Source organism: Mirounga angustirostris, unplaced genomic scaffold (genome assembly GCF_029215605.1).
Source record: "Mirounga angustirostris isolate CCGP_5_RB_7025 unplaced genomic scaffold, mMirAng1.0.hap1 SCAF_3, whole genome shotgun sequence".
NCBI classification, from domain to species: domain Eukaryota; kingdom Metazoa; phylum Chordata; class Mammalia; order Carnivora; family Phocidae; genus Mirounga; species Mirounga angustirostris.
The window spans coordinates 179,846,005-179,972,168 of NW_026991711.1; the positions used below are offsets into that span (position 1 = coordinate 179,846,005).

The 126,164-nt window shown below is 43.7% G+C and overlaps 1 protein-coding gene across 2 annotated transcripts; it reads right to left on the minus strand.

The window, feature by feature from the left end:
- Positions 1–8,171: 8,171 nt before the first annotated feature.
- PAX3 (paired box 3) lies at positions 8,172–105,940 on the minus strand. 2 transcript variants are annotated; one of them, XM_054505997.2, is made up of 10 exons: positions 105,609–105,940; positions 104,078–104,313; positions 102,596–102,725; positions 101,334–101,468; positions 39,678–39,883; positions 28,734–28,899; positions 27,664–27,878; positions 9,456–9,702; positions 8,923–8,953; positions 8,172–8,752 (listed from the first exon to the last, which is right to left on the minus strand). In XM_054505997.2, exons 1-10 carry the CDS (start codon positions 105,691–105,693, stop codon positions 8,686–8,688), a joined length of 1,518 nt encoding a protein of 505 aa, XP_054361972.1. In that variant the 5' UTR covers positions 105,694–105,940; the 3' UTR covers positions 8,172–8,685. The 2 variants fall into 2 exon arrangements, with proteins under 2 accessions (XP_054361972.1, XP_054361970.1); XM_054505995.2 differs by having other exon boundaries at positions 8,172–8,953.
- Positions 105,941–126,164: the final 20,224 nt, after the last annotated feature.

Consider the following 126,164-nt stretch of genomic DNA (forward strand, 5'->3'; position numbering starts at 1 on the left):
ATCATATTTACACCATGATTTTTTTGGTAAGTGCCTTCTTCAATTTTAATACAAAGGTATACTAAAATTTAGCTTTCATCAAATAGTCTTACAAACTAGGTTATTAATTCATCCATAGGTGTATTTATGAGCTTCTTTAAGTAGGAATTGTGATTTGTTTTGTCTTTTCAATCTCCCCAGCCCTGGGAACTAGAGTAGATGCAATGAATTCACTGAAGCCCTCACCACTCTTGATATTTTTCCACTTACAAGGGACCAACCATGTTCTATTATCAGCAAACTATAAAGACTAAAACACACATTATAGGATTTAGTATTTAACTCAATTACAGCTGAAAACCAGGGAACCGATCATATTTAAGGTATAAAGAACTATTCATGTGCTTCATAACAACCAAGCACGAATAGTAAGCAATGATTTGATTACATTCAATAAACATATCTGGCAGGTTGGCAATGAACAAAATAAAGCTGGAAACACAAAAATAACCAAGCCACTGTCCTTCTCTTCCAGCAACTTAAATTATGGAGGAGATAAACAAATTTAAAACAGTTATAAAATTATATGGGTAAGGCCAATGTTCCAGATCTCTTGGTATGGTAACTATAAAAGAACATTCTCACTTTCTGTTTGACGCCCAGCTTCTTAGAGTGCAAACACCCATACCACTTAAGCCCAAGAAGTGGAGCCTAAGACTAGATTCCTCTCATCCAAGTGCTCCTGGGAATTCTTGGGAGATGACTACCTCTCATATGAATCTTACTTGCCATCTCAGGCAACCCTCTGACTTTGGACGTCTACTGTGCATGACACCTCCTAACCAAACCATATCGGCAAACAGCGTTTGCTTGTGTGCACCCTTATCCCCAGCTTGGGCATGGACCCTTCCCTTAATGCCTTAGGATGACAGCTAAGGCTTGACTTTTGTAGAGAGTTGGGAACAACAGGAAAAGATTGCAAAACAGAGCACTTGAACCTAGCTACCATTTGTGGGCCCTCCCAGGTCCCTCTTCACTCTTCCCACCCAACCCTCCGGGTAGTAGGTGCTATATGGGCCCATATGCTTGGTTCCTGTGCCCTCTGGCTTCTAACTGGCTTCAGCCAAAGGGACCGCCCTACTAGGAGCTGGAAAAGGGGGGAAATAAAGCCAGGATATTTTTCCCTTGGCTCCCTCCCCTTGTAGTTGCCTCTGGATGTCTGTGTCCTTTCAAAAGCTGTCACTCTTAGAGTCAACGGATCTACACGACACTCTTTCCAGGTTCCAGTAAGTTCTCCCTTCCCACCCCATAGCAGCTCTCCTCCACAGATTTCCACATAATCTCTTATGGTTGCCCTATACCCCACCAACTTTGTAGATAGTCTCCTTATTAAAAATCCTTCTCTAGGGGTGCCTGGGTGGCTCAGTCTGTTGGGTGTCCGACTCTTGATTTCAGCTCAGGTCATGATCCCCGGGTCATGAGATGGAACCCTACATTGGGCTCCACGCTCAGTGTTGAATCTGCCTGAGATTCTCTCCCTCTCCCTCTGCCCCTCCACCCCCCCCCCACTCATGTACTCTCTCTCTCTCAAATAAATAAATAAATAAATAAAATCTTTTTTAAAAAATCCTTCTCTAAATTTCCAAATTCAAGTGTAGCATGTTTTCTGTTGACAGATACAAAATAATGATTGCCTGAGAGCACAGCACCCCCAGATCCTAACGCTTCCATGAGGGCTCCCAGCCTGCCACTGTGCTTTTAGGAACAGTTTACTTCCCTCGAGCAGGCTTCTACTGTTCCAAGCCCAGAAAGAAGTCATCAAGTTTCCTACAAGTAAATAAAATATGCAAAAAAACTCCACCTTCAAAGATAGCCTTTGACATCCTCCTGCTTCGAAGCAAAGCCGTTTCGTTTCCCATCATCTGTACCTACACCTACATGTTCTTTACTCTCCATCCCAGAGAGGATATCTATTCTCCTTTACATAACCAAGAGACCCATGAGAGTGTCTTTGGGAAGGCGGGATAGGTACAGTTTGTCCAAAAGGAGAATTTAAACTTAGAGCTTCAAAAAGAAAAGGAAGAAAGGCCTTTCTTTCCCCTTTTTGCTCCTCAAGGTTGAGCCCAGAGATGTGGGGGCCCATCCCCAGTCAAGCACCCAATTACACACATTTGGATAATTACTAACAATGGGTCGTCCCTCTCAGCCTGTAATGAAAGGCAGGGCAGCTTCCAGACCTCCAACAAAGAGCTCTCCACTGATGAAATTGTAGCTGGACCACTAAGCATTGGTGTCATGCCCCTACCAAGCTTTTGGGGGTCTGCTTAGAAAGGCAATAATCAGGGGCTCTTGGGTGGCTCAGTTGGTTGAGTGTCTGCCTTCGGCTCGGGTCATGATCCCCCAATCTGGCTCTCTGCTCAGTGGGGAGTCTGCTTCTCCCTCTCCCACCTGCTCTTGCTATCTCTCTCTTAAATAAATAAAATGTTAAAAAAAAAAAAAAAAAAAAAAGGGCGAGGGGCGCCTGGGTGGCTCAGTCGTTAAGCATCTGCCTTCGGCTCAGGTCATGATCCCAGAGTCCTGGGATCGAGCCCCGCATCGGGCTCCCCGCTCAGCAGGAAGCCTGCTTCTCCCTCTCCCACTCCCCCTGCTTGTGTTCCCTCTCTCGCTGTCTCTCTCTCTGTCAAATAAATGAATAAATAATCTTAAAAAAAATAAAAAAATTTAAAAAGGCGATAATCATAGATATGTATTCCTTCTCCCCTGAGTTTCTTATCAGGCCTCTTAGGTGGAACATCTCTCAATCCATTTTTAAGGGAAAAAATAATTGCCCCATTTAACCTAATCTCGTATCCTTTGAAATCTATAAACGAGGGATTCCCAGAAGGCTCTGGCTGTGGACTGGTCTTACTGGAGAATCTGGGAGGCCCAGCCCCTGACTGACCCCCCTGGCCTCTTTTGTCTGGCAGCCCACAGCTGGCATCATATAAACATGGAACCGACTTGCTCTTTGGCACCACATCTGCCCTGTAACTTCCCGTTTATCCTTAGATATCCTGCTCCAGGGTCACTTCCTCTGAAAAGTGTTCCAGTGCCAGGTGGAGTCATGCCCTCTCTCCTTGTGTTTCCATATGAACTTTTCCTCACATACCGCTTTGTCTCCCAACACATTGTTCACTGATCCAGCTCATTCAGACTGGGGTCTTTTGGCAACGGGAGCTGTCTCACCTTCCAATGAAGTCCCACTGCCCAATATACAGGAGGAGCTCAATAAGTATCCAACAAATTAATTAATTAGGAAATAGAAACCACTGCCTACCTCCCTCACTCTACAAGTAGTCAAAGGAGCTGCCATTTGTGGGGATTCTGTTCAAAAGCTCAGGAGCTTGGCTTCATGGAGTGAAGGGGAACCAGATGAGCAGGGCCAAAGAACGTTATGTTTTCAGTCCCATGATTAAAACTCTCCTGAATGCCATAGGATGACAAGAGCCTGGGGTGCGAGATGTCAACGCACCAGTTGGGAAAAGCCCAAGCACTGCTGATTTTTGTGTGGTGGGACTTTGTAGATGTCCAGCTGGAGATAGGATGGGGTCATAACGCACCGCTAATCCAACAGTAATTCCACACATTAACCCCTCATGCAGCATCCCTGGACTGCTGCTTCTCCACATCTTCCCCTCTGGTTCAAGAACTGGTGGAAGATAAGGCTAAGGCAACTCCATATGCCAAAGTGACCTCTCCTCTCAGCTGTGCTGTGATGAATGACCCTGACCACAACTTCGAGCCCAGAAAACATGTCTGCCAGCTCCCTGGTCAAGTGAGGCCCAGGCTTCAATCCAGCCAAAGGCTTCTCTTTGAGCTCTTGCTTCATCAATCCTCCCTGTGCCATCTCTCTGGATTCTGAGTCACAAGTCTGGGTAGGTCCAGACACTAGGCTTTTTTATAATTAGTTAGTTTATAATTAGAACCATTGCTCTCAGCAATCAACCAACCGGCTCTTTCCCTGCCTTGTGCCATCTGCATCAGTCAAAAACACCAGAAATATGGCTCTCAAGTGACTTGTCAAGGTCCCCTGCCTCCTCCTCCTTCCCTAAGGCTTTGTACTAATCCAATCTCAAGACAATCTGTGTGCTTTTGGTCTTACCTTAGCCATCTAGCTGGTCCCCTACCCCAGGGATCATTGCAATATCAAACTTGTTCACCCCAATTCACACACCCTCGAGGTTGAGCTTCTTCTTCAGAAGATCATTCGGGACAGTACAAAAGAGGCACTCTTCATTCATTTGTTTATTCATTTATTCAACAGGCAGGTACTGAGTACTCATTATGGGTCAGACATGGTGCTAGGCCCTTGGGATACAATGGTCAGTGATACGGAAGAGTGGATCTATGAGAGAGAGACTAGTCTATATCACCAGCATTTGACAAGAAGCTTGAGCCTAGGTCTGTTTTTTCCCTTTCTCTCACATACCATCCAACACTGATTCCAGACCCATGAGTGCTTGCCTAGGGCTGAGGCTGGCCTTGGGGACTGCTTTGCATAAACACTGCCACTTGGCACTTGCTCTATTCCTCAGTGTTTGACATCAGCTCTCCTTATCCATAAATGACTAAACACCAAAAATCATTTATTTACCCAGAATGATTGAGGCCCAAGCCTTCGTCCCCTTCCTTTCTATAGACATCTTGGTTCTGGTTCCATGAGGTAATTATGTAGTTTCAGGATCTTTGGCATGTCTGCACAAAGGACATCAATTAATCCATCCCTTCCCCCATTTAAGACTCTTTCTAAACCCACAGCCATGAGCCAGTGACCTTGTCCATCGTGCTGGTTCTGTTGCCAGCACTAATGAAGATCCCTCCTAACATAGGATGCTCCCCAAATATCTGAGTGTGTGTGAAAATATCTTTCCAAATGGGGCCAAAAAAATATGTTTGATATGAAATATGATACCTATTCCTAGGAAAATGGCTGCCCAGGAAGGAATGACTCAGCAATTGATATTAGTACATCCATGATTTAATAATTTTAAGTTCTAATTTTTAGTTTTTACTTTTAAGTTTTCCAACCAAAGTGTATAATTATATGGACAAATGCAAAACCCTCTATGCAGAGTCAGGTTCAAGCTAAGTTGAATGCGAAGGTTCAAGGTCCTTAGAGGCAGCTTGTCCCAGGGAATGAGAGCAGGGACTCCGATGGGGGGAATCAGGACTAGGGGGGAGTCAAGTCCTCATTCCTCTGGAGATTGATTAGATACAAACCAAAAAAAAAAAAAAAAAGTCAGGGAAATATTGATCTACAGAGATTTTTCAACATGAGAAATATGAACTGAGCAGGAGATCTCAGAGACATGCAGAAATAAGGGCATAAAGAAATATATCAAAAAGAGATATGAGCAAGAGATATGGGTGGCTCAGTCAGTTAAACGTCTGTCTTCAGCTCGGGTTATGATCCCAGGGTGCTGGGATGGAGCCCTGTGTTGGGCTCCCTGCTCAATGGGGAGCCTGCTTCTCCCTCTGCCCCTACCCCTGCTCATGCATGGGCTCTCGCTCTCTCTCTCTCTCTCAAATAAAATCTATAAAAAAGAGAGAGAGAGAGAGAGAGAGAGATGAGCCACACATATCAAATTCTGAGATTGGGCAGGGAGGGAAAGTGACATGGAAGATCAGTTTCTGTTGTGTAGTCCCAGCTCCTGGATGCATTGGTCTGTCATACTGGGAGTGAATTATTTTTTGTAATACCTGCCTTCAACTTGAGTTTGGCACAGGATAGGTTGATATAATGAAGTGAGTGTCGCCAGCAGGATTTGGAACAGTAAAATGAAGACAGGTTCTGCCACCAGGCTGAGCAGAAGTCAAAGCCTGCTTCTACTATTTCTGACTATGTATGACCTTGGCCCAATTAATGAACAACTCTGGACCTCAGTCCATTTATCTGTCATTTGGGGCTAACCAGGCTCACCTCACAGGATTTTGTGAGGACTAAACAAGGTAACAAAAGTGTTTGGTAAAGATTACCTTCCTTTCCTCTTCTTAAAATATTTTTGGAATAGGGGCGCCTGGGTGGCTCAGATGGTTAAGCGTCTGCCTCCTGCTCGGGTCATGATCCCGGGGTCCTGGGATCGAGCCCCACGTCTGGCTCCTGGCTCAGCAGGGAGCCTGCTTCTTCCTCTGCCTCTCCCCCTACTCATGCTCTCTCTCTCTGTATCTCTGTGTCTCGAATGAATAAATAAAATCTTAAAAATATATATATATTTTGGGAATAACTGTCGGAAAAAGAGCAACATATTTGACCAGAAGGATGAGCGTGTGAGCTAAGAACACCTAACACATTTAAAGAACTTGGAAATTTTACCTTCTGCACTTCAAGTCTTTGGGGTTTAAAAAAGACATGCTTTAGATCAGCCCTGACAAGCAGAACTTTCTGCAATGATCGAAATGTTCCAGACCTACACTGCCCGGCACCACAGCCTCTGCCCACATGTGGCTATTGGCCCCTCGAGATGCAGCCCGTGCACCTGCGGGACCAACTTCTTAGTTTTGTTTACTTCGAATTGTTACAAATTTAAACAGCCGTATGTGCCTAGCTGCTTACGGAGAATCGGACAGCGCTCCTTTGCATCTTTCTGGATCTTTGACTATAAGGTTCTCCCGCGCTAGTCTGGACTTGGGGAGGCAGAAGAGTGAGTTTAAGCACGTAGGCTCCGGAATCGGTCTGCCTGGAATCAAATCCCAGCTCGCCGCCGGCTAATCTCGCGTAAGCACGTTATGCCTCGGTTTCCTGATGCTTTACTGCGACTGTGCATTTACTCCCCTGGCCTACCCACTAGGCTATAAACATTGCCATAACACCAATGCCAAGCACCATACCCGGTACACTTAGACTCTCAATAAATAAGTGTTTAAAAAAGTATTGAAGGGACAGAGGGAGGGAGGGAAGTAGAGAAGGAAGTGGAGAAGGAGGAGGAAGAAAGGATTGAAGACACAGGCAGTAATGTTTTCCACGAAGAGTGAGGAAAGCTTCTAAAATAAAATAAATGACAGAATATGGAAGCTTGCAATAAAAATTTCAGGGGACATGGCCATTGAAGATGAAGACAGAGAAGGTACTCTGGGGGAAGACGTACTCCCAGGTGACAGTGAAGGGATCTGACAGCTCGGAGAACCATGGAGAGAGAAAGGTGGACCGAGGGGTCTGGGTAAACCTGCGTCTACAAAAATAAAAGCTTCCATCCTTTGAAAAGTGTGTTCAACCAAGCTTCTTCAAGAGAACACGACTGTGGGGTGTCTGACCCTATCTGTGGAGGTTACAGGCTAATCCAAAAGGCCCCATTGGCAGCCAAGCATGTGTTTGTTGGTTTTCCATACGCAAGTGCTTATTAATCGTACGTTCACCGGTGCCCCAAAAAAGCAGTGTTGGGCAAGTTTTCACAACTGTTTATTCATTATAAATAGTAAATATTTACTGCACTTTTTACATGAAAGACGTTTTTACAACACACTGTTGTCGGCTGAGGCTGCAACGCGGAGACAGCACTGCTCTTGACCCACCAGCCTCTACGACCAACACGTGAACTAAACTGGAACCACGTCTAGTCTCACTACCCCACCACGACATCGTTCTTAACCCTAAAGGGAATGTATCTGTGCCTACCTCGTTCACGGTCCCAAGAAGAGAAAGAAATAAATAACACTGCCCTCCACCTTCTCGTTCCTCTTGACAGCTCGAAAAAACGACCTTATTGACATTCTAAAATGTCACCACACAAACGTGTGTAAACCTCGGTTCCTGCAATCTTTCCCTACTGGAGACCCTTGTATAATTTAAAAGCACACGAGAGCCACGCGGACATTTCTGCTCTTGCCCTGCCTTCCATAGAAAAGAGAAGAATGTAAACGTCGTCCCTGCAAAAGCGTGCTTCTCGAACGCCGTCCCCAGTCGACAGGAGCAAGCTGGCCGTCGGCGGTCCGTTAAATGGCGGACGTCACGCATTCTGCCGCAATGAATCATGGGCTGCGAGAATAAAGCGCCCGCCAAGATACGGTTGCGGTTCCGTTCCTACGGCCCTGGCCGTCGCCAAAGCCTCCGTGAGGTACAGTATTGCACACCGATAAGCAGCTGGGGGAACGCCCGTCACTTCCTCTCCGCCACGCCGCCCCCTCCCCCCACCCCCCCGGCCAGGCGGGCTCCCGGATGAAAATGAACCGCGCAGATGTCGCTCGCCGCTCCCCACACCGAGGAAGAAAGCAAGCTTTTTCTTCCCAGTATCCCACGTCCTGTTGGCAAGGCCGTCCGCCCCGCGACATTTATTGACAACCGGGTTACGAAGGAGGATGAGATCACAAATAATTTATTGGGGAGGTCCTTTACAGCTAGTCTAGCTTCCTAAAACATGGTGCCGTTTCTTTTCGTATCAATTTCCAGTGTGTAAAAGAGCCAAGGATTCCTCCGCTCCCGCTTCATCACGTGAGCGGTTTTGAAATGGTGTGTGAGCATTGAACGTCAAACGTGTTACACTTGAGAGTCCGCTCCGACTATAGTCTGGAACATTCTGCTCGCTGAACCAGTCCAGATACATCTCGCACGCGCGCACGCGCACGCGCACACAAACGGAATGTTCTCGCGCCTCGATCATCAGCACCAAAGAGTTGGGGTATTTGACGTGTAGCCATGTTAAATCATCGCCTTAAAATGTTGCATTTGTCTTTTCACTGTTCCAGGCCTTCCTTTCCTCCGCTGCTTCTGTCCAATATGCTCAAAAGAACTTGAAACCAACTACTGGAGGAAAAAAAACCAATCACTCTTCTCCGCCTTCCGGTGAGACTGCCCCCCAAAAAGATGATTTTTTTTTTTTTTTTTTTTTTTCCCCGAGAAGATTCTTCACGTGTAGGCTGTGGAGACCGGAAACAGGGCCAGTTTTAGCTCCAGGTGGACAGTTCACTTATGCGATATCGGGCTTGAGATAATGAAAGGCACCTGAAAGGAAACACACGGAGCTTTTTAGGTCATGCTAGGACAATTCACAGCAAGGGGCAAAATCAGCTACAGGCTGACGATGTCATATTTAATACCGTGGTATCAAAGGATCCAGACTAATATTTTTATTCCTGAGACAAGTTTGACACAAGTCTGTGTCTTTGGGATTATGCCCCATATGATCCTTGAGCTGACCTCATTAAGAACATGTGTTTCTAATGCCAGGGGTTATTTCATTTTGGCCAACCCTCGTGTTTCACCTCGTGGCACTCGGGCTTCACATCGCGGCAATTAATAACCGCAAGATGTTGTTGACATCAGCTAAGAAAATAACGATACAAGGGAGCCCTTGCTGGGACAGAAGGCGGGCTCTGTCACAACACTGGGACTGACACCGGGACGTCAGGCCTAGTCATGCCGCCGCCGCCGCCCCTTTCTTGAGGAAGGGCTCAGATTTTTCATCCTGTCAGGAGTCATTAGCCCCAGAGAGACCAAGGCTTACTTTGTCCGTACTGCCCATATTGGTAGCCTGTGACAGGGTCCATACTGTAGCCCGTGGTGGTATAGGTGGGTGGACAGTAGGACTGAGATGTTGGCAGACTGTCCAAGCTCTTCATATGGTCTAGTCTCTGACTGCAGCTGGCCGACACCGTGGTGGTAGGTTCCAGGCCCCCGGTGAGAGGGGAGAGAGCATAGTCGGTCTGGGGCTGATGGGGCACGCCACCGTGGTTGGTCAGGAGTCCCATTACCTAAAATAAACAGGCAGATTGGGAAGAAGTAAGAATGCAGAGAGGCCCGGATCATAGCTGAGAGCTGAAAGGATAACTGGAGAAGTCCCATCTTCATTTCTTTGGAAATCTGCTCGCACAGGGCTGTCCAGAAGACACTGACCACAACGCAAAGGGGCTCGGACACTGCATCGTGCCCAGTGATAGCCATCGGACTTCGGTTTCAGAAAAAGGAAAGGTGGGGCGTGGAGGGAGCAGGGGGGAGGGAGGGAAAAGGAAAAGAGGTGGAATGAGCGCCTCACCATGCCTCTAGCGATAAAATCGGTCTAGAATTTCAAAGAAGGGACAGAAGGACGGAGGGAGAAATTCTATCTGTTGATACAGAACACTGGCTAATCATATATTACATCTGGAAGTTTCACATGTGATTTTAAACAGACATTAGCTTATATATTTCTTTTTTAATTCAACAGATTCAGGGGTGCCCGGGTGGCTCAGTGGTTAAGCATCTGCCTTCGGCTCAGGTCATGATCCCAGGGTCCTGGGATCGAGCCCCACGTCCGGTTCCCTGCTCCACGGGGAGCCTGCTTCTCCGTCTCCCTTTGCCTCTCCCCCTGCTTGTGCTCTTTCTTGCTCTCTCTGTCACTATCTGTCTCTATCAAATAAATAAATAAATAAAATCTTTTAAAAAATTAAAAATAAATAAATAAAAATCAACGGATTCAAATGAAATTCTTTTCATGTATTTTAAGATGCCAGTGTCTATTCTCGTAGCGTTCCCTCTCAAGAAAGTTCCTCTCCCTATCTTGGCCATCCCTAAGTAATCAGAGATAATTACTCGTCCTCTGATGCTCCTGGGTGCTTTACTCATCCCTCCCACTGTGCAATCATGACTTTGGTCACCTACTTTGAATTATGAGAGTTTTGAGGGCAATAACCGACTCACCTTTATATTCCTAGCACCCAACGTGGTACTTGACACATATTAGGTACTGAGGGAGGGAGAGAGGGAGGGATGGAAGGGAGGGAGGAAGGGAAGGAAGGAAAGGAGGGAAGGAGGGAGGGAGGGAAGGAGGAAAGGAGGGAGGGAGGGAGGGAGGAAGGAAGGAAGGAAGGAAGGAAGGAAGGAAGGAAGGAAGGAAGGAAGGAAGGAAGGAAGAAAGGAAGGGAGTGCTAAAGAACTCTCCAAGTAACTGCCTCCATTCCCTGCCTTTTCATTTCTTATCTAAACATTTCACATATAAGAAGGTGTTAAAAGGAAAGAAAAGCCCGAAATACAAGCATGTTCTAAAAACTCTGTTCAGTTTTGTAAATAACCCTAGAAAGCAAGAAAACTTTAAAAGACAAAAACAAGGGGCGCCTGGGTGGCTCAGTCGTTAAGCATCTGCCTTCGGCTCAGGTCATGATCCCAGGGTCCTGGGATCGAGTCCCACATCGGGCTCCCTGCTCGGCGGGAAGCCTGCTTCTCCCTCTCCCATTCCCCCTGCTTGTGTTCCTGCTCTCGCTATCTCTCTCTCTGTCAAATAAATAAATAAAATCTCTTAAAAAAAAAAAAAAAAGACAAAAACAAAACAAAACAACCACCACCTTGCGATTAACAGGCCAACTTTCAGATCACACGGGGAAGTGTTCTGCAAACCCAAGCTCGCTGACCCTTACAGCTCCTGGGGATGGAAGTTAAGTGGCTAACTAATTTGGCAGCTGGAAAACCGCCCCGGGAGAGTGGGAGTGATTCTTCTCAACTTCGTACCATCCAGCGGCAGGGGTCAAGAAACAATTGCAAGAAGAGATGGGGACAGCGTGAAGAGCCTGTTTACCGAGCATTTCAGGCGGGAGCCATAACCACACACAGGGCCACCATCTCCCTGCTGGGCTTGAGGGAGTTTGAAGCATAGAGGGGCGAAGTTACAAATACGAGCGAGAGGAGAGGGTAGCGGTGAGCCCCAAGCCAGGACTCTGGCCTCGCGCTGTCCGCCCAGGTAATTCAGGCCACAGACTCCTGGGTGGAGGGGGTCCAGCAAGGCGGGAGAGAGGGCCTAGCCTTGCATCCCAGAAAAGACATCTTAGATTCCAAAACCAATGACACCACCATCCCCTTTGGGAAGGGTCTGCATCCGCCTCCTATCTAACCAAAATCTTCTTGAAATGCAGCTTTAAACTGATCTACATGTTCAGTTAGCCCCAAGAGACAAAAGTGGGGGGCAGGTCTGCTTAACCACCTTCCATGGATGACCCTTTCTTGCTCTACTTTAACAAGCCACCAATTTCCCCCACCTTTCCCCCCGAAGAGCTAGTCTCTGTTTCCTCGTCTGCCTTTTCGTTTGAGTTGTGTGTGCAAGCATGTGGGAAGCGGGGGGCCAGTGTGTGGAAAGCAACACAGCAATACCCAGATTTTTAAAGATGTTCCAGGGGATCTAAATTTTCTCGAGTTACGTGGTGAAATAGCTTTTTAAAAAGCCTTAAAAACTACTTATATTCTAAAAAAATAATCATACGTGACAGAGCGTCATTTTATTTTACTGGGGATTTGGGGAAAGTGAGAGTCACAAAATAAAGAGCCAGTAGATTCTTGGAGCTCCGGGAGGGAGAACTTTGAAAGCAGTAATGAACCAGAACGTGGGGCTCTTCATGGGCCCTCCCCGACGCTGTTTATAGTAAATTAATTACTTCATTTTCTCATTTAAAAAACTTGAACATAACTCAGAATGCATTTAAGTTATTTCCTGAATGTTCTTCCACCTACATGTTCTGTTTTTTCTTTTTTTCTTTTTTTTCTTTTTTTGCCTTTCAGTTTGTATAGATGATTTCACATACATATATCTGGAAAATTCAAAAAAATGCTATTGATGTACTAATTTATTATTTTATTTCAGCTCAAATTATTCAGGCATGTTCTACTAGAAGAAAAGGATCTAAAACAGAGGTTGTTCAATGCCTAGCCTACCCCTTTCAAATCAGGGGTATCTCTTTGTGTACTGGCCTGATGAGCAAGAATGGATGGGAAAAATAAAAATATGACAAATGTGATCGTGTCAACGAAAGGGAGTTAATGACATAGGGCACAAATATTTTATTGCAAATAAACTGTGCTAAATAAAAACAAACACTTAGCAAAAGCAATTTTGTAATTATATTAATCCCAAGAAGAAAAAATGGCCAAAGGAACTGGATAAAATGGAATTACATTTAAATTAATACTACCCTTCATGAAAATACTTACTTGAAACTTAGTTATCATTGTATCACTTTAAGGGAGAAATGGAATTCTCCATACACAATTATAGTTGAAGAACAAGAGCAAACTGTTATTCAAAACATGCACACTCTCTCATGAACTACATGTACATTTTTGTGATAAACTTATTTTTTTAATCCTCTGCCATATATTTCTTGTTTGCATTAACTTTGAAAGCAGTAATGATTTTTGTCCATGGGAGAAAACCATGAAGATCCTAAAAGAGAAGAAATGAGTCCTTCCTGCAAGCCAAATTCAGTTTCTGGTTCTGCAACTTGGTGCAGCTGCTGAATTAGAAAATACTTGAGGACAAGATTGAAATCTAGGGCCTGGAAATATATCTCCTGGAGGATGGAGAAGACATAGTAGGATCTGCCAGAGTCCTACTCCTGGGCAACAGAAAGTTGCTGGGTGAATGGAACAGGAGGGACCCATTTGGGGTCTTCCTTTCAGTATTGCCTGTGTCCTACACAAAAAGCCAGTGACAGTTTCCGCATGATCGAGAGCCCTTAGCTCGGCAGCGTGGTACCCACAGTGGCTAATGTGAAAACTGAAAAGGATCAGAGACCAGTCATCTTTGCTCCCTTTGACTTCCCCCACAGAGCCCAAGAGACAGACATTCTTCCCACAAGTTCTTATTTCCACTGTGATGGTCACATATTGTCCTCATGATTTCTTTCTCGAGAATTGTATAAGGATCAGCGAGAGGCACTAGTATTTTCCTACAGGTGGCCCGAAATGGAAATTAACAAATGATTAGAAACTAACAATGATTTATTCCAGTATTTCACATGGAGAAAACTTGAGAAATATACATCTTTTTAATAACTTCTAATTTAAAAAATGAAAAGGAAATCTGTTTTGGAAAATAAAATAGTGAATATATCAATACAAAATGCATTACTTTCCCCTAACATAATTTAAAACCTCAAGTCTCTATGGAAGGGTCCCATTACACTTTTATGTACATTTCTTTAAAAGCTATTTTGTATTTCATGTGGCTCAAGGGAAGCTATGGAAATTTCTTTTTGCTGCACAAAGAATTTGGTAAACGAACTTCTTAGAACTCCCCCCATAATATGGTTATGGAATGACTTCCAGTCATATTTTCTTTCTCAGAATATTGTCGCAGTTTCTTTTATACATGCATTTTCCGACAGCAATTTGTCATTCAAAGCTTAAAATAAAATCTTCATTTGTTGTAGAATGGGTGTTTTCTCCCCCCTCATAAACCATTAGTAAGCTGTTTCTACGACAGGACTGGCACTTCTGCCTGATTTTTTTTTTTTTTTTTAATTTGGGGTTGAGGGAAGCATAGCCACAGGTTCTCACAAAAAATTTCAAAGAAAAATAAATAAACTGAGGGCTCTGTCTACAGGACATTTCTGTCTACGGGACACGGACCACACACTTCCTAAATGCCAGATAAGTCCAGGAGATGCAATGACCAAGAAGAATTTTCCTGTAATAAAGATCTCTGCTCTGTCCCACTGGGAAGGGGTATAGGAGGAAGATTTCACACGGAGTACAACTCCTAGGTGAGGCGTCTGAAAAAACAACTATTAAGTATATTTCTAAATTGTTACCTCCAAAAACACTTCCCGGACACTGTTTCTAAATTGTTTTATGGATAACCTTTTTAAAAAATCCAAAGCCTTGGAATCGTGTGCCAACACTTGTGTTAATCCTTCCATTGTTCGAATTATTAGAGACATTTTCGAAAGATCTCTTTAAGGTCATTCTCAAGTTTCAGAATTCCAAATAGGTTGTTTATATCTTGATTGGAAGATTATATGGTTCAGGGAAAAAACTAACTCTTTACAATTGCTTCATGCCATATTTCTCTTGAATTAATTTTCCTAATGGAAGAGTAAATATAAAAGATAAAAACTACGGGCCAAATGAAGATTTACGTTCAAAACAATGAGTCTGGAAAATATTTGTCTTAGCCTAAGTGTTATGGTTTTGCCGTCAGTTGAAAGGGCTCAGAGCTAATCAGAAATCTCAAATATTTAGCAAATTATGGTGTACATCTTGGCGCGTCTTTTTTCCTCAGTAGGAATCCTGGTTCGTGTCTTTACTTTCTTTTTTGTTCTTAAGTAATCAGATGTTCTTGTGATTTAACATGCAATGATATACATTTCTGTATGTTTTAGAAAACATAGCTGTGAAATATAGCTACGTATGATATGCAGGGTTGTGTTTTGTTGTTTTTTTTTTAGCTTCTAGCTTCCCTTCCAAAACTGTATATATTGACTACATATATTCTTAATTTGGATATAAGGTATTTTCAAAACCAAACAAAAATACTCAAATGTCTAAATGTTTTTTGTTTTTTGTTTTGTTTTTGTTTTTTTTGCTAACACAGATGCTGCAGGAGTAGTCTATCTGATGGTTAAATTTCAGTGACTGTATCTTGGAGCCTGGAAAAGCCTAAATTTGAACAACTGAGAACCAGAATGTTGCCTTCAGATTCAAATGCCTTAGGAATGACCCTGCAGTTGATTAGAATCTGAATAATTAGATTTTTTGGCCCTGTCTGTTCAAAAGCCATAAGAGGGAAGTTGCCTGAGGGCAGAAGTTTCTTTAAGGTAAGTAGGGTGACCTTCTCACCCACACCCACAGTTATGGGAAGGGCATGCCTGACCTTTCTTTACCTAACCAGATAGAAAGCCAGTGTTTGTAAAATGTCCCGCTAAACACATCCTTATTTTTTTTTATTTTACTCCTTAGCTTACATTTTGCAAGTAGCTATGTTTAATGCATGATTCAAGAGTATGAGTGCCAGACAAGTGTGGTTCATATGCTACAGGGACTTCTAAGTTTTATTTGTAAAGAGCACAGTAAGTACTATCTCAGATAAACTCTGAGTGATAGATGTGATTTAATCTCCAGCCCTGTGACCAATCACAGAATAACTTCTATTTCCTCAATTCTTTAGAGTACCTATTTCTCAGTAGAGTTAAGCTGTTAAATTGAAAGCAATACTCTTTAGGCACTGCTGACTAAAACATAAATCCAGGCAAAGACTCAGCATAGAAATGGCATGCAATGATGACATGTATACGCACACACACACACACACAAGACGCACATACATACACACACGCACATACATATTGTTTACTTCTAGCCAGTGATGATCATATCCATCTATTATCAATAAAATAAAGCCCATTAAGAAAAAGCGTATTGCACCCAAATGAAAAAGGATGCCAGTTAATACAGTTGGTATTTGACTATGTTACACCCACCATGGGTCATAATAAAATTCTCATATGTTTTAATTCATTTACGCATGCCTGCATTTAATATGCTTTGTGACCATGTCTACAATTAATATGATTTATGAGAAAAGAACATGTGCAATATTGCGGGTAGGGGGTAGAGCATCGACTTTTCTTCTTCTTTGAATGAAAAATATAACAAAACAGCTCAAGGAAAATTGTTGGCTGTTAGCATATTAAGATGGACTGACAGAGCCCTAAGTAAACTTGAGGGAGTTAATGATATCCTCTTATCTGACCCTGACACATTTGCAGCATGTAATTTACAGAAGCTCTGTCCAGGGAATCTTGACAAATGCTCCTAACGATGTCAGGGCAATGTTCCATTCTAATGTAAAACAGATGTGGGTCAGATACCCTCATTCATCACTTAACGCAGAGAGTCTCAAACTCTCTCTGGAAGGAATGGCATTACCTGCTGTTAACTCTTCCCACCACCGCAGCAGTCCTCCGAAAGGTAAGCACTCAAACCCATCACCACTTCAAAAACCTGCCTGAACACGTGACTGTGGAAAATCAAACCTATATCTTGCTTTAATTTCATGACGACTTCAGGACATGTTTGCTAAATATTAATCGACCCTCTGGGACCTGGGATCCCAAATCTAGAAAGGGAAAAGCTCTACAATTGGCCATCCCACAGTACTTCGGGGAGATGGATTAAAACTTCATCTCTAATTGCCCATAAAGTAAACCTGCATTCAAGGAACTGCGGGGCTGATTCACCATCGTGACCACTCATAAATGCACATCTTGCTGCACCTTAGCTGCCCAGCTCTGTCTAAGATTCACGCACACACACATACACACACACAAAAACTTACAATAAACTAGAAGTCCACGCTGGCTTTTAGAAAGAAGGACCTAAACTCTGCCCCTCTGAAACAAAAGATGTTGGGCTACACTGTATTCTCTTTCCCCTGAGATTTTCCCTTCCACCAACACTCTAACAACACGGAGGACAGACACGCCAGCCTATTAAGGGAGGACAACAGTGGCCCATCTCAACAAGGAAATCCTTTCTTTCTTCCAGACCAGGTGTGATGTAGGCAAATATTTCTATGGCTGCCCAGAGTCAAGGTCCTAAGACTCCATCAACTAAATGCCTAAGATCACAGAAAAGAAGCTTCCCTATCCTTCTTTTCATGGGAAAGAAGGTATGTTTCTCAGAGTAAAGAGTCAACTGATAAGACAACTGATACTAATTTAATGAGTAGATGTCAAGAAGTCTATTTCTATTAACCATGGGAAAGCAGAGGACAGCCTAGCAAAAGTCTAAGAATGAATATATCCTTTAGGAAATGTGTGCTGGCCTGTTTCACAGGTTTTGTGGTAAAGCAGAATAAGCATCCATCCAAGATGCATGGAAATTTGCAGTAACTCTTACAGATATGCGACGTCTGAAATTACAGTCTTCCAAAAACCAGAAGCTACTACCCCACTAAGCTAAAATCCTATGTACCTCGATTCCCTCCCTGACCCAATTCCAGGGATACTGAGCCAATAAAGATGTTGTGTTGCTTTCCTACCTGAAAATTTACTTATGTCCTTGATCATAAATTGGACAGTGGTTATGTCTCCTATTGCACAGGAAACTGATGTTTATGCTGGAAACATCTAGAGCCCACGGTGAAACCACTTACACAGTTCTTTGAGCTACAGAAACTAATCTGCTCCTACAGGTCTTGACAAAGTAGCATCTTTGTAATTTAGTGATTAAAAGAATATTCCCCAATTGGTAACTCAAAATTAGTTGGTTAGATTGTCCCTTACTTTCTAAGACCTCTCTATTGTACCTGCTGTCTTAGCTACCTCTATTCTTTACTGAAGAGAGAAGCATAGTTGTTTATCAGATTTGCTTACCTTTGAGGTATCCAGTACCATAGAAGCTGGCTGTAGATTTTTTAAAAATGTGTCCATGTCAATATTGGATTTCAGTAAATCAAAATAAGAATAAGAAAAGGAAACCATCAGGATGACCCTATCCTTTCCCCACTCCTAGCCCCATGGAATAAAGGACCGTTGGCTCTTATTCTTGCTGCAGTGAGTTCTTATGTTATTGTATCCTGAATTTCTCAAACAAAACCAAGTTGTGTATATCATATTTCTGGGGACTATTGTATCTCAGGCACATTACAATTCCTGCATTCTGAGTGGATACCAATATTCTTTAAAATGTCTGAGTAGAACAGCTGAAAACACTCCACTCCATGAAGAAACTTGCCTTTCTATTGATACTACTCAGTTTCCACATTTGCCTTCTTTGGCAGGGACAAACACACTGTTTTTGGTTTTTGTCAGAGATTCATGGGCTGTTCTGTTGTAAACAGTAGTGAAAGCCCCATTGCATTCGTATTATTAACTCATCAAAAAGCATTTCCAAATTTCCAAAGTACTGTCTTTCTCAGCCCAGCTCTGTTGGACAATTCTTTTTTATCTTCCCCATTTAACAAGAAGATGAAACAGAAGCGAAGATAGTTTAAGCAACTTGCCCAAAAATAATACAGCTAGCAAATGGCTGATAAGTTTTGGAAATCTGGTGCTTTTGACCTTGAGGCTCCTTCTTTAGATCAATGAGTTGCATCCACATTGCAATCAAGTCACTAAACAGGAACTCTTTCCTTTCTTTGCGCCCTTCTCCGCCTATCTAAACATTATTAAGCAGTTCACAGCTTCTTCTTTAAAATGACTCTTTTGGGGCGCCTGGGTGGCTCAGTCGTTAAGCGTCTGCCTTCGGCTCAGGTCATGATCCCAGAGTCCTGGGATTGAGCCCCACATCGGGCTCCCTGCTCAGCAGGAAGCCTGCTTCTCCCTCCCCCACTCCCCCTGCTTGTGTTCCCTCTCTCGCTGTCTCTCTCTCTGTGTCAAATAAGTAAAATCTTTAAAAAATAAATAAATAAAATAAAATAAAATCACTCTTTTGCCTGCTAAGTTTTTATAAAGAGCAGGGGTACAATGTGTGGAAGGAAAAGATAACATCAGACATTACATAGAAAGAAGATTCACTGGAACACTACATCAAAAACTAATGATGTAATGTATGTTGATTAACATAACATAGTAAAATCAGATTAAAAAAAGAAAGAAGATTCACTCGTGAAGAAAAAAAAAACAAGGGAAGCATTTTAGACATGGACAAATCGTGAGTGGGTCTCCATCCGTGTTTTCTCTCATTCAGCACTTCCTAGGGAATGTTCCAAAAAACTTGGTAGTTTAATACTCAGCAAAAGGGCTTCATAGTTAAATCAGAAAACACGGAGCGAGACAAACATGTTTCTACACTGCAAGACTTGTCAGAGCCTTTAGTAGGCTAATGTGCCCTGGGACTTTGAAAGATAAATGGATATAATTTGTAACATTTATCAAATTGTTGGTTCAGAATCCATTTTCCCCAAACCACCTTTCAAGGAGCCCACTATGGGGAACAAGCCTTTATGATGAGGCACTGCTTGGTTCCTGGGTGTTCCAAGATGATTAGGACCTAGGACCACTCCTCCAGAAGCTCATAGGAAAGAGGGGAATGGGTACTTTATCATATAACACAGGGTGGTATGGCGTACGTGTTTTCACAAGGTACAAACACACCAACGGACCTCAACAGAGGCTAAAAGAAGAAATTCTGCCTGCAAGAGTCACAGCAGAATTGCCACTGAACTAGAAATTTTCCTGTGGAGTCCCATATGTAGAGGCTCAGAGCTGCAGGCGATTTTGAAATCCAAAGTTTAATTCGATTTTTTTTTTTTAATGCAAGCTGCCCAAAATGAGACCTCAGGTTTTTTGTGAGATAAGAAGATAAGTTCTTTCTTTAAATAATGCCTGCCTCCTTCATTAGTTCGGCGCCAAGAACGGGCTGCCATCCTGTCACAGGGAGGAAATATTCCCTTCCAGGGGGAGCTCCTACCCTGTGAGTCTGCAGAATGCACTGTCTCACCACTGCCCATCTTTCTCGTTCGTTGATCAACGGGAACAATGCAATCACTAACCTCTGAAACTCTAGTTCGCTGAACTCTAGCTAGTAATTTTTTAATTTTAAATAGTATACTGTACATTGAAAAATACACACCTCTACAGAAAAAAAAAAAAAAATACACACCTCTGATGAGACCCAGACTGTTTCACAGAAACAGATTTCTTTAGAAAAAAGAAAACAAAAAAATAGTACACAACTAATGAGTAAATCCAGTCTTCTGTGTCTGCAGTACAAAGCACACATTCAGCCCCTAATTGAATAAATATGCAAGTATTCAGATTTCTGTAGATATTGCCATTTTGCAAATGCAGTAATAAATTAAAAGCTTTACATTGCATTCCAACCACATATAAAGGGTTGATTCAGACCATTGGCCTCACACTAGAACCCAGCACTGCTTTCCTGGGCTTTTACTGACTACAAAGAAAAACTTTTTATTCTAGTAGCTTCGTTATAGACCTAGCTATCACAGTCAATTTTTTCTCCCCCGATAGCTAAAGGAATTCAAATGGGTCCCCAAAACCATGGGGTTGTTGCATTTGATTTGTCCAACGTGCAAGGGAAAGTAGCTGATGGAGTTTCTCTTTAAATCAATTCAGCAGACACACAAAAAAACATAATTCAGCAAGAAAGGTTCGCTTGTGGCTCATTTCAGTGAGATGATGTAAGAGTCAGTCATTGATGCTGCTCCCCCCCTTCTTTAAAAAAAAAAAAAAAAAGGAGATTTGGGCCAAATAGTTGTTTCTTTCAAAATTCTCCCCATCTGTAACTAAACTCAAGAGGCTGCGGCCAGAGCTGACATAAACCAGGGCTCGCCTCCCCTTCTTTAAGGGGAGCAACCACAGCCTTCGGAGAAAAACCAAAGGCAGTGGGTCAATTACAGCCTGCACTGATTCAACAAATGGATTAGCAGCAATGTTTCCACCGCCGAGCAGAACATCTCGAAAACTTAGCATGGCAGAATGGAAACATACGAATGGTCCACAGTTATTCTGCTGTAGCTGAAATGGGCTCATTTATGATCATAAACATCCTGGAGCCTTCATAAACATGTGAGGCTGTGGCCTTGGCTTTGAGCTCACGGGCTGCTTCAGAAATGAAACAGAAGGAAGCTCAAGCTTTGGAGGGGCTGCCCCTTTGGCATGGCACGTCTCCCCATCCGAGCTCTGTTTGACACCCAACCAATCTCTTTAATCAAAATCACTCCTCTTTCCCCCACAGGTGAATTTCTGGAAAGTGTCAAGGGAAGGAAGTGCCTCTGTTGGGAAACGGGCTGCTGGTGGCAGGCCCGATTGTCTGGTTCTTCGTAATGATAAAGGAGGGCTGAGGGCGCCAAGTCTGTACCGTGGGTGTGAAACAGACAAAACAAATGGCCTGGCATCGAGCAGCTTCTCCATGTGGGCCCGAAAACGGCCAGAAAAATAGCTCTCCTGAAACAGGAGCCGGCCCCCCGACCAGGGTAAACCTTACCACTTTTCCATGGATCGACAGTACGAGAAAAGGTCAAGGAATTACCATGCCACAGTGAAAAAGACTTCTTCTATGAGACAGAGAAGTACCCATCACAACCATTCTTAATGATGATACCGCCTCCACGTAACAAGCTGATCCGTAAGCCCTTATTCCTTCGCTGGACAAAGACCCATCATCTTGCCTGGCAGCTAAGGAATCTGAGATCATTGTGAACACTGTGGTGCAAAAAATGACAAGCAAAATCAAAAGCCGTCTTGAGTTTTGTGTACACATATTAACACTTAAATGCTCCTCCCTAATAAGTGTCGGGATTAACAAATGTTTGTGAAAAGAAGCTGTGCTGAGCAATTGAAATCTGATTTGAAATGGAACCACGACGGACTAATACATATATGCATGAAATGAAGAAGTACCCTAATAAGCATGGCTGCCACCAAATATGCAATTTACATACATTACACACTAATAATCTCAAGTTTAATATTATTCTTTAAAAGCAACTGGATGAGTAGGTTGAGTTCAAGGCTGTCTTTTGTAAAATATGGATAAGAACAAGGGTTGATCCCGGCTGTCCTCCACCATTAACCACCGTCTCGTTAGTTCGACGATCTATCTGCTCTTTCTTGGGTCCATCCCATCCCCACAGAGCCGTGATCCAGCAACCCGACTGAACAGATGCATGGTCCACAGGCTTGATGAGACGTGCAGACCTACGCTTTATTCCTGAGGTGGTACGCAGCGAGCAAACATTCAAGCGTTTTTAAGCCTGGTACACAAGGCTTTATGAGAATTTTTTCTTTCCTCAGTAGATTACCCATGAAATAGGACAGGTGTACTGGTTATTCAATTACAGCCTATCCAAGACCTGGACGAAAATGTGAAATGAGGCCTCGGAACATAGCTCTTACCGTAGGGATTTATTAATAACAGTTAAACTTTCCTCAAAACTTTTTTTTGTAATTTAAGCCCATTTTCTTATTTCGTCATTGGTTTCACTCATAAACCAGAAACGAAAATCTGCCCATCTCCTCTAAACATAAAATGTATTCATAATAATCCAGATTTATACCAAATGTATTTTTAAGTATTGCCGAATTGAGAGAGTACTCAAAATTTACGGCCTCTGAGGTTGCAAAGATGACTTCCTCTTTTTAAGGAGGAAAATGCTTAAAATGAACGTAGGAAAAGCTCAGAAATCTTCTTGGATATCAAATAGCTCCGTTAGAAAAAAAAAATGTCAATGCTATAAGAGTAAATGAATCAAAACCATATGGATCAAATTTTCCCTAAAATACACAGTTTGAAAAATTAAGGAGGAAAAGTGCTTGGCAAAATGTGTTTTAGGTTTTACCAAACCCAAAACATTTGAAGAATCATTTGCAATGGTTGATGAACCCTAGATGCAGCCAAGTTGGCCCATTTTTGTATACAACATAACAGTAAAAAAAAAAAAAGCTTTCTAGAAACCATGCAACCCCACTGATACTGTATTTCACTTAAGAAATCATTAGAAGCTGTCACCAAAAACTGTGGCGATTATAGCCATGGGATGGGGGTGGAGCATGAGATGATAAAAGTTTGTTAAATTAATTGGCCTTGTTTTTGGGGTTTGGTTCCGTGTGTTCTGGACGTGGGGGAGCAGTAGGGTAGTATTTCTTGCAGAGCAAAGTTAATTGGAAGAACATGGGCCAAATGTTAATTAGTCTCATGTCTTAAGCATATGGTAGGATTTCCCTGGCGCTCTGTATTCCAAGTCAGCGTTCCTTCTTCTCTCCTCCATGTGCAGCAAGGTGCTGGGAACGTGCCATCTGGGTCTGGAGGGGAAATACATGGTCTCTATTTCCCTGTGTTCTTTCTCTATGGTCCCCACACCAAGAGAACACAACCTTTCCGAAGAAGGCTGCTACTGCAGGGGAAAACCCTCACTAGAGTGACTCGAATGGTCTTCTCAGAAGCTGTTTGTCTTTCAGTATGAGAAGGCCCATCTCCTCCTACAAGAGTTACGTGGTTCAGACGAAATGCAATTCAGAGACAACAGAAAAGGTTGAGGTCATAGCCTTTCCCCTCTGTCACCCATCCCTGGGACTCTTGTCTCAGATTACCCCGACAGATCCAGTCTCTGGGAGAATGTGGAGCCAACCCCTACAATTGGTGAAGCCTTTGGACGAGGCCTGCAGGAAAATCAGGGCAGGAATATCAGTGCCAGAGCCTATGGAAGACTCACTAGGCCATTACGCTTCTTCAGCAAGCAAAACGTGTCATTTGTGTTTATACGAGAATTAGTAACAATTGGAAGAGAGAGATTTTTGGCTCTTAAGTCTGCCGGCAGTTCACCCTGCCATTTAGATGATTGAGCTGCAGTAGTCTCCGTTTTTCCACAAGAAAAATGGCCATATTCTTCAGATATAGTTACTGATTCCCTCAGAATAAGACAAACTTGAGGAAGGATATGCCCAAAGTTTCTAAACGGTTTTGTCAATATTCTGATCTTTTGTCAAAATACATGTCAGTCAGTCTATTGCTGCTCAAATCTGACCAGCCAGATAGGTGTGATCTCCTACATCACTGTTTCACCCCGTCTCTCAGGAAGCTGAGACCCTCCCTGAGAAAAGCACTGAGGGCATTTAAGAAATACCCTTGGGCTGATGGCTCTGATTCCAAGCTTTAGAGGAATCTCTTGGCTTGAGGGAACAGATGTGTCAGAGACTCCAGAAGATTACCAACTAAAAGACACACACACACAGAGAAGCAATTCTCATGAGATCCAAGTCTGAATGGCCAGCCCCACTAGGAAGAAAGTCAAATGCAATGCACACATTATTTTGAACATGTCAAACAGCCTCCACTGAAAAGATCTACAATGAATTGACCGAAACAACTCAAAAGCCTTTAGATCCAATTCCATGTAAGTTAGTTGGTGGGGAAAGGCCAATGCGGAAATGTAAAGATAGAAAGCAGCATGGAAAGGTATATACACTATTATCTCAATTATATTTTTTGAAAAGGTGTAAGACCCAAAAGAGCTGGAAGGCAATATGTAAAAATATTAACAGAGGTTGCCCAGGGGAATTTCTTTTTTCTACTCTGAAGACACTTAAAAAAAATTTTTTTTCTATTTTCTATAATAACCATGTAGTTATTCTATTATTATTAATAATAACCTTTATTATTGGGGGAAGTTAAAAGATTGATAGGAAAAGTGTGTAAAGCAAAAAAGCATGTAAAGAGCATATTAGCAAAAAGAGTGTCACTTAACCTGAACCCAAGTCTCGAAAACTCATCTCTACTCGATGATTTTAAGATGTGATGAAAGCCCCCTCCCTCTAGTTTTCAGAAAACCTGTTCCCTCTCTGCCCAACCACATGCTCTCATGGGGGCGATCCTAGCCTATGAGCCAAGGGTCCCAGGTTCCAGCCCCAATTCTCTCTCTAGCGCCTGGTGGTCTTCAGCAGGCCTCAAGCTCTCTGAGCCTTGGTTGATTCATCTGCATATTAGATGTCCAGAGAGAAGCAGAGGAAGTGGAGGAGGAGAGGAAGAGGAGAAACGGTAAGATCAGTTCCATTTGGAATATCATATGATCCAATCTATATAAGCCCTTCTATATAATCAGCAGTAAAACTGAAGGGTCTTTCTTTCTCTCTTCTTTAGTTAACAGGTAAACCAGGCTGTTCGAAGTGGGCTCTTATCTTTGAATTTTCTTTAGGATATTCCTAATAAAGCCAGACAACCAAAAGTAGGGTTGGTCCCCCCTTGCTTACATAGAGGCAATCCTGAGAAGTGATAAACCCCAAGGCTCTAGAAAGTTCCAATTTCCAGTTCTCCTACTCTGTTGTTTTTTCAACATGTTTGGCGTGATTCTGGTGCGCTCATCATCTTTTGTCCCCCGACTCTGCCTAAAGAAATAAGGAGGAACTTCATTATCTGTCCCTTTTCTAACTCGCTGAGGATGCTACAAGTACTAAGACAATATGGATTCCTAGTGGTGGTTTCAGGAGGAAATGTATGGTAGAAATGCAAAATATCCGGGATATGTACAGAGTAATAAGTAGGGAATTAATCTGATACGTAAGAGCATAATAAAGAAATACAGGAAGAGCTGCCTGTGGAATTTTCCGTTGCTTGACACTGGAATGATTCCCACCCTACTGCCAACTCTGGAATCATAAAATCAAAGATGAACAGTTTCCAGATTAAGTGCCAGTGACTCCAACTATGTAATACTAATAGAACAGAATAGAATAAAATAGAATACCCTTATTATAACATATAAGCTCATACGCTTACAAGAAACTAGGACGTTCACTTCGAGAATACAGACCCATGTCATTATTTCTGTTCTGACTGAACACGAAAGAAATGCCAAGGGAGTCCTGGGTCTCACCTTGCAGAAGCAGTATAGGGTTAGTTTACTTTTTATGAAAACTTTCAACCCAGTCGTGTTCAAAAAAGCTCTGCTATGGTCCCAGACGACTGATGTTAAAAACTGCCGAGATAACTACTTCTGATGTTCCTTCTAAACTGTGGAAGAGGCTTATATGCTATAAATCTGGGCATTTTGAAGAGGAATCTGCTAATATAAGTCCATGGTTTTCATGCAAAATCACACTCACAAATGCCAGCACTTGGAAATTAAATTTATTAAAGTCCTGTAGGAAGACACGTTCATTGTTTTCATGTTGTTACTTTTCGGCCGAGGTTTAAAGCCACCTCTCATTTCTTATCCCAGGATGTGCTATAGGAATCTATGAAACTTAATTACATTGACTGTTACAAAAAAGGATTTATGAACTTTTGCCTTTAGGCAGAAATGTTTATTTCATTGCCTTTGCTATTCATTCTTTTCAACTCCAACGGCTTTGAACTTTTCAGCTGCGCAGAGTTATCACCGTTGTGCAGAGCCCAGGAACTGCACTCCCAAGACGCAAACCACAAGTGGAAGAAAACGAAGAAGGCAAAGATATAGGAGCCGTTATTCTGGCCACCCTTTGTGCCATTAAAATCTCATTTTCTGCCTATTAGAATGCCCTCTTGGTGCTTAGGCGGCGGTGATAGTCGGTGATTAGTGTGTAATTGAGTATAATTGTCTTTTCACTTTTCATTTCTGTCATTCTGGGCTTCTCTCTGTTTTTCTAGCCACCAAGAGAAAAAAAGGGGTTAAGGAAAGATAAAGCTGTTAAAACTCTCACTCTCAGCCCTGAAGAGATTCTCGATCGCAATTATAGATTGCAACCCCTTTGTGACATTTCTCCAAATTTAGTGGGCAACTATCCTTGCCACCTGGGCCAAGAGCTCTCTAATAAAATCAAACGATCTGTATTTAAACAACTGCTAATAATGTCAACCTCAGACAGATGCCACATGGAGGAAATTTATCCAACCCTCTGACATGCAATTATCAAGGCAATTTATTAATATGATCTCTCAAGAAAGGCTCATAGTCCAATGCAAATTAGAAAAACAATTACAACATTCAAATATCTATATATTCCCAAAGTAGCAGTAATTCTCCTAATTTGTGCATTTATAACTCATTTATCCCAGAGTTCTGGAGTCATCAGCTGGTCTCTCTCCACACAACTTGCTTGCTTCCTCTCCAATTGTTTTAATAAAGCTTTGGTGTTTTCCTATTAGGTGCTTTTGTTCACAACCAGATCAGCTGATCAAGTACTTTAAAAAAAAAAACAGAAACAAAAACAAAGAAACAAAAAATGTGTGTGAGCTTCTGACCCAAAGCTCAGAACTAGGGGTGGAGCTGACCAATGCCTTGACAACAAGGTATAAACACAGATCTCCCTGATTACATTAAAAATCACTTGGATTGTAAGCCCAAGCTACAACTTTTGATACAGCCCGTAGGAAGGGTGGAGAGAAAGGAAACCAGAAAACTGAAATCATGTGGCTTGTATAAAGAATACATTATGGTTTAAATTTGGCAATTCATTATATGACCGCCTCGGGGAATTGACTGTTTGGTTCTGGGATACAGCAAATCGTCTGTCTGGAAACACGGGACTGACCTGAGGTGAAAGGCCATTGCCAATGGCGGGGTTCATGGGGTTGGAGGGCCCAGACGGAGGCACAAAGCTGTCTGTATAGCTGGAAAATCCATGCCTGGTGCTGGGGAGGCAGTAGGCAGAGCTGCTGTCTGGGTTTGAAGGAATAGTGCTTTGGTGGACGGTGCTCGGAGGAAGCGGCTGAGGTCTGTGAACAGTGCTGCTGGGATCCGAGACGGCTGCAACGAAGAAGACGGTCAGCTCTAACCCTCCTTGCAGGCCGGCAGGAAAAGCGCGGGGCGAAAGTTCAAATCACCGAGCCACCAGGGGTATCCAGCGCTCGGACCAAACGTGAACTTCAAACTGCGCTTCTTAACATGCATAGAGAACCACTCATAGCAAATAGAGCCCCGTCTCTGCACCTAAGTGCAAGGACGCAACTTATTTATATACTTTCAGGGCATACTCACCCAGAACACGAATGCAGAAATCACATGAACAATGAGAATGAACCTATTTTTGGTAGTGAATGTTGTGAGTCAGCATAAGAATTAGCCAGCGTCAGAATCACAAGTCTCGCATTTCATATCAAATACGCTTTCAAAGCTCCTAAATATTCGTGTGGAATGCCTGGAATGCTATCTTTCATAATCCCAAATAATTCAGTCTTCTCACTGATCCCATTCACCTCTCGGCGCCATCCAACGGTGACTTGGTCAGAGTTACCTTTGCTCTATGACTACTGCAGTTAATAACTCTCATAGAACTTCAGTTAACTGCCGACAGCAATGCAAAGGTAGAAGTAAAATTTTAACCAAGAAAAAGCAAATGGCATATTTATTTAGGAAAGGTGTTGGGTTTGGTTTCATCATTTTGTTTTGTTTTAAAATACTGAGCCAGTATCATCTAGAGAGATCCAACTATGTCACCGAACAAACTAGGTTTCTGAAATGGGGCAGGTAAACCTTCGGGACGACCTGATAGAAGGTCATTAACCCCCAAGCAGCAGCAACAATGTCAGCATCGAGGAAGATTTCCCAGCAGCAGAGAAAGCAACGGGGAGTTATATTTTAACCCCTCGACTCCCTCCGTACCTTGCGGAATAGCTGTGGGCTGGTAAGATGTCTCCGACAGCTGGTATGTTGGCAGGGTCGGCATGGCGGGGGGAGGGAACCCCCCCGGAATGAGATGGTTGAAAGCCATGAGTTGATTGGCCCCAGCTTGCTTCCTCCATCTCGCACGGCGGTTGCTAAACCAAACCTATGGATTTAATTTAAAATTTGAGGATTTCACTGATGAAATAATAGTACATTCTTAATGAATTTTTCATGCTAAAACAGATTAAAGGCCCCCTTACTGACAGGGCAAATAGATGCAAGGGAACTCCACCTTCTGTGTTGTATTGTCAAGGGAGGAAGGAGAGTTCAATGTCAGGGGTCAGGAAAGGGGCTTCCTGGACCTTCCATGGTCCCGCAGAGCCCCCACGAACTCTGGGATGACCATGAGCAGGGATGGCTGAGCAGGAGTGGGAACCACAGGAACACCCCAAGGTCACCATCACCAACACCTAACCCCTGCCTTCATCTATCACAGCACTGTAGGGAGGGTGCATGGGCCTCCTTGACCCGTACATGACATATGTCCTAATTGGGTCTTGCCTATCCCACTAACTTTGTATTTAATATTTGTATCAGGCTGTCTTTGCATTTCTATGGTCGTTACGGGCATAGCTTCTATATCGTCGTGTAAATTGACCAGGAGGAGAAATGGAGCCATTTTACCATCCCTTTCAAAGTTGAGACATTGCTCTGATCTTAATGGGAATAAATGCCAAAGAGGTATTTCAAGAAATGAAAGCATTTTATCTAAGAAGATCTCTTAAATAGTTTATTATTTCTTTCAACAACAGCTTTAAACACCAATAATAGTCTGTGCCGAGCACGATGATGACCAGGTACATTCAGAAAAAAATGGTATAATATAATAAAATGCCTTCAGAGGATTCAGAGCCCATGTATCTTGGCAGGTAGCTGGGGAGAAATGGTGATAATGGGAGTAAGAAATGTAACTGGACATCTAAAACGTTAAGGAATTGTGATATAAGGCTTTTAATGGGCGCCATCATCTTGCCCAGTTTTTACATCTGCCGCTTAAATGTGGAACTTTGAAGGATTTGACAGAGTGCATTTGTGACCTTTCTCCCAAAATTATAGAGTATTTCTACCAATTAAAGATATTCTAATTCCTATATGGAAAGTTCACTGAAAACTCCATCTGGATAAAGCATCGTGCTTGCAGTCAGAGGGGAAAAGGGATGAATGAAATGGGAGGATAAGACAGGATCCCTGCACTCCAATAACTTTCAGGCTTATCCTCTGGAATTCACAGAGCCCTCAAGGAAACCGAAATAATGCTCATGAGAGGTAAGTGCTCCATATTTGGAAATGCAGAGAATCAGGGAAAGTTCTGAGTGGAGAGAGAGTTTGAACTCATTTTAGAGTATGGACAAGATTTCAACAAAAGGTCACTCCAGATGGAGGTGATAATGCAGGAGACCAACGTGTCTAAGAAAAGGTAAGGCTTGATGTCCTTGTAGAACAAAATGAACAACAACTTAACTAATTTTTCTGAAGCTGTGGAAACTTTTAAAAGAGTGGAGGCAGGAACTTCTCCCTTTTGGAGCAAGAAAACCCAGTTTAACAAACACTTTGCCAAGGCATCTCCCTAAACTTTTGCCCTTCACCCAAGCACTTGTCTGAAAAGGAGTCTGGCCTTCTCCAAGCACACCGCATGATCCTGGTAAAGAAAGCTTTTTGAACTTCCTCAAAATACTAACATTTAATACTCCTTAAGTTTCCAACAGGAAAAGAAGGTAAGTCAATATTTTCCCATGTTGATCCATAATTGAATTAGAGTTTTACTTATCTTAATAAATTGCCACCTGGGATAATAGAACCATGAACAAGCCAGCCCTCCATTTCAGGTCTGCGTCAACTGTGTTTGCTCACTGCAAATCTGAGCGTCTGTTACCAGGATGTGCCGAAGTGTCTGGAATGAGCTGTTTTAGGCTGAGGAGGCAGAGGGTAAGAAACTGGGGCCATTTCCTTGCCTGAGTGTGCTGTGCTGTACCACACACCGTGGTCATATTTTACGTTAAAAACCTGGAGACTAGTAAGTCACACCTGGCTCAGGTGAAGCAATTCCTGACACAGGTCTCAACCAAACTATGTGCAGGGCATCTCCCACTTTAGGCTGGGAAGAGCACTGAATTTCCCAAGGTTCTCATGTGATTTCACTCATTCAGACTTACTAGCTTCGATTCCACCAGTGAGATCCTTCAGGAAGAACCCAGAGCTCGCACTTCCATCGCTAAAAAGAGCACGCTGCCAGTCTCTCTGGGCCAACTTCCTCCTGTAACCTTTAGATAAGTAAACCAGGTTTGATGTACCCAGTGGGTGGCTCTGCCTGATCACTCCGTCCATCTCGACCTGCTGTGGATCCAAGATCCTTCTATCTCCTCCATAACCCAATTTTTTTTACATCAAACATGTCTTTGCTCAAGTAATAAATCAGAAGAAACATCATAACTTTCTACAGATAGCTTCAAATATCCAAAAGACTAGGGATGTAAGGTTTTGGGGATTTTCTTTTCATTTTTCCAAAACGATCCAAAAACTGAAGACACTGAGTAAACCCACCAGCAGTTGTATTAGAAAGTTCTCATATTTACAATACAATATCTCTTATTCTTACAATAAAAGTTGAAGAGAAATAATTGGGAAGCAAATCTTTACGAAAAAACAAACCTTCAACAGGAGGTTCGAGAGTCTGCCAGTGGAAGGAATTCAAATGATGTTTAAATTTAGGCTAAATAAATCCAGAGGGCTAGTTATTCCTGAGAGAACCAGGGACTACTGAGGACTGAGGACTATCCTTCCTGTCGCTGGTCATTTAACCAGACTTTTTATCATCTTGCCCTTATCAGCCTTCTGCATCTCCTAAAACCAGCTGTGTCTACCAAAAGTAGCATTAAAGATAGATAGATAGATACATACATACATACATACATGCATACATACATACATACATATACTGAAGTTGCAAATCAGAAAGCGGTCCTTGCCTTCTTTATAATTTGAAACTCATAAAAGATTTACCTATTATTTTAAAAGGAAAAAGGTGCCCTTGAAATAATCTTCATTTTTAAAGATCCAAACTGACCAGGCACAATGATCCTGGGATACTGCTATGACCCCATCTTTAACTGAAAGGCATTCGCTTTAGTACTCAGAGGTCTTAGATAACTCTTTCAATATTGTTTCACTCATTCCTAACAATCAATGACTAATCTACTAAATGAACTGCCTGAGTGTATAACACTGAAGAAGTTCATCTAAAGGAAGGCATTTATGACTCAGTTGTTACAATTACCAGAAACGTCTCTTTGTTTTGAAAAGAGTACCAATGGTGACAGAAACAAACTGGCCTCTGATGTTCTAAAGGAGAGTATGAGTGTTCTGCCAATGTCTCAGCCAGTAGGACAGAAAGAACAAGTTTTACAAAGTTGGCTATCACCTGTTAAATGTAATTCTATGACCTATAATTCAATGTAATCTCACTCTCCCCACTATGAGCTGGCCTTCCACACCACAGCTAACATGGGAAGGAAGTAGGGCAGGAGGCTACAGTTAAATGCTGATCATTTGCCTGTATAATATCACATGACATCAAAATCCTCCCACAAAGCAAGTTTTTACTTCAGCTGATGAACTACAACCCGGTGTCTTATCATCTGCCCCTGGATCTTTCCCTACTTGTTTATCTCTCTACAGAGCCCTTCCACAAAGCTATATTCATGCCTTTTGGAAACAATCTTCAGACCCATGTCTGAAGTAATATAATATCCAATGAATTTTCAAAACAAAATTTCAATTGAAAGATCCTCATAACATCATGACAACTAGGGAAAAAAGATAATGACCCACAAAAAAAAAGAACAAGGTTTTCATAATTTTTTATCTTCGTGGGTCAAATAAGTAACAAATTTGTTCAGACTCTCAACAATATAAGTTGGGGAAAACTTCGTACTTCATTTTTTTTAAGGATTTATTTGTTTATTTGAGAGAGAGAGAATGCATGAATGGGGGGAGGGGCAGAGGAAAAGGGAGAGAAAATCTCAAGCAGACTCCCCGCTGAGCACGGAGCCGGACATGGGCCTCAATCTCACGACCCTGAGATCACGACCTGCGCTGAAACCAAGAATTGGACATTTAACCAAATGAGCCACTCTGGTGCCCCAAAAACTTTGTACTTTAAATGGTATTGTAATACTTTTTGTTCACATGGGTGAAATGCAGACCAGGCAAAAGTTGACTCCCAGGTCTCCCACTTTGCTAACTCTGTGACCTTGAACTATTTGCTTACTACCTATGGGTCTCTGCTTTCTCATCTACTAAATGGGAGGAATAAAAAACTACTTCACAAGACTGTTGTGACAATTAAATGAGACAATACAATCAAAGCCCTTGGAAGAATACCTAAGAGATATTAAGTGTTCAATAATGTTAGCTATTGAGTATGAATGTCACATTGCCATCTCTGTCTTAGCCACCCAAGAATTAAAGCCTTGCTTTGTTTTCCTAGCTCTGTGGTCTACAGCCAAAGCTTTTTGTGCCCATGAGCAAACAGGAAAGTACCCAAATAACACCTCAAATAATTGAAAGCCAGTTCAGCTTGAATGGAGACTTAGGTTAAATTTGCTTCCAAGTTTCATGGATTATTGCTAATTATCCCAGAAGCCTAATTTTGCCCATCGAGAAATTACTGGTTCACATTTTTGGTGTGGTCCCCAAAGGCAATCTAACCCACATTATTCCAGATGGGTTGTTTCAAATGCAATTTGAAAAATGGGGGGAGAATGAAATACTTAATGCTCAGAAAGAGAATTCACAACAAGATTTAAAATGCTTGATTAGTGGCACCTGGGTGGCTCAGTCAGTTGAGCAACAAGCTCTTGATCTAGGCTCAGGTCATGATCTCAGGGTCATGGGATGGAGCCCTGCGTCGCGCTCCCCGCTCAGTGGGGAGTCTGCTTTCTCTCTCCCTCTGCCCCTCTCCCTGCTCATGTTCTCTCTCGCATTCACTCCCTCTCTCTCTCTCTCTAAAATAAATAAATAAATCTTCTAAAAAAATAAAATGCTTGATTAGACACTAGATTCAGTGATGTCTAATGTGATGATGCCCAATGCCAAATATAGTACTTTCCAAGTAGGTAAATTCAGGACCAGCTGTTCATCCCTGGACCTTCTCATTCACTCCATACCCCCTCTCTTTCCACATCGCACTCTCCCAGCCCTTCTGTCATAGCTGCTCTCCAGCTCTGACCACTGTACGAAGAGCAGGTTGGGGAGAGAATGCATAAGGTTGATGAGGAGAAGTGCCATGCTCCCAGGAATATCAGAGGATCATGGACACACAGAGAGACATACTCAACTGCATCTTCATTCATCCCAACAGCAAACCCCCATAGAGAATTTCAGGATGATCATATTTTTGCATCATTAGGGAATTTCAGGGCCAAATATTCCATACCTATCTTACTTACCTTCTGAACTATACAGATCTGTTGGATGACTTTAAATCCCCACTCGATCAAAAACACAAGAAATAAGTATTGGTGAGGATGTGGAGAAAAAGGAACCCTCGTGCACTGTTGGTGGAATGCAAACTGGTGCAGCCACTGTGGAAAACAGTATGGAGGGGTGCCTGGATGGCTCAGTCGGTTCGGCGTCTGCCTTTGGCTCGGGTCATGATCCCAGAGTCCTGGGATCGAGCCCCGCACTGGGCTCCCTGTTCAGCAGGAAGCCTGCTTCTCCCTCTCCCAATCCCCCTGCTTGTGTTCCCTCTATTGCTGTCTCTCTCTCTGTCAAATAAATAAAATCTTAAAAAAAAAAAAAAGAGGGCGCCTGGGTGGCTCAGTTGGTTAAGCGACTGCCTTCAGCTCAGGTCATGATCCCAGGGTCCTGGGATCAAGTCCCGCATCGGGCTCCCTGCTCTGCAGGGAGCCTGCTTCTCCCTCTCCCACTCCCCCTGCTTGTGTTCCCTCTCTCGCTGTGTCTCTCTCTGTCAAATAAATAAATAAAATCTTTAAAAAAAAAAAAAAAAAAAAAAAGAAAGGGTGCGCCTGGGTGGCTCAGTCGTTAAGTGCCTGCCTTCGGCTCAGGTCATGGTCCCAGGGTCCAGGGATCGAGCCCCGCATCGGGCTCCCTGCTCAGTGGGAAGCCTGCTTCTCCCTCTCCCACTCCCCCTGCTTGTGGTCCCTCTCTCACTGTGTCTCTCTCTGTCAAATAAATAAAATCTTAAAAAAAAAAAAAAAGTTATTAAAAAAAAAAGAAAGAAAACAGTATGGAGATTCCTCAAAAAATTAAAAATAGAACTACCATATGACCTAGTAATTCCACTACTGGCTATTTATCCAAAGAATATGAAAACACTAATTTGAAAAGATATATGCACCCTTATGTTTATTGCAACATTATTTACCATAGCAAAATTATGGAAGCAGCCCAAGTGTCCATCCATAGACGGATAAAGGTGGGGCGTATATATACAAAGGAATATTACTCAGCCATAAAAGAAAAATGGAATCTTGCCATTTACAACAACATGGAGGGATCCAGAGAATGTAATGCTAAGTGAAATAAGTCAGTCAGAGAAACACAAATTCCATATGATTTCACTCATATGTGGAATTTGAGAAACAAAACAAAGAAAAAAAGAGACAAACCAAAAAACAGACTCTTAACTACAGAGAACGAACTAATGGTTACCAGAGGGGAGGTGGGTGCAGGGATGGGTGAAATAGGTGACGGGGACTGAGTACACTTATTGTGATGAGCACTGAACAATATATAGAATTTTTGAATCACTCTATTATACACCTGAAATTAATATATCATTGCATGTTAGCTGTACTGGAATTAAAATCAGTCAATCAATCAATCCCTATTGGGCTTCTATGAGAATCTCCAATTACTGATGATAAGTCCTGTACCTACTTATTTTTAATTGGGGGATAGGAGAGGGAGCAGAGGTATCTGAGAATATTACAAAGGCAGGGATACCCCCCTAGTTAATGTCTGTACACACACACACACACACACACACAGGTAGAGGCAAAGGCACAAAATTGTGTGTACAAATCTCAAGTCTCCCAGATTTCTTGAAGTCCATCCATGATTATCCTGGTCATCTGTGGACCTAGACTGAGATCATCTGATCTAACCTACCCCATATTTTAAAATTAAAAGAAAAAAAAAATCTGAAGCCAGCAGGATTACAGCATTGAATTAAGTGACTTCCTCAGCAGAACAGAGTAGGCAAGCTGAGACCAAAACCCACATCTTCTGATTCCTACTTAAATGCTGTTTCCTCAAATAGCTTCCTTTGCTGTCTTCCATTATCCTGGTGGTAAAAGAGTGTTACTTCCCTGTTTGGTGGAGTTCTTAGATGGAATATTTAATAAAACTTTTGCACATCATAAATATTTGCGTTCTTCCCCACTAAACGTTGATGCTTGCCATTATTTGCATAATAATACCCAGGAGGTGAATTAGGCAAATTAGTCTTTGGTGTACAATAATTCTCAGATTGTGTCCTCAGATTTGGCTGTGAGAAACACAACAGAGCTACGGGCTAAACAAATTTTAATTAAATACTGACAAAGGCCTAAGTTTTTATAGCTTTAGTGTCATCTCTATCCAGAAGACTTTAGAAATATTTTACTCGGGGGAAAAAAAAAAGCATGTAGACTTGTTTGAGGGGTTTTTTTCATTGGGTGTTTGGTTTTCCCAGGTGCCACAAATTTAACTAACTCACACTTTCTGGCTATCACTCAAAGGGAGCTGACGTTGCTACTGCTTTCCCAGATCCTTCTAAAAACTAAAGGATTTTGTTCTGGCATTTTAATCAGTGATTAACTACTCCCTTCTTTTTCCTGCTGTGTTAAGTAAAAGATCCATATGCCGGGTGTTGTAGGGAATTTGTTAGGCCGTAGATCATAGCTATGGTGCAAGACATGATGTGTCTCAAGGGAACTAATGAAGCCATAAGGAATGTAAAGAGTCACCGGGTTAAAGCCACATTAGGACAGCTGTTAGGTTAATGAGGGCCCTGCTTTGGAGAGGAGGTCACTGTATAGAAAAATATGAACCACGCTTTATTGGTTTGATCCCATGTCCTCTGCAAGTTAATGGGCCTTTCTTATTCTCCTCTGACATTCATTGGGCCAGATGTGAATGCTGGGCACTGCACAAGCTGAATGGGTTTGAGATTTAGGCTGCCCTCCATCCTTGTTTTTGGCAAAGGCAGGAATGACAGACGACAACACGGAACACTTCCAGTTTTCCATCACACTCTTTGTTTGATTTCTTTAAAATCAATGTTTGTGACTCTGAGTGCAGAGCTGATCTTCTATCTGTCTAAAGGACTGACTCGGGATGTGAGGTTGGCCAGACAGGAAATATAGGGGTCAAATCCTCAAATGCAGTGGGCACTCCATAAAGGTTTGCTGGAAGAATGGAGATGTGAACAGGTCCGACTCCAGATTTAAACCAGGTAATCACAGAACTGTAATAAAAGCAATTAGATTTGATATATACAATATTTGTAACATTGTTATAGATAATATCATGATACATACACTACCTATAGTATTATATCATACAATGTATGTATGTAAATTATCATGATTTGTAGTTAGCGGTAGTCATTTCTGGAGAGGAACACTGTACCCAATGTAACAGATAGATAGTAGTTCCAGCTGTAGAACATCTGCACTGTAAGCCTCCACGCATCTATGACTCTTCACTCACCCTCCTACCCATCTCCTGCTTCCACCTCCAAATACCTTTTGCCACGGTCCTTTCCTTTCCATTCCCATGGCCCCTGACCCATTCATGCCCACTGCCCATCACATCAACTGTGAGAGCCCTTGCCTGAAACCCAAGCCCTCCACAGGATGTCCTCAGCCTAGATTTCCAACCATATTCCTCCCCGCCACCCTACCTCTTCCTACCCTCCAAGCAAACTGAACTATTCCCTGTTCCTTTGACATGAGCAAAAATGAAAGATCACCAGGTATGTAACTCATGTGCATCCAACTCTCTGTGCTTTTGCCCACATTAGTCTCTCTTACTAATGTACTCTCCCCACCCTCCCTGTCCAGAGAATTTCTATTTAGCTTCAAAAGTTCATCCTAAATCTGCCTTCTTCGTGAGCCTCTTTTGTTACCCAGCAAGATCTCATTCTTTCCTCTTCTCAACTCCCACTGCACTTTCTCTCTTATGGTACTTATCATATCTGTTTGTTTTTTAATTATTTGTGTTTACCTCATTAACCATATTAGACTGTAGCTCCTTGGGAGACTTGTCTTAATCCATCTTAGCATTCCTTCACTTTCTTAGCACTATGATGATATATGGCAAGTCAAGTTGAATAAGACAATCACTCTGACTAGGCTCTGTACCCTGGAAGAGGCTATTTCTGTAAAAACCTAGAATAAGAGAGGTAATCAGCTGCATATGAGAAAGCAATGATCAATCTAGAGACCATATCAACTGACTGGTTCACTGCTGAGTCTCCAGCCTCACTCTGACGATGATAAGGTAACTTAAGGAGTTTCAGGATACCCTAATACATTTTTAAGCCTTCAAACAGTGTTTTACTATCTTTATTAATATGGAAAACGTTATTCTATCAATCAATAGAAACCTATTATACCAAAGTAGTCTTTCCAGAGAGTTCAGACTACTTCTAAAAGTTCGGAAGATAATTCAAACTATTCCTAAAATAATATAGTTACTTGAAATGCTTCAGGACTACAACACCTTTAGAAGGAATTTTTCTTTATACACCTTTGCCCATCCTCATAATTGAAAGGCCATCAAGAGCAAGTATATAGAATCCAGCTACGTCTATCATTGACTAGTTTTAGGACTTTGGGTAGTTACTTCAATAGTCTGACAAATAAATTGGGGATAATAATAGTACCAACCTACAGTTTTAATGACGAGTAAATGGGTTAATTCATGTAAAGCACTTAGAACAGTGCTTGGTCCAAGGAGACCACTCACAATTTATTTGCTATTATCTGTGTACCACCCCTGAAGTCCATATAGTGCCTGGTATGTAACAAGGATTCCTGAAATGGGGAGTGAACAACAGGAACTGACACACTTCTGGGTGTTATATCTGATATAATCATATTCTCCTAATTATGATAACCAAAGGCTAAAATAAGAAAGCACATTTTCGTAAATAACAACAAAAAAAACCCTAAGAATGCAAAGAAAACAAATAGATCATTTTAAAATCTATCCACATAAAATACTTATATCCAACAACATGACAGAAAAGGAGCCAAACATATTGGTCACACTGATAAATTTAATTCGACTTACCCACCTCTTAAGTGAGAAAAAAAAAATTGTCTGACTGGTTAGCAAACTAAAATACTGCTGGATACAATAGACATACCTAAAACAAAAGACATTCAATGGGAGTGATCAGGCAAATATAAATAAAAATTAAAAAGAGGTCAGAGTAGTGCCATCAGGACAGGGCAAAAGACAAAGAAAAGGCACTAGAGAGAACGTGGTGGGAACTTTATGCCACTAAAGGGCTACAATTCACAGTGAGGTACCATTCCTAACATATTTATTCTCTGGGTTTAAAATCTGCCTTAGGGGCGCCTGGGTGGCTCAGTGGGTTAAGCGTCTGCCTTCGACTCAGGTCATGATCCCAGTGTCCTGGGATCGAGTCCCGCATGGGGCTCCCTGCTCAGCGGGAAGCCTGCTTCTCCCTCTCCCTCTGCTTCTCCCTCTCCCTCTGCTCCTCCCCCTGCTCGTGCTCTCTCCCTCAAATAAATAAATAAAATCTTTAAAAATAATAAAATAAAATAAAATCTGCCTTAGATGAGAAGACACTGTTTGGTTTCCTGGTCCGGATTTAATCAGGGCGTGGATGTTTAGAGTCAGTACCTGGACTCGGGCCTCCGTGAGCTTCGCCCTCTGTGCCAGTTCCTCCCTGGTATAAATATCAGGGTAGTGGGTCCTCTCAAAAGCTCGTTCCAGTTCTTCAAGCTGTTCTGCTGTGAAAGTGGTTCGGCTCCTGCGCTGTTTTCTCTTTAGTGGCAAATCCGGTTCAGAGTCAATGTCAGAGCCTTCATCGGATTGGGGTGCTGAGGCTAAATGCATGGGAGAAAAACAGTGATAAAACAGGAGTCAAAACACAAGTTTGGCCAGGATTTAATGATTCAAATCCTAAAGTACATTCCCAGTGTCTTCACAGACACCAAGTCCCTCTGTGCAGTATTGCATTTATTAAATGATATTTATTTTTTTTTTTTTTAAGATTTTATTTATTTATTTGACAGAGAGAGATACAGCGAGAGAGGGAACACCAGCAGGGGGAGTGGGAGAGGGAGAAGCAGGCTTCCCGCAGAGCAGGGAGCCCGATGCGGGGCTCGATCCCAGGACCCTGGGATCATGACCTGAGCTGAAGGCAGACGCTTAACGACTGAGCCACCCAGGTGCCCCAGGTTGTTTCCTTTTTTTTTAAGATTTTATTTATTTGACAGAGAGAGATAGCGAGAGAAGGAACACAAGCAGGGGGAGTGGGAGAGGGAGAAGCAGGCTTCCCGCGGAGCAGGGAGCCCGATGCGGGGCTCAATCCCAGGACCCCGGGATCATGACCTGAGCCGAAGGCAGACGCCTAACGACTGAGCCACCCAGGCGCCCCTATTAAATGATATTTAATCTCTTCCCCTACTTTGTCTCCAAGCCCCCCAGGCAGAAATCATTGTTCTCTGCATCTGTCACCCTAGGTCCGTTATGAGATCTTCGAAAACAGGGACAGGCATGATTCCATTTTTATGGCCCTTGTGCTTAGCACTGAACGGGTCCTCCATTTGTGTTTGACAAATGAATCAGATTTAATGTGGTTCCAAATAAACTTTCACCACCTTTGACGGGAGGAAATCCGTTAACAGATGTGATTTTTTTTTTTTAATCCCAAAATCGACTTAGTATCTAAAAAGTCAATAATAGTAAAATGTTACAGGATTCCTGCAAATTGATAGACTCTACTCCTATAATAGAAATCATATTTAAATTTAGTATCTTATTACCAGATATTGAGAAACGTTTAAGGAGAGTTTAGATACTGTTAATGTGAACCTCAAGAACAGACTCAAGAAAAAGCAGGCAGTGTCTAGTAAACTATCTCTAAACCGAAGTTCAGAGTCTGGGTCTCTGCTGAATGGTGAGCAGCTACCCAGGACCGCTGCCTAATTTGAGGAACACGGTGCAAAATAAAAATGCAAGTCCCTGTGTTCAAAAATTACTACAAATTTGGGGATGGCCACAACAGAGCATAAAAACCAAACACAGGGCCCTTCTGAGCATGGGGCCGTGGGTGGAAGACTGCATAGGCCACGTGTCCCGGAAACCAGTCCCCTGCAGGCCCCTCCCCAGCAAAGTTTGAATTTGTCTGTATTAGCCTGCATCAGGGAAGGAGACCTTCCATATTGAGTGTGTGGGTATCTACGAAAGAGAAGGAGGGACTGGGAAATTAGATAGGAATTTGCACTGGATGATAAAATATGGCGCCCGTGAGTTCTTCCAGTAACTGAGCACCTGTCAACCTATAGAAGGTTCTGAGGTTTGAGGGCACAGCAGACACAGGGCTCTGGGCATCGGGGCAGTGGCAGAGGGCCATCAGAGGGCTCTCAGGCACCCACTCTGAGCAGAACTCAGGAGCCAGGGCAGCCACACTCCTGCGCATATCCAAATACACTCTGAAAACTCCCCAGATAACTGGGGGATCCTCTGGGGAAGGGGCTGAAATGTGCTGTTAGCAAATGGAGAAGGAAATCCAGAAAATTGTAGATTATTAATTTCATTGTCAAGGTAACTCCTTTGCACTCTCAGGCTGTAGGGCCTGGGGAAATCCAGGTGGTGCCAGAAGCAATGTCAAAATGCAGTATTTCCTACACCACTCACTCTCTTTTATCTTAAACTCAAACTCAACTCTGCCCTACAGAAATCTAAAATTCCATTCGACTTCAGAATATTATATTATAAGCTGCCCGGAGGGGTGTACATCCAAAATAACCCATAAATAGAATTTTAAGTTTGTTTAATATTTAATACGCTTACAATTTATTCACCTTCGAACTGTAAAATTAAGAGAGCGAATTAATAATCTCTATGACAAATTAAAGAAAAACAAGTGCTTGCAGATAAAAGCAAAAGGGAACTGTAATGTATAGTGCATCTACTATATGTTAGCCCTTACACTTGGTGTTCCAATTACGTTGTCTAATTTGATATAAATTGGCCTAATTTGATATAAATCTTATTTTAGGATACTTAAAAAAATAAAACTAGACTTGCTTTAGGTATGGGAGTATTTTAAAGGAGAATTAACATGCTAAGAAATGTGCATTGCATTATAAACTTCAAAAGCTCCCAATACAACTTACACGTGTTTATGTTTGATAAATGTGAGTCAAATTAAAAAAGCAATAATTTGTGCATCACTGTAGAGCAGTGGATCTTGAACTTTGGGAGCATCAGAACCACCTGAAAAGCTTATTAAAACACAGACTGCTGCCCCACCCCCACCCCCACCCCCACGGTTTCTGTTTTTGGGAGTGGTGGATACCAACTTTGCTGGTCCTAAATGACCCTTTGAGAACCACCTCTATAGAATATTCCAGATTATTATTTTCTCTCCCCAAATTCCCAAGTACATAAAATATTTCCTGCTGTAACTTATCAAAACAATGGTTCCACACACATATTTTTAAATTATAAATAATATACTTCTCAAGAAACAGATTATTCATTCCCCTAAGACAATAAATCGCCATAAAATGTTTCCCTTCCCTGCTTCCAGTTTCTGTTGCCCTGACTTTTCCGTCTTCTGTGAATTCAGGTAAAAAACCCAACAGCATTTAAGGACTGACCAAAAGCTTCCTCTGCCTGTGAGAACCTTAAACCTTTGCTTGCACTTTCTCTTACTATGATCCCATTAGGATAATAGTATGTGGAAATTTTCATGTTTCCTCTGGGAGTCTCTAAGGTTATTAAATCCTCCCAAGTAAATATGATGTGCCATGCACTGTCAGGTCAATTAATCAGAATCATCTCCAGTTTCTGAAGAAAGGGGGCTCCTGAAATGTACAAGTACCAGCGAGAGTTAATTCTGAGGGTCAAGACCACCATGTTTCACCTTAACAATCAACATCCTCCGGAATATAAACTTCGTGAGCTCAAGGCCTTTTTCTGCCTTGTTCACTGCTGGGTGCCTTGAAACATAGTAGGTGTTCAATAAACACATGTTGACAGAATGGAAATGCCTGGTAGAATTTAAGTTTTGAAACAACATTGATTTTGCTGCCCCTATTCTGCCCTTCTGAGTCTCCCAACATCTACTGAAATGAGATTTGGGAGTCTGTAAATCCTCAAAAAATGATTTGGAAGATTTTGCAAGCATTTGCATACCTGAATTTTTCTGGGAAATAATTATCAATTTTTTCAGAGGATTGTGATTTAAAAAAAAAAAAGATGAAGAATCACCAACAGCTAATGATTAAAAAGCCTCAGAATGTCTGGGAGTTCAATAGGACAGCCTTTACCACTCAAAATTAACAAGCTAACAAATCACTACTCGTATTTCTAGACTGTTTATTCAAAAGCAATCCAACGGTTGTATCTCACTAGAAAAACCTCCAAAAAACCTCCATAAAACATTCAAAAGACACTGAGGAAATAACTTGCCTGATTTTTCTGCTGGAAAATTATCTGAACCCACTGATCCTTCTTGGCAATATGAAGCCACAGTTGTACAAGTTAATTCTAACTTTCCTCCATCTGTACACCCCAAAAGGATGTGGGCTTTAAAATACGTTAAGTCGGGCGCCTGGGTGGCTCAGTTGGTTAAGCGACTGCCTTCGGCTCAGGTCATGATCCCGGAGTCCTGGGATCGAGTCCCACATCGGGCTCCCGGCTCAGCGGGGAGCCTGCTTCTCCCTCTGACCCTATCCCCTCTCATGCTGTTTCTCTCACTCTCTTTCAAATAAATAAATAAATAAAATCTTTAAGATACGTTAAATCAGCAACCCAAGATTAATCTACCAGCTAGGAAATACTAGCTATTTCTAAAGATGGAAATACTACTGTTTTTTATTTCATTCAATAGAAACAAGATTTACAGAGAACATGATAATGTCATGAATTTGAATCATTCCATTCTTACCAAAAACAAATCTGATACTTACATCCCATCGCAATAGCACAAAAAAAAATCATTTTGTTGAAGTCCATTTATTTTACATATTCAACTTTAGACCCTAGATACAATGTACCTCATCCTGCTTAATATTACACCGAAGTAAAAACAAGGCTTTTTTTTTTTTTAGATAGCTCATTATATTTGTCTCTGCACAGAATATCTAATGCTCTAACTTGGACTTGCAAGCACCACCAGCCAGACCATTATCTAAATGAGTTCATAGATTGTGAGGATAGAGCAACTAGATTAAATATAATCTATTCAGTAAAATCATCTCTTTGGATTATTTCTACTGTCCATCCCTAATATGAAGGGGAGATTTTCAATTACATTTAAGCTGCTCCGTCACATTCTACACTTGCCTTCACAAAGTTTGCTTTATTATTCACTAAATAGAGATATTGCTCCCCAATTTGAAATTCCACAATAGCACTCATATGAAATTGTGTTAATTAATTGAATTTAAATTTTAAAAAATTTTTAAATCCATATTAACATATAATACATGCCATTCTAAGTGGAAATTATATTGCTTTAAATTGCATGATTCTCAGACTTTATCCCAATCCATATTCTTACCAGATTTTGAAAGTTTTGACTCTATTTTCAAAACCCCCTCACCATCCATTCTCTGACTTAGACATTGATGTAACTCAATGTCTCCAATGAACCTGGAGCAAACCTTACCAAGATGAGGATTTCTCTCTCTTCGCAAAGTAACTACACAAAAACCCTGTGAAATAAATGCACCATTGCACAAAAAAAGGAAACTGAGACTCAGAGACATTATTCAGATCACACGACTAGGGAAGCTAGGATTTGACCCAGGTCTATGGGGCTTCAGGGGACATACTTTCTCTCTTCTAGCCAGGTATGTTCTAAATAGGTGCTGAGTTTCTTTCTCTCTCTCTCTCTCTCCCTCTCACACACACACACATAACACAGAGTCCTTCTGAAGAGGAGTACCAGAAGCAAATCCAAACAGGAATTCCAATGCAAATTATTTAGCTGATTGCCAACTATTACTCTCATTTGCCCCAGATTTTCAAAAACGTCCTAGAATCAAATGAAATTTATGAAAACACAACAGTTTGATTAATATTATACATCAAATCAAACAATTTTCTAATTGAATTCTTTGCATATTCAAGTGTAGCTGTTAAATAAGGATAAAGCTCTAAGAAATGAATCAGTTTGCCAAGATACTGAATGAATTTATTTAAGAAAACAGAACAGTCAGTGTGACCATTTGCAGTCTCCCTTAAGAATCATCAGCAACTCCTGGTCCTAAGACCCCGGGTCCATCTAGAACATACTAGTAATCACAAGCAGTTGAACTGATCACTCATTTTATAGCTTTACTAAATCCTTCTTTTTTGCTATTAAAGACATGTTAGTGAAAGGATCTCAAGTGTTGTAAAGTAACATCAAACTGTTTTCAAACCAAAGGGCAGGAATAAATAACTTGAAATCCATTGGGATATTCACAAGTTATTCAGCAGATGCCCCAGAGTGATCACAGGAAAATATTGTCTCTCCCCAGGTACCTCAGTGTTTCAGCTCTGTGCTTTGTAAGAAAGTTCATTTCTTCTTTTTCTATCTCAAGCTAATTTTAGGTCTTAGGAGACAAATTTTTAGTTATCCCAATGATTTCACATTAACTCCCAAGATGAACCTTGGGGAAGTGGACAGCATCAGTTTAAAAAATAAAAATTAAAAAAAAAAGATCCAGCATAGGCAACAATCATACCCCACAGGATTACAAATTCTTCCTTCAGAAACAAATCAAACTGGGAGGAGAAAGCTGAAGTATTACCACCAGTGGACCAACCATGAAGTTTAATTAAAGAAGGAATTACAGAATTAGAGAGTATGTCTTTGTCCGTTAACCCCTTGTGACCTCTTCTGTAGCCTGAAGAAATATTTCATCCTAGTTAACGCTATTATACATGAGATCTTACCTCAATTTTATAGGGATTTAGTCACGTGGAATTCTATAATTATTGGTTTCCAGACCAATATAATTCAGAGATGGGAGACAGGCAAAAAATGGAGAGACAAAATAATTCACAAGCATGAATTTGGCACACTGTCTTTCTTCTCAGCAAGACCTTTCATTTGAATAATTAAAGAATCAAAACATGACAACCATTTAAACTCTATGTTTGTCCCAGATATAATACAATGCAATTTACAGACACAGAGGAGGTGGTGGGGGGGGTGGGAATCTCTCTCTGCGGGCTCTGAGGCTGACATCCTTAGTCATCGGTCATTTACTCGAAGATAGCCCCAGACCAAATCAGATGGTCCTTCCGTCGGTACTAATCTTTGCAAGCTAGACCTGTCAGCATTGGTACTTAAAGCTGTGTCTCGCCGATTCGAAAAATAATCATAAAATAAAAACAGGAATCGTGCCTGAGAGCTCCCTGAGATCATCTCCTCCCGGATCTGAAGGTTTCAGGGTATCTGGCAGGTATATTCCACAAGATCTTTAACGGGTCAACTCGAAGTTTGGTACACCTGCTTGACTAATTGCAGAATGTCTCCTGTGTTGGTTTTACCATCCAACGTGAAGGGGACGTAAGGACAGCCAACTGTTTTCCGATGTGAAGTGGCCCTTTTACACCAAGAGAGACGTGAATGACCTCTCTCGTGTTTACTCGGGTGAAAGCCAGGAGGAGTGAAGCAAGACTGATATTCCCTCACAGGCCCAGAGTAAATGACAAATGACATTTTCCCTTTGTGATCTTTGGGATTTTTGTTGACTTATTTGGAGGCTTTTGTTGGATCCCAAGAAATGGCCTGTGGCTGAGGCCTATTCTACCGATTTCCACGCTCCATCTGTGGAATCCATCAACGGGGCATTTACCCTCATTCAGGGCTCTGACACCTGCCTGGCAGGGAGCAACAGACACAAAGACAGCCGGGAGTGGATGAGAAGGGGGAGGTTAGGTTGTTGTTTTGGGTTTTTTTTTCCAGAGGAGGGAGGAGTGGGGCGGAGGTTGAAATGGATGCCCAGTAGGGGTTAATCCAAGCCAGTTGAGAGACTTGGGCACCTGGAAGCTTCTCTTCCACATTAATTCACAAGCTGAGAAGTAATCGGCGACATTATTTTTTTTAAGTGTGTTTAAACTTTATAGATGTCACGAAAAGAACAGAGATACACCTCGGAAAGAAACAAACGGGCGACCTAGGGCAGAATCCAAAGGGAGATCTAGAAAGTGTGTGGGACGTAACACACTGTCGAGCCTTAAAGCGAACTTCCCAGAATTCCTAAACTCGGAGCTAGGATTTAAGGAGCTGTTATTCTGTGGGTTGACAAACCAGGAGAGACGGTCACCAGGGGTCCATCTGGGGGTGACGGGGTCGTTCGTTTCCGTTGCCTCTACAACTTCTCCAAATGTGCCAGCCAAGAATTCTTAACAAGTACCAAAAAAAAAAAAAAAAAAGTAGGACAATCCATGGCAAGAACATTCTGGGCTCCCTCGCAGAAAGGCTCTTTTCCGAACCCGAAATCTCATTAAGAGCCTCCGGCCGTCTCCCCACTCGTGCTCCTGCCCCCAGGCCCCATTTGGGGCGCTGGAGAAACGCAAGGCTCTTCCCCTCCCCTCTGACCCAAGCCCTTCCCTCGGAAGCCGCCTTCTCACAGCACGGGGTCATTAGAAGGAAAATAAGCTCCTGCCAGGTTGGGGCTAATCAAAACAGCACAAATAAACCCTGACACTCAACAACTCCCCGAGAGCCTGCCGCCCCGGGAGCAGGGTACAGATTGGTTACGAATATGGCGGCGGCGGGGGCGGCCGGAAGCCCGCGTGCGCGGCGCGCGCGCCGGGAGTGACTGCAGATGCGCAGCGTGGCCCCGCGGGTGTTTGCTTAAGATGAGGCCCGACGAGCGCGGCGGCCGGACTGGCCCAGCGGCCTCCGGGGCCCGAAGACCGCCCGGAGCCTAAGGTCCCATAACTTTGGATTTCAGGTGGTGCTGGAGCTCTCTCGGGGTCACCCGGCGAAACCTTACTCCGGGCGCAGCTCTGGCCCCACAGCCATGCCCTGACCAGTGGTCACGGAAAAGGCCGCCCTTGTAACAGCCCTGCTAGTGGTGATTGTTAGTAAGAACACATTTACGTAAAAACGGGCTTGTGGGGGCGCCTGGGTGGCTCAGTTGGTTGAGCGACTGCCTTCGGCTCGGGTCATGATCCTGGAGTCCCGGGGTCGAGTCCCGCACTGGGCTCCCTGCTCAGCAGGTTCTGATTGTCTTTCCATTTGCATAAACTGTTTTGAAATATATTAAACATAGTCACGGGCGCCTGGGTGGCTCAGTCGGTTGAGCGACTGCCTTCGGCTCAGGTCATGATCCCGGAGTCCCGGGGTCGAGTCCCGCATCGGGCTCCCTGCTCGGCGGGGGGTCTGCTTCTCCCTCTGACCCTCCCCCCTCTCATGCTCTCTGTCTCTCATTCTCTCTCTCGCAAATAAATAAAAATATCTTAAAAAAATAAAATAAAATATTAAAAAAAAGAAATCACATTTTATTTTTTTAAAAGATTTTATTTAGGGGCGCCTGGGTGGCTCAGTTGGTTGAGCGACTGCCTTCGGCTCAGGTCATGATCCTGGAGTCCCTGGATCGAGTCCCGCATCGAGTCCCGCATCGGGATCCCTGCTCGGCAGGGAGTCTGCTTCTCCCTCTGACCCTCCTCCCTCTCATGCTCTCTGTCTCTCATTCTCTCTCTCGCAAATAAATAAATAAAATCTTTAAAAAAAAACGGGCTTCTGCCCCTTCTCTCCCCGCAAGCCGTTTCAGCACCTCCTTGCAAAGGCTTCAGGGGAAGTAAGGGATCACGACTCGTTCAGAGACCCCGAGGCTGACCCAAACGACCTCCGTGGCTTCTGGAACCCTTTGTTCTAAGACCTGCGTGTGTGAGACAAGAACTGCTTTTACAGAATGAATCTCTCTCACCAAGAAAAGATGAAGGCCCACTTCCCTACCCCACCCCTGCGAATGATTTTTTTTTTTTTTGGCAATTTTTTTAAGGGCTTTTTTTTTTTTTTTAAGATTTTATTTATTTATTTGAGAGAGAGAATGAGATAGAGAGAGCATGAGAGTGGGGAGGGTCAGAGGGAGAAGCAGACTCCCTGCGGAGCAGGGAGCCTGATGCAGGACTCGATCCAGGGACCCCAGGATCATGACCTGAGCCGAAGGCAGTCGCTTAACCGACTGAGCCACCCAGGCGCCCCTTTAAGGGCTTTTTTAAAAACTCCATGGTAACTATACCACCAGAGCATTTCAAAGAGAAAAACAGAGGAAAGCCCCAAGAAAATGTGTTGCTATTCAATTAGGAAAACTGATTAGTTACCTAATTAATCAGTTAACAGCTTTCTAAGAATAGTCTCCGGTGATAAGAGTTTCCCCCTCAAGAGCTTAAAAGTCAGTCATAATTAAAATTAAGAACCAGAGATCCATCCATGTTCTGTCTCCATGACCCTAAGAGCAGGGAGCTAGGTTCTGATTCACCAGGACTGGACTGCGTAGAGCAAAGAAAGGTAATTTGCACACTTAAGGGAAACAGGAAAACAGTAGTTCTCGTGAAAGGAAAAGAGCCAAGTGACTTTTATTTACAATTGCCAAGAGAGAGGCCATTATTGACCATATGTGCCACAATTACCCTCTTATCATGGGCTGGCCATCATGTCCTTTGGGAGCTGTTAATGAACTGGGTAATTGAGCTGCTGACATGTGTTACCAAAACAAAACAATAGGAAGAAGAGACAAATGAACATTTTATTTGCCAATCAGAGTAGGTTCAGCTTTTCACGGGGCTGCAGCTAAGTAACTGGCTGAATACATAAAACAGTGCATTGAAAGCAAGCAGATGCAGACACAATAATAGTTAACTGACAGCTTATGGCCCATCTGTGCTTAACATTTTGTTAAAGAAATTACTTGACTTGCTAAAGAGACAAATCATACAGCTGCCCCGAGTGCTGCATTATAAGAGATAAATCATTAGCTAAACTGTTTCATGCTTAAAATGACAATGCTTATTAACAGTTATGTTGGGACATTTTGTCAGCACAGCTAGACACAGTTATTACTTGCTAAAAATGTGACAACTCATAGATACTCAATAGAATGGAATTAGGGGAAAATCCAAACACTGTGAACAATCTGAAGGAACAATAAGCATTTTTAATCTCTCACAGTGAAATATGCATTTCTAAGATGATACAAACGGGAAACAAACAAACAAACCTGAGAAATGGACCACAAGATCATGTTCCATGTGGTAATTGTGTACCTTTCTTCCATTTGCACCTTATTTATTCAGAACTGCAGAATATTAGAAATGCTCTCATTCTGGGTTGAGTCCCATTAATGTCACCAGTGATATCAGAACAAAAAATAAGCAGCTTAAGAAATAATTGTGCGTAGCCACTGCATTTTCCCCAAACATATTCACCTTCCTCCTTTGGAAAAGGATCTCTTTGATAGGGAAAGAAAAACCATGTTGCAAAAGACTTGCTTTATGAGGAGATTTAGCTCATGTTTTTGTTACCACATCTGAACTGAAACCACATTTTTTGGTCCACGTGTGGTTTATCCCGTGCCATGCAGAACAACTTACCTCTGAAATCATTTCTGTGTAAACTGGTTAACTACAGACAGAACATGGATCTCTCAAAGCCCTTCTTGTGATGGCTCCTTCAACATTCTGGGCAAGATTAACTCAATAGTGATAGAAGAAAGGCTGCCATTCGGACTCACTGACAGCCTACTTTATAGCCCACCCCGCTTCCTTCATCCTTTATGTCCATTTTCTTTCATTTTTTCCCAAAACCCTATTGGGAGGCGTATTGTCATCCCCATCTTACAGATGAGGAAAAAAATGAGGTCTAGGGAGCAATGTAACCTACCTGATCCATGAGAAATCAGAGAGATTATCCAAATATCAGATCATATCTATCGAATATAAGATCTAATTAACATTGCCATTTAAGGAGTAAGGTTGATGTGGGTTGGAAGAAAAACTGTAGCCAATATCATCACATTTTTTTTTTCTTTCTGGTCTACCGTGCCAGGACTCAGATGTCACAGTCAACCCTGTAAATCAGTTGTGAAAACATGACCATAAAAGGTGAGTGGTATTCTCAGTGGTGGTTGGTGGATATGAAAATTATGTTATGCACAGTTACTAACAAAGATTTCTGGCTATGAAACGTAAAACCTAGCTATATATACAGAGCTTTAAATAAGACACAGTTAGACTCGTGACACGGTCAACAAAGACAAAGACCCACCCTGCCTTCATCTTTATTTCCCACTATTTGGTATTTTTCTTATTTTTTTTTAATTCTATATTCTTTTTTTTAAATTTTTTATTGTTATGTTAATCACCATACATTAGATCATTAGTTTTTGATGTGGTGTTCCATGATTCATTGTTTGTACATAACACCCAGTGCTCCATGCAGAACGTCCCACTATTGGATATTTTTGCTATTATGTGCACCAGTCATTTTCAAGTCAACAAATAAACCAAAAAATAAATAAAATAAAATTAAAAAAAAAAAAAAAAACAGGATACAGAAAAGAGGTAACAAGTTGCACAAAGAGCCTTTCAGGGGAGAGAAAACAAAAGAATGCTTTTGCCACCCTTCTTAAGACAAGACTACCAAAGACACACAAAACCTAAACAGTTTTATCGACAACTAAATTTTGTCAAGATTAGCATGAAAGGAGATGTTTTGGAAAAAGAGAAGAAAGGTAGATTTAAGAAGAAATTTAAATACTACACTTTTTGTGCCAGAAACCTCCATAAAGTTCTCCATAAAGAGATAAATGACTAAGAGACTGGATGTACCAGGGCAAAGCATTTACAGAACTGCAGAATCTTCAGAAACCCTGGGCCAGTCCCTGCATTTTGTAGCTGAAGCCGGGAGAGCAGAGAGAGTTGCCCCAAATCACAGATCCTTCCATAAACAGTTACGGGCTGCCTCAGATGTGGCTGATACTGTCCACAGCACCAAGGATGCAAATATGAATAATGGATGGCGCTTAAACTCAGAAAGTAAAACTCAAATCACCTAGCTCCCACTGCAGTGCTCTCTCCACAGAGGCAAAGTCGGGGTATATATAGAAGATAATCCAGCCATGCCCTGCAGCAACAGGAAGATTAAATGGCCTCTCCAGGCTGTAAAACCTAGATACATTTTTTACCAAATAACAGAGCCATAGATTCTGTGACCCTGGGATCTTTAATATAGAGATCAAGTTAATACATAAATGCTTTCACTGACACCTCCCATATGGCATTTCAAGATTGTCTCTTTGCTTTTTGTTTTCTCTGGGGTTCCATAGGGGGGAAAAAGGGGGGCAGCACAGGAAGCTTGTTTTGAAAATCCAAATCTTATCTGGGTCAATTACAGCTTGTTGGAAGGTAGAGAGGTAATAACTGGAATACCCACGGTGCAAGAAGGACTTCGCCAGAGGCTGGGAGGAAAGGGATAATGAAGAAGAGACAGTGATTTCTCCCCTTCATCCTGCAAAGGTATGAGGCTCAGGTGTGGGAAGTTGGCAAACCAGTGGAGATAACTAAGTAGATGATATGAGTGATTTATCACCGCCCTTAGATGGGGACAGCTGCTTTTTGAAATTTTGTTTTCTTCTCTTTGGGTGTGAGCAATAGTCACGACTGAACTCAGAAGAGGTGATTCCAGAGGTTTGGGCAAATGAACATATGCTCTGGAGACAGGTCGATCTACTTCAAACACCCACTTGGCCACTTCCTCTCTGATTTGGGGAGAGCTGCTTATACCTCTCCGAACCAGTTTTTCATTAGTAAAATGTGGTTTAAAACACCTGCTTCCAAGGCTGACTTAAAAGGAAAGGTGATAGTTTGTAAATCACAGAACAGTTCCTGATGCACAATATATCCTCAGCAAATGTAGCCCCCTCTGCCTACCTTCACCCTCATACTGTCCAAGCCCACCAGGCACAAAGGAAAAGCATGAGAAAAATCCTCTCTGTATTTTAAGACTAGGAGAAAAGTGATCACCGAAATTTTGTAGGAATTCCCAAATTTGTGAAATGAGAGCATCGTCCAGTGCGTCATCTGCTTCCTCTTCTGAAGATCCTGCCCGTAATCAGCCAATATGTATGTATCCACTTAAAAGGATATTCAGTTCTTGCTCCATATGTAATTCCCTTAAAAATCCAAAATGTCGGCCAGGGCACTCTGTTCCTCCTGGCCCAGGACACATGCCTCTGCTGTGGGATCAATGATTAAGACAGCTATGAAAGTAAATAAATCTTGTGCTCCCAGTACCTCAGGGCCTAAACAAGAAGGCTGACTGAACAAAAATCAGGCAACTAGCCTAAAAGAAATTAAGTATAGTTGGCCTCTCCTTTATGCCAACATTCATTTTGGTTTCCATGGGAAAGAACTTTGAATATTGTTTGCTTGGAGGCAAATTCTCATCCTCTTTTATGTCTATTGATACGTGTCTAAAGAGCAAAATGAAATACAGTTTTGAGCAATTCACTGTCTGATCATTTTGATTAGTGTCCACAGACGATGCGAATAGGTCGGGCACCCCACCTCAGAAAAAAAAAAATACCAAGGATTTCTTCCGTAGCCGGCTGCTACATGAATTACTGGACATCTGCCTTGCCTTTTCAGGAATAATGTTTCGGAACTGAAAGGAAATGAATAAGGAAGTGCTAGGTAGGAGAGAGTAATGGAGAGGAGAGAAGAGAAGAGGGTCAACTTTCCATCGTAGCAAAGATGCATCATAATGCAGTAAGTGATTTCAGAGTCAGTGGGTTGACCCCAGGCACTCCTTTCCCAAAAGACTGATGACAAGTCCTTTTGAGTTGGGAAAGCCTCCTCTGAGGGACAGGAGTGGGAGAGTGAGGGTCTGAAAACATGTCCTTATCCTTGGCAGCTTTGAATAAATTACGGACCTTCTTGGAGGCAGACCAAAGATAGTCCTACTCATGTTTCCCACCCATGCCAGCCAGTGGTTTTAACTGGGAACCATCCCATCAATACGTCAGGACAATGCCAATATTTAATTCAATTCAAACTCAAGTCCTACTCTTCACTACCCAACCATAAGTTTATTCCTAAGAAGAGTTTCTTGGACAAAATAGATGTCCTATTTTTTGTCCATTTTTGTTTTCACATTATAAACGTACATTACATTATAAAATAAAATTTGGGCAGTGCCTAAAAATAAAACAAACAAACAAACAAACAATGATAATCCCAGAACAATCACTATTGATTTTAAATTAGTTAAATAAATGACTGGATGGATGGATGGATGGTTGGATAGATGGAGCAAGTAAGAGTTAGATATAGATTGACCAAACTTCTTTACTTTGTTTCTTTTCCATTCTTTTGTTTTGTGTATATTATTAACAAAATGTAAGTTTTTAAAAACTCTTTCTTGATTAACTACACATTAAAAAGGTAAATGAAACTTCCCTCCAGCAAGTATTCAAATAAATTTATCTTTGTTGTTTTAGATATAACAACAAATTTGGTTGATAGTATTATTGATGTGTGAAAATTTAACTTGAGTTCTGAAATTACACAACGCTAGTCCTTCCATTTTGCTCATATACAACTGTAGATACATTTGAATGTGCAAATATGAGCATTTGCCCATCTCTATATATGAGGACCTCGATAAATGGCATGTATTCACATTGCATTCACATGATGCAGGCATATAATTCATTCAAACAAGCACGGAAGCTGTTCCCATACATCTCACTATAAATGAGCCAGTCTTAATTAAAGATTGTCAAAGGCCTGAAGCATCAGAGGTGCTTGTCTTTACCGACCATTCCTCTCAGTCCTCATCCCCACTCCTAACCAGGCTGTAAATAAGAGGGGGGCCCTAAAATGCTTCCTTCTTCTTGATAGGAGCCAGAGCAGGAAGAGTGTGTGAACATCTGAGCATAAGACTGTGCACAGAGACAGTCGCTAGAGAAGAAAACCACAGAAGAAAACCAGCCAACGCACAGCAAGACAACATCCCAGGTAAATAATAATGTAAATGGCAGGGGGAAAATTAGGACTACATCACTGTTTAACATCTTTTTTCCCACTACTTGCTAGTGATCATGTTTTATGTTAAATGTGATGCTTGGCATAGAACTTGAAAAGCAAGAAATTGCTTTAAATCACCATCAGACCATGCTTTACAGATTAAAAACAAAACAAAACAAAACTGAGTTTCAAAGGGATGACATGATACCTCTATCAACACCTGGCTTATTAGTGACAGAGTTAAATCTTGAAACTCAAGAATTCTAAATTCTGCTTCTTACCTCTGTATCACACTGTCAACTCCTAATTTTCTGTGGATCTGTGGCTGAATTGACTTCTATTTTCCAATCAGCTATGGTAGCTGGAGTTCCCCTACCAGAATCACTGAATCTAAAGACAAATGAGGAGCACCTGGCTGGCTCAGTCAGTAGAGCATCTGACTCTTGATCTTGGTCGTGAGTTCAAGACCCATGTTGGGTGTAGAGCTTACTTTGAAATAAATAAATAAATAAACAAATAAATAAAATATTTTTTAAGAAAATAAAGATGCATGAAATGAGATGAAGCACTCTGGACGCAAATTGGGCCTGGGGGAAAAAATAAATGTTTAGCCTCTCAACCATTCTATATACATCTAACCATCACATGATGCTGTTTTTGTTCCTGACTTTTAACATTGTTTACCTCATTATATTTTTATTACAACTCCGTGAGTTAGACATTATTATCCTTTTCTTAAAAATAAAGTTGACAGAGTGTTTAAAGGGACTTGCCCAAAGTCCCAGCAAGCCAACGAGGTGTTAGCCAAATAAGTATTGAGAGGATAATCACCAGTCTTCCCTCTTAAAATGCACAAAAATGATTTCTATCATCTATTTCTTAGTATTATTAACAAATTTCTTCACTCAAATAACACGTATATTCAAGTATTGATCACTAATAACCATTTTTATAAGAAATGATTATTTATGTATTTCTGAGTAAGTCAGCTTTAAAATGTAGAAAGTTATTAATTAATGTGAAGTTGAACATGTGTGCAAAAATCTGCTAAGGGTTCACTGAGTGGAATTTAAAGTTTTCATTGGACCAGAACAAACCTATTTCCCAGAATCCCACGTGCTTACGAAAATGGACCAAGGATTGGTCATATCTTGACTTTTCCTCCCTCACTGTTCCACCAGGAGTGCCTTTCTGCCCATCTTGACATGATGTCCACAGAGGTCTCAAAACCCAGGTCCACAAAACTTTCCCTGAACCTTCCACTCATCACTACCCCTCCTTTCTTTATACTTCAAGAGCACTTCATATTTTCCATACATTCAGCACTTGTCATCGGCCAAACTCCATGGTCAACTCTTTTGCAACCCCACATTTCTAAGACTGACCACGTCCTTGAATTTGTATAAATTTAGTTGTGGGTCCCAGCAGTGCTTTTTCATCTAAAGGGTCAAATAGTCAGAGGTCAGCAAAGCAACAAGTAAGTTCATACGGACAAATCTAACAAATGCAAACACTGCCTGACTAAGAGCAGGTTTGGAGGGATCTTGGTTCTTTGCTTGCCAGTTGAGTAGTTTTGCAAGGGAAAAATTAGAGGCCATTCTAAGAGCAATGGCTTTGTGTGTCCAAGTTCCAATGGTTATTTTGACTGCCATGATGCTGGAGAACTGAAAAAGAAGAGAAACTGACTGATGGTGTCATGGCTTTATCACAAAATAAGGAAAGAATAATTGAGAGAAGCATGGAGACTATTCTACCTCAATCTTTCATAGGATTCCAGTTAATCTGAGAGGCATCCACAGGCCATAGATAAAGAGACCCTTTCTTGGCTTCAGTAGTTACCAATGAGAGAAAAATATGTGAAAGTAGTCAGTAAACTGTAACATTCACAAAACATACATGTTTTTATCATCATCATCACCACCACATGGTCATTATTATTATAGTAGATACTTTAGCACCAATTATACAAAACTTATTAGCCAATATTAAATTAAAATGGCATTATATTAAGCCTTTTACTTTCTCTAGAAAATAAAAACATGAGTGTATAAGAGGTTCTTCTCTGATCAACTAGAGACACTTGCCCCTCTTTTTCCCCAAACCTCTCAATTTTCTTTGAATACAGGAAGACACCGACAATGTCTACAAGTTCCTTTCCCAGAGAAAATCTTTCGTTTTCAAAACCTCTTCTTTAATCTTAGGCCTTAGAGAAGATTAACTCTCAACTTCCAGAATCCCACATATCTCTCAACAAAGATGTTCTTCTCCCCTTCCAAAGAAATTTGAGTAAGTCCTAGCCTGAAAATACAGAGACAGAAATAGATCGATGTTTCATGGAGCCTACAGCTTCTACAGTTCGGGGGAAGGTCCTTTTAAAAAAAAAAAAAGAACACAAAACTAGCTTAATTTTGCATGTTTTACAAAATCACATGACCATGTGACACATTGTTGGTGCCCTTTGCAGGAATTTGAAAGGAGTCCTTATCAGTGAAGGTACTGAAGTCTGCTTCATTGTAAACCCACTTCTGTTCACGAACCTCTGGTCAAACCAAAGAGGCCCTAAATACACACAACAGAAAGACACTCTCTTTCTGCATCCACCCTTCCTGCCATCAAAGGTGTCAACATCCCTCAACAGTAGCAACGACACCCCACTCAACCACAAGTAGCAGGGACAGACAAGTCAACCAATACTCATGATTATAAACTACCTAGAGTCTTCCACAGGGAGCGCGGGGGGTGGGGGGGGAGAGTGGCATTTCTTCCCCAGTGCTGCTGAAATCAAGCCTTGAGGTAGCCACTTCCTCAGCCTATGAATAAAGCTTATCCTATAAATTATAACAGTGGAGACATGCACATCCTAGATAGTTCCGAGAACCTCATGATAAATATGGAAAGCCATTTTGCTTTGTTTTCTAACCTTAAGGAAATATCCTGGAACCTGGAACACACCCTAGGTAGCAATTTCATGAGTGTGTGGGTAGCCGCATGAAATCACTACCACGAATGTGGCACCTCCACATGCATGTTGCTGATACTTATTGGGCCTCAAAAGGAATGCATTGAAATGAGTTGGGAAATTCTATTTCAAATACTTTTCTGCAATAAATATGTATTACTTTTATAAGAATGGAAATAGTTCCAGTATTGAGAAGTATCCTCAAAAAAGCTTGGGTATTTCTACAAGAATTTGCAAACAACCTTGTAAGTCAATGCAACCTTTTTAGCCAGCCTGTGAAGGCTTTTTGTACCTAAAGGATGACATGACTAGTACCCTCCCAAACTTGAAAAAAACACCAGGGTAATAATCACACACCCCACAAAAATGTCGTGCATGTAAATTAAATTTGTAACATCTTGCCTAGGAAATATTTGTACCACGGAGACTTGGAAAGAAATATTGTGAAAAATGAGACTTGCACCAGACTCAGGCCAGATATAATGCTCTAGAAATTGAAGTGGAAGAAATGGGACAATCACAAAGTTAGAAGGAAAAATAATGCTTTTCCTTCCATTGTTGGACTAGTTCAGGCACAAGGGTGTTAGAGCTTCACTTATCCAAATACTACCTTGCATTTCTTCTTTACTTGCATCTGAAGATGTGGCTTTATTCTCATCTGAGTTGTTTTTTTTTTTAAGATTTTATTCATTTATTTGACAGAGAGAGAGAGACAGCAAGAGAGGGAACAAAAGCAGGGGGAGTGGGAGAGGGAGAAGCAGACTCCCAGCCGAGCAGGGAGCCAGATGCAGGGCTCGATCCCAGGACCCTGGGATCATGACCTGAGCCGAAGGCAGACGCTTAATGACTGAGCCACCCAGGCGACCCTCATCTGAGATTTCTTAAACTCTGAATATGATATAGGATCTCACATAGCTTTACCCCAAATGACTCACTTGGGACTAGATTGCTGTACCTTTCTTCCCACTTGCAAATAGATCAAACACTAATTTCTGCATATCACAGAGCACTTCTAACACATGTATGAAAGATTTACTAAACATGAAAGTTGGAGCTGACTTTGCTAAGACTCCACAAAAGTGAAAATGCACATTTGCATTTATGGACCACCTATCCCATCACCTCAGTTGTCTTCTAGAAGTGTTCCATTTGGAGAGCCAATTTGGGGTGAGTGAGGAAGACTATTGACACCCCGTCACACACTTTGCTGCCTAACCAGAAGCTGCTAACAGAAAGAGCTCAAACAATGGGCATCATCACAAACACAGATGTGGTGCTAGGGAATAAAATAAATTGAAGATGTGAGGGTCTTCACCAGGAATCAGACAAACACAAACCACTGCCTGTATTTGCGTGTCCTATAATCTAAGGATGGTTTTTACATTTTTAAATGGTTGGGGATAAATCAAAAGAAGAATAACATCAGCACATGAACACTTAATTAAATCTTAGTGTCCATAAATAGAGCTTACTGGAACATAGCCACACCCATTCATTTATGTATTTTTTTATGATCACGTGCTACAAAGGCAAGCTGACAGAGACCAAGGGTCTGCAAAACCAAAAATATTGACTATATAGCCCTTTACAGAAAAAAAAAATTACCTGGCCTATCCAATAACCAACATTGTGTGGGTACTCACTCTGCACCAGGTACCGTGTCAGGCATCTTGACTTGCTTTCATTCATCTTATCTTCCAATTAACGCTATGATCATCCCTTATTTTACAGATGAAAAACCAAGCACAGACAGTTACGTAGCTAGTATGGAGTGGAGGTGGATTTGACATGCTGTATGTAGATACTCATGTTCATGAATCCTGTGCCAAACTTCATCCCCACATTCCTCGTCACGACTAAAGCCCATCATCATTACCACCATATAAGGGCTGGCAAGATACAGAGCCCAAACTCTCACTCTTCCATAGCATGATGCAAGTCCCAGTCCTTCTTCAGTGTGGATGGAGGGATGCCTTGCCCATTCTGCTGTGGTCATTTCCCCATGTCCAGGCATGAATGAAGCCAGACTGGTGGGGGACTTTTTCCCATGGGAGCCTGGGCCTCTGTGCTGTTACTCAACTTCATACAGCGGGTACCAAATGTAATTCATGGATTAATTACACCCAAGAAACATGCCATTGCTCAATTTGCAGGAAGAAAGAGAACAAGGAAACCCTTTTAATTGGACAATAGTTTTCCAGATGATCTGAAGTCTTGCTGTCATGGTTACTTTAGTTTAATGTTGAACCTTGCTTTGACTTCAGACTCTTGGATTATCTTGGATCTCCATGAGATGCACTTGGTGACCTCTGCCATGAACTGGCTACACCCACAGAAATGCTAGAACGAACCATAGTTGTGAACTCACTCCCTAATCCCCTGCCCTGATGCCCCATACACCACCCCCATCCTTTCTATCTACATAGCAGCAAATTTACCTGTCTGGTAAACAAGGAAGCGAAAGGCAGCACAAAAGAAAGAAGTGGTATTCTATTCCCAGGATTCTAGTCTCAACCCAGACGGTCTGTTGGGCAAGTTGCCTAAACTGCATTGCTCTCATATTCCCCATTTGTAAAGAAGTAATAACAATCCACAGGTGATCGTGAGGAACAAATTTACAGTGGTATGAACAGACTCTGAAAAATGTAGAGTACCATAGAAATCTAAAATAAAGGTAAGCTACGGTATTGAAGTATCAAATGTATATCCTGGTTTGATGTTAGTATGCAAACTTTCTCAAACGCTGTAGACATTTTGGGGTGTGATTCAAGGATCCAACGCTTCATGCTAACAAAGACTATCTATAGGAGTCAACCTGGATGATGCACCATGAGAAATAACAATAAGACAAGTTGTCAAAGATATAACCAGAGTCCCCATAATAGGACATAACTTACACCATACATATGTTTAGACATATGCTTTCTTTTCCAGGGTGAAAAAAAAAAAAAGAAGCCAAAATTTTTAAAAAACTCATCACAAAATTTTCCTCTAATTCTACCTTCAGTTATTGAGCAAATGCTAGTGTCCACTCTATGTCCGATTCTGTGCAAAGCAATACATGCAAAATGGGGAACAGACCAGAGCTCACACCCTTGCAAAGATCACATTTTTAAATTCTGACATCCAGGGGCGCCTGGGTGGCTCAGTCGTTAAGCGTCTGCCTTCGGCTCAGGTCATGATCCCAGGGTCCTGGGATCAAGCCCCGCATCGGGCTCCCTGCTCGGCGGGAAGCCTGTTTCTCCCTCTCCCACTCCCCCTGCTTGTGTTCCCTCTCTCTGTCAAATAAATAAATAAAATTTAAAAAAAAATTCTGACACCCAATCTCCAGGAAATGCCAATTGCCAATGTTTTGGGTTTTTTTAAATGGAGAGTTTCACTTCAAGTTTTCAGTCAGACATGTTAGATGGTTAACCTGATAATAGTTGGACTTCTAATCCCATTCTGTGTTCAGTGGATATGTTATTTGCGGGGGAGTGGGGCGGGGAGGGGCGTATAGTTGTCACAGACTTGTCTCGCCTTACATTTACACTGGTTTTGTTGGACTGAAATAGGCTTGTCGTTTCTGACATGCTTCCTGCTGCAATACGCACCATCAGTGCTTCAGATATACAAGGTTACCCTGAAGGTCTGAAATTCAGGGTCTCTGAGATGTCCAGAAAGACCTTTGGAAATAGGGGTTTCCCAGAGTCTCTGAGTATTATTTTATCACAAAGGCATCTGAGACCCATCTCTGGGTCTGCCCCTAAACTGATGGAGACATCAATGCCCTGATTACTTAGGATGCAAGAGAGTACTGTGGCTGGCTGAGAACACTCAAAGATCTCTTCGAGACTTTATTTTCATATCATTTTCCCATCACTCTGTAGTATAGGCACGTCAAACATCTCAGTTAACATCAACACACATTTATCACAGAATCCCATATGCTTAAGGTTTACTATTAAACATTCTGTTCTCAATTCAGTTGAGCATGGTGCAACATTAATAAAAATAGAGATTTTGTTTAGTTCAATAGCCAGACTCATTGACAGATTTCATTGGAGAAAGGGGGAATGTATAGTCTTCAAACACATGAGTCATGGGATCTGATTTTAATACTGAGAATGAGTAAGGCACTCCTGCTCTGGAGGCATTTGGTAGAAAATGTCTGTCCTGCCTAAATATGATCGAGGTCTCAAGGAAAAGGGTGAAGGGGCATCAGAAGCTCCTTGCTCAAGAGTCCTCATTAGGTGACAAAGTCTTAGCATCACTGTTAAATGGGAATATCATGCAAATCATCTACCAACATCTGCATCAGAATCACCTGAGGTGTTTGTGGAAGATGATGATTTCTAAGCTCCACCCTAGATCTGCAAAGTCAAAATCACCTGAAATTGATCCCAACAATCTTCTTTTAAGCAAGGAGCCCAGAAATAATTGTAATAGTAAGGACACCTGTCTGGCATTTACCATGTCAGTCAAAGTTCAGAGCATTTTATATATACTAACTCAGGTTCTCTTATGTGTGACTGGTAGATTCCATGAAGTTGGTGAACCACGGGGCTAGATTTTGGAGGAACATGCAGAGGGGCAAATCCTGGATCTGTCATTTTTCTCGCAGGATGGCCTCGGCAGGTTATTGAACCTCCTCCAACCCCAGCGAACTCATGTGTCAAACAGGGGTCAGAATTCCTACTTTGCATGGTGTTGTGCTTATGGCTCAAGTGCCTTTGAGAAAACTTCCATAATTGGGCAGTGATAATATTCTTCACCCACAGCTGTGAGACCCCAGCTTGACAATGAGTGATCACCTCCCTATAGTTTGTGCCAGGCCCTGTCATAGGAAACATCAGAGCCCTTGGACTCTTCGTCTTGCTTCTGGGATTGGGAGTGTCCCAGAACCAATCACATTGCAAGGGGGCAAACTGGCTTGGCAGGCAGGCACATCCTCCTAAGTGTTTTCAGAGTTTCCAGGAAGGATTTTTTCTGCTCACAGAAAACCATTCTTCCCTCCAACCAGCCCAAGGACTGTGCTCACCAACCCCTGGAAGATTCCTTGATCCTGCCGGACCTCCTCGAGGCTGCTAAGGCGACCCCTCCCTCTCAGAGCCCCCTGCGGTCCCTCCTTGATCCCCCGGCTCACACCAAGGAAGGCACTTCCTGATCCCTCCCGCTCCCCCTTTCCACTCCCACCAAGACAATCCCCCAGGCACAAAGACCCCCTAACCTCCTCCAGGCTCAGCCTGGGGGACTCGGGACTCGGAAACTGCTCTTTGATTTCTCTACTGCAAGGAATTAACTGTTCTTCCCTAGTAGCCTGGAAGTCTCCATTTCTCATAAATACAACATAAAATCGATGTGTAACTGTGGCGTTTAAATGGGCAGTCTTTCAAATTTCCTTCCCCTAAAAATCCGAAAGGGAATACAAATACGGGACTTTTAATGGGATGCTTCGACTACACAACTTGTTTTAGGGAAAGTAACCTGACTCCGTCTCAGAAAGTAGTCATTGAATTTGATGAACTGGCTCTCCGTTTTGAAATTTTACACTGTCCCTAGATGGGCTCTCCCTCTGAAAGCACGCATGTGGGCCCCCCAATATCAAACTCTAAACTTCGGCTCACCCAGAATCATTGGAGTGAACCCTGTAGTTGTGAGATAGTTTGGTTTAATAAGACAAGTTGGAGACAGTAAATATAACTAGTAATAGTTATAACATGCTGGATAATATGCTAGGAAAATCTGGAAAATATTCACAGAAGGAGCACACAGGCGCAACAGGCCACAGGCTATTTTTTGGTGAGGAAAACAGTACGAAAGGGGTGGGGGTGAGCGTCCACATAGATACACAGTTTAAACTGTCTACACTTCATTTAAATGTCTCCGAGTGCCTTCTCCCAACAGGGACACAATAAATATTTGTTCAATAAATGGCTCAGCATGTTTAGACCTTCAGAATCTCTAATTCTTCACCCTCTTTGTCCAACTGTTGGAGTTTGAACATCATGGTAATCCAAGATGGATTTTGTTTTCCTTCGCTTTTAACTCATGCAGCCAAACATAAAGGGCCAATTAGTAATACACGTTCATGTTTTAAGCATCAGTACAAGCCTAGAACAATTCCTTCGCTGCCCCCACGGCTACCAGAAAAAGGAAAACCCGCATAGCTTGTGAATTTTTAAATCACTATTTGAGGCTTTATCACGCTAATTACGGAGACTCCTGTTCTCAAAGCTCCACCCTGAGAAACTGCCTATTTTCCAGACATTGCTGCAAAATCCTCCTTCATTTTGGGGTAGAAAAGTTCATCAAATGAGCTACCTGCCTCGATTTCTCTGTTGGAAGGCCCAGGGAAATGCACACTGCGGGCCACCCATCCAGAAGTCCCCCTGCAGTATTTTCCCAAGAAACAATGGGGAATCGGGGTGACTCCGGGCGCCCTTCGCATCTGAGCGCCCTGCAGAGTCGCGGCCTCCGGGGCTGGAAGGCTGGCGGCCCCGGCGCGAGACAGGCCCTGTCGTGGCCGCGGTCCCGACCCGCTCGGAGCGCTCCCACCCCGGGCCAGCTGTGGGAACCCAGGCGGGTACAGAGGAGCTTTGTCACGGGGCTCCGACAGACCGCAGACCGTTCTGGGGGGAAAGGGGAAGAAACAGGGCGGCTTCGAGGAGAAGAATATTCGAGACACCTTTCCATCCTAAAACCCGACTTGGTTTTCTGGAGTGCTCTCAAGCACATTTTTATTTTCTGTTAAATCAAATTAGGACTAATTCACATCCCCACCATCCAATTTTTTTTTTTTTTTGGAGGAACTACAGTGGTGCAAGAAACTGTATTTATCTGTCCCTTACTATTTACAACCTTAGAAGAGGTGCTCCTGCATCTAAGCCTCAAGTATCTCATCTGCAAAGTGGGCGTATTGACTTCACAGCATTGTTTCGACGATTGAACGGTGAAGCTTTATTTTATTCTTATTATTACTCCATGTTAATTATAAGTGAGAACAATTTTTAATTCCATTATTAATCTCTGATAAACCTTATAGGGTAATTTAAAAGAAAAACCGAGTACCTTGCCACAAATTTATTTAAATACAAAGCTTATATTCAGAGCCTGAAGGATGGCCCTCCCCCTGCCCCCGCCCTCCTTTTCATTGACCTAGAGATAAACTTTGACCCTTTGTTTGATAATCACATTTTTCTGAAGATGCCTTGTTCCTTTCAAGAACGACAGCTTGACCCCAGAATCTGGAAACTGACATGCTTCAATATACCTCTTTCCTCCCTCTTTGGCTTGCCAGCAAGAACCTTTAACCTTTAGACTTGATTCCTAAACCTCGTATATTGTTTGCAATGAGAGAATATTTTGGGCAGATGGAGAATTTGTTTCATTCTAAGTTGCATTGCGTTGCTGACTATATCTTTCTAACGTGTGGATCTGAAATTCAGTTCTTAAAAAAAAAAATCTCTTACTGGTAATGCTTAGATTTTTTTTTTTTTTTTCCTGAGTCTTATTCTCCTGGGTCAAATCTGGGATTGACTGCATGGTGCTGATTTAACACACACTATAAAAATCTCAACCCCTGAGGCATACGGTGAAGTGAGCCGCTAATATGACCTCGACAAGAAAACTGGAATCAGGCAACTTTTTCCCGCAGATTTGTACTTCTGTAGCTTCCTTTAAAAAATTCATCTCAAATTTTAAATTTTCCTAAACTAAATTTATTCTATATTTTACTTTACCTACAGATCTGAGACCTACTTTCCAAGCATGATTTGTTGGAAGGGAAAAACCTGCTCTTACTGCTTCTAGCTGAACACACACACACACACACACACACACACACACACTTGGAAGCAACCACCCCAACTTGTGCAACAAAACATCATTGTTGAATAAACCCATTCCCCACTTCCGGCTGCATTCTGACATGAAATTCAAATTTCTGGAATCGTGTTACATTAAAGACAGGAATCACATTGCTTCTGCCTGTTTTATATCTAGATCAAAAGGTAAGGCCAAAAGATTATACAAAGCAAATAAGCACTTTGCCGGTAATATATGATATATTGAATATAAAGACTAGGCATAGCATGATACCAATCAACATCTATTAAGAACATCAAAATAAAAGGGGTTTATAACTACTAGTCCAAACAGAGAAATTATGCTGGGAAATAACACTGATTGTGTTTTGAGAACAAAAGATGCAAGTGCCCATTTAAAAAAAATTTTTTTTTCAAAGCCAGAGTTGGTGCTACAAAATTTAGCACTTTCGTCTTTTCCCTTTTTGTTTTAATGTGGGGGTGGGGAAATCAAATAACTTTTGCCTTAGAATCAGAAGGTCAGTACTTTGGAGTCATTATTCTCACAGATATTCAGTAGAAATTTGTTTTATCTAAGAGTAAAATGTCATTTCATGTTGGCCTCAAGAATGAGGTTCTCATCCTGATTCTGCTACTTCCTAGTAACTCAGTGGCCTTGGATCAGTCACTGAAGTCCTCTGAGCCTTGCCTCCTTCATCTCTGAGACGGGAAAACAGTGCCCTTCTGCAGCCTATCACAACACTGAAGTGGCTCATAAACATTACATGTAAGAGAACTACAGAAAAATAAAGCATTGGAATTATCATTGCTGAATTGTGATAGTTTTACTGAGCTAGATTCCTAGGTCTCTGTTTAAGAAATCAAATAACTACTTTTCATTTATATATGTGGCTATATTTTAACACCTTAAGGTCTTAGTTGAGGAACAAAAAAAAGTGTTTCTGGCCACATAAAATTTAAGAGTCATACTTTTCTTAGGACCATTGAAGAATCACATAGAGCCACCTAGACTTTGTATAAATAATGAAAACGAACTCAGGTAGCCACAAACATGGACAATCTCAATGCAAAACTCCTAACATTACTTAACCGATAAACTTGAACCTTGGATATTCATCTCAATATACAGTTTTTAAGGAGTCACCTGAATTAAGCAGACTTATTTACTCCAACGTTTCCAAAATTAGATTGACAAACTGAACTATTCTGGCAGACCTGGTATGCATAGAAGAAGCTGCCAAGATGTCCAGGATGACTGGTTTTAAAAACCTCCCTCGAAAACCCAGGGATTTTATAGGCAGTATCTGCCAATTTGAGATTCACATGTTGAATCTTTGGTTGTATTTGAGATTCATGAGTTGACTCATTGGTAAATGTTAAATGTTAATTCTAGGAATGCCTGGGTGACTCAGTGGGTTAAGCATCTGCTTTGGCTCAGGTCATGATCTCGGGGTCCTGGGATCGAGATCTCGGGGTCCTGGGATCGAGATCTCGAGGTCCTCAGCAGGGAGCCTGCTTCTTCCTCTGCCTCCTTCCCTCTATCTCTCATGAATAAATAAATAAAATATTTTAGAAAAATAAAAAATAAATGTTAATTCTATTCTAAATGTTAGAAAATGGGTAGGAAGAAAACATGCTAAATACCCATTAGTTTCTATAAAACATGAGGACAGGGCATTCAAAGTTCATTGGAACTCTGCAATGAAATTCTAGACTTGGAGGGAAAGATACCAAGAAGATTATAACATCTTTCTCATCATCCCCTTCTGAAGCAGAGCAGGGGGTGGTTTTCTTTCTTCATTCAAAGCGAGAGAGAAAAAAAGCAAAACTTCCTACCTTCTTCCCTCTCTGAATTCCTGGTATTTTAGCTTTTAATTCATGGGCCAGAACATTGACCTGGAAACCCTATAATATTGCACATTTGCAAATGTTTTTGAAAGGACCCAAAGACGTAAAGCCATATAAATTTAATAAATGATAAAAAAGCCAAGGGCAGATTAACCTGTTCTTCACGAACATACATCAAATGCCTTCCTTGTTCTCTGAGACTGATTTTAAGTGTTGCATGACAAATGCAGGAAGCAGGTGAAATGAGTGGTGATTCAAAGTTCATCTCTGGGGGCGCCTGGGTGGCTCAGTCCTTAAGCGTCTGCCTTGGGCTCAGGTCATGATCCGGGGGTCCTGGGATGGAGCCCCGCATCAGGTTCCCTGCTCTGCAGGAAGCCTGCTTCTCTCTCTCCCACTCCCCCTGCTTGTGTTCCTGCTCTCGCGCTCTCTCTATCAAATAAATAAATAAAATCTTTAAAAAAAAAAAAAAAAGGAAAACAAAGTTCATCTCTGGTGTAGACATGACTTTCCTCAACTTCTCTGACTTATAGCCAAACACTAAAACTGAGCACTTATATAGAGGAAGAATTGATACTAGAACGACATCCCCAATTTGGTAGATAATTTTATTAATTTTACATGTAATAGAAGTAGATCCATTTTATTATCACTCTCTGATTTCTAAAACTCTTCAAAACTACAACAAAATAGCTTTAAATAAATGGTTCCCAGCAGGAATTGCTGTAGATACAGACAACTGTATATGGAAAAGCAACAGAATAGCTAAAAACAATTTTGAAAAAGAAGAAAAGGTTGGAGGAATCACATTACTGGATCTGAAGAATTACTACAAAACTATAATGATCAAGACACTGGGGTACTAGTAAAGGAATAGACACATAAATCAATGGAACAGAATAAAGTACAGAAACAGACCCACACAAATATGGCCAGTTGATTTTGACAAAGGAACAAATGCAATTCAGTGAAGAAAGGACAGACAGTCTTTTCAACAAATGGTGTTGGAACAATTGGACATACAGATGCAAAAAATAAATAAACAAACCTTGCCCTAAATATAAAACCACATGCAAGAATTGACGGAAAATGAATCTTAGGCCTAAATGTAAAATCTGTATTTTATATGAGAAAAATCTTCATGACCAGAGGCTAGGCAAAAAGTTCTTAGATGTGTTACTAAAAAGCACAACCATAAAATTAAAAATTGACAAACTGAACTACATTGAAAGCAAAAAATTTTGTGCTGCAAAAGACACTGTTAGAAGAATTTTAAAAACAAGCTAGAGACAGAGAGAAAATATTAGCAAATCACATATTTGACAAAGGACTTGTATCCAGAATGTAAAAAAGAACTCTCAGAACTTAATAAGAAACAAAATAACAATTTAAAAATGAGCAAAAAAGCTGAACAGACACTCACCAAAGAGGATATATGGATGGCAAATAAGCACATGAAAGATGTTCAAGATCATTAGCCATTAGGAAAATGTGAATTAAAACCATGATGAGGGGCACCCGGGTGGCTCAGTCAGTTAAGCGTCCAACCCTTGATTTCTGCTCAGGTTATGATCTCAGGATCGTGGGATCGAGCCCCACATTGGACTTTGTGCTGAGCATGGAGCCCGCTTAAGATTCCCTCTCCCTCTCCCTCTGCCTCTCCCCCACACCCCCTCCCCACACCTGCTCACTCTCAAAAAAAAAAAAAAAAAAAAACATGATTATGTTTCACTGCACATCCATTAGAATAGCTAAAATTTTAAAAAATATTGACAATACCAAGGGCTGGCACAATGCAGAGCAACTAGAATGCTCATGTATTGATGGTAGATTTGCAGGATGGTACAGACATTGTGGAAAACAGTTTGGCAGTTTCTTATAAAGTTAAATATACACTTAACATGTGGCCTGGCAATTCAATTCCATTTCTAGGCATTTACTCAAGAGAAAAGAAACTTGTGTTCATACCAACACCTTCACACAAATGTTTATAGCAGTTCTGTTCATAAGGAACAAAAACTGGAAATAACCCAAATGTTCCCCAGTAGGTATGACTGGATAAACAAACTATGACATATCCATTCAATAGAATATTATTCAACATTAAAAAGGAATGAAATACTGACACATGCATGACTTGGGTGAATCTCAAAATAACTCTACTGAGTGAAAAAAGCCAATCCCAAAAATTACATACTGTTTGGTTTGATTTATAGGATATTCTTAAAAGAACAAAATGACATTGATGGAGAACAGATCAGTGGTTTCCAGGAGTTAGGGGTCATCGGAGGGTGTGATTTGAAAGGGATAGCAGGGGGATTTGAGGGGGGTGACAGAACTACTTGCTGTCCTGACCTGAGATGGTGGTTACATGAATTTATACGCGTGTCAAAATTCCAAAAAAGAACAAATACATGTACTCACATGTTCATAGCAGCACTACCCATAATAGCCAAAAGGTGGAAACAGCCCAGATGTCCAATGAATGAATGGATAAACAAATTGTGGTATATACATTCAATGGAATATTATTCAGCCACAAAGAGGAATGAAGTACAGATATATGCTATGATATGGATGAACCTCTAAAACATGCTAAGTGGAAAAAGCCAAACATAGAAGGTCATATGTCATGTGATTCCATTTATAGGAAATAATGAGAATAGTTAAGGCCATAGAGAGAGAACACAACTGGTGGTTGCTAGAGGATAGGGACCTATTCCTTTTACATTTGCTTAAAGGGTGCAGGGTTTCCTTTTGGAGTGATGAAAATGTTTTAGAAGTAGACAGAGCTGGTGGTTGCACTACATCGTGAATGTACTAAATGCCACTGAATAGTTTTATGTTATTTGAATTTCACGAATACAAGAAATCAAAAAAAGTCTATTTTACTATATGACAATTTCAAAAAATAAATTTAAAGTCACAAAAAGAAGGAAACAATAAAAAATTAATGAGTTTGTTACTCCATGCTCTGATTACCTCCTTGAACAAAGTATAAAAGAGTCAGAGTAAGGTTGTTACATTGTAGGAGACTTCCCATATCTGTGCATTAGATTCCATTCTTCCTGAAAATGCTCTTGCAAAATGGTCACTCGTAGTGGGAGAATTTTTTGTCCAATTCAAAGAAAAAAAAGAGCTCAACTTAAGAAATTCATTTTCTTTTCAAACAACACTTCATAACCAATGTTAAAACTGACTTACCCATTGGAACAACATGGATGGACCTTGAAGGCATTATGCTGAGTGAACTAAGTCAGACAAAGACAAATACTATATGATCTCAGTTTTTTTTTTTTTTTAAGATTTTATTTATTTATTTGACAGAGAAAGAGAGACACACAGTGAGAGAGGGAACACAAGCAGGGGGAGCGGGAGAGGGAGAAGCAGGCTTCCTGCCGAGCAGGGAGCCCGATGTGGGGCTCAGTCCCAGGACCCTGGGACCACGACCTGAGCCGAAGGCAGACGCTTAATGACTGAGCCACCCAGGCGCCCCTATGATCTCACTTTAATGCGGAATCTAAAAAAGCCAAACTCATAGAAAGAGAACAGAATGATGGTTACCAGGGGCTGGAGGGTGAGGGGAAAGGGGAGAGATATTTGTCAAAGAGTACAAACATCCAATTATAAGATGAATAAGTTCTGGGATCTAATGTATAGCATAGTGATCATAGTTAATAATACTATATTACATGCTTGACAGTTGCTAAGAAAGTAGATCTCAATGTTCTCACCACAAAAAAGGAAATATTAATTATGTGATGTGATGTGGGTGTTAGCTAAGCTAGTGTGGTAATCATTTTGCAACTTATATGTGTATCAAATCATCATGATATACACTTTAAATTTACCCAACGTTAGATGTCAATTATTTCTCAATTTCAAAAAGTGACTGGCCTAGCCTTTGGAAAATGTGGTTGTTTTTTAACAGAAGAGAGATAAAAAGAGAGGAGCTTATTTTGCCTTTTAAGACTGAGGAATTCTGGTGACAAGACCCCTTTTTGTCTTCAGCCGCTTGCCAATTCCCACTTATGCTATGGGTTTGGCTGCTCCGTCCGTGCCTTTGCCCATGCTGTTCCCTCTGCCTGTAATGCCTTTCCTCTTTTGTGCTTTTTGCTCTGGTCAACTCCTAGTCATCTTCTAAAATTCAGCTCTGAGATCTTCTCCATGAAGCATCCCTTTACCTGTGGATGGCCAACGATCTTCCCCTGCTTTCCCACAGCACCCTGGACTTTCCAAGCATGTGACTGGCATGATCTGCTCATATGACCTCCTTCCCCTCCCCCCCCCCACCAGGTAATAGGCTCCTGAAGAGGAGGGGGCATATCTTGTTCATCATTATTCTCTCCAGTAAGTATCGCAGTGCAGGCATTCGATAAGCGTAGTTGGTTTATGCAAATTGTTGTATGTTTCTCATAAAACAATCTAAATTGGTGCCTGGACAAGTTCTAGTCTCTCCTCATGCACACAGGTTGTCACCCTTGCTTTACAATGAATTCTGATTCTCCAGGTCCTGTTTTCCCAGTAGTTCTCAGTTAGCCCCGTGTGGACCCTTCATATGTGGAGCAAGGTTTTTTCTTCTCTTTCAGAATACCAGGAGTTAGGACATTTGGCAAGAGAGACTTCAAACAATTCCAGAACGGGATGATGGTTTTGACTTCTTTAGCTCATGCACGTATGCATAAAATCTGACAGAACAGCTAGAATTCTCAGTTCATGCCTGTGAATGAATCAACCAATCAGAAAAGTAAGCCATCTCCTTCCTCCTTCCAGATCCTGGCTCCCTGGTGCCAACAGAGGGTAACTCTCCAAGGGTTTAAAGGCAGGACCAACACAATAGTGCTGGAGGGATCCAGTAGTTGACCTAGGTTTTGAGGGACTCAAAGATTTAAGATTTACAAACAGGAAATGACAGGTGTTGGCGAGGATGTGCAGAAAGGAGAACCCTTTTACACTGTTGGTGGGAATGCAAACTGGTGCAGCTACTCTGGAGAACAGTATGGAAGTTCCTCAAAAAGTTAAAAATAGGGGCGCCTGGGTGGCTCAGTCGTTAAGCGTCTGCCTTCGGCTCAGGTCATGATCTCAGGGTCCTGGGATCGAGCCCCGCATTGGGCTCCCTGCTCCGCGAGAAGCCTGCTTCTCCCTCTCCCCCCTGCTTGTGTTCCCTCTCTCGCTGTCTCTCTCTCTCTCAAATAAATAAATAAAATCTTTAAAAAAAAAAAAAAAGTTAAAAATAGAACTGCCCTATGATCCAGCAATTGCATTACTAGGTATTTACCCCAAAGATACCAAAAATATTGATTTGAAGGGATATATGCACCCCGATGTTTATAGCAGCATTATCAACAATAGCCAAGTTATGGAAAGAGCACAAATGTCCATTGATTGATGAATGAATAAAGAAGATGTGAGGTGTATATATGTGTGTGTGTGTGTGTATATATATATATATATATATATATATATATATAATGGAATATTACTCAGCCATAAAAAAGAATGAAGTCTGCCATTTGCAATGACATGGATAGAGCTAGAGAGTATTATGCTAAGCGAAATAAGTCAGAGAAAGACAAACACCATATGATTTCACTCATATGTGGAATTTAGGAAACAAAAAAGATGAGCACAGTGGGGAGAAAAAAGGAGAGAGACAAACCAGAAAACAGACTCTTAACTATAGAGAACAAACTGAGGATTACCGGAGGGGAGTTGGGTTGGGGGGACAGGTTAAATGGGTGATAGGCATTAAGGAAGGCACTTGTGATGAACACTGAGTGTTGTATGTAAGTGATGAATCACTAGACTCTACACCTGAAACTAATGTTATACTATATGTTAACTAACTGGAATTTAAATAAAAACTTGAAAAAAAAATAATAAAATAGATTTACAAATACAAAATCCAGGTACAAAGTAAATACTTGCTTAGAATGGGAAAAAAATCTCAGTAAGTTACTGGAGCTCCCTTTTGTGTCTATCTGTCCAGGCAGTTTACAAGGAATGCTTACGCAGAAACAATTCGTGACTGGGGCACCTGGGTGGCTCAGTTGGTTAAGTGTCTGCCATCAGCTCAGGTCATGATCCCAGGGTCCTGGGATCAAGTCCCACATCCGGCTCCCTGCTAGGCGGGGAGCCTGCTTCTCCCTCTCCCTCTGCCCCTCCCCCTGCTCCAGCTTTCTCTCTCTCTCTCTGTCAAATAAATAAATAAAATCTTTAAATAAAAATTTGGTGACTGCATCCTGGTTTCCTCTCCCCACCTAGAACACTTTACAATGCCCAGCAAACTCCCAGCACTCTCAGGGGTTCAAGCCCTAAACTTTAAACTTACTTATCTTCCTGGGAATCTCACCTCTGAGCCACACCCTATGTATTCTCTCCTATAATTTTTAATCACAATTCTATAAGGCAAATACTATTATCAGTCCCATTTCATAAACCTCCCAGCTGCGGAGGCGCTAGGCACACTCCCTGAAAACAGACTTACTTCTCAATATTTGCTTAATGCAGCTTGTCTTCCCAGAAGCCACAAGCCAGTTCCATAGGGTGGCAGTTGGAACCTGGATCCTGAGCCCAGCTCTGCTTTTACAAGATGCACTCCTCAGTCTCTCTAAACTGCATTTTTAGCTATAAGTAGGAAGTACATTTTTTTTTAAATTTTATTTATTTATTTGAGAGAGCGAGCGAGCAAGAGCTCGAACAGGGGGAGGGAGAAGGAGAAACAGACTCCCTTGCTGAGCAGGGAGCCAGCCCCATGTGGGGCTTGATCCCAGGACCCTGGGATCATGACCTGAGCTGAAGGCAGATGCTTAGCCGCTTAACTGACTGAGCCACCAGGGCGCCCCTAGGAAGTACATTCTTACTGTTGCTTTGTTGTTATCAGTCTGGGCCCTAAAGGGCTGATTGTCAATTCAAGGATAAATTGTAATTTGGGAGAACCATTAAAACCATAAGATCCCAAAGATCATACAGATTCCAGGAATTCCCGACGTACTTCTAGGAAGCAGCTTTGGAGTGAGAGAAGTGGGTTGGAAGCATCCCAACGCTAAGAAAGCAAATGGCCTTGAACCTGTGTCTAGCAGGAACTACAAGTGTAATAAGTACAACTCTGCTCTGTAAGCTAGATTCAGCCCTTTCGATCTAAACTCACCAAGGAATAGGCAGAGCACGTGATATAATTTATCTTCACTTTCAAAGCCAGTCTCATCCAGAGGTGGCACGCCATTCTGACAGTTCAGGCAGCTGGGCAAATTTAAAACGGGAGGAAAACAGGAACGTAAATTGCTCTTCATCTTCACAGTTCCCAAGCCTTCACTTCTTGAAACAAAAATTTGAGGGTTGTGTGGGGAAAAGAAGGAAGAAAAAAGAGGCTAGAAGGGTACAGATGGGTGGAAATTTGTAAATCACCCAGAAGTGGGGAGAGCACAGGGAAAGCAAAAGCTCTCAGTCTTCCCACTAGAGCTGATTTTGATCTGAAAGGACGTCAGTATTCTCGATATTCTAGGATCATGGACATTTCCTAATATTTCCGGATTCTATGATTTTTTAGTCACCCTGAAAAAGGACCTCAAAATGAGTCCTTTGAATAAGTTACTTTGAAAAAAGAAATGCCCTCCTACTAGAAGTAGAAAAGTTTCCATGGTTACTACTGATGAAAATGTCCTAGCTTATTTATTCGATTTCTATTGCCTATGCTTCCCTTATTTTACAATTATTGTTTACTTAGGTTTTCATTATTATTTGGGGTATTTTGTAGTACTTTCCTCCCAAGACATCTAAGGGAATTTGCAAATTCACGTAGTGGATTTCTGCTAGTTAAGCAGCTATGGCTCTGTTTCTGTGGTAGAAACGCCTCTTACCCCCTCCCACATTGTTCTGTTGTAGCATTAAACAGGACAGGAGGGAGAATGGGTAGGTTGACTCTACTAAAGAGCTGAAGTTATTCTTAGATTGAAAAATTAACCATTTAATTTGTTTTTCTAGTTATGTATACAAATCACCCCCAAATCAGGATTTTTTTTACAGCATGGGGCACCTGGTGGCTCAGCCAATTGGGTGTCATGGTTCCAGGGTCCTGGGATCAAGCCCCATGTTGGGAATCCCTGCTCAGCGGGGAGTCTGCTTCTCCCTCTGCCCTTCCCCCTCCACTCATGCTCTGTCTCTCGCTTTCTCTCTCTCAAATAAATAAGAAATCTTTAAAAAAAAATAAAATAAATAAGGGCGCCTGGGTGGCTTAGTCGTTAAGCATCTGCCTTCGACTCAGGTCATGATCCCAGGGTCCTGGGATCAAGCCCCGTGTCGGGCTCCCTGCTCAGCGGGAAGCCTGCTTCTCCCTCTCCCACTCCCCCTGCTTGTGTTCCCTCTCTGGCTGTCTCTCTGTCTGTCAAATAAATAAAAATCTTTAAAATAAATAAATAAATAAAATAAAAAAGTTTTTTTTTAAAATCCTGATTTGGGGGTGATTTGTATGATTAGTGTGTTAAAAGGCAGTTATTGCATACTTATTTCAATAATGGACTTTTTACAAAGGCAGAAACTTTTTATATTAATAGCTACATTCTGGAACAGTATGTCAAAAAGCTGCGTAACAGATCCTTCAGATCTATTACTGTCCCTCTAAACAAAATCCATTATGCACGAACGCAACATCAAACAACAATCTCCAACAGCCCATGTTACAAATAATCTAAACAGAGTCCTCAGGGGCCTCTTTAGAAGCCGATTTCTGTGTTTTGTAATTCAGAGACACCATTCGACCTATCTGCAGACATTTATATGGGGGCCTGGGGTATATTCCCCGTCTCTTACCTAGCCTCCGCCCTTACCCGCCCCCGCCCCCAGCCCAGAAGCCTGGAAATCTTTTTTTTTTTTTAAAGACTTTATTCATTTATTTGACAGAGAGTGAGCCAAACAAGGGGAGCAGCAGAGGGAGAGGGAGAAGCGGGCTCCCCATGGAGCAAGGAGGCCGATGCGGGGCTCGACCCCAGGACCCTGGGATCACGACCTGAGCCGAAGGCAGCCGCTTAACCGACTGAGCCACCCAGGCGCCCCTGGAAATCTTTTTTAAATCAGTTTGCTCACACTTTCAAAGAAGTGCTTGGTTAATGAATGTTTTTTTGTTTTTCACAATGACCAATAAGAGTGGAATCCAAAATTATCCCTCCTCAACATACTAATAGAAACCGATCCAGCCTCCAATCAGACCCCCAACCCTGCCTCTCCCCTGGCCCGTCTAGGTGACGTCTGCACCGAGGATGGCTTTCCAGCCGCCTCCCCCCCAAGGGTGTGTCAACAGTCAGGCACAATGGGGAAAGTTCAGAGACAATCCGGCTTCACTCTGCATCTCCTCTTCTCCACGGGGGCAGGGTGGAGCATTAGCCAAATCCTTCATATGATTCAAGCACAGCTTTTGCTGGCTAAATTTTTTTTTTTTTTTTTCCTAAAAACGAACTTTCCTAGATGGGTAAACCTGTTTGTCTTTAAGGGCTGTTAAAGAAGAAATCCTGCATATTTCAGCCAGCTCCAGATGAAACGAGTTAAGTGATTCTCCAGCATGCTAATGTTTGAAAATGCCATATTTGTGCCATATTTGGACTTCTTACTAGGAACTCGACTTCAATGCAGCCCCCGCCCCCTTCCAGCCCCCTCCCACCCCCCTCCTCCTCCTTTATGTATATATGTTGCATAATTATGGAGCAGTGAGTATTTATCACCTTTTCTGGGCAGTAAGCAGAAAGAAATATAATACCATTACTTCCAGTTACTGCCTTTCCCAAGATAATTAGGTAACACAGCGAGGGAGCCTCCGTGGGCCTAATGCTGTCCAAGTTAAGTGATTGACATGGCTCTGTCTGGCTGCTCTATTAACTGTTTCATTTTGTTGCTATTTGCAGTTTGCTTGGCTAATACTCCGAACAAATACAGACTGTTTCTTTAGCCCCTTTTTTCTCTTTGACCTTCTCCTGCCCATTTTCTTTGACTCACTTCAAACTGCCTTGAAAAGGCCTGTTGAATACACACAGTCCATCAGAGGCCCAGGTTCATCCTTACCCTTGCTCTGAATGCCTTACTTCAAAGATGGGCCGCATTCTTTAATTGCCCTTTGAATTAATATCAAAGGGTCACAATGCGAGTGCCAAAAGAGAAAGGGGCTTTAATGAAGCGAAGAGCTGCCATTCATTTGCAGATAAGCACGTTTTTATGCCTGAATGGTCACCCCGGCTAAAGGCTTGGGGAAGAGGAGACTGTCCGGAGAGGTCTTTTCCTTAAGTAGTGATTAGTTCAAACAAACTAGAGTAAACAAATAAAAAAAAAGTCTACAACAAACAGCGACCACATAAAATAAATAATAAGGCTAACTTCGTGAGCCGCACATCCCCCTCCCATACTTCCTTAAAAAAAAAAAAAAAAAAAAACAGAAAAACCTGCATGTAATTAGCAAATCCATTCACCATTTTTAATCCCATATTTCAACACTGAAGTTCCAAGGGCGGGGCTCAACAACATGCCTGAGATAGAGTATTTTCAGTCTGAAATTTTGCACCATAGGTAACACAGAGGGAAACTGTTAGGACTCTAAAATGTATGAAAAACTGTAACTTCCCCCCCCAAAAAAGTCCCAGAGCTCAAGACATTATTACTTGGGATATGAACACTTGTGTTTAAATTATTGATGCTTTACGAACTCTTCCAACACAGAGAATTTAGTTTGAGTCTAACATAGTAAAACACATCTATCTATCTATCTATCTATCAATCATCCATATACGTAAGCCAGATTTCTCCCAGGGAAATCAGCATTTGGTGGTCGCTGTCTTCACTGTCCCCTCGTAATACTGTAGCTGCAACAACAGAATGAGGACACCAACAGCACCAGGGGTCAACATAAGGTAAAATACAGCTCAAATCATAAATGATTACAGAGTGAAATAGTAAGCCATGCTTCCTCTCTTCATCATTCTCCTTTTGGAGAGGTTGGTGATTAAGGAAGGATTCCAGTCCCAGTGAATTATCATCTTAGCTAAAGCTCAGACGACATCCTTGGTGCCCCACTACAAAGTGGACGGTTGGCCTCCGGTAGACATAACATTCGGCCCATCCCCTGGACTTTCCTGCCTTCAGTAGATGCCTGATCAACAGAGTTTATGTTACTCTCAGTGACGGACCAAGGAAGGTCCTTGTTCAAAGGTTTCAAACCGTCTCCAAAAGTTAAGGTGCCCATTTTGAATTCGTGCACAGAAAATTGCCACCTGCCAGGTTCTCCCTTATCTCTGAAGAAATCAAAAGCATCTTCTCTCCACTGGCCTTATTTTCCACGAGCTTGTCCATCTGGTTCATAGTTGCCAGAACAGAGGGAGAAAAGGGCAGCAAATAAATGTCAGAGAGTCAGCCAATCTGCATAAATCTCCAACTCCTTCCCGAGAAACTCCTTCCTGGCCTGCTGGGCTTTCTAATCTTGTGACATGAGCCAACAGGCATCAGAACAATGTGGAAATCAAAAGCCTTATTTTGCCCAAGTCCAAACCCCTAACAGCAGTTTCCCCCCAAACCCACTTATCCACCAGATATGCACTAGGTTGCTGCCTTCCAGGAAAGCAACGTGATCTCAGCAACGAGGTCCCTTCCGTCCTGGATACAGAAGGAATTCTGTGTGTTTTGGACTGACCACAGGAAGATCCACTTAATTCTTATTAAACTGTACTCTGAGAAACCATCAAGACAACTCAGTCGGCTCCCAAATCTTGTTTCACTAAGTACAAAAGCAGTGAGCAGATTATAAGTAAATAACACTCCATATTCGATCAGAACTTCGAACGCATTCTGGGCCACTATATACCACCACAATCCTTTGAGGTAGCCAGGCAAATACCGTCACTCCCACTTCAGAGGAATCCAGCTCAGGATGGCTGGTGAGTTTCCCTTGATCACACAGCTAGTTAAGAGAGAAAACTGGGGCAAAAAGTAAAAGTCTTCTAACCCCAAAACCTTTCAGAAAATCACAGTTCCATCTGGTGCAGAACTAGACTTGGGCAGTCCAGTGTGATCTGGTTTGTTCCAAAACCCACAAGTGGAGTAAACTTCAAGGCACTGAAAATTCAGCTTAATGGGCCACAGGAGAAACGTTTGGACCAAATATTTCAATGCTTCCCAGGATGCTACTACCATGATATAAACTCAACTGTCGATTAGCTCCATTCAAACAAAGCAATAATAGTGATACCAATGGTAATAATTATATTTTGCATTTGTCCAGGGCTTTACATGTCAAGCGTGAGCACACCCACTATCTGATGGAATGATGTGATTTTTTTTTTTGAGATGAGGAAATAAATGTTTTCACTTTAATTTCAAGGGCCTAGGAATAAAGCAATGCACATCTCTAATATGCCCTGGTGTCAGGTGAAGTAAAGCCATGTGAAGTTCTTAAATCTAAACAGCCTGGTCCCTGAAGCTGCCCGAGTAATAGGTTTCTTATTTCCTATGTAACTCTCAATAAAACCGAGGGGCATTTGATACTCACGCAAAATTTATATTCCCAAGGGACAAATCGATCAGGCTAGCATTCTCTCCTCTAGCCCCCTTCCCGTTCACAGCTTGAAAAAGTGCCTCTGAAATCCAGGTCCCGGCGAAAGATCCCTCCCTGAAGCTGATGATCCCACAAACTGCAAAAATGCAACAGGGATGGTGTCCCCACTGCACACGCAGCTGTTTTATGAAAGGGCTTCCCTAGACTTAAATGAAAGTCTTGTCCAGAGGCCAGCTGGACCTCCGAACCGGAGGTTTTCACTTTGTCTCTATCACCAAGTCATAACCACAGAGCTGCTGACGTGGTGCGCAAGCCTCCAACCAGACAACCTGGACCGGAGAGCTGATGAATATTTAGCGCGGGCACCACCGCCCTGCACCTTCCACACTTTCTCCCCGTTAGGAATCAGAAGCGCACTTGCAAGAAGCTCTCACCTTCAGTGAAGAAAAAGCGGAGCAGCCTGTCCTGAGATGTGCAGACTTAACAAAAGTCGTATTCGCTTGGCTTCTTAAAAAAATGTCCAGTCTGTCTATCTCTTCCGCTCTTGCTGACACTTCTCCCAAGAACCAGCACGGAGTAAGTGTTATGTCAACTAAAGAGGCTTAAAAGGGGAAGAAAATGTGATCTAAACAAACCTCTAGGAGCAGACATCCTGCTGTAGGCTTCAATGGGAAACATTTGTTATGAAGTAATAAGAATTTGCATAATTTGGGGGGAAGACTTGTTTTCAAAGTCATTCTCTTTTTCACCTGCTTAGGCCTTTGCCGTGTATGGCTTTGGTTAAGTTTTGTTGATGGAGGCTCATGTTTAACCAACTGTTTTTAATTTACAAATTAAACTTGTCAGAAGTAGAAATCCTTCCCTTGGAACTCTTCCAATATGTCAAGAATTAATTCTAATGAAAACGGCATTGCCTAAATGCAGGATGGCCAGTCACTTATTTTATTTACACAAAGTCCTTCTCAGTTTCTTTGATAAAAGCAGCTAAATCTTTTTCCTCTTTCATGTTTTGTCAGCACTTGATTCCTTTTGTCCCTTGGCTATTTGCCTAGCTGTGGACAATAAGGCAGGAAGAATAGAAGCAGATTGTTGGAATGGCCCTCAATAAACCTAATTATGACATGTTGACTGCCCTCACCATGACACAGTCAAGGGACCCAGGCTTATTCAATTACCCTTGCCAGGTTTCTCTTTCAGACCTAAAGTTATCCTTTGACTGTTTGTATTTCTGAACAGTATTCATGTTCATTGTGAAAGAAAATCCCCTGGACTTTGAGGGGTTTTTAAGTTGGTGCTGTTATTGTAGCTAATTTTTATTAACTGAATGATAACATGATAAAGAAATAGACTTTTGTTATGTAATAAGAACAAATCAGTGCGTGCTGAAAGTTACACCTCTCTTTCCTTTCTCTTCCACCCAGCCAGGCAGGACATGTAACCTGAATTAATAAACAAAATAATTTCTTCAACCTGCATGTGTCTTACAACATGATACTGAGTCTGGCTCCACAGGATGGGACCGTTGCTTCGATGTGATTCTTCTTAACTTAAAAATAATAATGACATGATTTGGGGGTGGGGGGGCGGGGGTGTGCGTTCTGTTTTGTTTTGCTTTCTAAGCGGCAAGGAGGTTCTTTGCCCTATTAACACCAGATAACATAAGTTCATTGATACCTTTACGCCAACAGCTATTTCCGCAGCTGTTTGAGATAGACAGGATGAACAGTATTTAATTAAAACTCTGGCTGCTGGTTGGAAGAGCCCTTTCCTCCTCGAACAGATTGTTCAGAGATCACGCCAGTGGTTCCCGCAAAGCCAGTGTGTATAAAAGCTGTGTGTCAAGTGAACAAAAGAGTGGAAAAATGAAGGAATGCCAAAAATCAGCTCCTGATCCATCCTAGCTTTTAAGTCAACTAGGTCTGATAGAATTAATATTCAATTGTATTTCAAGCTGCACAAAGCTTAGCAGGAACAATTGTTTTGTAAGATACAGCATCCCTGGGTAATTTCTTTTTCTTTCTTTTCTTTTTTTTTCTTTCTGTTGAGAAACTCATTGTTCTTTTTAGATAATATGGTAGCCCTTGGGACTATAAGAGAATTAAAAGTCAACCACAATATGACAAAGTAGGTGCTACAATTTCTTAAATTTGTTTGTCAACTTATTCCCTTCTAGAAAATTCCCATCATTCAAATAAAAGGAAGTCTAAATCGTAATCTGCCTTGCTAGTGAATTTGGAGTTTGGCATTTATGTGCTTTCTAGGGAAATTACTTTTTTAATCCTAATGTGAGAAATCAACTTCACAACAGACTTAAGAAGTGAAATATACGGAATCCTTAGCGCTTGAAGAAAGTTCAGGGTAAATACTCTCTAGAATGTGTTCTGCTCTGTTGGCCCTTCTCCTTGCACACAGCAATACTTCCACTTTCTCCAAATTCTAAAGGGATATTTTTTATCTCAAACATCCAAAATGAACTGTACAACAAAGTCTTAAAGCGTCATTAATATAAATAATTTCAGTGAAATACATCTCTAAATTTTATAGAATGTCATTCTACAGTTTAGCCTTAGCATTTGATTTCATTTCTTTAATGCATATAAATCTGTATTCATATTGACTTTAAAATCCCTCTGAACAATTGCAAAAAATAATCCTAATAGCACTCTACTTATAAATAAAAAACACCTCCTTTAATAGAAGAGGGGAGAATAGTCCATGTCTCACCACTAGAAAGTTGAAGTGTTCTTCCTAAGTGTTCAAATTACTTTAATCAGCAAATGTAACCTCCCGTATAAAAGAAGTTTAAAAAATAAATCTGCTCTTGCTACTTTAGAGTGGAAATGTTATTAAAATACCCAACATGTCTCAATATTTTAACCTGAAGCATATGTATTTCTGCATTCCCTAAAATGCTTTAATGTTTTTATATAGTTAAATAGAATGGCAACTCTTAGAATCTCCACTAGCACTTCCCTAAAAAAACATGAAAAAAAGTAAGTAGAGGAAATCGAATACTCAGATCGAGTACTGCTCACCATCCCAAACTTGGCCAAGCATTATAAACGCCTGCCGTTCTAAAAGTTATATTGTTATCCTACTATTTGAACTCTATTAAACAAATGTATGCCATAACTCTCACCAGCTCTCCCTTTTCAAACGTGTCGAGGGAGCACAAATTCGGGTTTAAGTCATAGGTTTGCTTATGGATACAGAAAGGAGAGTCGACAACTCGAATTGTTTTGATTTGTATGGAGTTACTCGACAAAAATTCTAATGGTGGCTAAAAGTAGCTGGGATCAGATTTCTTCTTTAATCTACTGGTCAAGTAGTGACTTTCTCGCTTATCAAATAAAAATTTTAATTTGCAATTCAAAGTTCAAAATCGCAATACATTTGATCTGAGTACAGGATAATCACTAAGAAAAATAGAAACAAACGCTTTCGTATGGTAAACAGTAATAGTTATTATTCTGAATGTATAAAGGGGTATCGTTCCTCTTCCTGATGTTTTCGTTTTATAATGTTCAGCTTCTATCTCAAAAGATTAGTAGATATTTTGTAGCAATATTTGCTCACGTGTTTCCACAAATCTATTTGTTTAAGATAAAGAAAGCTACAACAAACCTTGAGCCATAGATTATCAGACACATAAGAAAAATTATGTACGCAAAGATTAATTTGGATATTTTATATGCTCTAAAAATTCTTCAAAAAATAAATTTTCACAAGGCATTTTACATTGTTAATTTTGTCATTTGGTCTTTGCAGTTAAGGTTCACTGTATTTGAATGATTCATAGTCTATTTTCAGAATATATACCCTAAAAAGTCAATATGTAAATGTTGACTTTTGAAATAATTTTCTTCCGCAAAAATAAAAGAGTAAAAAAGTGAAGAGAAAAAAATTATTAAAATCTCTTCTTGATAGGCTATGACATCTTGCCTTGAATTGTTTTCAATGTAACAAAAATATATCTTACATTCAAGTCTCTCAAATGCTTAATTGCCAAGTCCTTGCAAAAACAGTAGGTTTTCAGATTTGAAATTACCTACTGGTTAGAAGTTTCTCTCAAACTCTGGTTTTCATGGAAATTTTTAATTGATTCAAATCTGATTTTTTTTTCCTGTCTATGCGTGTCTTTTAACCAGAGGCAGAAAAAAAAAAAACAACAACAACCAAAAAACTTATTTATCTGATTCAGTTTTTGACGACTACTAATGAGGGAGTTAATTTACATTTAAAATACAACAGCAGAAACAGATGAAGTGAATGCTGATTCTCTCTCCTCAAGCCCAGTTTCTAGCTTTGACTTGGTCAGCTCCCAGAAATCTCGTGTGTCCCTCTCTGGCCATAGGGAAAAATATCCAGACACAGATGATTTGAAAGAGGGGCTGTTACTGTCCTGCTTAAGCAACTCTAACTTAACAGGAAACTCTCTAAACAATACCCCCAGGGGTTTTCAGACTCTTCTGGAAGCCACCCGTTTGACAGGAGGTACAAGAAACCATGCATTGCCCAGCGTGGATGGGGAAAGAGGCAGTGTGTCCACCTGTCCAATAGCACAGCAAGCTTCTGTCCTCACCCTCACTGTTCCAGCACCTGAAGTCCTTCCTTCCAAAGACGAGACAGGTAGGAATTTCTTCATCTACTAAGACATAGAGAGAGGCCACAGGCCTCTCCACTCTTGCCCTGATTCCCCAGCTGCCTGGAGCCCCCGCTGTTTCTTCAAACAGCTGCCTGGGGCTCCCAAGAGTCTGCTGAGAATAGAACATAACCGTAGCTGCCACATCCTGCCAGAGCTGAGAGACACCATAGCCTTCACCTCACCAATGCTTCTGTTTCCCAGAGGAAGGGAGAGTGAGGCCCGGAGAGGAAAAGCAACCTGGTCATAGTCATGGTTTGGGAGACCTACAAGAAACACCTAAAAATTACCGGACCCAACTTTTATAGCTGAGGAAACCAAAGCCCGCCCCACCCCCCACCTCCGCCGCCAAATTAAGGCTCTTGCCCACCTGCCCATATCCCATGAGTGGATGGATGTTCCTCATGTTCTGCTAAGGAATCCATCCAGGATCCCTCTAGGGGCTCCCTGCAAGGACCAGGGATGCTATGCAGTATAAGGACCGCACAGGTAAGTTCTCAGTAGCTCCGGGTTGCCAAACCCAGGCTTTGGCTCTGTAAGTAAACAGGACAAGGCATGAGAAATGAAGAAGCATCCCGGCAACTCTAACATCCAAGACACAGTGGAGGGAAGCTCAGTTGTTGTTATTATTATTATTATCAGTATTATTATTATTATTATTTTGCTTTCTCACACATCTGTGCCAGGCCTTCACCATGCACAGGGACCATCTCTCCTCACCTCTACCTTTCCTACCTTAAACTGAACAAGGACAAGGATAGATGCAGTTTTGCGGGACCTGAAGCTTTTATAATTTAGGGAGCCCCTCTTGAGAAGTAAAAAACCAACGTATCTTCATTTTGCCACATTTGCCAAAACCTATAGGCGTGAAGATGCGTGGGGTCCCTTCCAGAGCCTAGAAGGGCTCACACAGGTGAGGATCCCTGAAACAAAAGGTCCATTCCCTCTATGGTGAGCTCCCCTCCGACAAGGACTCCTCTTTCATCCTCCACTTGAGGGGACCTAGGGGAGATGTACACTCTTGCTGCATACCTGTGTCTGCTGTCATTTCCTAATACTTATAAAACATTGATCAGGTCTAAGTGCCAACACTGGGGGCTCAGCAGGAATTCAAGATCATTTGATAGTTCACAAACATGACAGGCTGTTTCAGAACCCCATATATCATAGGTGGAATAAATCCCAGCTATTCCACGGGGACATTCATGGCTTATATCCTCCAAAGCAAAGTTGCTGAGGCTCTCCAGGACCCCAGCACTGAGAGTCTGGGAGTCTCTGGCCTTCCAGAAGACTCCTGGAACTGATTCAGTGCACTTTCCAGAAGCTTTTCCAGCCCGCAGATCCATCCTGGCTGCCCCTTGGACCCTAGTCCCCTTGAGGAGGGGAGCCTCATTTCTTCTGAGCTCTGACATCAGTCCAGGTGGCACTAGAAGTGTGAGAGCTCAGGCACCTGGGTGGCTCAGTCAGTTGAGCATCTGACTCTTGGTTTTGGCTCGAGGCCATGATCTCATGGATCGTGGGATCAAGCCCTGCATCAGGCTCTGTGCTCGGCAGGGAGTCTGCTTGAAAATTCTCTCCCTCTGCCCCTACCCTCCTTCTCTTTCTCCAAAATCAGTCAATCAATCAATCAATCAATCTTAAAAAAAAAAAAAGTGTGAGAGCTCAGATCAGATGCCTGTTCCTTGGGGAGGTTTTTGAGCTCTGAGGCAAGATGGGCCCCACAGTGCCCTCCCAGACTTTTCATGTTCTTCTGGCCCTGCTCTTTGCCAAGAAGCCCAAAGAACACAAGCCAAGGCTCTTCTCTGGCACCCAGGAAGTTTAGAAATCCATCTGTGATGGAGAATGTTCCTGGCCTCACCTGGACCTGCCTCTTCCTGGATAGCTCACCGGTGTACCATGCCCTGGGAGATCATACTCACCAGCAAGAAGCTCCCTTATTTTAGAACTAGTCTTGCCATTCATCGTAAAGATAGGATCTACAGGGGTGTGTTTGAGGGGCAACAGAAACCTATTCCTTGCCCACCCCCCCAATGGTTTCCTTCCTACGTGGATACCTGGAATTCTACCATTAGGGATTCATTCCTCCATGTTAGGTTATCAGCTCCAAGGGTCCTCTTGGAAACTGCCAACATCCCAGGGAGAGGTAACCAGTCGAGTCTTGATGTGAATGAGGAAGAGCTTGGTGGAAGCATATGTTATGTGTGTGTGTGGAGTAGGGGTGCACAAGAGGAAGATAAGCCAGATGGGAGCAGGATAGCGATGGGGGACACAGGGAACATGGGAGACAGACCTCCCTCTTTTTACCCAAGGTTAGCCCAGAGAGGCCTTTGTGAAAGGAAAATTGGGGGGTGGATATTTTCAAAGGATTTGAAAGGTGGAGCACTGGGGGTAGGGAGAAAAAGCCCAAACTTCTTCTGGTAATATCATTTCCTATAAACTATACTTTGAGTGACAGTTCTATTTTTCCTAAAGCTTTTCCAAACGGATTTTCCAAGTACCAGGAATTTCAATGTGAAAGATAGCCATTGTCTTTCCTAATGAATTTAATTTGGGTTTTCAATTTAAAAAAAAAATAAAAAGGATTCATTTCAGGGGAAGAATTGTTAGTTTAAACCAGTAACATTAAATTATAGTAATTCAATAAAATGATAAATTTAGACAGCAAACAAAATTCAGACCGAATTTGGTTTTCTATGTCATCTGTATTTTGTAATAAGGAAATCAGTCCTCTTCTTATCTGCCCAAGGTATATGCTAATACTCCATTACAAAGAAAAGCCTGCACAGTGACTTAGTTTCAATTTCCCCAAAAAAAGGAGAGACCACGTGACACAAGAGTGTGCCCAGTAATGAGTCCTTGCTGCGACCTGCAGAAGATGTGTAGGTGCCCACCCTCCCACTGACCACTTACTGAGCCTCTGAGGAAAACAAGGTGAGGTGGTCTTCCCAGCCACCAACTGGCTTTCAGCTCAGGAATGCCCTGAGACACACCAGCTGATACTTTCCACAGGCAAGAAGAAGACATTGAAGAGTCGAGGCCCAAAAAGTTCACTGAGAAGAGCCCAGAAGCTGAATCCCAAATAGGCCAGTTGAGTTTCCACCCTGGCCTCCATCTTGGAACCCATCCCCTGGATGATGGGGGACCTGCCAAGACCCCAGCATCCCTCCAGCCCCTGGACTCTTCAGGCCGGCTCTCTGCAGTTTCTGACCTGATGCTGAGATCCCAGTCTCCCATTTGCCATCTTTTTCTCAGACAAAAATTCAGCAAGTATTCAGAGCTTGGCAGGGCCAGTGACCACAAGCAGACATTGGCTTCCAGTAAGAAATTATAGAAGTTGCTCTCTGCCACCCTCTGATAAATGTGTGTCGTGCTCACACAGGCCCCGGATGTGCCCTGTCTGCACAAAAGCCCAGCGAGTCTACCACCTGGAAAGTTTCCACACTGGCTAGCTTCCCAAATCATATTCCTCGCTGGTGTACTGCTAGTCTCCCCACCCCCCCAGGCGCTGTGAGGAGACCCTCGTTTATTTGCGGGACTTCCTGCAATGGACCCCCAGCCCCTTTTAGAAATGCTCTGAGAAAACGTTAGAAGCTCCAATCTTTCTCAAAGAGAACCAATGATTCCAGACACTGAGATCCCATTCATTTGCAAATCATGAAATGGAAAGTTATTTCCCCCAATGAACCCATGGGTCCCTTTTTATTTTAAAAAGCGACAAATCTACAAATCAGGAGAGGGAGCTGCTCAATGGTCAATGCTCCCCCTTTACCTGTGTGGGGGAGAACAATGCGGGGATGTGTCAGAATCTAAAGTTTGGTTACTCCGCCGACATGGGTCTGAAAACCACATTATTTTCTCCGGTCTAAATTTCTGTTGAGAACATCACAGCAATCTGACAAACAAATCAAAATTTCTTCCAAATTAACCCTCCCTAGGCCCTCCTTCTTGTGTGGAGAGCTGCATACTTGTGCAGGTAGTAATCAGATGTCACAAATTATGGGCCTGATTCAATCCAAATTATGCACAGAGCTGGGGGTCGGGGGGAGGGAAAGCTGCTTTTGATTCTTCTCAGCTCTTTACAGATGCTCTTAACACCAGGCCTGTTTACATGTCCAAACTGACTCCTTCAGATTTCCATAAGCAAGTCAGAGGGGAAACAGGGAGAGAACGCAGAGCACCCATCTAGCTGCCTTCTAAGGAAGCACAGATGAAAGTTCTGGTATGAGGAGAGTGGACCTTCTGCCTTAGCCTGGCACAAGTGTGCTCGAAGACTGGCGGCGAGAAGAGTCAAGACAGAAGACTGGTTTTGTTTTTCTGTTATTTTTTTAAAACCAAATCAAGATCCTGCTTTTCAAAAATAAATCCTTAGCTCCCAGCTCATACTCCTATTTCTGAAAGGCTCATTCCTAAAAAGGAATGACATGAAACATTTACTTCATAATATTTATTGGCGTTCACCTCTTCCATTTTCCCAAGAGGGTTTGGAGAGGGTTGTTTTTCTCCTATGGCTAGAACATGGTTCTTTCTGGCTCATTTCACGGACTCGGACTCCCAGCTTAGGTAAGCCAGGTACTCAGCGCATCAACAACTGAATTCCTGGGCATCAGATTTAAGGGAAAATAGGCCGAAATGATTTGAGGGAGGCAAGGTATGTGCAAAAACATAGAAAGTCCTTTGTGCATCGAAGGGAATGGATACATGCCCCTTAAAAGTTTGTAAAATTAAAAATCAGCCTTTACCAAACTCAAGAAACCCCAAGAACACCAGGCCAGCCCTTCTCAAAAATTAGAAATATAAGACCCTATTTTATTATTCATGATCTGCTCTCTTACTAGTTCAACCCTGATTTGGTGACCCTGACAGACAACTTCTCTTTTGTAACTAAACAATCAGAGTAAGTTGCCTTGAAATTGTTATAAAATTGTCCATAATTTTTCCAGCACAGAAAGAAAAATAGCTAAGAATGCTTATCATAAATATGTTAATATATGATGAGGGGGCAGGGAGTGAAATGAACAGTAGACAAAAAATAAAATAAAATAAAAAGAGGAACCGAAAAGTCAAAGAAAAAAAGCTTTCCTTGGATTTAGAGAATGTTCCATTTGGAGCAATAACAGATTAGAGGAATTTCCAGAGGGTAGTCACTGTTGGCAGAACAACTCCCTAAGCAGAAATTTCAAAACCTATGCTCTAATAAATGTACAGTGGTAGAGAAGAGTGTTTCATTTTTCTCGTGCACGTGCCACGGGCAAACACGCTTCTGCACCATGTTTGCTAAGCATTCCCCTGTTTGTCCTCAACGCAGTACCAAAATTCCACCAAAGCTATCAAAATTACAAATGCCTTCCCTTTGTCCTTACCATGGACAAATTATTTTACAAAGAAACGCACACATGTGCCAAATGGTGTCGTTCGATTGGAAACTACCTAATGCTAAATAAATCATTTGCCAATGCAATGGAATACTATACAGCTGTACAAACAGGCCGTGGAGGCCACCAGACCCTGATGCAGAGTAATTGCTGAGATACAGTCTCAAGGGGGCAGGGAGGGGGAGTGGGAAGCGAGGCACAGAACAGTTTCTATAGTGGGCTACCATGTGCGCAAAAGGAGAGAACATTTTTAAGAGAGGGAAATATAATTATTTATGCATAGACTCTCTAGAAAGGTGACCAAGATACTGAGGGACAAGGATGGGAAGAAAACCTGTTACTGTCTATCCCTCTGTATCTTCGGAATTATGTAAGAGTGAATGTTTTACCCCGCCAAAATAAGTAGGATGATTTAAAGATGAAATCTGATAAAGTATATATTTCATCTGAATGTTTGCATCCACAAGAGGCCAATCCTTGGAATCAAAGAACACTTCCCTTTTGAGGCTGAGAGTTGGCCCCCATAATCCAGGAGTCCTCCTGCATCTCAAAGCCTTCGGGGTGGGGGTGGGGAGGCAGCAGGGTCCAGAAGGAAGGCCCCATGGCTGGCCAGCAAGTTTTTATCTGTTCACTGGGGACCGCCAACCAAGGCGCCCTGGCTGCCTGCCGGGCTGCCTAAGCCCCAACAGCTGCATAAACTTGCCTTGCCCCAGCCTGACCTATTTCGGAGACAGGTCAGACCAGTGCATGCGGGGATAAGAAAACAACCTTCCTTCTCCGCAGTGGCTGTACCAGCAAGCTGCTCCAGTGGGGGAAACGCGGGGCAGGAGCTTTCCAGACCCCCGAAAGCCTCACAAGCCAGGCTATTTGTTTTCAACTCTTGCATTGCACCCCGGATAACACACAAGTCCTGAGCTTTGGGAACTGGATGGAGGGAAATCAAATAGAAAAAGGGGTATGTTGGCAAATCTATGTACCTATAAAATCACCAGCTTTTGAAATGTATCCTCCAGCTTAATGAATGCTACTTTGGAAAGTTTCTTTAATATTTGTGAACTCAAATTTGATAGGAGGGGGGTTAAGTAGAATCATGCACAAAGAAAGAGGAATGTACACAGTCTCACGTGCGAAGCTAAGAAGATACTTAAGGACAATGAAGTAGCCTCAAGAGGGGACAGAATGAGAAATTGTGCAAAAGCAATTCTGTAAAATGAAGCATTGCAAAGAATTTCAGGAGCACGAAGGCATGCATGCATGAGACCTATTTTCAAAAAGCAACCTGTTTGTCAATCTCTGATGGAGCAAAAAGAACCTGTTGAAAAACAAACAAACAATGAAAGAAAGAACAAAAGAACAAAAGAAAGAGAGAAGTTCAATTTGGAGGACTCTGAAAAAGCCAAGTTAATCTAAGAGAGAAAAGTAATCTTTGCCGAAAACTGGGAGAAAAATAACTTAGAAATATCTTCTGACATCTCAGTGAATGGCTTTAGAATTTTGTTATTTTTCTTATCTGGTAAGTCAATAAAATCTATTATATTAAATAGTTGCTTGCAAACTCAATTTTTTGACTCAGTGAAAGTGAAGTGTGTGTGTGTGTGTGTGTGTGTGTGTGTGTGTGTTCCTTCATTGTTGCTCCTAAGCCCTGAATTAAGCTTTTATCTGCCTTTGGGCAGAGCCCATCTGCCAGCAGGCTGGTCACTTTCTGCATGTTCAGAGGGTTTTCTCCCCCAGGATTTTGAGTCTTCCTATGATACATGTAATTTGTGCACAACTTGCATCTTCTCATTTTCTTCTCATATCGCCCTGGGAAGTTGGTATGATGTGCCCCATCTTATACATGTCAAAACTAAAGTTCAAGGGGTCACAACTGAGATGTGCTTGGTCGTAATTTTAGAATAAATTAAGATCTGCAAGAACAGGCCACTTTTGCCTTGGGTACTGGTTCTTACAGTGCAAGCAAAGGCAAGAAAAGGGACTTGGGGGCGTGTTTAAATCAGAACAGACAAGAAACACTCAAATGCTTTAGTGAACCTCAATCAGGAAACTGGCCAAGTAGGGATTCAGAAAGAAGAAACCTGTTGCTTTTCTTATAATAAAATGAATTGGACCAATTAATTTTCTTTAGTTCATGTTAAGCTCAACCATGGTAATTGAGACACACACACCCACAATACTCACCCCCACTGGCCAAGATTTTCTTAATCATGATAATATATTTGAATATTGAAAGAATTTTAAAATGCATTTGAAGATAGACTCTATAAGTCTACAATTAGTTTAAAATAAAATGTATTTTTAAAGAGATAGGCCCTGTAAGGGAAATAAGGAAGATATTAATATCTCTATACAATGCCCAATTGCTTGTTGACTGGATAAGTTATGTCTATTCTAGGGTTTGCCAAAGGAAAAAAAAAAAGATAAAAGGGGTATGTTGGCAAATCTATGTACCTATAAAATCACCAGCCTACAAATGTAGGCTTTCTATTAAAAATGAAAATTTGTATGTCACCATATAAGTATTCACCAGGAAAGTACACAAAAATTAAACCGATCCCATGTTACACTATAAATTGCAAAGCAATTAACTTTCCTTTCTTCACTATTCTACCCTGACTTATTTATTGCTTCCATCTAATGACATAAAGGCAGGGACATTTAAATCTGCAGTTGTCTCCAGAAATATGCCTATTAGCCGATTACAAACAATTCTAAAAATTTACATTTAAGCCTCCATAAAACTATACTGTTTGAACTCACAATACGACCCTGGACATTTTTTAATGCTAAAAATCAGTGGTATTTCCTCTCCCTCAGTTCCATGTTGGTCAGCCAAGAAGAGTCTCCCACCTTGTTCACAAAGCATTTTGATTAGCTATTTTTAAATGGAATCCATCGATTGGCTCCTAGAACCGAGATGTTATTACTATACTGCTGTAGACGCATTAAACCCTAAATGGGTTGAGGGAGACAAATATCCAGCTAGGTTGTTATTGCCTGTCATGAGTTCTAATTTGTTTTACTGAGGAAGATTGACTTCCCAATCACTGCAGTAAGGAGGGCATACAAACTCAGACTACTTTGATCAAGCTGCTTCACCCCAAAGAGAAGAGATTCTTTGTTGTTGTTGCTGTTGTTTACTTAAAATCCTGCAGCAAAAATCTAAATGCTACAAACTTTGCTGCACGCAATGTACAAGGTAAAACTCTTTCTCAGGATTTTCCTTCCTAGGAGAAATGTGCATCAAATCAAATTCTAAATTTTACATCACCCTTTAGTAATATACACTTTCTTCTTTAAAGAGAAGTGGCCACTTCTGTAGCAGAAGTTATCTGTTTGTCTTTTCTTAGTTTTTATCAGGAAGGATTAGGAAAACAGACATTGAAGGTAAGAATTCATTGAACCTTTCCTCAAGCATCCTCAGCAACTACTTTCCATGGGTTTCATATTTTCTTTTAACAATGGTAAAGTTTCTAACTCATCTCCCTCAAATAGATGTTTTGTAATGTTAACGGGCGTTTTGATAACTGTGCTTGTTCCTTCCAAGTTACAAACTGAAATTATATATATTCTGGTTATTTGGGAGCATAATCCTAACACAGATAATTTGAGAGAAAGCTTTCTTAGAAGACAGATGTTCTGATTCCAGCAAAAGTTCAATGCTACTGGGGCTCAGTGTTTGGCCCAACACTGTAAGACAGAGCTGAGACCTGAACTGTGACATTCTCCACCAGAGACCAGCAGCAACGGGGCAAGAAAATATTTCCCAACAGAGCAGAAGATGGTCCCCTGTTCCCACCTTGGTGTGCATCTTCCAAAAGAAGGGCAACTTCTAAAATTCCCTTTCACTTTCTCTGATCACAGTTCCTCAGCTAAAGGCAGCCAGTTCTTTTTTTTTTTTTTACAATAATATCAAAATCGTATTTAATCTTTCCCAACTTTATTGAGAAATAATTGGCATAAGCCAGTTCTTGAGTCAGTAATTCTGCCTTGGTGCTGAGATCAGGCCCAATTTAGAGCTCGATTCTGCTGCCCTCCCTGTCAGTACATGAACACATAGCCTGTTGCCCAAGGGGGGAAAGTTACTTTAACTCCATATGTATATGAAATATACATGTACATGTGGAATATGCAACAAAGAACTCTCTAATGCTGCATCTGGACCCAGGACAAGGTAACCAAAACAGATCTGAGCTGACTCACCCTTCCAGCTTAATCCATTTCAGGCAGTTGCTCTACACAGAAATGATTGGGACTATATCAAAGAACATTTGAGCATAGGTCGAATATTAATTAATTGGGAGATTATAATAGAATATATTTGAAAATATCCACTAGTGGTTCTGTACGTCAAGACTCATCTTGTTCAAGAGTGAACAAGAAAAAATAAAAATAAAATGAAATAAAGATACAGCCCTTTGCACAATTATTTAGTAGTGCAATGAGCACAGTCAGAGGAGGGGATTCAGGAAGACAGATCCATGATGCACATTTGAATATCCAAAGCCTGAATCTGGCATAAATTTCACCTCAGTGATTTGTTGGCATTTGCAAATTAAGCACAGAGATGGTATTTCCAAAAAAGCCCTTGCAGGAATTTTAGCTCTCATAATAAAAGAAAAAAAAATCTATCCAAATATATTGAGTTCTTAAGCTAAAAAAAAAAAAGGCTAATAGTTCATCTAAAAATCAACAGCCGAAAAGTCATAAAATCATTCAGGGAAAGATTTTTCCTAGCATTCAACAGCAGGACTGAGTAAGAATTGGGAGGCTATGCTGTTACCTCAAATTCTGATGACTCTAGAAGTGTAATCCATTGGACAAATGAGCTTTTATTTTGTGCAACGGGATAAAGTTTACTGCCAGCATAATTCATAGTGACGAACTTACAAATAAACTCTAACGATGCACAAACTATACACACAAATACATGTCTACTCCTACATTGTAGGGGGTTAAGAATATACAGGAGACTCATATAACCATCTATAAACACACAAAAATATAGAAACACATGTAGAGAAATGTAGTCAGTATAACTCCCAGTTTCCCCGTGTATTTAATTATTCCCCACTCAGTTTTAGATAAAAAATCTGACATCTTTCCTTTACATCATTCCAGCTTAGAAGGCAACTTTGGCGAAAGAAAGTTCCATATTTAAAAATTTAGGGACATGCGGATAGTAGCTTCCCTGCCTCCGGCCACCCTCCAAAAATGAGAATCTATTTGATGATAAATTCACCATCTTAGCCTAAGCTCTAAACAAGAAATCACCATAGGATAATTAAAAACACCCCATGAATCTCTTCTCTACAAACCTACGACATGTAACTGGTTTGGGTTCCTATTTCTTAAAGAGAATTTGGTCAATCCTCCTTAGAGGTTTCAGAGGAAAAGGAGGATTTTCCAAGACAGATAAGTTGAAATGATCCCGCTTTGATCTCTGTGGTTAAGAATCCCTCACAATAGAAGATGGCCACTGAGGGGCCGCGATCCCGGCCTTTTAATGCGTAACAATGCTATCAACAAACAGCTACTTAATCAATATTTGGCCAGAGCTGCTGAAAACTTCCTTTTCAGATTTTAATTCCTAGTTGTAAAACAACCCCAGAGCAGCCAGTGAGATAAGGCATTAAACTGACTGCTTAATTGTCTGTTAGTGTCGTGTTAGTTATATATGTACATTCTTAATGGTTCCTTAATCTTTATTTACCCGCATAAATAAGTTACCTGTCTAGAACCCCACCGAACTGAATATTTCTGTCCCCAGTCCTGGACAAGCTCTCACTCTTTATTTGTTGCCGCTGTTGTGACTTCTAATTTTCGCTTGCTATTTACTTGTGCATGACTTAAACATTTAACCTCATGGTTAGGAAGGATTTTTTTTTTTTTTTTTTTTTTGGTCTTCAAAATATATTTATTCGTGGATATTGCAACTGGGCTCAGTGGCAACGCTCCTATTCTCCTGATTGATTTCCACACATCCCACTCTCCTGAACCGAGGCGCACTTGCTGGTTCTGCCTCACCGCCCCGGCGGGTTTTATTGCTAAGCCCTGGGGACTCTTAAATGACCCTTCAGTAATTATTACGCACTTGAAGCTCCTGCGTCCCTGTTCCGGTGCTATCAACAATCAAATCAAGCCCCAAAATAAACATACGATTTCAAGCATTAATTAGAAAATCTGCATGTTTTCAATAAGGCTAGAAAGCAAACATACAGCAGCCAACCAAACAAAACAAGCAAAAAGGAAAAACCTACAAGACCCGAATTCTGGTGGTTTGCTTTTCTTCTTTCTTTCTTTCTCTTTTCTTTCTTTCTTTCTTTCTTTCTTTCTTTCTTTCTTTCTTTCTTTCTTTCTTTCTTTCTTTTTCTTTCTTTTCTTTCTTTCCCTTTCTTTCTTTCTTTCTTTCTCTTTCTTTCCTTCTTTCTTTCTTTCTTTCTTTTTCTTTCTTTCTTTTCTTTCTTTCCCTTTCTTTCTTTCTTTCTTTCTCTCTTTCTTTCCTTCTTTCTTTCTTTCTTTCTTTTTCTTTCTTTCTTTTCTTTCTTTCCCTTTCTTTCTTTCTTTCTCTCTTTCCTTCTTTCTTTCTTTCTTTCTCTTTCTTTTCTTTCTTTCTCTTTCTTTCTTTTTCTTTCTTTCTCTCTTTCTTTCCTTCCTTCTTTCTTTCTTTCTTTCTTTCTTTCCTTCCTTCTTTCTTTTTTCTTTCTTTCTCTCCTTCCTTCCTTCCTTCTTTTTTTTTATCATCTGAACAGAAAACCGTTACCGCTACGTCCCTGAAAAAAACGCAGCGCAGCGTTTTAATTTCAGGTTCTGATATTTCCAGTACACTTTTAAATGGGTGCTATTTGCTTGCTGAGTATCGCAAGGGCTTCAGAAAACATAAAATTCACTCAAAAGACTAGAGGCGACATGGGGGTCAAATTTGGGATTCTGACAAATGGACTTGGAGAGTGGGCTGTCCACTTTAATAAAGGTTCCGACGCCACAAACCTAAGACCTTAAACCCCATGATTTCAGTCTGTGGGAAAGTTCCTCCCCCGCCCCCCCCCGCTTTGCCTCGCGCCAAAATGTCCCTCCCTGCTAAGTCGGGGGGAAGAAACGGCCTTCCGTTCCTTTCGACTTCAGGCGCCCCGTTAATGATAAAGTGCTCCTTTCACGATTCCGTTGGAAATGAAATATTTCAAGGGTCTTTAAAAGTTTTCTGCGTTTTTAATTGCTTTCTCTTATGCCCCGCTGAAAAGCTGACGTCGGCCTAGTTGTTTCAGAAAAGCTCACACGTGTACAAACAAAACGGGACTCGAGCAAAACTTTTCTCACTTTTACCTTCTCAAATTAAAAAAAAAAAAAAATAGACCTGCTTTTCAAAAATGTCAAATAGGAAGGGAGAGATATGAACGGAGTAGAAGCCTGAAGCGACCTACGCTTGGGGTCTTTTAGCCCAATCTTGGAAATTGCTGCAAACCTCCCACGCTCACTAGTGATTTTTAAAGGGGGACAGCGAAGTCCTATGAACGTGTATCTCCAGCCCCAATCAAAACATCAATTGGGCAATCTGGCCTCTCTCCCCCTGCACTCCCGAGCTACCACTTCAAAGCCCGCTGCAACAAGTCAGTAATTGTAACGTTGCATCTAAATATTTAAGCGAGAGTCTTGCCGTCGCGTGTCCCATTTACAGTCCTCATCTGTCCTCTAATTCCATTACGGCACAAAGCAAAAATGTTTCCTAAAACTCACAAACAGGAAAAGCGTCACCCTGCTGGAGGACGAGGACGAGGAGGAGGAGGAGGAGGAAGAGATGAAGGAGCAGTTTCTATTGATTAGTCACTGCTTTTGTGTTAAGGGCTTTCTTTAAAATAAAAAAAAATGGGGGGAGGTTGCAGAAATTTCACTAATGTGAGCCTCAGGCAAGAGGGAAAAAAAAAGGAGAAGGTGGGGGGAGGCGGGCTGTGTCTAGATGAAAGTGAGAAGGACATAAAGGAGGCAATTGAGTCGGCTGCAGCCCGGCGAGCTAAGCTTCGAGCCGGCCGGAGCGCAGGGGAGGGGGCGGCGCGGCGCTCTGGCGCAGGGCGCAGGAGTGGGGGCCGACCCATTGTGGCGGCGCCCGCGGGCCCGCTCCGCCGCGCTGGGGGAGGAACAGAGGCGCCCATTGAGTGGCCGCAGCGGAGGCTGTGCCCACGGCCCCCGATGCTGCGACCGGGGCCTGGCTCCTCCGACTGCGCCTGTTCCGATCTCGGTGCTGGCGGGAGGGCCGGGACCAGGCGCGGGGGGCGGCCGGCGGGGGGCGGTGGGGGGTGGTTTGCTGTCCCCGGCCTCCCAACCTTCTCATTCCACCCCGGCAAAGGAGCTGGAAGGATGGACCCAGGAGGGGTACACAGCGTCTAGTGCGCGCCAGGGCTCAAAGGCCTGAGCGCACCGAGTCTGCACGCTGAGCAGCTCTTGGATTGGGCAAGGGACAAGGGAAAGTTGAGAAGGTAAAAGGGGTCACCTAGGAGAAAGGCCAAACACTGGAGAGAAAAAATGAGAGCGGCTCTGACGTCTTTCAGGGTGCCTCTCTTCCTGTGTCCTACAGCCTGACAAGCAGAAAGATGTCCCCCGGAAAGCCAGTCTTAACATCGCCCCCCCCTTCTACCTCCCAAGGAAGCTGGAACCTCCGGAGAGAGCGCGTTGCCCTGCTCAGGACACCCAAAGGTCCTTTCTTGGCCAGCCTCTTCCCTCTCGGCCAGGGAGCTCAGGTTGCTTTATCAACATTCATTCTATTTTACAAGCAGGGCAGCCGGTGACTTTTGGTGCCCAAACAACAGAGGTAATTTTTTTTTTTTTTTTTTGAGGTTTCTAGACTTCCCTTTAAACTACACTTCACTCTGTCCTCTCTCTGTGCCCCTCTTGCCCTCCAGGGCTTATCTGGAAAAGGAGCTAGAGCCGCTAAAAAGAGGGACACTGCATCTTCTCTGACAACCCCAAATTAAATTAGGCTTCAGCCTCTGCGGAGTGTGTGTTTTCAACGGTACAGCCCCCGCTGGGGAGAATACTCTGATTTTAAAAATGGTAGCAATTGCCCTTGAATGGCAGCCGGCCCAGCTAGACGGCCCAAAAGACTAGAAACATTTTGTAGGTGAAATAGCCACTTTTTCCACGCTGGAGAGTCCATAAAACTTCCTGGCGCAGAAGCTATTGGAGCTCATTGAATAATTCATCCCTCATTGCAAGCCCATAATGTCTATTCTCGGCCCTTTGTGGAGCTGTTTTCTCTTCTTTTCTCCTTGAATTATAAAAAGGTTGCCTTCCTTTGTTCACATCAAGCTGCTGCGAGCTGGAGCTTTGTCTAGGCCGAGCTAAAGTGTGAGTTTCAATGGACTCTCCAGGCTTTGTCTCCCAAGTTCATCTCCAAGTGTAGATTGTGTAGAGAAGGCCTTCTTTGTAAAAGCTGGAAAAGTTGTACAAATGTTTGACCAGCTCATTTGGGGTGTTTTGTCTCCTGGGCCTCGGTTGCCTGTGCTGCCAGGGAGCAGCCGGTCTGCCGCCAGCGCCTCCAGCAACAAGTAGCAGAGCCGTGCTACCCCCATGCTGCTTCCTGAGCCTCTCCGATAGCTCTGGGCTTCTTGCCCCTCTGCCCACAGGGGCCCGTTGGGTTTGGGATTGGCTGGTTTCTCTCCTTCCTCCCTCCCCAGTACCTCTCTGCTGCATCTAGGCCTGGAATAAAAGCCGGGGTGTTGCCTAAGACACTAGAGCAGAAAAGCACCCCTCCCAAAGGAGGGGCTTAAACTAAGACCCTGTGAGTCCCCTGCTTTTAAGGAAAGCAACAGCCTATGTATTTCCCTGCCCAGCCTGCCGTAGTTTTTGGTGTCTTCCTGATTGCCTGTGTGTCCCAGAACATCGATGCTTCTGTTGATCCCTGAAATCAGCTGTTTGGGTTTGTCACATCTAAATCTAAGTGTCTCTTCAAGGTCGGGTACAGATTTTGCATTGGTTTGTAAAGCTGCGGCCAGCCACTGGGTCAGGCAATGAAAGCAAAAGAAGTGACCAGCTTTCCACCCCCAGTCCTACTCTGGAGGCCACCTGCTGAGGGTACAGACCCAGCTGGTCACAGAGGGTGTCCAAGCCCACCTGGAGAGCCACCTACCCTTCCTGGGCAAGTCAAAACTCAACTCCACCCACCAAAGCCCCGGGCCCTGAAGGGGCAATTCAAGGTGTGGCAGGGACACCAGGCGCCTCCCGACCTTCTGTGACTTGGAAGAGGTGTGACCATCCCCAGGGCCAAAACTGCAGAGTGGAAAACTGCTGCCGGGATCCCTTTCCAGTTCAACTTTCACGGGTTGGCTTTCCTTTTGGGGAGAGGGGGACACCTTTAGATTCTCCAGACCATGTGTGGCAGGTATAAGGGAAGTAGGCTGCACTTTACGCCTCCAAAGGAGAGACTCTCTCTTGATGATGACAGGTCACAGCCAACAAGGAGCAGGTGGCCCGCACCTTTGGGTGGAGACAGGGCACCAACACCGCGGCCCCAAGAACCCACATCTTAGGCTGATTTTCCTTCCTAGACACACACACACAGAAATCAAGCCCCATCGCATTTGAAAACCAATTTATAGCACAAAACAACCAACTTACATATATGTATGTATGATGTATTATGTATGTATTTATAAGGCAGTCAACGTGGTGCAACTCTGGGGCCCCACTCCCCGCAAAGAGTTTTGAGTCCTTCTCTCCCCACCCCTTCTCTAATAATGGGAACCTCTCTGAAGATCTGGGCTTTTCCTTAGGGCACAAAAGTTCCTTCAACTCCCGGAGGCTCACAGACTGTCCCCAGCCCCTCAAGCGCCCGGTCCCGTACACCTGAGGGCAAGAGGGTAGCCCTGCACCAAACCGCAGTTCGCAGTTCTAGACTCCGAGGGGCTGAGGCTGGTGCAGAAGAAAGACTTATAAAGTAGAAAAAGAAAGAAAAGAGATTTTTGTTTTAATTTCAAGTGCGTCTCTGGTCTTTCACTTGAATGCTCTTCCCCGGGTGCAGTGGATACGAGCGAGGAGGGACCTTGACCCGAGCCGGGGCTGGCCCGCGCGCTCAGGCCCGCGACGTCAGAGCGCGGATGTCGCCGAGGCGCGGGGCCCGGAGCGCGCCGCCCAAGCGCGCCGCGGCTTACCTCGCTCGCTCAGGATGCCGTCGATGCTGTGTTTCGCCTTCTTCTCACTCTCCTCGGCCTCCTTCCTGTCCAGGTCAGCCTCCTCCTCTTCGCCTTTCCCGAATTTACTCCTCAGGATGCGGCTGATGGAACTCACTGGAGGCGGGAGGAGGGTGGGAGCGCGGACGACTGAGCCTTACCAGGCTGTGCAGGAAGGAGCCCCCGAACCCCCAGCCCGGACCCTAGAGCGGCTGCCCTGCACAACTCGCCTGTCTCCTCCTGCATCTTGGGGCATCCTCGACCTTCTACCACCCCTTCAACCTCCCACTCTAACCCCCCACCCCGCAATCCGCACCTCCAAGTTAGACCCGGCAACTGCGGTCTCTGGCCCTCTCGTCCCGGCGAGAAGCATTTCCCTTTTTCACCCTACAGACGGGGCTCTAGGTCTCCAATCTAAGAGAATTCTCCCGCCAGCCCACCCAGCATCCCCTACCACCACCTGGGTATTAGGCCTCCGCGGTCCGCGTTAAGGGAAGAAGAACCACAGCAGACCCGTCCCCTGCAATTCAACTTTTTTTTTTTTTTGAGGCTATAAAGGGTTTAAATTTCAACTGCTGAATCGTTTCCTATTGTAAAAAATCAAAAGAAAATGCACTCTCCCCCATTTATTTTTTCCAGATTCCCGTCTGGTAAACAAATCCATACTCTGAAATATCTCGTTCTCGCAGGGGGGAAAGGGAGTTTCCTTTTAATTAAAAACAAACTCTCCCGCGCGCCCTCGCGCTCGCCCCTGCGTTCGCCCCTCTTCTCCCTCCGCCTCCTCCTCCCTCCCGGGCCGCCGGGGGCGCCGGATGGTCCCTGGGACTCTCGGGAAAAATCCGGGCCGTTGCCGAAACCTCCCCTCCTTTGCGCACAAGGCAGAGCCTCAGCTGGCGCAGCCCCATCTTCCTTCGGTTGGGGTTACCAAAACATTTGTTTCTCTTTAAAAGGGAGCATCAATATTAATAGACGCCTGGCCTCTGCCTTGCGTTTCCTGCCTTTGCCTCCTCGACAGAAATCCTCTTTGGGGAGCCCTTGGCGGTCTCTCAACCCCAGGACCAGCAGCTCAGCCCCCTCTCGGTAAAACACCAAGAGCGCGTCTGGCTCGTGACTATTTCAGGGCCCCGGGAGGGGCTGCCTCCCGATCGCCCAGATCGATCTTGGGGTGATTGTGGCTCGGATGACCCGCCCGGGGAATAGCGTCTGACGGCCGCACCTCAGGAAGACGTTAATGGGCCTGGTACCTGAGGGCACAGTGTTTCGATCACAGACAGCGTCCTTAAGTAATTTGTCTCGAATTTCCCAGCTGAACATGCCCGGGTTCTCTCTTTTGTATTCCTCAATTTTCTTCTCCACGTCAGGCGTTGTCACCTGCTTTAAGAGAACAGGCAGGCAGGCGTTGGTACCCAGTACTCTGGGCCAAATGTGGTGGCCCCACCGCCTCCAGGCAGATTGGGATGCTCCATCTTGCACCCCCAGGGAAGACCCCCTTGTCAGCAAAAGGACCCCAACTCTCTGAAGTATACTTTTAGGAAGGGGTAGAAGTGAGATCGCCCCACCCCTGGGGACCCTCTTCCTCCCTAGTTAAGCTTGGACAATCAGGATAAAAAAGGAAGAATTATAACAACTTGGGGTGGGGGGGATGGTGTACTTTCTGATCCCTGAAAAGAAAGAAAGTCAACTCCTTACACAGAAATAACATGAAAACGAAACTAAAAAGGGGAGTGTTTGAAAGAGAAGCAATATTCAAGTTAGATCTGCAACTTGTACTTCTCCCCCAAAAAACACAAGATTTTAGCTAAATTGAAGAACAGAATGAAATGCAAAAGCTGATTATATGGGTTTTAAAAAAAATAATCAGAGTGGATAACAAATATGGATAATTTGAGAGAATAGCTCTTTTTTTTTTTTTTTTTCAATAAAAGTAGTGCCCAGAGATTCTTGGAGAGGTTGCAAGGGGATCTGGGGCGGAGGGAGGGAGGGAGGATGGGGAGCAGGGTGTTTGGAAGTCTTTAGTTTACCAGAACCTTTTGATTTTGCCTTGTGGCAACTAGAAAATTATATTGGATTTTCCCCACATGGAGAAGAAAAGACAGACCCTGTGTAATCCCCTCCCACTGAGCCTTAGCCAGTGTGACTCTTTCATTTTTTAAAAGGAACCAAAATAATTTGAGGATAGTACCAAACTGCTTTTTAAATGCCAAGTCATCTCCGCTCATTACAAAGAAAACAAATCACCCAGTTTTTGACTCCCTGAAGACAATTTGGACTGGAGGAGATTGGGGACAGAAGGTGGGAGAGAAACCATTAGAAAACCAAAAGTGGCTCCTTAGATTAGGTTTGGCAAGGGCAGTGCAGTGGGTGGGAGCTGGGAAGACTCTTGGGGAAGAAACCAGCAACAGGTGGGCACATACAGCTGCTTGCTTTAGGGGTTTGCTTATTAAAATAATTCGATGAGTATTCTAGGGTTCCGGCACATTTTTTAAAATGCTATAATATCTCCTTTGCAAAAAGGCTGGAGTTTTCCCTTAGCATTTATGGAGGAGCAGCGGGCCAGGCAGCAACCGAATCCTCCCACCCCCACCACACACCCCCACACACCATAGGCCCCTTGAAAAATAACTCCTTGGAAGGCCCCAGATGATAGTCCTTGTCCCCTGCCCCATCTTCTCTAACCCAGGAGACCACAGGCCCGAAGGCCTCCAGGGCCAGGCCCCCGCGCTCACCTTGGGCTTGCTGCCGCCAATGGCACCAGGACGGATGGAGCCAGTCTCCTGGTACCTGCACAGGATCTTAGAGACGCAGCCGTGGGACACACGCAACTGGCGGGAGATGACACAGGGCCGGATTCCGTGGTGGGCCATCTCCACGATCTTGTGGCGGATGTGGTTGGGTAGCGGCCTGCCGTTGATGAACACGCCGCCAAGCTGGTTGACACGGCCCTGGCCGAGGGGAGTGGACACTGGGAGCAGAAGGCGAAAAGAGAGGCAAAGGGAAAGTCACTGCGGGAGAACAGAGAGCAGTGGGAAACATGAGCCCACCTAATTTCGCACTCTTTCCCACAATCGGCATGTAACAGCCCAGCACTGAAACTGCTCGACAACCGGCTGCCACCCACAGACGCTTTTCCAATCACATCTGCTCAAATTATTAAGCAATTTCGGGGCACATAATCTTGTGTGAAGGGAGCAACAAGGGCAAAATAACTTGCCCCAGAGAAACTGTCTTCCTTTTGGGTGAGGAGAAAGTGGCAATTTGGGGGGTAGGGGAGACCCTGCGGCCAGTATCTTGAGGTTTGCTCAAGAAACAGCATCCTGGCAGAGAGAAAAGTTTACCCAGACGCTGGCCTTCTGAAACTCCGCTCCCACCAAACCCTGCTCAATTGGAACCGCTCCCTTACTAAGGGACTTGCAGGAATTGACAGCCCTTGGGGCATCTGGCTAAGAGTGGAGCTGCCAAAGGTCCAAGAGGGTCCCGAAAGGAGGCCTCAGGTGGCAGCGCATGTCACCTGTTACACCTTGGGACAGAGCCGACAGCCAGGTCTGCTCACAGACCCCTTCACCTCCATTCACGCTCTGGCTCTGACATTCTACTCTAGACCCAGCCTGAAGGGCCAGCCAGGTGGATCGGCATCCCCTTCGGGCGCTCCAACCTCCTAAACTCTCCAGAAGGGCTCGAGCAGGCTTGCAAGGCTTCCTGCCTTGGGAGTCCCTTCTGGATGACTAACCCCCGAAGAGTTATGGAAACTTCGAGAGGCCACTTGAGATGAATGGAACTCTAATTAATTAATCAATTAATACTAAAAATTCCAAGCACGATGCCACTGAGTGCCTGCTATTACCCGTTGCAGCGGCAAGAAGATTCTGTCGGAACTAACAAGAGCTTAGCAAATATGGTTGCTGCCGGGGCAGTTCTGAGATGCCTCGCGGTGGACAAAATGCGGAGAAGTTGCTTTCTGGTGCTCAGGAGCTGGTTCATCCCTTCCCCACCAGAGCACTTCCAAAACAGCAGAAGAAAGTGGACCGGCCTGGAGCAGGCCTGGCCGCCAGGCTCCGCGAGGCTTTGCAGAAAGAACTGCGCTCTCTTTGCAGGGAGTAAATCGAGTGGAGCTCTCGCCCCGACTGCTACCTCCTGGGGTAGGAGTGCCCAGGGAATGGGTTCCCTGGGCACGCTGAAGAAGCCGGTGGAGACCCTGGGTAGAGTGGAGCAGCCCGGCTACCGCCCTGGGCTCCGAGCGGCGCTGAGGCCCTCCCTTACCTTCCAGAGGGAAGCCGCTGCGCGGGTAGTTCTGCCCCGGGCCCGGCCGCATCATCCTGGGCACAGCTCCGGCCAGCGTGGTCATCCTGGGGACAGCTTCGCTTGGAAATTATATCCAGGTGAAGGCGAAATAGAAAGGCAAGCGCGGCGCTGGCGACCCTTGGAAACTCCCCGGAGCGTGGAGAGCCCCTCCCCAGAAAGGCTGGCGAGAGAAAGAGGGACGCGGGGAGGAGGACTGCTAGTCCAGAGCGAGGCTCCAGAGGGAACCGGGGAAAGGGGCGGGCAGGGAGGCCCCAGAGTCCAGGATCGCGAGCCCAGGGCGGAAAAGTTTGGTGCGAGTGTGAGCGAGAGGCCCTGAGGCTGGGGGCGCTGGGGAGGGGGCTCCGAGCGCCGCGACGAGCCAGGGAGGGGGGGTGGGGGCGGGAGCGCGGCCGGCCTGAGTCTCCTCCCGTCGTGACACGGAGTGCGGGGATCCGGGCTCGGGAGCATTTATTAGTTCTTTCACCCAAAGCTTGGTCAGGAGCCCTGAGCTGCGATTGGCCGACGGGGAGACCGTCCCGGGTGGCGGAGACACGCGCTGATTGGGCGACAGCGGCCACTTTCTCTTCCCATCCGCGGTGGTGCCAAGGCCTTGGCCGGCCCGGAGAGGGACCCACGCTGCGCCCCTTCCCCGGAAGAGAAGGGCAGACCCGTGGAAACCGGGAGAGACCGTCCGAGGGAGATGGCAACAGCAGAGAGAAGAGGAGTCCCTATTTCTCTTTCTCACTCTACGTGTGTCACTCTCTCCCTGACTTCCTATTTCTTTGTCTCTGTCTCTCACTGTGTATCTCTGTGTCTTTCTCGGTCTCTGACTCTATTGCTCTCATCCCATCTCCTTGTCTATGTCTCTATTTTTCTACTTGTGACTTTTCTCTCTCTCATCTTTCTTGGTTCACTACCACGGGAGGGGGCGCAATTCCAATAAGAAGGCACTGGGAGCCCCCCGGAGGTGTGTAGCCTTCCTTCCTCTGGTCAATGTCCCTTTGGCCTAGGTTTGTTGTAGGGGGCCTCCCGGTGGGGTTCCTCCCAGGAGGAGTCCAGGGTGTGCTGATAAGTGCTTTTGTCTTCTCAGTCTGGGAGCAGGAGTAGTGTGAAGCTTAGGCAGCCATGGGGAGGCCCTAAGACTCACGAGTTGAAGTCTGGGGGGCGGAGGGAGAAGAAAACTGTCTCTTCTTGATTGAAAAACCCACTCTGGGAAGCCGCAGCTCTAAATCTCGAGGTATAGATCCCCAATGCCGCGGCAGAGATGTGTCTATATGTTAAAGTTTTGCCCGGCTGCAGCGTTTGTTCTCAGGAATTTATTATGGTATTCAGACTAAACTGCTGGAAAAATAAAAGGAGCGAAGTCTTGGCTAGGAGCTGAAGTGTCCCCAGCAGGATATGACGCCAGGAGTGTTGTAAAGACTGTCTGTCCTTAGAGAAGGTACCATTGTGCATAGCCTTTTATTTATAACTTGGTAAGTGCCAGCAAACTCGCCTCCTTTACACCCCCGAGTGCCAGCCCCGCGCTCTGCACTGCGCTTTATTCGCTGGAGTCTATTCAGGGACTGTCACTCCAGGACTGCGAGGTATTCAGGGCCTTAATCAATCAAAAGGATGAGAATCGGGCAGGTTTTTCCCTTTGAAATAAAGGAAACAATGACTTCTGGGCTTCAAGTTCCCCCTTTTCCCTTTACGATTTTTGAATTTTTCCTGTGCCGGGAGTTCTCCACCTCTCTCTCTCTCTCTCTCTCTCTCTCTCTCTCTCTCTCTCTCTCGGTTTCCCATCCCCCAACTCCTTTGACAGTTTTTACGTGAACTCGGCCCCCAACCCCACTAACCCACCCCCTAATTAAGGCAAACACCGAAGGGAAGATGGTGGGGGTGGGGGTGGCTGGGAGCGTATAGCTGCTCAACCCTCCGAGAGTTGGCCCTTTAAAAATCCACTCGCAAGTGGGAAAAGCAGGCAGCTTTCCGCTGGGCTTCAACATGAAAAGGTTTGACTGACCTCCGGAGCAGCCGAGACAGGCCTCTGGAAACACGGGAAAAGTCTGGACATCTCCTTACCCACCCAAGGGGGGGGGGAGGAGGCCACGTGCATTCACAGTACAAAGGAGAGATGCTGCTTAGAATGAAGCCCTGTTTAACCTGATTTTACGTAAAACGATTCAATTTGTCAGAGGGAAAACTTTCTCATTTCCTTTCTGCAAACTTGGTGGCCGCCCAAGTCTGTGTCCTGGTCTCCTAAGCCACTGCTCAAGGATTGCCTCTCGGGAGCTAGGATTTTTTTTTCAAGTTTTCCGTCTTCGGAAGGTTGCTTGAGTTGAGCAGACGGCATTTTCTAGGGGCCGCGGTAGTTGGGAGAGGTAGGTGCCCAAAGTGTATTTTCAGAGGGCAAATGCAGACTTAACTCGCCGCTGAAAGGAACCCAGAAACATCCAGGCCTGAGTCTCAAGTGTTGAAGGCTCGGTCTCCAAAGCCTGTGGGCGGTGACCCGACGCTCTCCTCCCCAGAGCTGGCAGATCCGGGAAGGGACGCGCTCGCCGCAGACTCGTTCTCCCGGGTTCCGCGTCCAGCCACCGTGAGCAGCAGGGCCAGGGAGATCCCGGAATGGAAGTCCTGCGGCTTGAACTGGATCTGGAGTACCCATGGGAGCCAGTCCAGTACAAGCATCCATAAACCAGCCACCACTTGCTATAAAAAAAAAGTACAAATAGAGACCACGAGGGTGTGTGTGTGTGTGGCCTGGGGGCCTGCAGCTCCGGGGTCTCTCCTTCTCGGCCTTTCCCCTGCCCTGCCAGAGGGCTCTGAGGTTCTTCTGTAGCCAGAGATCAGCTCGGCCCCTCTCCAGCCGGGCGGCCGTCAGAGGACCCCAGAGACCCAGGGCAGGATGAGAAGTCACCCTCAGTCTCCCGGTGCTGGGCCAGTGGGGCTGCGGGACCACTTTGGATCTAAAGACTTCGGGGATGTTGGCTGAGGCTCTCGGGCCTACGGCGCCCAATCGCTGCTAAACCAGACCAGGCCCAGAGCCGGAGGCTGGACAAAGTCGAGCGCAACAGGTCGCACGGGAGGGCGGGGCGGTTCCCGGTTTTCCAGATTGGTTTTGAGAACGAACCCCGGCTCTACACTTCAGCCACTCCTTCCCTATCTCTGAAGGTTGTGCCTCCCCTTCTTTCCGTAGTCTCTCCGGAAGGAGAAGCTACCACCGCCCTCCCCGCTCCCCAGAGCAGGAAGGGAGTCTCCACCCAGGCCCCTTCCCCGGTCCCGGGCCTGTGAGCCAAAGTCTCCGTACCGAATCCGGGCACGATGCGGGCGCTAATTAACAGAGGAGTGGCCCCACAGTGGGGATTGGAATGCAAGCACCCCCGCCCTGCAGCCCTGAACACAGGTTTGGGAGGCAGCATCATTTCCCCAGGCTGACAAATTACCCAGAAAGCAGGCAGGAGAGTCTCTGCCACAGTTTGTCCATCCGCGCTATCGGTGCACGTGCAAAACGACTGAAGCCTTGAAGGCAATAGTAAGATAATGCGGGGGGGGGGGGGGCGGAATAACTTGCCGACGCCTCCTCCGCCCATAATTTCAGAGGAACTTCGGGTGAAATAGACAGCCGGCTGCCTGTTCGAGCCGGGCGAGCATGCCCCATTCACTTGAAGGTTCTTCCGCTCCCGGGTTTGGATGTGTGGATCAACAGTCCCATCGTTGTTGAGTGGCGTCTGTTTGGGCCGCAGGACGCCCTTCAGAGCGCAGCTTCCGCACTTGTGGACCCAGGCTTCAGCCTTTCATGGTCCACGGACTTCTTGTGGCCTCTAAGAGGTGACCTCAGTTCTAGCCAGCCAGACACAGGTCTTAAGAGGAAATTACGATCAATGTAAAATAATATCCCTGACTTGCGGGGGTGGGGGGACGTCTGCCACCCAGGCCTTTTTTGCCCCAGCTGGAAGGCCTGGCGCAGTAGCCCCTCGGAGACGCGCCTGCCGGGTCGCCGGGTCCCAGGCATCACTCTGCGGTTTGAGCAAACACCATGAAACCCTCGATTCCGCAGAAAGGCTGCTCCGTGTTCACGCGAAGGAAATCAAAGGACCGAGTCCTTGACCACGCGCTTCTTGGCCGGATGCGATGATACCGGATTGGTGAATGCTTGGGTTAAACCCGCGGCCCAGAGCAGCGCCAGGACGAAGCGACCTTCATTAGGCCCCCCGCAGCTGTTTTGTCAAAAGCTTTGGCGCCGCTATTCTCCCCACTGGAAAATCAGCCGGGATGAGGTCGGATTTAGGGACTGGATGGGGATCTGGGCGCCTCACTGAAATGTGGTGTGGGCCAGCCCCAGTGATTTTTGCCCCTGCGTGCCCCTAAGGTGCCCCCGCAGCTGGGGGAGTGGGCTGAGAACGTGTGAGCGGGATCTCAATAAAGAACATATGGTTTGTGGGAAGAAAAGAAGGAAAATGAGGACAGGAAAAAGAAGAAGGGAAGAAGAGAGATGGAAAAGAAAAAAATTTTTTAAAGGGCAGCGAGGGAGGGAGAGAATGAATCTCGCGGCAAATTGTCTCCTACAGACATTTGTTTGGCTCTGCAAAAATTATTTTTATGCAAATGAGAAAGACAAGATGCCAGAGCCCAATTCTCCCGGGGAATAAAGCGTCTTGTAAAAAAAAATTAGAATAAATCCTCTCTAATCTTCAAAAATGCTCTGCCCAACTCAGTGAATCCACGGGGGTGGAGAGATTTGAAGTTTAGAAGAGAGATTCGACAACTGCTCTGCTTGTGAGAATGCAGGTTGTGTGCCTTTTCGGGGGGCGGAGTCCTATGTTTTTGTGGGGTAATGACTGAAGAGTCTTGCCCAGGCAATGTCCGGTGTTGGGGGCAGCCTGGGCCTTGGGGAAGAGACGGGGGGAGTAGAGCTGGAGAACGTTGATGGGAGTGCTGGGGGAGACGCGAGGGTCTGTTGGGTTTCTTTGAGGTCTGGAGCAATAAGCAAGGCAAATGACCACTCCAGGAACCCCTGCCTCAGGGTGTTTGGGGGCACGTTAGGACAAAAAGAGCCCTAACGGGGTTCAGCTGGCAGAACCCTGAGTGGGGGATGGGGTGGGGGAGATGGAGGTTGGGGATGAAAGGAGTAGAAGGGGTCAGCGAAAGCTAACAGGCCTTTCGCTTGGATCAGGCCCAGTCTCTGAATCCATGCGGCTCCAGTGCCCAAGCCAGAGCCCTGAGCCGCCGCTGCTTCCCAGCCTGGATATCTTCAACCCCCAAGGAAATTTTCCTCCCAGGTGGATTTCAGAGGGAGGGATGTAAGGAGCAAGAAAAGAGAGATCTGGGAGAACAGTGTTCAGACCCGGTCTCTAGTTAAGCCTGGACGCACGTGACAGTGAGGGCACGGGAGCCCAAGTCAGCAGAGCTCTGAGTAAACCCAGGACCCGCAATCCGCAAGGATTAAAAACTCGCCCGGAGCGAGAGACTGCACAGCCAACTCCACGTAGTAAGCGCAACAGGTGGGGGGAGGTGGAAGAGGCTGAGTCTCCCAGAGCTGAGCTGGCACGGGCCAGGAACACGAGGAAAATAGTAGGAAGCAACACGCACCCTTCCTCCCAGCGGACCCTGTGGGCTCCCCGTGCTCAGACAAGAGGAGGGGATGCCCGCCCTGGGATGCACCCTTTCCTGACCCCACCAGCCTTTTGTAGGGGAGGAGGAGGAGATGGAAGAGAAGAGAGGAGAGGGAAAAGACAGAAAAGGAAAGGCAAGGAAAGGAAAAGAAAAAAAAAGAAAAGAAAAGAAAAGAAAAATAAATCACCACAAGCCAAACAGGACGCCTCAGCCCTTCCAATTTCTACACATCATTAATTCCATTACATTCCTTCCTAGATCTTAAACTTTCTCTCCATCGCCCTCCCCTCCCCCCCCCCAGGAAAGCAGCTATTTTGTGCTTTAAATTAGGTGTTTCTTTCTGGAGATGGATCTTTAAACGAGTCTTGGGTTTGGGGGCGAGGAGTGGAAGAATAATTTTTATTTAGAACCTTGGAGATGGGAGGAACCTGGAGGGGAAACTCTGAAAAGATGAAAACTGACCATCCAGAACGCCAAAAGCGATCGAAAGGAGCCTGCCAGACCGGGTAGTTTAACTGGAGGGAGCCCCAGACAGAAGTGCAGACCTGGGGCTAACCAGCTGCGCAGAGCCCTATCATAGAAAGCCGGCCCGCGTCCCCTCGGTGGCCTTGCGCGCCGGTCACCCTCGCGGTCTTGCTTCTTTCCTCCGGAAAACTCCGAGAGAGGTATCCCGGCCCCCAGACCCCCAACGCCTAGCCCGCGCCGAGAGTTAAGACAAGTAGCCCCGAGAGGAATGCGCTTGAGAGCCTTTTTTTCTTACCATTTCTAAACGAAATCTAATACTATCTGGCTGCAAATATATATATATCACTGGCCCAGGGACTGAAAGATTAACATTTGGATATGTAGGAAATGTAATCTGCATGGCTAATTGATTCCTAGCGTATCAGTTTAAAGGATAAAGATCGATATCTACATGATGGATATTGTATTAATAGGGGCATAAATAAAGGCCGAAGAGTCGTTACCGAAACCTTTGAAGCCTCTTCCTGGCTCTTGGGCCCTCCACGCGGCCACGCGGCTTCCCCCACCTTCCCGCCCCCAGCCCCTGCTGGGTGGGAAGCATTTGCTTCCCCCCCCCCCCCCCAGGGGGAGAAAGTCTCAGCCTGAAGCCGGAGTGTTTTAACGCGGCGACGCTCAAGGGAAAGGCGGCACTTTTTTCCTGGGCTGGAACAGGTGGACAGCAAGACCGGAGAGAGCTGTGTTTTGGTAAAACTCTCCCCTCACATACTTAGAAACACGGACACATAAGACTCACATAGGGACATACACAGTCACACACGTTCACACACACTTTCAGACACAAGATCACACATACATTCACATGCAGGGGGTAGGTTCCCAGCGTTTCCTGAGAGCCTTTGGCCTTAGGGACGCGGAGCTAGCGCCTCTTTCCATCACGCACCCCCCCCCCCGACAGCACCGACTGGAGCCGGGGTGCGCTCAGGGGTCGGCGATCACATCTCCTGGAGGTCCCCTCTGGTGCTAGAAGGGGGGGGTGATAAAAAGGCGCAGTGAGGAGCGTGCGGGGCCGGGAGTGCCCGCCATGGCCCCCCTCGTCCTTTGAGGGGATGCAAGCGCACCCAGAGCTAGGGTGGTTTCCGACGGAGTTAGGGTGTGGAGGTATAAGGTGCAGGGAGTAGGTCCCTAGGTCCCGTAGACGGCGAGGCGAGGGGAGCAGGATGGGGGATATTTCGATCCGGAACTAAACAGCCTCAACTGGGTGGTTGCCAGTTAGTCCTAGGTCCCAGCAGCCGCCCCCACCGCGAAGCCCGTGCGGCCGAAAGCATTTGGCAAATGCAAATACATCACCCTTCGCGCCCTTCTCTCCGTTAATTAAGAGGGACGTTTCGACAAAACGGCCGTAATCTTTATTAATTACGCAGCCCTCAGAGCGCCGTTTGCATCAATCACGCCCAAAGCGAAAGTACAGGGGGCGCCTAATCCCTTCACAGAGCGCCTTTGGAGACGGAGCTGAGAAGCTGGCGTTTCCTCCGCCACGTCCACCTTCCGCGTTGCAGTGGCGGCTCGCTGATCCGCGTGAGATGGTCTTTCCCTGAACCCAGAGCCCGCTGCGCGCGAGCCCGACGGCTCCCAGAGCCCGGACCCGCCCGAACGTCCCCCACGCCTGCCCTCCCTCATCCGGGCACTCACTCGTATACACGCACGGAAATTGACTCGTACTGGTGCCAACCCGCCCCAGGGCTGCTTTTCTCCGCCCTCAGCCTGCACTTCCTAGCCAGGCCCACACAGTTCCCCACCCTCCTCCCTCTGACGCTCCGAGGAGGAGCCGGACAAAACTCGATTCTGCGGAGCCCAGATCCCCGCTGAGCAGCAATCCTGGGGCCATCAGTTTACTCCTGCGTGGAGGCGACAGGGGTGGGGGACAGAAAACCCAGTCCAGTGACCCCGAGGACGGAGGATGTCCTGAGGGCACAGTGGGGAAGATCTTAGAAGCCCTTCAAGGTGGTCCACTACTCCTGGATACCAAGGGTGCCACAGGACGCTTGCGTTGCGCAGGTGGGGCGGGGGTGGGATATCAAAACTCCAGTCCTTGGCAGAGAAACCCCGGAAAGCTCGAAGCCTCCAGACCATGTGTAGGAAAGCTCACTGGAGATGGGGGTCGACTAATTCAGGTTCCTTCCCGGCAGCCCCCTCTGAGGGCAAGGACGCTGTGCTCACTCTGCAGAGTGCCCTAGGAAGGGGTGTCTTGTGCAACCACCCCTCCCGAGGTGGCCCGGGATTGGTCTCAGCCAAGAGCCCCTCTCACCCCCATCCCTCCAACGCCAACTTGCGGGTCCTGTCCTCTCTGTACCTTGAATCTGGACAATCGGGGGCTGGGATTCTTCCAATGGATCCCCTTAAAGAGATTCTCCTGGATTAAAAAAAAAAAAAGTGGGCATTTTGGGATACAAATCTAATGGGACAGTGATTTCTGAGGCGGTAGCAGATGAGTTAGGAGCTGCGCAAGCCTCTTCATGGGTTTTCTGAGCGCTCTGTGCTCTGACAGCAAGGATCGGACCTGGAGGGACAATGGGTCCATTCCTAGTTACCTTTCTTGGTTTTGCTGCCCAATTATAAATGCTGTGTCAATGGGCGCCTGGGTGGCTCAGTTGGTTAAGCGACTGCCTTCGGCTCAGGTCATGATCCTGGAGTCCCGGGATCGAGTCCCGCATCGGGCTCCCTGCTCGGCGGGGAGTCTGCTTCTCCCTCTGACCCTCCTCCCTCTCGTGCTCTCTGTCTCTCATTCTCTCTCGCAAATAAATAAATAAAATCTTTAAAAATAAATAAATAAATAAATAAATAAATAAATAAATAAATAAATAAATAAATACATGCTGTGTCAAGCCTGGCATCGGAGGTCGGGCCCTCAGTCGACTGGGCCCCAAAGCACTGGCCTGACCACCCTTGCATCCTTGGACACCCTTGGCCCAAGGAAGTCTCCCCTGGAAGTGGAAAGTCACATTAACCCTGGGACCCAATGGCCTGCAGAGAGGCCTGACCTGTTTCGCTGTGTTGGGCCGTTGTGGCCCAGCCAAGAGGTGTGGGAGCTAGTGGAGGGCTAGCACCACCCTCCCTCTGGCTTTCGCAGCGCCTGGAGCATCGCCCTGTTCCCCACGGCATCCTTCATGCTCAAGCTGGGCACACTCTGGTGTCCAACATTATCCCACTCGATCATCCTTTAACCCCTCGGAAAATTCTCATTAAATGCTGAGGCTCCTTTGCTCGGGGGTCACCTCCAGGGCCTGAGACACCTGCAAAGCTGGCTCTTGAAGCCTTTCCCTGGGCAAGTTTTGATTATTTTATTCTAGCCCTTATCTCCAACCAAATGGTCAGTTGCCCTCTGCTGTGTCCTCAGAGCAGATCACAGGGCTGGCCCGCAAAGACTTTCATTCCTTCCACACATACTTATTAAGCTCCTACTATGTGCTGTTCCAAGAGCTGGGGCTGCACTAGTAAAGGAAACAGACCAAAATCCTCCTCCTGGCAGAGGGGATGGTCCAGAAAATAACTGAAAAGAATATAAATGCCACAGATCAGGAGATTGGTTGCAAGGATGAGGCTCAGCTCTGGAGAAGCTGAAGGACTTGGGGGGAGGAGGAGAGGGGGAGGAGTGGGCATGGACAGCTGGAGTCGGGGGCGGGTTGCTATTTCAGCCAGAGAAGTCTGGGCAGCTCCTCTGAGGTAGCTCACTGAAGAGAGGGGAGGGCAGGAAGGAGCGTTCAGTGGAGAAGTCCAAAGGGATGGAGTGAAGGAGCCATATACATTGACTACAGTAGTGAGAGACAACTGTCCACGGGACATCCTGAAGTCCTGGCAAACTGGGGCAGGCCCTGGCCAGCCAAACCTACAGATATGCTCTGCCAGGAAAGAGGCAGTTTTGGGGTCTTCTTGAGGCTCAACGTCCCTCTGGATGTTCTCCCACTGTCCTCCTTCTGAAGACACTTCCTTCCGGGTACCAAACTAGTGACAGGGGGACTGAGTCTTCTCAGGAACACCTGGAGGCTTCTTAGAGACCAACCGTCTCTCTGCCTCTGGGAGTAAGGCAGATGTCACCGTAGGAGGTCAGGGGATTGGGACTTCCAGATCCTAGAGAACTAGTCATCACTTTCCAGCTGGTGGCTCTTGTGAGATAAATGGAAAAGAAAGCAGGGACATTCAGGAGAGAGTGTCTTCACAAGGCTCCACAAATTACTAATACAAAGGCTTTGAAAACATTTTCCCTGAGGAGATTGGAGACCAGGACCCAACACCTAATGTGGAGGCGACAGCCAGTTGCCCTGCAGTGGGGGCTTGAAAAGAGGCCAGGGCTCTCTCAGAACGGCGTACAGATGCACTGCCCAGCCAAAGGGAGCAGTTCTCACTTGTCACAAAAACTACTGACAAAACGAAACTGGACGAAACTGGACGAGACGTTGGAGCTCCTTAGCCGAAGAGAAAACAGAAACTGTGTAGCTGTGGCCGAGGTGAGCAGGCTCATGGGAAAGGGAATCCCAACGGCATCTCCAGACCTGAGTTCTCTATCTCCAAAGCTGGCTGAGAAGGTTCTCAGAAAGCCCAGGCTGCCCTGTCATGATGGGGTCATAAGAGTCACCCCTGGAATAGAAATGATACTTTCAGGTCCCTCAGAACAAGGTCACATTTCCCTGGGGCGAGGGCAGGGGTTGCACTCTACTCCTCTGATTGGTGAGGAAGCCCCAATTTCAGAAGAGTAAACAGTGTGGTTTCATAGGGATGGATGACCCAGGAAGGCAGGAGCCAGACCCTGGGGCATTCAGGAACAGAGTGGCAGGTCACCCTGGGAGGGAGAAATGAAAGAAGCTTTTGGAGCTCAAAAAGAAGGAAGTGCCACCAGAATGAAAGGTTTGGGGCAGAAAAAATAAAATAAAATGAAAATGAAAATGAAAACTCCTGGAAAGAGAGAGGATTGCTTTAAAACTGACAAGAGGAGAGGAGGGATAGAAAGGGAGGGAGGGAGGGAGGGAGAAAAAGAATATGACCAAATACAGAAGAAACAGTATGACTAAGATATTTCTGAAAAAAATGAAACCTAGTTGATGTCAGTCAAGGTGGGTCCATACTAGACAACAGTGAATGACTGTTTCTGATTTGAAGGACACATTTGTACTGGAAGTAATCTGAATCCCCATTTCACAGGTTCCAGAATATGTGGGCCTGGAGGACATACTTGTATATTGGGGGATAGCAGGATATAGGGGATTGAGAGGAAGAAAAGGACATTAGGATGGAAAATACAATAGTTGTAACCCTACCGTGTGCCAGAATGGCACGTATACCTTTACTTAATATTGACTTAATAATTCTATGTGGTTTGCTCTCAAGGTTTTCAATTTCATTTATGTTAAAAATAAATGAAATAGAAGTTGGGTTTTGCCAGCTTATACACTGAAGAAGTTCAGGGTGATGGAAGAAAGGATGGATATAAATAAAATCAACCCTTGAGATAAACCCTTTTAAAGTCCAGGGTGGGGCAATCAGAGAAAGGGATTCCACCTCCTCCACATACCACCACACGTAGCTATGCCATCTCTCAGTCTCCCTCCCAGGATTCAGACCACACTTTCCAGGAGACTTCTCTGAAGACATGTCCAGTGTCTTGGGATTGGCAGTATGAGAGCTCAGAAGGCTTGGTGTACCTTGAGCCAGCTGCTTGGATTCCCAATCTTGAATAAGCTATTTTGGGAGAATTGCAAATATTTGGGAAAACATAAGTCGATTATGACCAGTGACACTGGCACATTATCATCACATGAATATATAATAGTAATATTACATAATCACATTAGGTTACTATTTTATGGTTATTATATTACCACAATAGGAGAGTATTATTATATGTTATCTAATGTTATATATGTATTATATAATAGTAATAGCATATATTTATTGAGCAGTTTGAAGGTGCTGGCACCGTTCAAAGCACTTTACAATTTTACAATTTACTTACTTCTCCAAACAACCAGATTATATCTAGTTAAAATGAGGGAAAGGGGGCACAGAGAGGTTAATTAATTTGCCCTAGTCACACAGTAAGGAAGCAGCAGGGCTAAGATTTATTTCTTAAACATTTTTTAAAGATTTTATTTATTTGAGAGAGAGAGCAAGAGAGAGAGGTCATGAGCAAGGGGGAGCGGTAGAGGGAGAAGCAGACTCCCCACTGAGCAGGGACCCCATTTGGAGCTCAGGGCTCCATCCCAGAACCCTGGGATCACCACCTGAGCTGAAGGCAGACACTTAACCAACTGAGCCACCCATGTGTCCCCAGAGCTAAGATTTAAACCCAGGACATTATATCGCCAGTCCTGTTCAGTTAGAAAGCCCTAGGTTTCTGGGTTGCTTACCTGGCTCAGAGGGTAGAGAATGTGACTCTTGATTTCCCAGTGGTGAGGTTGAACTCCACCTTAGGGTTAGAGTTTACTTTTTAAAAAATAACATTAAAATAAAAAAAAAGCCCTAGGTTTCCACCACTCTGATTAGAGATCCAGGAGCTGCCCAAATACTTCATCTCCCCGTTGTTTGCTTTGTTCTGGTTGTAAATAAATTTCCACTAAAGTTACCTTTAATGTTTCTGGAAGGCACTGATCTATCTTATCTCTACTGAAAAGAATTTGGAAATTTACTCCTCCTCAGTCCCCCCTTTAAACCACACTCAACGATATAATCCCACTTTTAAATTTTTGCTTATTCTAAACAAACCGCCCTTTTTTTTACCCCCTGTGGGGAATTTATTAGCCCATATTCCATGCAGAAAAGAACCTGAGACAGGTTGGCATCATCCATCCGCCTCTAATTCTGGCTGGATAAGTCGTAGGCCAGCTGAAGATTTGCAGAAAGAATCCAAATCTTCTTGACTCCCTGAAGATTGGCTCTATCTCTGGAACATATCATCGTTGGGGTTTCTTGAAGTCCTACCAGGTGTCTAGCCCAGTGGCAAACCTGATCTTCTGCTGGACAGGTGGTCCTGGAAGGTCTGGGGTGGGAAGCTGGCCGGGTGCCTGCAGGGGAACTCCAAGGAATTGACAAGGGAAAGCTAGGGACTCCTAAGGTACTTCCAACCCCCCCCCCCCCCCCCCCCCCCCCCCCCCCCCGCTCCAGTCCACTTTGAGCTGGCGCACCGCCCGGACAAGGGCAGGGTTTGTCTGGACACTTTTTGTGTCTTTGAAAGAGGGGGGGGGAGTTGGGGTTTCCAGATCCCTGAAAGCACAGAAAGAAGGAAGGGCTGAACTAAAGTGACTCCGCATCCCCCGCAGGCTGCGACAGCCACCGCACTCTGCGTCTCTTTTCTTCTTTACCTCTGTATTTGGGGCTTCTCCGCTCTTTTTAAGAATAGTTGCAGGGGCGCCCGGGTGGCTCAGTCGTTAAGCGTCTGCCTCGGCTGGGGTCATGATCCCAGAGTCCTGGGATCGAGCCCCGCATCGAGCCCCGCATCGAGCCCCGCATCGAGCCCCGCATCGAGCCCCGCATCGAGCCCCGCATCGAGCCCCGCATCGAGCCCCGCATCGGGCTTCCTGCTCCGCGGGGAGCCTGCTTCTCCCTCTCCCACTCCCCCTGCTTGTGTTCCCTCTCTCTCTGTGTCTCTCTCTGTCAAATAAAATCTTTTTAAAATTTTTTTAAAAAATAAGAATAGTTGAGAACTCAGAGCTTTGAGGCGGGCGCGGGGAGAGTCCCGTGGGCACCCAGGGACTGTAAATACACCATCGGATCATAAATCACAGACCCTGGGGCGGGGGGGGGGCGAAGTAGTCACAAAATCCAGGGCGTCAGGGCTGAAGACCAGGTTCCAGATAAACTCAAAACAAAACAAGCTGAGCGGAGATGTTGGGTGCCGGGGTGAGGTTGACAAGATGCCGTGCAAGCTGGTCCCCATCCCACCCACGCCACACAAGTGGGCCATGTGAGAGCGTCCTTGCGCCTTCGATTTCCACCCCGGCCGGTGCCTGCCCTTCTGGGTCACAAGTGCGCGGGTTGCAGGGCGGAGGACTGGGCAAGGGACCGCGAAGGGGACAGTCCCAGCCGTCAGGGGATCAGCCTGCCACCCGAGCAGCTGCCTCAAGTTCCCTCCAACCCAGGAGGCTGCGGAAGATAAGGGACATAGGCCAGACCCAGGAGGCGGGATTCCACCTGCCGCCCCGGGAGCCACCCGCAGGGAAACTTGTCTTGGTGGCGGGCTCCGGGCGGTCCTTGCGGAGTAAGCCGGGACAGCCATCAGCGCTCCCAGGAACCCGCTTTTCCCCTGAGAGTCCTTTGGCTCAGTAGGGAGCCACCGCGGGCGTCCGCGTCCAGAGGAAGAGAAATCGAGGTGATCCCGCGCCTTCCACCTACATTGGGCAAACTGGGTCTCAGAGCAAATCCATTTACACCTGGATCCAAGAGCATGGAATTAATCTGCACGCTGAACGGCTGCTCAGAAGGGTCCTTTAAAAGCATTTAATAGTTCTCCTAGTGAATGTTTTAAAACATGACTCTTGCTAGATCTGCTTGCGCATCCGTCCTATTGGCGACCAGCAGATTCTCCTTCAGCTGTCACTGGCGGTGACATCTACAGCTGTCACGGGCAAGGTTTTGATAATTTAACCTCGCGACTTTCCTGGTTATCCACATAATCCGCCCCCAAATCCCCACATTGTCACTGAATTTCCATGACTCTGGGGACTTGGAAAGCACTTACCTATATTGCAGGGAGGAGGGGAGCTCACAGATGAGTCCTGCATGGCCGGGAGGGGCAGCCGTCACCCTGCACTCGTTAGGAGAGATCACAGCACTCCAAATGGGGATGCAAATATTTACTTAACTTTCCAAGGAACACAAAGTCCACAGGAGTGGGGGGGGGGAGGGGAGAGTCAGCGACCAAAGCAACGATTGCATAGTTATCCAAACTAGTTATCTAAATTATGACCACTTGGAAATCCAAGCATTTCTCCATGATCTCCCAGTTTCTAAGAAACCTGGTGGGGTTTAGTTCATTAAAGTGAGATTAGGGAGAAGGTCGCATTTCAATAAAAACCTTGTGAAATACAATGGCTTTCAAATCTTGCTGCATAGTATAATCACCTGGGGTGCCTTTTAAAAATACTGATGTGCCTCCCCTCCCTGCCAATTAAATATATGTCTCTGGGGGCTGGTCGGGTGCTTGGGTTTTTGTTTTTGTTTTTCTTTTTTTCAAGTTCCAGGTAATTCTAACCTGCAGTCAGAGTTGAGAACTTCTGCTAAGGTTCCCATCAGGCAATAAGTTTGCTGTGTGTGAATTTAACAAGAAATGGACTCTATGGACAAATCATTTGCCTTGCAGAGATTGGTCCCAAACATTCTTCCTAAGCAGTAATTGTCTACTTCTCACTTGGAGTTAATCCTTCCTCCAAACTACAAGTCAGGCGCAATTGTTCTCTACCACTCAAGTTTGACTATAAAATATTTTCAAATGCACACACAGTAGACATATAAATGTGTTATTTCTATATGATGTGGATTACTCTGTCATTGTTGTAAGAGATAGCTGAGCTGCCCAGGAATTGCTGTGGTTTTTGAAATAGTAACTGTCGAAATAATAGTGTTCTGTTGTTGCAGTGATTAAACACTTTCCTCTTTATTTTGAAAAAAATTTTTTTTAAATATTAGGAGCTAGGAGAAGCTTTCTGCATATCCTTTCTATCCTCTTTCTTCTTACTTCAACATTCCCTCACTCCACCCCATGGAGATGTGGTATTTCTAAACCAAAGATAATCCAATTTTACATGCAAAGACATTTTTTTTTCCTAAAGGAAGTGTGCACATTCTTCCTGAGCTCCTAGGAATATTCTTGGAAACTGGATATTGAACACTTTTACTTCCCCGAATATGTTTTATAATCAGGAATGGTGGTAAATTTATCACAGGAAAAACTTGCACATTTTAGTTTTGCATAAAAGAACAGAAGCCCCAAGTTTGATTGATGGAGAGAAACATGCTTATGGTATACATACCAAGCTTTTCTTTTCCTTTTTTAAAGAAAGATTTTATTTATTTATTTGACAGAGAGAGACCCAGCGAGAGAGGGGACACAAGCAGGAGAAGTGGGAGAGGGAGAAGCAGGCTTCCCACAGAGCAGGGCGCCGATGCGGGGCTCCATCCCAGGACCCTGGGATCATGACCTGAGCTGAAGGCAGACCCTTAACGACTGAGCCACCCAGGTGCCCCATACCAAGCTTTTCTTAAATGGACAATCAAAAGAGATCTAGCAAAAGATAGATAAAATCTCTCTCACACTTTCTTCACTCATAGGACTTCAAACTAAGATCTGGCTGCACTCATTTTTAACATTTATTTCATTAGACAGAAATAGTTCCTGGAGTGAATATTAGATATCCCCCAAACTTACACTGTAACGCATACAATAAAAACACATTGTTTCAAAGGGAAAAAATGTAAATGCATGCTTAGCAGGATGCAGTTCATTGCCTAAGATATGAATTTAATCAACTTTGTATCATAGCAGAAATTTAAAACACAAAAATATTAGCTAACGGGAAATAAATGATTAAAGAGGATGAACTGGATCACAGAATAATGGGGGATTACTCAGCTATTTAGATTATAAATTTAGCAAGTCTATGAAGGGTAAGTTATTTAAAATGGCAAAGACTGAAGAATTAAAACGGAAAGCAACAAATGATGAGAAATTTAAATTCAATGTCGTGGGAAATTTCACTGCAATATAAACGTGTCCCACCAAAGCAGGTGCTGCTAGCTTTGGAAGAGATTGTATAGTCATGTTCGTAAAGAAAGGAAGCCAAAAGGAGTCGTACCTCAAAATCTCAAAATGCATAAAATGAATGGAAATCAAGGCCAGATGCCCTTCAGTCTCTCCAGTGCCTTCTGTCACTAAATATAATGCACTGAAGATATTCACTGTGATGAACTGATTTTTTCTCAAAAATCAAAGTGGTTTTCTGGTATATTTTTTCACCTTTCAAAAATCCTTATGAAGTCAGGAAAAGCAACTGTTTACCTAAGCCCCCCAGGCTCTTGGGAGTTATTAAGTGGTAGTATGAGCAAGGGGAGCCAAGTTGCTTAACATTCTAGTCCAGGGACTCCCATTCAGCCAACTCAACAGACTAGTTATCTGCCACTTACCATATGCTGAGGGCTGACCAAGGTTTTGTGGGTAAAGTCTGTGACCAGATTAGGTTTCTGCTCTCATTTTTTTTTTGTATTCTGCTTGCGGGAGATTGAGATAAAGCATGTAACAATGAAATGAGACCTCTGCAGACAGTAATAAATGCTAAGAAGAAAATAAAACTGGTAGATAGTCCCTTGCAATAGAGTGGTCGGGGCAGACCTCTCTTGGGAGGTGATATTAGACCCTTGGAAATCTGAAGGAAAACAAGGCCATAGATCCACACAGGACTTCAGTTTCCAAAGCATTTTCACTTATATGCCCTCTTGTGTGTACAAGTCCTGGAACTCACCTCATAAAGTAAAGCAGGGCTGATACTTGGTGTTCCCATCTTGTAGCCGACGAGTCTGAGGCTCAAAGAGGTTAAATTATTGCCAAGGTCTTTCCCAGAAAGGAGAGAGCTCATATTGATTCACATCTCCTGGGTGCCATTACTAGTCTTTAGACCCCACATCAAGGTTCTTTCTAGATATGGACACCGTTTGCCAAATCGTATTGCATTCAGCGGCTGAGTATTTAATTTATTGCCTGCAAGATGAGTTTCTTTCACTTGAAATTTAGACTCTATAGAATCACGATGATAACTCTAACCTTCAGCTCCAGAACCTAAGCAGAACCTGGGCTATGGAAACCCTGAGTTCTTGAGCAGGTGTGCAAACCAGACCAGGGCTGGCTTTTTACAGTGACTTTATTGGCAGTTAACACTGAGCTGGAGATGAGTCCAGAATTGAGTAAAGCTCTTACAAGAAGATGAGAATTTCCACGAGAAGGGAGAAAAGCCCTCCACTGTCACCACGAGCCCTCTCTACAACTCACTGACCATGTCAACAATTACTTTTTAAACTCCTGTTTTGTCTATCTAAGGCGCTGGTGTACCAGGACTTCCCACATGATGTAGGAATGAAAAGCACATCCACAAGACGGGGGACACTTGAAAACCACTGGAAATCAAACAAAAGTTTTCCATTACTCTATCCCGTCACTTAATTCCTGATAAGGAAGTCAGAAATTAGCAGTAATACAAAGTCAGCCAAGAAAAACAAAAAACAAACAAACAAAACCCCTCACCCAGTTTAGGTACTGAACTACTAATTGTATCTATTTTAAAGTAGTCTAACTCAAATTTCTCATTACAAGAAATTTACATGTGCAACCTATGAAAGAAGCAAAATGTGCCTGTGACTGAGGCAATTCAGATATCTTTCTCATTTATGAGGAATAATTCACTTTAGGTCATTGGTGTACCTCCCTCCAAGGAACATAAATAAACTCTCTAAGAAGCAAGCTGGACCCCAAGTAACTTTAGACAGACTTCCAGGTTGGCAATTTGAGGGAGTGAAATAACAAACATGTGTGTGCACATATGTACACATTGTTACATCCACAAAGTCAAGTTCTGCTACTAGCACACATGCCACACATACATGTGCAGATAGACTTGTGCAACTAAACAGTTGTGAATACAAACAATGTCAGCACTGGAAGTAAACAAAAAGTAAAAGAAAAATGAATACAGAAGTAACACAAGTTACTTGTTGGAGGTATAAACAACTCAAAACTAGTCTCTGAAATATGACTCTTAGTATTGGGAACATTAAACCATTAGGACCCTGAAAACATTTAGCAGAAACTGAGAACAAAATCTAACAACAGAGTTTAGTTTTAGTGGATGTTATACTAGTGGGTGGGTAAGCTGCTTCTCCCTTCAAAATACAACAGATCTCTCTTGGCCTTCAGGAGTCCTGTTAAACCCTAGAGATAATTCCATAAAATGCCCACCCTAGCAATGGACATTCCTCCCATGTGGGAGTTATTTCTCTCAGCCCCATTCAAAATGTGAAATTAGGATTTGGATGGGGATGTGTATTTCAAGAAAAGTGCCATACAAATAACTCGGAGCATGAAAACAGGTTTTTCTATAAATGCTTCTTGTTTTTATTAAGACAGTGCAGACATAAAACACACCATATTGCAGTTCTTAAATTGCAGCCATACCACTTATTGATGATCAATAAATTACTTCACTCTAGGATAGATACAAATGCTCCATTCAAGTTCAGTTAATAGAATAGTGTCAGGATATCACAGGATATCATGCAGACAGCTTGCATAAATACAGGAGGAATAATAGCATACTCTCAATAGCTTCTGTGAATTTTAGACATGAAAACTCTGTCCTATTCCAAATTTCAAAAGATGGAATAAAGAATGTTTTCATATAAAATACATTTGGAACAGTGAGGCTTTTTTTTTCCTTTAAAAAGGCATCTAATCCACCTGCAACATACACTCACAACTCAGCTTTTTAGTTACAAAATCAGGTAGATATGTATTCTTTTTCATCTAATGTGACTGATGTGAACATTTCAGTGATTTCCAACAATACCAAACAGTTAAATTCAAACTAATATTTTCCTGATAAGTGTGATATATATTTATAATCAAAGGAAGAAAGACTTGTCGGTTAAGACTTGTCAGTTTCGTCTTTGGGAGCTACTTTCTATTTTATCAGATTACTGAAAGTCAGTAGTTGTTTCACAGTATAAAATCTTGAATCAATTACCAACACGCCTTTATTTTCTGCTCCTAACTTTGAAATGTACTTGGACTGGAGGTATGGGAGAAATATTACTGCTTATCAAACACTTCCCTGGAAATTTCAACGCACAAAGTTTCCAGATTTATACATCCTAAAATAAATTATTTTTTAAAAAATGAAATGAAGAAAAAAGGCGGAGGAAGCCTACAGCTTATATTCTGCGTGAAAAGCTTTCAATATCTTCCAGGTGGGGGCAACAGTAAGTCAGTTTTGAGAGGAGAAGAGAGAACCGGCTATTTAAGCTCCCTGAGTCTAGTTACAGAAGATGAAATGACTTCTTAGTAGTAACACTGAATAAAACCACCGTAAGTTTCCAGGAGATGGGACTTCTGCGCTCCGCCGGGCTGGGAGCCTCAGGATCCACCGCCTCGCGCGCGCCGCCACCTCTTCACTCCGCGGAGTCCCGGGCAGCCCGGGCGCGCACGCGCGCTGCGCACCTGCCGGTGGCGCCCAGCTGCGCGCGGTTGGCTCCCGCCGCCGCCCCCTCCGCCCCCCGCCGCCGCCCCACTCCCCGACACCGCTGCCCCCGGGCGGTGGACGTCACCCTCAGCGCCCCGGCTCCTTCGCCTTTCAGGACCGCCAGGAAGCAGGGAAAGCCTTCTCTCACGTTGACATCTCATTCATCCTTGCTCTGGACAATTCAAGTCCTTCCACGACTGCTGCAGCG

Coding starts and splice junctions, on each gene's coding strand:
- PAX3 (XM_054505997.2), bottom strand. CDS start 105,693: ATGACCACGCTGGCCGGAGCTGTGCCCAGGATGATGCGGCCGGGCCCG. Junction 104,314..105,608: donor CAGCGGCTTCCCTCTGGAAG/GTAAGGGAGGGC, acceptor TTCTGCTCCCAG/TGTCCACTCCCCTCGGCCAG. Junction 9,703..27,663: donor GCAATGGCCTTTCACCTCAG/GTCAGTCCCGTG, acceptor TGTTTATTTTAG/GTAATGGGACTCCTGACCAA.